This window comes from Felis catus, chromosome B1 (assembly GCF_018350175.1).
Source record: "Felis catus isolate Fca126 chromosome B1, F.catus_Fca126_mat1.0, whole genome shotgun sequence".
Taxonomy (NCBI): domain Eukaryota; kingdom Metazoa; phylum Chordata; class Mammalia; order Carnivora; family Felidae; genus Felis; species Felis catus.
Window position 1 is genome coordinate 6753360 of NC_058371.1, and position 141819 is coordinate 6895178.

The 141819-nt window shown below is 47.7% G+C and overlaps 2 protein-coding genes and 6 long non-coding RNA genes across 11 annotated transcripts in view; 4 read left to right on the forward strand and 4 right to left on the reverse strand.

The window, feature by feature from the left end:
- Positions 1 to 1220: 1220 nt before the first annotated feature.
- XKR5 (XK related 5) lies at positions 1221 to 26516 on the reverse strand. 4 transcript variants are annotated; one of them, XM_023252292.2, is made up of 7 exons: positions 26355 to 26516; positions 24271 to 24454; positions 14994 to 15178; positions 13724 to 13933; positions 11393 to 11562; positions 5179 to 5290; positions 1221 to 2864 (listed from the first exon to the last, which is right to left on the reverse strand). In XM_023252292.2, the coding sequence occupies exons 1-7, from the start codon at positions 26410 to 26412 to the stop codon at positions 1753 to 1755; spliced, it is 2031 nt and encodes a 676-aa protein (XP_023108060.2). In that variant the 5' UTR covers positions 26413 to 26516; the 3' UTR covers positions 1221 to 1752. The 4 variants fall into 4 exon arrangements, with proteins under 4 accessions (XP_023108060.2, XP_044911114.1, XP_044911115.1 ...); XM_045055179.1 differs by lacking the exon at positions 26355 to 26516 and adding an exon at positions 25515 to 25872; XM_045055180.1 differs by lacking the exon at positions 26355 to 26516 and adding an exon at positions 25415 to 25872.
- A 51-nt stretch (positions 26517 to 26567) lies between these two features.
- Positions 26568 to 27518, forward strand: LOC123384732. The gene is made up of 2 exons (XR_006596215.1): positions 26568 to 26701; positions 26912 to 27518. It is a non-coding gene; the product is annotated as an uncharacterized LOC123384732 (long non-coding RNA).
- Positions 27519 to 37648: 10130 nt separating this feature from the next.
- Positions 37649 to 50469, reverse strand: DEFB1 (defensin beta 1). The gene is made up of 2 exons (XM_006930540.4): positions 50315 to 50469; positions 37649 to 38460 (listed from the first exon to the last, which is right to left on the reverse strand). The coding sequence occupies exons 1-2, from the start codon at positions 50370 to 50372 to the stop codon at positions 38312 to 38314; spliced, it is 207 nt and encodes a 68-aa protein (XP_006930602.1). The 5' UTR covers positions 50373 to 50469; the 3' UTR covers positions 37649 to 38311.
- On the forward strand, positions 44091 to 55236 carry LOC123384738. The gene is made up of 2 exons (XR_006596226.1): positions 44091 to 44220; positions 55090 to 55236. It is a non-coding gene; the product is annotated as an uncharacterized LOC123384738 (long non-coding RNA).
- A 39680-nt stretch (positions 55237 to 94916) lies between these two features.
- On the reverse strand, positions 94917 to 95929 carry LOC109498694. The gene is made up of 2 exons (XR_002155544.2): positions 95582 to 95929; positions 94917 to 95053 (listed from the first exon to the last, which is right to left on the reverse strand). It is a non-coding gene; the product is annotated as an uncharacterized LOC109498694 (long non-coding RNA).
- Positions 95930 to 131269: 35340 nt separating this feature from the next.
- Positions 131270 to 133962, reverse strand: LOC123384734. The gene is made up of 2 exons (XR_006596216.1): positions 133827 to 133962; positions 131270 to 131479 (listed from the first exon to the last, which is right to left on the reverse strand). It is a non-coding gene; the product is annotated as an uncharacterized LOC123384734 (long non-coding RNA).
- On the forward strand, positions 132749 to 134038 carry LOC123384737. The gene is made up of 2 exons (XR_006596225.1): positions 132749 to 133137; positions 133736 to 134038. It is a non-coding gene; the product is annotated as an uncharacterized LOC123384737 (long non-coding RNA).
- Positions 134039 to 141496: 7458 nt separating this feature from the next.
- The window catches only part of LOC123384736, a 15181-nt gene continuing 14858 nt past the window's right edge, over positions 141497 to 141819 (forward strand). The window contains exon 1 of the long non-coding RNA XR_006596224.1: positions 141497 to 141546. This is a non-coding gene — a long non-coding RNA (uncharacterized LOC123384736). The remainder of the gene's footprint in view (positions 141547 to 141819) is intronic.

A 141819-nucleotide genomic window follows, 5' to 3' on the forward strand; every position in this document is an offset into this window, starting at 1 on the left:
ACCCTACTCAGCCTCCCGTCAGCCTTTCACCTAGGCCTGCCTGCGTGTTTCTCTCTGCTGTGTCCGGTTTTAGCAAAGAATCCTCCAAATGCTCCATGTCTGACCACCTTCTGTATGTAGATGGTCAGATTCCGCAGAGACTGCCACCCCCAGGCGGAGTCTGGCGGCCCGGCCTGCCTCCAGGAGGAGGTCTGTTCGGCTGCGTGAGTCAGAACCTTCCCTTACCTCTCGGGCTTCCTCAGTACATTTCTGTCCACTGACCTCTCCCCTGCTCCTGGACTCTCGGTTCCCACTCACCCGTGCTGCATCTGGAGCTGAGCCCAGTTGTAGACTTCTCTCTTTCCCCCATTGCAATGGTCCTCAGCACCACCTGTCTGCATGGCTGGAGCTACTGTCCGGCTGTGGTGTTTCTTGGACACTCTCCCGCCGGGCGGTGGCCTGAGGTCCCTTGTCGTTACCTGTTGTACCAGGAGTTCTGAGCCACAGTCTGCTGCGTCCCGCTGGAATACGCAGCCAGCAACAGGGTCACTGACGGTCCTACAGCTCACCACACTTCCTCTTTGGGGCTTGAATACTGTCCCTGAACCCAGAGGTGTTTGTGAAGGTAGAAAAGACCACATGCAAACATGTGGGGACTGCCTTCTGCTTCGGTGGCTTATGCATGCACTTAAAAATTTATTTTTAATTTTTAAACTTGTTTTTTAATGTTTATTTTATTTTGAGAGAGAGAGAGACAGAGAAAGTGGGGTAGGGGCAGAGAGAGAGGGAGAGAGAGAATCCCAAGCAGGCTCTGTGCTGTCAGTGCAGAGCCCGACTCGGGGCTCCGTCCCACAGACCGTGAGATCACGACCTGAGCTGAAAGCACGAGTTGGACACTTAACCGACTGAGTCCCCCAGGAGCCCCTATGCCTGCACTTTTTACACCAGCTCTGAAGGAAGGCTTGCAGAAATGATGTGAATGCCTGTCTACAAAGAGCCCAGTTTAGGGGAAGAAGAGAAAGAAATAGAGAAGGAAATGGACAGTGGCCACACTTCTCGCCCGGCGAGTCCAGACCACAGGTAGTGTCCCCTGTGGAACGGAGGAGGGAGCCAAGTGTGGGGGTAGAGGAAATGGAGTGTGAGGTCCGGGCTGCCGGCTGGCCGGCCTGCGGGGCAGGCGTCTGCAGGGTCAGCAACAAACGTAGCATTTTTTTTTCTGCCAAAGGAATCTCAGGATGACATTTGCATTCTTCCGCTATGTTGATGATGAGAAGCACAGCTTTCTCATCTGCTTCCAGAAAGGGCTTGCATTATCTTATCATGGAGGTCCGTAAAGTGATACAGGGAGAATACATTTTTAAGGGACTGATCATCCCCTCGTGTCAGCAGAGGCAAACTGTAACGAGAACTCACAATGAAACGGAACCCTGGGCTTTCTTTACCTTTGACTTTCGTGGAAGCCACAGCAACAAAACTAAGGTTAAATTAAATTTAAAAATCAGGATCATATCGTTGGTAAAAGGAAGCGGGCAATTTTGACGGGAAGCCCCTTGTCCCGCTCCCACAGCGTGACAGGAAAGTGTGTCCTGTGCACACGTGTGTACGGGGAGCTCGCCAATAATCTGGTCCAGCTCGTTCACGCTTCAGTTGTGCAAACAGGTCCGGGGGATACACGGAGGGCAGAGGTAGAACTGGGATTCTCCGGTCTCAAATCTCAAAGCCCAGGGACCAGCGTGACTCGGCCGCCTGTCGCCCTGCCCGCCGGGACTGCGGTCACATGGAGAAACTTGGCATGGTCCTCGGCCGGGCCCTCCCGCCGCAGTCCCCGTGGGCAGGCTCACACTTGGGGGTGGATGTGAGGCAAGGCTCGTCTGCGGGCCTCAGACTCACCTCTGGTAATGCCATCCGTGTCCCCGCAATGGTGGGAAGATTCAGGTCCCCCATGGGCTCCTGCTGTCCCCCACGCTCTGAGCCGCCCAGGGCTCTGCCGGGCAAGCCTGTGCTGGGGTGGAAGCTGCCGGTGCGGCCCGGGCCCAGGATCGGGCTAATGCTGGCCATGGTGGCAGGGAAGGGCCGAGTGGCCGGCCGAGGGGAGGGCTCCGAACTCCTCCCAGACAGGGGTGTCTGCGAAGTCGCCTGCCCGGCTTCCCGCTGTGGGGACGTGGCCCCCTCGGCCGTGGCACTAAAGTACAGGGTGGCGCTCTCCTGTCCTGCCCCTCCTCTCCGGTCACCTGCACCCCTGCCCTGCAGCGGAGAAACCGCCTCGGCTCCTTCCCTGGGGCTGCCCTCCCTGGGTGCAGCTGACCACCGCCGGCCAGGAGCTTCGTCTGGATTGTCGCCGGCCAAAGAGACGTAGCTTGAGGTGTCCAGCAGGTCGGCCTCTGCTTTCTGGACAACTTGAGACTCACAGCCCTTGTCTGAGGAGAGGGGGTCGTGGGGTGACGATGCAAGCTCCTTCTGGGAAAACCTGGGCGTCATCTGATGGTTGCGGTGTTGGCTCAGTCCCCACTCAGGGGGACCGAAGAAGCCAGGACCGTCTTTTCTGAAGGCTGCGTTGATCTTAGACACATTTCCTGTTTTGAGGGCAAGTTTCACCAACAGCCAGTGATGGTGACCGAGGAAGGAATCTTCCTGAACGATCTGGCTTTCCAGCCCAGCCTCTGGGGGTCCCCACTGTGGGCTAGGGGCCCTACCCAGATGTGTTAACTCACAACTGTCCCCCGGGCTCCCTGGCCTCTCTCCAGCTGCGGCCGAGGCCCGGGGAGAAGATCCTCTCTCCGCTCTATCACCCACGGCAGTGCCACGGACCTCTGTCACAAAGCCCCGCCAGATGTCTGTGGACTTAGGGTGTAGCAGGCTGTAATAAACTACCAGCGAGATACCGCCTAGAAGAGAAGAAAAAGAGGAACATAAGGTCATGTTCTTTGACGTCCTGTATCCTCCCCACGGCTTGAGAATTCCAGAGTCTGGATTTCTGGACAGAGGAATAGAATTGGGATCTCAAACGTGATCTCTTGCTGGAGACTCAGACCTGGATATTTTGGGGGCATTTAAGTAGGCTCCGGCTTCCGCAAGCTGCAAATATTCCTAAACTGAAAATCCTGATAGCCAGGTCAATAACCTGTTGATTCTATGACTTCTTTCTCGAGGCACCCTAGATGGGGGGGTGGGGGGGACACGCGAGTGTGTTACGTGTGTTTGTGCTGCGTGTGAGGTGTCTCGTAGAAATGCTCATTTCACTTTCAAGTGACTGGAACAAACACTCAGAAGGCAAAACCATCCACACGCCGGCTGACGGACTCCAACGCTCGAGGAGGGGGCGGTCAGGATAACCTCAAAAACAAGCCCCAAGGAAAGGCTGACCACAGCCATCAAGGAGCCCGTATCAAGGAATTTCCATGAGCAGCAGCAACACTTCCTCTGTGCATAAACATCTTAATCACACTGTTGTCAGTGCGATTTATTTTGATCAGAAGTGTTGACGACGGCAATAATTTCTTTAGCAGAGCATTCCAGTAGCCTCCCACGTTATTTCCAGTTTCCTGTTGTACTAGATCAAGCGCCTGGTTTCAGGGCACTCATTATAAACAGCAAGAAGTCTGAAGCCGGAGCGGGGGGTCAAAGCCCCGGAGGGGCTGGCAGACGGCAGGGTGATGGAGCTGGGGGTGGAGGTGGGGCTGACACGTGGTCCCGTGGATTCTCCCCGAGGACTTCTGGGGGATGAGGCGTGGGGGGGTAACAAAGCGGGCCTCCTGAGGGGGAACGGAGACAGCATTCCCGTGGGGTGAGTGTTGGCTCTGCCGTGGGCACCCCTCAACCCATTTCTACCCGCTATTCTGAGTTCTCACGATGCTGGTGGGGGAGAGGTCACCCTTCTTTTATGATGAGCCACCCAAGGTCAGAAAGGGGAAGTAAGTCCCCTCATCAGCCAAGTCCAAAGTACACACGTTTCATGGGTAGCCTTTCGGCCAGGCCATGTCATGCACAGGGTTCTGGGTTGTGGCCCCAGGCTGGCATACAGTAGGAGCTCAATAAATGTTGGTCAAGGGAGCTCAAGATGTGAGCCAGCGCTGCCAGCTTTAAAGCCTGTGTGCCTTTGGGTGGCTCAGTCGGTTGAGCGTCTGACTTCGCCTCAGGTCATGATCTCACAGTTCGTGAGTTCAAGCCCCACGTCGGACTCTGTGCTGACAGCTCAGAGCCTGGAGCCTGCTTGATCTGTGTCTCCCTTGCTTTCTGTCCCTCCCCTGCTCACACTCTCTCTCTCTCAAAAATAAATAAATAAACATACATTAAAAAAAAAAACAGCTTATAAAGCCTGTGTGCCTTTGACTAGAGCTCACTCACCATCTTCCCACTGAGGACGCCCTCCGGGGCCACTTGGGAGTCAGGGGTTCGGGCAGCTCCGGAAAGAGGGGGAGAAGGATCGGCAGGTGTCTCTGTCTGAGCCCCGGGGCTGACCCTTGTCCCCAGCTCCCCAGTCACTGTGCCCTGGGTCACCACGCTGAGAATGAAAACACCTTTCCTCCCTCCCTCCTTTATTTTCACTTCCCAAGAGCAGACAGGAACTCCCTTTCCAGCTCACGGCCATCTGTGAAGCCAGGTTAACGCGGCAGGCACGGCGTGCTCTGAGTCATACACTCATTCACAAAACCAAGCTGATGATCTGAAACTGCCAGGCACCGTGTAGATGCCAGATGGGAGTAGGGTGTGAGTCCCAGCTCCGCCACCTACACCGTGTCTGATCTTACGGCACATTATTTAACTTCCTCTGTGCCACGCTGCTCAGCTCTGAATTGGGGGTAAGTCGGCACCCACGTCCTAGGGTTCCTGTTGGCATACAGCACGGGGCGTCATGTTGGGGATCCCTGCTCTGCTCCCCGATGCTGGGATGCTGAGGTGGAAAGGAGAGGGAAGTCATGTGCTGGACCCCAGCCAGAAGCCCGGGGAGGAGGCCCCACCCACGAGTCATTTTTGATAGAAGTCTACAGTGTGGGTCCAGATTTTCTCGGGTTCCGGATGAAGGCCGCGTTCAGTGTCTGGGGCCCTGGTGGGGGCACAACCGGAGGCACAGTGAGCTCCACTCCTTGGTCTCCACCTCACGCTCCTGAGCATCACTTCCTGCCCTTGGAGTCAGTTTATGGTAAAGAAAAAAGGTGGGGGCGGGGAGGGAGGGAACGAGAGGGCAACGTGGGGCCTTACCAATCAGAAATCCAGACAAGACTCCAGCTATGGTCCACAGGCTGGTCCGGGAGGCCCCCTGGAGAAAGTCAGTGGCCAACAGCAAAAGGACGATGTTCTCCAGCAGCATAATCTGTGGGACCGAAAGGTAGAGTCGGCACCGAAAGTCAGGTGCACGTGGCCTCGGGGACGCTCACCCTAAACTCTGCAGCAGTGTCCTTCAGTGTTGGAGCCTCTGTCCTCAATGTCCACTGGGGTCCCCACGGCTGACCGGGCCACCCCGTCCCCACAGAAGCAGGGTCAAGGTCTGAGAGAGCTTCTCTGGCAAAGGGGGAATTCTCCCTGTTTTCAATGCAGCTCATTAAAATGTCTGCAGAATCGTAAGTGCACGTGCAAGGTAAGGGCATAGCCCACGTGGCCACGGTGGCTCCCTCCGCTGAGTCAGGTGGGCTGAGGGAGGAGACTTTTATTTCCGGTTTTATACATTTCATGTTCTCACGCTGAGTGCATGTGTGTCTGAGTTTTATCGCGCATTAAATAAAAGTATGCGCAGAGCTCATAGTGCCATCGAGTTCCAGTACGCTAGGTCACAGACTTTGATAAGAGTGTTAGTATTGTTTGTTCAATTATTTGCCTCTTTAGAGGTAAATTTGGCCTGTGGCCCAAGGGAACAGCAAGGAAAGCCTTCCTCCGCGGTCCAAAATGGCGGCCGCTCTTGCAGAAGGCTCTTTGTACCCCCCCATCCAGGCTGGCTTCTTAACTTTGGTTGCCAGTTTTTATATATTATATATTATATATTAAATATATTTCTTTATATATTATATATTCTTTATAATATATTATATATTAAATATATTTATATAATATATATTAAATATATTTCTTAAAATAAGTAAACAAACTGGACATAATTAGAAGATGATACATTCCCATACTATACAGGAGGCATTAAGAAATTAAGAAATTCTAATACTGGTAGGCCAAAAGTCTTAGGAATCTTTGCCATGCTCATTCATGGGCCCCATTTTAACTCCAGGAAAGTCAAATATGGAAAGAACTAAAAATGTTATTAAGAGCTACTTAACAATCCTAAGAATGCTCACTCTCCCCAGGCCTTTAGGCTCTGGGCAGCAGTGTTTCAAAGGTCCAGCAGGCATATTGCAGCAGTAAATGACATTACCCACCAGCCCAGTCCACAGACCGTGGGGTCTGTCTCTCTCTGCTCCTTACATTAACCACGTCTCGTCAGCTCTCTGGTCTGTGGAGCCAAATTCTTATGTCTGTCTCAAATTCATTGCCGTTTTGCCTATCCTCACTGCCACCTTCATAGTTGTGATCCTGTCACTACCTATCCGGGTCCTATGGTTTCCTGTCCGGGTCCTTTGTTCCCTGTCCACAATCACTCCTCCACACCGCTGCCGGGCGATCTGTTTCACCTACAGAGCAGACCTTGTCATCTCCCCCAACACACCTCGAGACAGCCCCATCTCAACCCAGGGCCATTGAGACCCCATTCCCTGACAGTGTGAGCGATTCTGTTTATAGCGCATCCCGAAGTTTCCTTTCCAGAGTAACCCTCCAACATGCGGTTCCCACCGCATGATGGGAGATGTGATGGCCATTACGGGAGACCATAATGGCAGATGTGATGGGCCAGCCTGCATGGATGCTGTCTGGATGCCCGGACGGTAAAACAGTATTCCGGAGTGTGTCCGTGAGGGCGTTTCCAGAAGAGGTTAGCGTTTGAATCAGTACACTGAGTAAAGACCAGGACCCTCAGCAGTGCAGGTGGGCCCCATGCAACCTGTGGGGGGGGGGGTCCCAATAGAAGACAAAGTGGAGGAAGAGTAAATCCTACATCTTCTTGAGCTGACCTCCTGTCCTGGGACGTGGGAGCTCCCAGTGCTCGGTCCTCTGGACTCAGACTGAATTACACAACGTTTTCCTGGTTCTCCGGCTTCTAGAAGGCATACCGTGTCCTATCTCAGCCTCCAAAATTGTGTACGCCAATCCCCATAATAAATCTCCTCTTATGTGTCTCTGCGTGTCCTCCGGGTTCTGTTTCTCTGGAGAACCCTGACTGATACGATGCCATTCCGCTGACATAGACTCTCTCCTTGACCAAACCTGACGCAGATCCGCATCTCTAAGCCCTCTCCTTGACCAGGCCTCAAGCTGGGCCGATGAAAGTTGCAGACACGTAGAACAAATGCTTCTGTCCATCACTGCTCCCCTCCCCCCGCCCTCCCCCAACACACACGTTGAGAGACCTGAACGAACACTAACACAGTTCCTAGCCCCTCAAGGCTGTGTCCCGAGGGTGAGGACCTTGGCCCTAGTCCCGTTTCTGCCCAAGGAAGCAATGCTGCTTGGAAGACTTCCTCTTCGTTCCAGCTGAAATCTGGTGAAAGGCCGGTAGCCCCTGAACCCCCTCTTGGACCTGTTGCTTTATAAAGCTTGTAAGTGCAGGGGTGCCTGGGTGGCTCAGTCGGTTGAGCGTCTGGCTCTTGTTTTCGGCTCCGGTCGTGATCCCACTGTTTTGTGAGTTCAAGCCCCGCCTCAGGCTCTGAGCTGACAGTGTGGAGCCTGCTTGGGATTCTCTCTCTCTCTCTCTCTCTCTCTCTCTCTCTCTCTCTCTCTCTCTTCCTCTGCCCCTCCCCTGCTCAGGCTGTCTCTGTCTCTCTCAAAATGAATTTTAAAAAAAAGCAAGCAAGCAAGCAAGCTTCGGCATACAAATCCTTTGTCTGCATCTCTGAGGTGTAAATTGTCTGCAATCCAGAAGGACGGTTTCTTTGAGCCTTGAACATTCAAGATCACCCTCCAGGCCCCCCGGGGGCGTGGGGGCGGGGCGGGGCTCGCTCTTACTTGCATGAACTACAGCTTTCTGTCATCCAGATACGAGAAGTGGGCGCCTCCGCCAGATAAATGCCAACCAGAAAACCAGATGTCACAGTCCCATTAACCACCTCTCTCCCACCTTTCCCCTGACCCTGCTCAAATTTCCTTTCCCCTGACCCTGCTCAAACGGCCCCTCCGTGTCCCCATCTTCCCTTTAAAATGCGCAGTCACGTCCGCACAAACGGACTGAGGTGGGCTCATGCTGGACCCTCTTCCCTGTTGCGGTGGACGTCATTAGCTCTATTTTCGTTGCCGTTATTTACTTTTTAATTTTTAAAAATATTGATTTATTTTGGAGAGAGAGAGAGAGCACGAGCAGGGGAGGGGCAGAGAGAGAGGGAGACACAGAATCCGAAGCAGGCTCCAGGCTCCGAGCTGTCCCCACAGAGCCCGACGCAGGGCTCGAACTCACGAACCGTGAGATCGTGACCTGAGCCAGAGTTGGACGCTTAACCGACGGAGCCCCCCAGGCGCCCCTCGCTGCATTCACTAGTTTCTTCCACACCACCACACGTATGTCCCTGACACTCTTTATTTTGCTTCTGTCGCATTTGCCTCAAACGCTCCTGAGCCCTCACCGCCTTTTCTTCAGGCCACGTTCATCTCCCGAGACCGGCTCGAAGGTCGCCTCTCGTACAGCCTTCTCTGGCATTCCTCTCTCAGCCTCTGTACTCCTGGGGGGTCTGGTAACGTCATTTCTCTGGCCCCCGTGGTTGCGTTCACGGGTCTGTGTCTCTGGCCGCTGAGAGTCGACTTTTGCACACCCCGGCATCTGAATCCATTTCTGGCGCACGGAGGAAGCCGCGTGTGCAGGCTCAGGTGAGCGAATCGATGACACGTGAACCAGGGCAAACCTGGCTTTCCCGTCACATGTCACCCAGGGCCCGGCTTCCACCTTGTGAGGGAGAAGTTAAGGTGAATGGTTCTCGATGACACCGAACATCAGCACCACGTGATGCGGCTTCTCAAACGCGGATTCCAGGGCCCCACTCACACCTGTTGGCTGGAATCGCTGACAAGGCACCTGGGAATCTACCTCGAAGAGGCTCCCTGAGCGCCTGTGACAATCGCCCAGGCTGAGAAGGGGTCGCACAGAGGCCCGAGGCCTTTCCAGCTCAAACGCTCCTGGCTGCCCTGCCCGGCCACAGCTGGCCTTGTAGCAGCAGACCAGCTGGATTTGAATCCTGCCTCTGTCTGACTAGATGCCTGGCCATCCTATGCCTCAGTTTCTGCATCTGTAAAATGGGTTTCGGTTCATCCGGCGTTGTGAGAAATAAAGACAGTTAATGAGCTTAGAACAGCGGCTGGTGCAGGATGATCCTGCCCGAACCGTTAGCTATTCCTAAGGATTCCGTTACGATTCCCAGGGTTGGAAGATGAGAACAGGAGGTCACAGGGGGACAGGAACACATCGTGGCACAGAACCTACAAGATTACAAATGCTTCGTACTCTTGTTGAGCGAATCAATGAGAGAAGAATTGTAGAAGTTCCTGCTTTGACCTTGGAGACAGCTTTCCATGATTTAAGCAAAGCCATTAGCCATTGAAAACCAGAGCTACCCCAAGCCCCCAGGCCCACCCCCCCTTAGCAAGTGGACTTCCAAGTACTCTGTACTCTTTTGGCTTTTGGAATAACAACAACAGACGAGGAGGCAGCATTAACATTCTCTTTGCCGACACTGCACTTTACCCCAAAGGAGTGACATTCTGTGGGGGCCAGGACCCGTGTCTCTTTCCCAGGAAGGCGCCTGTTGGGGAAGGCGGTCCAAGAAAGGACAGATGGCAGGCCTGACATTTGAGGGGTGTTGGCAGGAGGCTGGGACCAGACGCCCAGGGATCAGGGCGCGGCCTGGGCAACCTCGCTGGCCAGCCTGTGGCCCTGGACGTGCCTGGTCACCTCTGTGGGTGGAGTCCCTAGCTGTGATAAGCCTGCAGAGGTCTGTGAGGCAGAGCAAGAGGGCTGGACGATAAATACATGTGCACCTCAGGACTGTCCACCTTCTGTCTTTCCCGCTTAATTGCCTTGCCCGCGGGCCCAGTGACAGAGTAAGTAAGTGGGCTGGGAAGGACCGAGTTTTCCTTTCCCTTCCTTACGTAGCAGCCTCTCAGACTCCAGGGGCTAGGCTGGCGAAGGTGTGACTGTGACACAGCCACGCAGGTGACCTCTCTCTGGATGCTTCCAGCTTATCGGCCACACCCGCAGGGGCATGGACTGCTCTGCACACCCGCCCTCTTCCCGCACAGCGACATGGGTACCGTTATTCCTGGTTCTCAGACGGGGAGGTCGAGGCCTGGAGCGGCTCTATAACTTGTCCAGCACCACTCATCCTCACCGTCTGTGGACCCCGTAGCCTGCAGGGCTGATAAGCCGTTCGGGGCTCCCCTAATAGCAGGAGGTGACCACACCACCACCGCTGTCTCCTGGACACCTTCCGTCTGCTCACAGCTCCGTCCTAGAGGGTCCGCTCCCCTGAAAGTCTCTTTCCCTTTCTATCATCAATAATGGCCACGACGTGTTGGTTATTTGGTGCCAGGTTATGTATTTAATCTTCACTGGGGGCCCTGAGAAGTGGGTGGATCTTATAAAATTATCACAGCCACGCTGAGAGACCTTGCTCCTAATGTGCGATGGAAAAACAGACTCAGGGCGTTTCAATCCTTGGCCAAGTGGGTTGGTGACAGTAAATGGCGAACCACGGTCCCACAGAAAGTGCCTGATTCCAAAACCGGTGCTCTGAGGCGCTGGCTGCATTTTCTCTCCGTTGCTCTTTGCAATGCAGCTAAACTTCCACCTTCTAGAAAGGGCGCCTCTGCTCATCCGACAGGAAGTGATCCCCATCATACTCGTGAATTCAGACCGTTGGTCTTCCGGGATTTACCCACGTTCTGCCTCGTCGTTCAGTTATTTGGGAATGGAGCCCATCCCCCCTACTGGGCTAGAAGCGGCCCAATGACAGGCATTCTCTCACCTTCGTGGTTTTCCCACTGTCCTAAGAACACGACTGGAACTCAGTAATGACAGAGCTACTAGGACGCTGTGTATATGACATTGACATAGGTGAGCTGTGATTATAGTTATCAGATGTAGACAGTGTCCAAAAAACACAATTAACCACGTAGGAAAAACCGGAGGTCAGATTGCGATTTATAGAGCCTGTCCCTGTCACGACAGTGATTCCTTTTAGAATTTTTCCTAAGACCAAGCTATTCCTCCTTCAATAGATGTGCATGCACAAGTACACGCACACATGCATGCACACACTTACACCCGCGTGCACTCTATACATATGAAATTTGTAACATTAGCAGTAAAGAAAGCCAGCATTGCCCCACTTGCCGTATAGAACATGGCCATCCGGTTTCTGGAAGGGCTGTCCCAGAAGTTGAGGTAGCAGAGGATGTACGCGGCCCCCACGAGCAGGTTGAACAGTCTCCAATGGCAGGTGCTGTCGATGATGTCACTCTGCTGTGCCACAAGCCAGAAGGTCATCACCAGCCAGTGGGCACCTGGAGGGAGGCAGGCCGTGGAAGTCAGGGTCCCGGAGGGGACCCGGGGAGGGGGAGGGGCACGGACATGGAGACCCGGGGCTCGGAGCCGTCCTCTCTGTCCTGACCACACCTGACTCAGCATCCCAGAGGAGAGATCAAAACCCAGGAGAGACTCACAGGGCACAGAAAACTAGCAGCTTTTCTCTTTGCCTGTAGTATCTCATCTGATCCTCATAAAAGGTAGTTGAACTAATTTGGGGACAAGCACACAAAGGCTAGCTTCAAGGACACTTCCCAAACACTATGTACTGACTCTCTTCCAGTTCCAGGAGGTGCCTAAGGAGGCTGTTACGAACCTCATGGCTCACTATTTTTTTTTTTTTTTGAGAGAGGGTGCAAGTGAGCGAGAGGCAGAGAGAAAGGGAGAGAGAGACAGAAGTGGGTCTCGTGCTCACCTGATGGGGGCTTGAACTCAGGAACTGTGAGATCAGGGCCTGAGCCATAGTTGGCTGCTTAACCAACTGATGAGCCACCCAGGCACCCCTGGCTCACTATTGTTTACTAGTTCAAGAGCTGAAAACATCTGCATCCAAAGGAAAGATCTGTATGTGGTCCAGCTATAATTTTTATTCCCCTATTTTAAGATGAATAATATCTTACTGAAGTTTGAGCTGAATTTGTTTTTAAAAAAATGAATAAAAAAGCTCATCTCTCTTTAGGAGCACAATTTCTTTCAAAAATTTCTCCTTCCTGCCAACAGGTGTATTAATGTTTGTTCCAGGCTTCAGTGTAAATATCTGTCAGTGTCTCCTGTTCTCTTAAAACATGAGTACACTGTTCCTTCTTACAGAGTGCATTGCCTGATGGCCAGAAGAGATACCTCTGCTTGGTGGGGACACCGAGACCCCCGCAGGGCTCCCGCAGGGTCAGGCAGACCCCATAGTCACTCTCACATCCACGTACCTAGACTGAGGGCGGGGGGTGACAGGTGGGCTCAGTGGAGATGCCCTATTTGAAACAGAGAAGATGTCCAAAATCAGCATTCAGAAGAAACGGAGGGCTGTCAGAAGCTGGGCACTGTACATTTTTGTGTTAGGTCAGGACAAGTGGGACCCTACACCTCCCTCCTGTTTTTCAAAATTTTTTTTTCTATTTTTTTTTTTCAACGTTTATTTATTTTTGGGACAGAGAAAGACAGAGCATGAGCAGGGGAGGGGCAGAGAGAGAGAGAGACACAGAATCGGAAACAGGCTCCAGGCTCTGAGCCATCAGCCCAGAGCCTGACGCTGAGCCATCAGCCCAGAACCTGACGCGGGGCTCGAACTCACGGACCGCGAGATCGTGACCTGGCTGAAGTCGGACGCTTAACCGACTGCGCCACCCAGGCGCCCCTCCCTCCTGTTTTTCTACAGAAAAGATCTCAGGCGTGATACAGGACATGGTCTTTCGAGGAGCTCTCACAGCGGCTGCAGCTGTGGTCTGGAGCTGGCCGGGCTGAAGACTGGGCTATCTAAGCCACGGGAGTGTGTCTCCAGAGAGAAGCGCCATATGCAGCCCCCTCCTGGGGGGGTGGGGGGGTGGAGTCTACTCCTCCGTGCTCTTGACTCTAGGCTGGCCATGACTACTTTGACGGGCAGAATACAGCAGAAGCCATGCTGATCCAGCTCTCGGCCGGTCTTAAGGGGACCGGCAGCTTCCCTCTGCTTTCTCTTGGAACCCCCGCCACCCTGTCCACAGCCCAGGCCGCTCTGCTGGAGAGAAAGGGCACGCGGGCACCCGCCGTGGCAGCGAGACCACCGTCTGTGCAGCCAGCCCAGTGGAGCCTCCTTATGAATCCTACAGCACCCACCTGAGGCCCCCCCCTCTGAGCAAGAACCCCCCAGGTGCCCAGCGGGGCCCCCCAGAACCGGGGATGATGGTCGTGAATGGTTACTTTAAGGCATTAAGTTCTTTATATGTAAGTGATGAATCACGAAATTCTATTCCTGAAATCATTATTACACTACATGTTAACTAACTTGGATTTAAATTAAAAAACAAATAAATAAAAATAAATAAATAAATGGCGGGGGATAAAATAAAATGCATCCAAAAAAATTAATAAAAGACCAAAAGGCATTATGTTCCGGGTGGTCTGTTACACACAGCAACAGCCAGCCACAGCATTCGCCCTGCTTACCTCCAAACACTAAAACCCAGACGCGGTGGGCTCCGAAGAAGAGAACCAGACTCAGGACGCGGGCTCCCACCATGCCCATCCTCCAGAGCTGCTGGCAGAGCAGGGCGGCCCAAGGTGTGAAGACGTGGCCCGGCTTCACGAAGCCCATGAAGCAGGCATAGCACACCAGGGCCCAGGACAGCGCGGACCAGGAGCACAGGGCGCTCACGCCTGGAAGGCAAGCAGACAACAACAGTATTGGTGGGCCGTCTCACGTCCCCGTACAGCCCGGCTGCTCACGGGGCATCCCGAACCCAGCACCCGGATGGGCGGGGAGCGCGGCAACTCTGTGCACAGACACGAGCACGCACGCCCAGGAAGAAATGAGGACGCGCGGGAGGCGGTTCCTCTGGTTCCTCTGCACAGCCCAGTGCGTGCTCTTTCCTCGGGCCCTTCCTTTCTAAGCCCTTTAAGAAAAGAGCCCGGGCCACTGACCCTTGCAGCCCTCCGTCCGAGCTCTGTTGGTAACGAAGCAGCTGTAGGAGAACTCCTGAGCAGGGAGCTCCATCCCAAACGTACTTTGCTGGGCAAACTCTCTCTGGTCCCAGCCTTCGGCAGCGTGACAGGCGTGCGCGACACGTGTGGGGAGTGTTTTCCTGTAGCCAGTGTTCCTTCGTGTGGGGGGTTAGTCAGAGAAATAAAGCCAGAACACAAATCGTGCCAGGCCCCACGATAAAGATGGACGGAAGGACGGCACAGTCTTGAGTTTTAGGTACTTTGTGTAAGCACATACAAATGTGGGCGCTCAGCAAAGAGGGAGGAGGAGGAGGAGGCTGGCAGAGAATCAAGAAGTGACCAGGAGAAAAAGAGAGAGAGAGAGAGAGCCGACGCCACAGAAAACGTTGACTGGTAACACTGGTGACGTTTCGTGGGCCAGACTTGTTCTTGGACGGTTAGGCCTCTGGCTGTGTCAAGCTAGGCCAGGGCCTGAGGACATGGGAGACGCTGAGGCACTGATGCCCCTGAGGAGCAGCGTGTGGTTCCTTCCCAAGGCACGTCTGGGTCATGTGACTTCGCACAATTTCTGCCTTGTGGACTGACCCCACGAAGGAAGCCAACCTCAAACAGATACCTGTTTTAGCTGCCATCTCATGCCAGGGAGCATGGGCGGCCCTAATCCTCCCAAGCAGGGGCCGATCTTGGGTTGCAAGTTTTTTCTAAGTAAGGCATCCGTTGTAACTCCCCTGGGGAAGTCTCGGGGGGTCTGCGCTCGGGGTTGGACGTGTCTCACCTGGCACAACATCTGTGAAGTCCGAGGCGAGGAAAACATGCGTCTGGAGGAGCAGGTGGGGCCCGGTCTGGAGGAGGGCTTCCAGGAGGCGGAGGGCGGACAGGTCGGCCTCCTGCAGCAGCAGCTGGCCTCGGCTGGAGGCTTCCCGCTCCTTCTGTAGAGCAGTGGACGCGGCGTCCCAGTGCCTAAGGATGAGCGAGGGCTCGGGGTGCAGAGTCAGACTGTGACAGCTTTAACAGGATGCCTCACCCCCTTTTCTGGCCTATCATATACAGCATCCTAAATTTTGTTTTAATACATGTGTATATTTTTTTGAGAGACAGCGAGTGAGCATGAGCAGGGGAGGGGCAGGGAGAGAGGGAGACAGAATCTAAGCAGGTTCCGCACCATCAGAACAGAGCCCGACGTGGGGCTTGAACTCACAAACCATGACATGATGACCTCAGCCAAAATCCTGAGTCGGACGCTTGACCGACTGAGCCACGGAGGCGCCCCTCCCATGCGGCATTCTAGAGAACACCACGCTGAAGCGGGCAGGTGTCACTCGGGTGCCACAGTGGGTGATTGCTCTTCACGGGTGGCCGGGAGGGCGGGGGTGGCATGACAGGAGCCTGGACCCAACAGGCTGGCTGGGGACTGCTCAGAGCCCTGCGAGGCGTGGAGCTAACCCCAGCCTGCGTCTTCCACCCCAGGACCTGCTGGGATGGGAATTAATTCACCCAACAAATGCATATTGCAAGACACCATGCTGTCCTTGCTTTAGAGCGTAAAGAAATGAGAGAACTCTCGTCCTCGTCCTCACAGAACGTGGAACTTTGTGCGCCTCTGAAACTGAGACAGGCACAGAGCTGAATAAGGAAGGACGGTGTGTGTGGGGGGGTGCTTCGCTGGGGACCGGGCAAGAGAGACGCCTGGAAGGTGACGGGAAGGTGGGGCTCTGGTGGCCCTGCGAGGTAGCTCAGGCCCTGAATTTCAGGTGATGGGGTTTGGATTTTGCCCTGGAAAAAGGACTTGGCAGACCTGTGTGTGTGGTGTTTGGGGTATGGCTGACCGTGTTCCTATGTGTATGTGATGGACTGAATGTCTGTGTCCTTCCAGAATCCCTAGGCTGAAGTTCTAGCCCCCAGCGTGATGGTTTTAGGAGGTGGGGCCTCCAGGAGGTAATTAGTTTTCGACGAGGCGCTGAGGTGGCCTCCATGATGGGAGGAGTGCCCTTACGAAAAGAGGAACAGCGACCACTCTCTGAGCCTCTGCTCACGTGCACCGGGGCCAGCCACGTGAGCACACACAGCAAGACGACCGCGAGCCAGGAAGCCGGCCCTCACCACGAGCCGAATGTGCGGACAACTTGATCTTGGGTTTGCAGCCTCTGGGACTGAGGAAACAGGTGTCTATTGTAAGCCACCCTCCCAGGCCCTTACACGTACGTGTGTAGGTGTTGTGTGAGCTGCAGAAAGATCAGGAAGACGGCTCGTGTACTAGTCCCAGCAATAACGGCTGCAGGCTTGAGTGAGAACGGAGAACGGGGGTGGGAAGCAGGGAGCAGACGGAGGAGATCTGGGGGGTGGCCGGGGACCTGGTGATGGACAAGGGGGCTGCCGCACGGCGTGCTCTGGACAGAAACAAGCCAGAGTTTCCAGGGGGACGCCCGACGGGCCGGGAGGATATGCCGGCCTCAGACAGAGGCATTTGAGGATGGGGACACGGCACACAGAGGCACACAGACAGCAGTGGCCCAAGGACAGAACCCTGGGGACCGTTCCCACTGAGAGGCCTGCACGAGAAGGAGAAGGCAGGCCAGGCTGGGAGGATAGAAGCAGGAAGCGAGGAGGGCAAGCTTTCGAAAGGACCGCACAGCGGCCAACATCAAGTGCACAAAGCTAACAGGATGCTGCGGGTCTGGAGACCTCCGACCGCCAACTGCCTGTTCCCAGGAGTCAGGCCTGGCCCAGAGGACAGCAGGAAGGGGAGGCCAGTCCCCAGTGGTCCACAAGACTCCGCGATCACAGGCCCTGGGGACACACTGGCTCCCCCAGGCTGGGCGACCTTCCTACGGTGCACGAAAAGCAACCAACACAAAAGAAAAGAAATTAGGAAACGCTCCCGTTCCTGCCTTCCATAAACCCGTCCCAGAAACCTCTGCCGATACTGCCCTGTTACGAAAGCTGTCTGCAAGCTGATATGGATCACCATCCTTTACCACCGGGCGCCGTGGACTTTGGGCTTCCACACAAGGGTCTCCCCCGTGCACCAGTGTCCCTCCCTCATGAGCAGGAACAAGGGAGATCACTACACCTGACTGTAGCAGGTGTCCACCAACTCTAGAGGGACGCGAGCCTGTCTTGTCCGAGTTCAGAAAAACCGGAAGTCATTTCAATTTACCTGCTCCTAGCTCAGAGCACGACACACCTTCACATCACCTGAAAAGCTCCTCTCCAAGGAGCTCCCTGGGGCGCTGGCCGCAGGCCACAAGCCTCCCTGTCATCTCTGGCCAACATGTCCACGGTCAGGGCCGATGGGGGTCCTCTTTGAAACAGGCTTATTCACGGTCCTGAGGGCCCAGGAGAGATGCTTAAGGAAAAGTTTTCCTTTTTCACGATTGGGAATCCTGGATGGGACTGATTTCTTTTTTTTTTTTTAATTTTTTTTTTCAACGTTTATTTATTTTGGGGACAGAGAGAGACAGAGCATGAATGGGGGAGGGGCAGAGAGAGGGAGACACAGAATCAGAAACAGGCTCCAGGCTCTGAGCCATCAGCCCAGAGCCCGACGCGGGGCTCGAACTCACGGACCGTGAGATCGTGACCTGGCTGAAGTCGGACGCTTAACCGACTGCGCCACCCAGGCGCCCCTGGATGGGACTGATTTCTTACTGGGCCTTCGAAGCTGTGACCTCTGACAAGAACACAATGGTAAGGAAAACAACAACAAAGAAAGCCACAACTGTAAACATCAGGGGATTATAGCTTCCCTTTCAGTCCTGAATCATCTGTCCCCGAAGCCTTCACTAGTTCAAGGCGCATTTTCATTGGGCTTTCACCACCTGTTGGAGCTAGCAGGAGGCACAAAAGGAAAGGAAAGATCTTCTCTAGAAGCCCAAGGCTCAGCCGGGGAAAGAAACCACGTGCACCTGGAACGTTTAAGCCGGAAGAAAATCATGTGGAAATGCGCAGTGTGAATGGTGGATCGTGCTGGAACCAGTCCAGGGACCGGGGACGTGGTCAGAGAGGGCTCTCAGGAAAGGAGCGGTGCACGCACCTTGGACAAGCAGCTGGGGAGCGGGGTCTAAGAGAGCGTTTGTGGGGCTGGTGGGCCGGGGCCGAAGAGGGCCCCTGAAAGGGCGGCTGCATGAGGGGAGCAGTGAGGCAGGGGCCGGCCAGCAGGAGCCTCTTCGGGTCTGGCTGAGGGTTTGGAAATAAAGAAGCAGCCAGGGGGAATGCAGTCCACCTGGTGTTCTGAACGGGGATCTGGATACCATCACAGAGTCTGGAAGTCAGACTGAGATCACTGGAAAGCCGTTGGGGATGCCCAGGGTCAGAGCTGGGGCCAGGTGGGGGCGGCCGAGGGCAGGAAGAGGACTGGTCAGTAGCTCCCGTCACATTCCGTCCCTGGGGTTGATGCCTCCATCTGGGTCCCCCTCGCTCTTGCCGGGATTTCCCGCAGCCTGCCGGCCTTTGGTCTCTCCCCAGCATGTCCCTTTGCCTTTACTGTCCCCGCAGCCATCTCCCTAAGTGCCTCATTTGACCATGTGTGTCCTTTGCTTACACCTTTCCAATGGGTCTCAGACGCCTGGAGGGTAGAACCCAAATTCCTTCCCTAGTGACAAGTCCCTGCAGGACCCAGCCCAATCGGTCTCCCATCTAGAAAATTCTTGCCTGTGCTCACATTATGGCAAAGTGCTAGTTGACCAAGCACAGCATCTGAGCGAGCCCTTCTGCCTCTCCATGTGCCTTGGAAGCTGTCTGCTGGGTGGGCCGGGCCTCCGCATCCAGGCGGATTGGGTCGGCCACCTCCTCGGCCCTGACACTAGGGTTCCCTCGCCAGCACCTGGTTCTCAAACTTGAGCTCTAGTCACCTGGAGGCCTGTTTCAGTACAGTTGCTGGGCTCCAGGCTCAGATTTTCTGGTTAAACAGGTGCGTTTGGAGAATCACAGACAGTCTGCTGTGCTGTGATGTGGGTCCAGGCACAGATGGACGACTGGGTTTTTAAGGAGTTCCTGGTGATGATCAGTGGCTGGTGCCCAACCGGCCGACAGCCACTGCTACCGCGGGAGCCTCCCCCAGGCTGTCCCCCAGGGCTGCGAACGCCTTCTCTCTGTTCTTCTGAGTTCCCGGCTTTCGGTTATGTCCCCAGCCAGGCCTCAAAGACCCCATCTCAATCATGGGTATCTAGACCCTTTCGTCACACACGTCACCGAGTGTGAACAAATGCATACTGGGCGGGTCGAGCTGTGTTGGTGATGGTGTGAGATTTCTAGTTGCGTTAGGAACAAACGCTTTAAATTGACCTTTGGAAAGACAGTAGTAGTTCAGCTAATGCAGGCCTTGGGAATGAAGTTTCCCAGCAAGCTGTGCTCTGTCCTCAGTGACAGCTTAAGTAGAAAGTCATACAGGGGCGCCTGGGTGGCGCAGTCGGTTAAACGTCCGACTTCAGCCAGGTCATGATCTCGCGGTCCGTGAGTTCGAGCCCCGCGTCAGGCTCTGGGCTGATGGCTCAGAGCCTGGAGCCTGTTTCCGATTCTGTGTCTCCCTCTCTCTCTGCCCCTCCCCCGTTCATGCTCTGTCTCTCTCTGTCCCAAAAATAAATAAACGTTGAAAAAAAAAAAAAAAAAAGAAAGTCATACATATCCACCTCATCCAGAATAGTCTGTCACAGGCCTACAAGCTCGAAGAGTATGCACACTTCTCTCCACTTTCACACTTTTTGGCGATGTTAAACCTGAGATAGCGAGCAGCTTGAGGTCATGGCTATGGCTATATTTCTTTTAAATCTTTTTTTAAATTGGGGTAAAATACACATAAAACTTGCCATCTTAACCATTTTAACTGTACAGTTCAGTGGTATTAATAATTAATATATGAGGCGCCTGGTGGCTCAGTCGGTTAAGTGTCTAACTTTGGCCCGGGTCATGATCTCAGGGTTCGTGAGTTCAAGCCCCACATCTGGCTCTCTCCTGTCAGCACAGAGACCACTTTGGATCCTCTGTCTCCCCCACTCTCTCTGCCCCTCCCCTGCTTTCATTCTCTCTCTCTCAAAAATAAATAAACATTAAAAAGTTTTTTTAAATGATTAAAGTAATAGAATTTAACACTATAATTTGATAGATCATTAATAATTTGTAGTAATTCATAATGCTGAGCAACCATCACCACCATCCACCCTCAGAACCTTTTTATCTTGTAAAACGGACACTCTGCACCCATTAAACACTAACCTCCCCATGCCCTCCTCTCCCCCGGCCCCTGGCAACACGATTCGACTTTCCGTCTCTATGAGATTGACTACTCTACATGCCTCATATAAGTAGATTACACACTATTTACCCTTTGGGGACTGCCTGACTTTACTTAGCATAAAGTCCTCAAGACCCATCCATGTTGTAGCACTGAAGAATTTCCTTCTTTTTAGGGACTAAATAATACTCCATCAGGTGTGTAAACCACATTCCGCTCAGCCATTCATCTGCTGACTTGCTTTGCTTGGTGGTCCTTCCTGTTTTAGCAATTGCGAATAATGTTGCCATGAACACGGGCATGCAAATATCTTTTCCAGACCTTGCTTTCAACTCCTTGGAGTTCAATTTCCTAGGGAAATACCCAGAAGTACAATTGCTGGACCACACGGTAATCCTGTTGAACTTGTTGAGGAAAATCCATCCTGTTCTCCAGAGTGGCCGCTCTGGTCTGCGTTCCCACCAGCAGCGCAAGAGGGTTCTCCTTTCTCCACATCCTGGCCGACACGTGTTGTTTCTTGTGTTAATTTTAGCCATCGTGACAGGTGTGATGCAGTACCTCATGGCGGTTTTGATTCCCATTTCCCTGATGACAAGGGAGGTTGAGCATGGCTGTATTTTACATACTTTTAAATAGACGTAACCTTAAAATTCACTTCAACTTCCCTTTTAAGAACTTGTAGCTTCCGCTAAAGAAAAATTTCTAAGCCAGGACAGGTCCTAAGGTTGGGATGAGTTACACAGTCCTCCATTGTTTCATGCTGAGGTTCCAAATGGATTCACAGGCTTAAACATTTTTTAAAAAACATGTCCGCAACATGTATCATTATAGTGGAAATGTAAAAGCTAAATGGAGAAAAGTGGCTGATTTTGTTTAAACAAAGGATCACAAATGTCAGGGTCACTTGAATAGAATCAGACTTCCCATCAACATAGTATATATCATTTGGAATAAAAAAATACATATATGTTTTAAGCTCTTGTATTTTTCATAAGGTACTTTGCTTCAAGAGGTTTGTGTTTTCTTAGTTTTCCTGTTCTTAGCAGATTCTTCTGCATTAGGTTATAAAGTCACTTAAAGTGTGATCCATTCTTAAAGGCCAGTCAGGATTGTGCCAAATGCAATTGTTTTGGCTCCCCCTACAGGTGCTTCGGAAAACTGCACTTTTTCTTGAAAGGCTTCTTCGCAGGCTTTAAGACAGTCTTGCAAAATTTAGGGTAGACTTAGAATAAGGACCCCACCTCACCCAGCTTTCTCTCTGGAAACCCAACAGGCCCATCCAGGATGAGATGCAGAATGGTTGCTTTCTACTTCTACTTTCGAAGCTTTCTTCTATGGAGGTGGATTTCTGTTTGTGTTTGGATCTCGGAAACACGGCAAACCTCATAGCTTCTGCTTGCACGGGCTGTTTATAAGACAGGGAGTCAAATTTGTGGCTCACCGTGAACAACTGTCCGTTTTCACTCTGTCCTGTTTTCTAGCATTATCGTTCCTCTTCCTGGCTTTTCTCATGTCTTTTTATTTTGTCCTTGTAAATTATGTGGGTTTTTAAATTTTTTTTAACATTTATTCATTTTTGACACAGAGAGACAGAGCATGAACAGGGGAGGGTCAGAGAGAGAGGGAGACACAGAATCTGAAACAGACTCCAGGCTCTGAGCTGTCAGCACAGAGCCCGATGCGGGGCTCGAGCTCACAAGCCACGAGATTGTGACCTGAGCCGAAGCCGGACGCTTAACCGACTGAGCCACCCAGGCGCCCCTGTAAATTATGTGGGTTTTTAAAAATTCCCTTTAAACTTACTTTTTTAAAATAAAAAGAGATACAGATGACAAGTTGTCTCTACTGAGGTCTCACTTTCATGACTCTCTTCCCTTATCCATTTTAGTGTTTAAAAACACTAGTGTGTACCAGAAACTCTTAGCACCACTTACGAAATGTTGAGGGAGCATGGGGGAGAAAAGAATCCGGAATCACAGGCGATACCAGCAGAGTGTCGTGGGCCTGACCCAGCCCCATCCCTGAAGAAAGCACTGGATCGGATGGGCCCAAGGGTCCCCACACAGCCCCAGAAGGCAGATTTATCGGGCAATTATTCTGGAAGCTTCTCTCAAGTGACTGGCATTCACTGAACTCTCCTTTTGAATCATCAAATGTTCAGTTATCTAACCTCAAGGTCACATACGTGAGGACCTACAGGGCACCGCAGCCCTTAACGGGTTTCCTACCAGGCTGGGCTGAGGGAAGGAGCTGAAAATACCCACTATGGTGGATGGTGCCCAGCACAAAGGCCTTGAACACAAAGGCCCAGCTTTGGGCAAAACTGCTGTGGCCGCAAATGTGCTTTTGGTGCCTTCAGAGACGGAGGGCTCCAGCTGTGAGCGGCCCAGTGAAATTTGGGGCAGTTGCTTAATGTCCTTACTAGAAGCACCTGCTACATCCTATTCGAGATTCTGCACTGGGTGGAAAGGAGTCATTCCTTTCTGAGACTGATTCCATATGAGGAATCATTCCCTCTTCAGACTCAGCAGAGAAATCAGAAAACTTATTTCAGCTCCTCCAGAGAAAGCCTTGGGGGAAGGCTGAAGGCATAAACCACCCACAGCCCCCAGAAGCACAGCCCAAGATCTCAAACTCGCACTGACTTCCTGAATACCCTTCCAATCCTTGGTGTCTATAACTTAATGAACACTTGAGCTGCATGGCTTTACTGGTATGATCCCCAAACTTTTCTCTCTTTTTAAAAAAGTTTATTTATTTTGAGAGAGAGAAAGAGAGAGAGGAAGGGGCAGAGAGAGGGAAAGACAGAATCCGTGCTGTCAGCATAGAGCCTGATGCGGGGCTTGAACCCACGAACCATGAGATCATAACCTGAGCTGAGATCAAGAGTCAGGTGCTTAACCTTCTGAGCCACCCAGGAGCCCCATCTCCCTTTTTTTTTTTAACATTTATTTTTTTGAGACAGAGAGAGACAGAGCATGAATGGGGAGGGGCAGAGAGAGAGGGAGACACAGAGTCGGAAGCAGGCTCTAGGCTCTGAGCCATCAGCCCAGAGCCCGAAGTGGGGCTCGAATTCATGGACCGCGAGATCGTGACCTGAGCTGAAGTTGGACGCTTAACTGACTGAGCCACCCAGGCGCCCCCCATCTCCCGTTTTTAAAAAAATTCCTGGCAGCTATGGGATTATGAGGTGGCTAAGAGCTGAAATTTGCCATTTACCTAAACTCCCTGCCAGATCTCTCCTGACCCTCCAGGTATCGAGGTGCTCCCAGGGAAAACAGTATCTTACCTGCAGAGGTGAACCACAGGTAAGGCTATTGGGCACTAACTAGGTCCATTGAGGCTGCTTTTTTGTGTGGGAAAAAACAAAAACAAAAAACTAGCTCCCAAATGGCTTCATCCTGAAATGAAGCCTTGATGCAAACGTAACGAGGCCAGTCCTACTGCCTAGTCTGTGGTTAAATCTACATCACCTTCCTCACCTAGGGTAGTAGGGGCTTCAATGCAACTTCCTGAAGCCAGTCACTTTCTATGGCTCCAAAGCCTCGACCAACCAATGGAAACAAGAACAAGACAGAATTCAGCCAAAGCAAAGAAAAAGCTTTCAGAGTCACAGCTGCTTCTGGAAGGAGCCCTCTGATGATAGAGATGCTCAAGGAAGGGCCAGCTGGAAGAGGGGATGCCCGTATCAGAGCAAGGGTTCAAAGCGGGGGCCTTGAGCATTTTCCCAGCCCTGAACTTTTACGACCCCAAGGACAGAAAATGTCCGCTCCTACTGCATGTATGAAATCAGGCTCCAGAGGTGAAAGGAGGCTGTTCTTACCGCTTCCACACGCCGAGCTGAAGGAGGTGTAGCATGACCAACAAGCAATGACCTTGATGTCCATCTGCTCGGAACCACAGATAGCTCAGGCCCTGGACCAAGAAGCCAGGCAGCAGCACAGAAAGGGCCAGCCACCCCCAGAGGGGCTGTCCCGTGATGAAGTAGTAAACCACGGAGCAGAGGCCTGCAGATGAAAGAGGAAAGACGAGGGTGAATGGAAGGCTGGAGGAAGAACGAATGACCGCCAACCCTGCATCCCCAAAACTCAAAGGGCTCTCCACTCGGCCCAGCCCAGGAGCCGGCAGAGCCTGCCAGAGTTCCGGACAGGCGTGAGGTGGAGTGAGGGCACCAGGAAGTTCCAGCGGACCCCAGAGATCAGACACATGGTCATACAGAGGGGCTGTTGGGTTGCATAGGGCAGCACACACCAAATACTTGGCCCCTACTATGTGCATTAAAAAGTGCTAATCCTCAGGGCACCTGGGTGGCTCAGTCGTTAAGCATCTTTGACTCAGTCATGATCTCACTGCTCATGAGTTCAAGCCACACCTGGGGCTCTTGACAGCTCAGAGACTGGAGTCTGCCTGGGATTCTGTGTCTTCCTTGCTCTCTGCCCCTCTTCTGTTCATGCTCTCTCTCTCTCTCTCCTTCAAAAATAAATAAACATTAAAAAAAATTTTTTTTTAAATGTGAATCCTCCTCTTTGGGGATTTATTTTTTTTAATATTTGAGGATGCTAGGGTAGGGTAACAGAGGAGAGTTAGACAAATCTAGGTTGGGATCTGCAGTCTCAGTCAATGAAGTTGGGGGGCGGTGGTGGTGCTTGAAGCTTCCAGGGCTAGTAGATGCACTAATTCACTATAATTATTTTATATGATCATTGTTTGCGTTTTCCAATATTAAAGTTTAAGATGGATTTATGGGCACATAATGCTGTGAACTGTAGTGGAATTGCCCCAGGTCCAGACAGGACCCTGCAGGTCTGGACCGAGGGGGCAGAGCGGCTATTCCCTGCCCCCCCCCTCCCCCCCCAGGCTCTGTCTGGGAGTTGCGACCACCCTGGGCTTCCTGCTCCCCACCCCCTCGTCCCACCGAGGCAAACAGGGTCTTCGGTACAAAGTCTCTGGGTCTCAGGAGGACTCACCGCCCTGCCTAGGTCCAGCAATGCTGTGGCCCTAGTTTGTTCCTGGCTGGGCGGGAAGGAGGGACCAAGGTCTGCGGGACCACCGAGGGTGGGTACTGACATGGGGGTCCTGTGTCTGAGGCCTGCTCGTCGCGGCGCTGGACCCGGGACATTTGCAGCAGCCCTCACTCGGGCTCCTCCCGGGTGCGTGGCCAAGGAGCCTTTGAAACAGCGCAGCGGGGACGCCACAGAGGGACCCACAGGGACAGCGGTTCAAGCTGAGACCCCGCCGACCCGGAGGCAACAACTCGCTCCCAAGGGGAAGGCCGAGAGCCGGAGCGGGCCGGGGTCACCAAACGCGTGCGTGCTGCGAAGGGCGCGGGGTTCCTGGGGTCTGGAGGCCGGGGCCCCATTAGACCCCACGCCTCCCCGCTGAAGCCTCTGCCCGGAGCCTGGCGGAAGTGGGCGGGGCCTCCTCCGCGGCGCCGAAAGAGTTACAAGTTCAAACTGCAAAGGCGCTAAACGGTGTTGCCATCTTGCGTGGCGGGACCGTCTGTCCCCAGCGGGCCGCGTCTGGCCCGGTCCTGCACCCCGCGGCGGACCCCCTGTCCCCCGGGGCCACGCGGACGCCTCCCCCGGCGCCGAGACCCCCAGGCCGGCCCGGGCCCGGAAGAGTCGGGCGCGATCAGGCCCGCGCACGGCACAGCTCGCGCCTCAGCCCCCGCTGAGTTCAGAAGGGCTTTTGCGGAGGGAAGGGCGGAATGCACGTGCCCAGGCTCCGGGGGGGGGGGCGTGCATACGCGGGGTCCCACCTAGGACGGTGACGGGGCGGGGGCGGGGTGCCACCTGCTCGCAGAGCTGAGCGCGGGCCCGGGCCAGGCTGCCCGCCGCGGCAGGGGTGGCGCGGGAGTCCGGAAGGGTCGGGGGGGGGGCAGGAGGGGTGCGCGGGGTGGGCACTCACGCGCGCTCTCCTCGGCCGCCTGCAGCAGGGCCGAGAGCCCCAGGGCCCCCGCGTGCATCGTCGGTGTCGCCGGGCCGCCTCCTGGCCCCCGCCCCTTCCCCTGCCCGCCCCCCGAGCCAGGGAGGCTTCCGGCCCCAGAACCGACGGCGGGGGGCGGGAGGGGCTCGGGGTCCGTGCCGGTTCCTCCCTGGCTGCTAGCCAGGCGCGGCGGCACTGAGTTTTCTGGTGCCTGGGTGGGCAAGCACAAATCAGATCAGGCCTCTCCACAGGGGCAGCAGCGTTTCTCTGCCGTTGCCCAGACTTGGTGAGGGGCCCTGGAGGGTACTTCGTGGTCGATGTGACTGCAGGTAGGCTGGTCACGAGACGGTTAAACTGGTCACGGCCTCCGGGGGCCGCTGAAGGACAGCCCTGTTAACCACTAGTCAGAGTGCGTTTGTGTGGATGGCGTTGGATTGGAGGCGTTAATTGGTCTTTTTGAAATTTCACAGGGGATGTTAACTGGCATCTTCCTCTGCGTCTCGCCCTCAAATTCATCTCTGTCCTCCCACTTTTTCCAGATGGGCTTGAGGTTTAACCAAGATTGCAATGCGCAGGAGGGAAAGCTGCGTATCCGAAAACCTCGTCTCCGGCTACGTCAGTCCACCTATATTCGTGTGCTGTTTACAGTATAATTTATGGAAGAAGTGGTATTCAGGCATGCTGGTGGTGATGATGAATTTGGTGTCTTTAACGCCTAAAGCAGGCAATTGGCCAAACCATTCCTCCTTTTTATTCTGGGGGGAGTTTTCCAGCCACCATTCTTGAGTCAAGGACACGTTTGCCACTTCCGTAGGATCTTGCTGTACTGATCACACCGGTTTAATTCGATGGACTACTGCCCCCTTCCCTACAAAAGCCCTGTAGTAGGAAAAGCCACAGTGGAAGAACTTACCATCTTGAAGGGGAAGCATGGAGTTGGACCACCCAGTGAATCTACAAAGCAAGGAGACCTACAGTGATTACCTACTGTGATACTTATTTGCCAAACTAAAGCCACTGAAGCCACAAAGACATCTTGGGTTCTTCCCTACGGCTCCACTGATTGTCATGAAATGCTTTGTTTCAATGAGATCATGCTTGTTTGTCCTAAGAGGCTCCCGGTCCTACCACAGCCGCTTCCATTCACTTGTCAGTGCGTGTCTGGTTTTGTCATCACAACTGCAAATTCTGCCCTCTAGGTGTCTCCCCGCTTCAGAGACTCAGCTGCAGTACGGGAGATCACAACCTCCTGTAAACCTCTTGAACTGTCTTCCCTCGAAGCCGATACAAGGGGGCAATTCTAAAGCCTGGGTTTTCATTCCTTCAGCTTCATTTTCTCCAAAACCTCACAGACAAAAGTCCCTTTTGTCTACTACAGCCTCTCCTTTTATTCACCTCCAGTTCCCAGATCCCCCTTTTTCTGGTTTTCCTGAAAAGGCAGTATGTTGCTATTTGTACACGTTGGAAGCAGGACTGTCCTCTACTAGAAGAGGAATATAAAATTGAAATCAGGTGTAGAAATTAGTGTTGGGGGTAGAGAGTGTTTATGGTTGGGGAGAGATCATTCTGGTATTCCATACTTTCTTCATTTCGTGTTTAGAAAAAACATTTTTTCCTTAATTCCCAGGTATTATTTGAGGGATATACATGTATCCTACATTTTGTACATTACAAAAAGAATTCAATGACTTAGAAGTTTGAAGGAGGGTATGTCTCCTGGGACAGCAGCAGTTTGAATAAGAGCCACAGTTAATGTGTCCTTCCTTGAAGCTTGGTGGCGGAGGGGGGGGGGGGGGCGGAGATTGAAAGGAAAAGTGGAAAACATCATGGAGAAAAGGTTTATTGTCCCTGGAGGCTAGCCTTCAGTCAGAAAATAGCAGTTCCCACCCCAAATGATAGCAATGGGATGACAGATGGTGAGTGGGCATGGGGTCATGCAGAAATCTCAGAAACTGGAGGATTGTGTATTGCTAATGTGTAAATGCCCTACCCTGCATCTGACCCTTTTGTGTTAGACTGGAAAAGGCAACCACAGATTCCTTCCATGTTCAGGTGCCCACCTTTCTGCCATATGACTTTTCTACTTTCTCCATGAAGAAGTGGAAGGTGCAGCATCCCCAGCACCAGCACATGGCACCGTACAAGGCACCAGAGTGGCAGTGTTGGCCGTGTGGGGCTCCTTATAGTTTCTGAGAGCCCCGAGCTCTCTCTCTTCTCCCAGTCCTTGGGGTGGGAGCTGCTGTGCGTTTTTGGCTTTTCCATTTCTCCCAGTTCATTTAGTCAGTTCCCAACATTAAATTCTCTCTGTTAAAATACCCAGTGTGGATTCGATGGACACTGTGTTCAAACTCTAATGGCATTAAGACAGCTCCTAGGTTGGTTGCTGCATTGAGCTAACTATGCATAAGAAACTAACCCCATCTGCCTTGCTCTTAAGGGATCTCTTCCTAGGATCCACAGATGGGACAGTGTGGATTGCAGATTTGTAGAAAATCTGACTATATGGTCACAGCAGGAGAGGACATGAAACACCTCAAACCCAGTGGGAGAGAGTAAATGCTGAGAAATGTGCCTGGTTTCCACCTTTCTCCACATCACAGAGTTGTGCTTACACACGGTCTCCCTGTAACTAGAGGAACCCACAGCTCTTGGTAAGTGTGTGACACTTAGAACAGAGCATGAGCATGGAGAAAAGCCACCTGTGTCCTAAATGAAGGACCGAGGGGGCGGGGGTGTGCTTTCTCTTCTTTGATCCTGTCTTCTCGAATTTTAGGTCACAAATTGCCGCTATGAGCGGAGAAAGGTGTGAGAGGTCACAGAGGCCGGGCCTGTGACAGAGAGCTCACGGGTGTCCTGCTGTGGGTGAATTTGGAAACACACCCCTCTGGGATCTGCAGGGCATGGCATGTGTTGGGAGCAATGGCCGTGCCCCTCTGTTCTCACACACCAGGCCGTGTCCCCCAGGGGAAGCAGGTGCAGTCTCTTATACCGTGCAGCGAGGTTCGCGGGACCTTGGGAAAGGGAGGGAAGAGTGCATGGCTTGGCCGCTGCCCTCGAGGAACCCGTAAACAGGCGATTCCATCACTGGTGTCTGTTTCTGGGGTCTAAACAAATTGCCGTGGTCTCCTACTTTGTAAGAGCCAGCGAACAAGGTGGTGGAATTCGTAGGTGCAGTTTCCACTGGGCGTGTTAATAACAAACTAACATTAACTAACATCCGGGAGGAAAAAAAAGCCAGCGTTTCGCTTGGCTTCTCCGGGTGTCGTGTTGGCCACGGATCCGTTTTTGAGGCGCCTGCCTCACCCTGAATCATTGAGGGGAGTTTAATGCTGTCTGTACTCCCAGACATGGGCCTGAGGACAGCCTGATTCAACAGATGCTCTGGTAGATGAGGTTGTTCCTTGCCTCGAAATACAGTGAATTGGTAGAAAATCTGAGATGCAATGAGGCCGACAGATCAGGAGACTGTTGCCATTGAAAAGATAGTTTGTTGTTCACCGATCCCAAGAGGAAGGGTATACCGCTCGGGGACATCTGGGGTGGGGAGCAGGGCCAGTCAGCGGGCAGAAGGCACAGGGGACTGTGGGCATGGGTCTTTATTGGGGTTTCCACGGGAAGGAGTGGATGAGGCAAGGGATGTAGGTTTAGGACTGGGGAGTCTGAACAACTGGCGGCCTCCCGGGCTTGGGGCCGCCCCTCCTTGTCTGGCCCCTGCCCTGGGGTCGTAGGGCAGGTGGAGAGTGGCCTGGGGTGTGAGAGCCTGATGGAGGAGGTGGTTGGGGTGTGGGATCTGGACTGGGTGGTTTGCACTAGAAAAGTCCACGGGCAGTTGTTTGCCGTCCCTAGGAAATGGCCAGCTCTGGGAGGGGGGTCCCTACAGGGTGAGCAAGGCCCCAGCGTCAAAGCATCTGGGTAGAGAAGATGAAAATCATGGATAATACATGCTCTAACATGCCTTCTCTTAGCCATGCTCTGCAATACCTCTCAATCGGTGCAGTTTACAGTCCCGTCTGCTGACTCAGGGCCTGACCGGATGCCAACGGATGCCAACGGGGACGAAGCGACCGCGTCATGTCTCAGCTCAGCCCCTCGGCACTCAGCTTCCATGAGGAGAGCGTGCCAGCGGCGGCCAGCGGCGGCCACCGGCCGGGACCCGTGCATTTCGGATGAGAGATGCATGGAGCCAGCCTGCCGCCCGGGGAAGAGGCCGCATAGCCAGGTGCACACAGACCTCTGGCTCCGCTAAGACACTGAGATGTGCAGACGTTTGCTGTTGCAGCCCACGGTGATCAGTACAGTCACCTGGGATTTTTGATGCACAGGGATCTCCAGGAGCTGGTTGGGTCCCCGTTCCTCAAGAGGTGTTTAGATCTGTACGGAAGACATCGTGCCTGAATTCACCTGTCACCTTGAAGGCTCTTCTTCCCAGTTGTTCAGTCTCACCTGTGAAACTTTTAGGTGTACCATGTGTCTTCACTGTAGTAGTTTTGTTGCTATAGTTTCCCCCCAGTCTCTGCTTCATGGTTCATTCAGACACTCACATGTCTGTTTCCTAGGTCAGTATGTGATCCTCCCCTTAATGGAGTTCCAGACTCCAGTGCTGTGTGTCTCGTCTGCCTCTGCTCTGCATGTGCTCCCACTTCTGTTCTTGTGTTCCTGCTAGTGTCTAACCTACCATCCTGTGTCCCCAGTCCTGATCCCTGACCTGTCACCCCACCCCCATCCTAGTCCTTGACCCCTTAGTCCCACTGTTTTTTTTTTTTAATTTTATTTTTTATTTTTTAAAATTTACATCCAAATTAGTCAGCATATAGTGTAACAATGATTTCAGGAGCAGATTCCTTAGTGCCCCTTACCCATTTAGCCCATCCCCCCTCCCACAACCCCTCCCATTAACCATCAGTTTGTTCTCCATATTTCTAAGTCTCTTCTGTTTTGTCTCCCTCCCTGTGTTTATATTATTTTTATTTCCCTTCCCTTATGTTCATCTGTTTTGTCTCTTAAAGTCCTCATGAGTGAAGTCATACGATTTTTGTCTTTCTCTGACTGCCCTTGGTCCCACTCTTATCCTCCTTTGCCTTGTGGCGAAAGGACTCTGATGAATTGTTCGAGACAATTTAAAGTTATGCCAAAACATGTAATTAGGGGATATCGTATTCAGCGGATTGGTTTTGGAAATTAGATCATGGAGAGTCGGTTATTCAGAGCTTTGGCTTTGAGGCATTGAGAAAATCCCAGCGCCCGGACGATGCTGTTGGAGGGGTAGCCCCCGTTACACTGAGTGCCGCTAGATGGCGCCCAAGAGGGCAAAGTCCTCATCCGGGCCCCTGGGTCCCTTGCAGAAGGAGAGCCTGCAGGTTTCCGCTTCCTCTGGTGAGATACAGGTCCGCCCTCAGAATTGCACGGTGAGTTCATGGGCAGAGCTGGAGACCTGCAGCTTCCTGCCTTAAAAATGTGGTGGAAGAAAGAATTGCGAATGAGGCGGTTTCCTCTGGGTGGTCACGCGGGAGGGTTCCGATGGGGCTTTGGGGAAGCCGCCAAAGAGCAGCCGCTGGAGGCGGTCCCGGAGGCGCGGGGATGTCCAGCCTCGCTGAGTGTTTGGCTTCTGCTTCTTTCTTGGTCAGGTGGCGGCAGGGCTGTTCACTGGCGAGGGGAGAGAAAAGGGAAGGTGAGTCCCAACTGCGTCTTACGCAATCACTCTTGCCCTCGGTTTCTCCTTTCCCTGCATCGCCACCGGCCACCGTGTTTTAGGGAAATGCTTAAAACGTTTCTTGCTCTCTTTGGGACGTCCCCGGGGTGAGCCTTTGCGGAGCTGCGCTGTCTCACCGTCCCCCATCCCCGGGGGGGGGGGGGAGGGGGGCGCAGACCTCCACCGTGTGCTGCTCCCTTTCGGCAGGTGAGGCAGCGGCGTCCGCAGGTGCAGCGTCCGCAGCCGCGGCGTCACGGAGTTATGCCTGAAGAGGGTGCCCCTGCCACGGGGGCGTGGAGAGGACACGGGGGACAGACGAGGGAGGGAGCGCGTGGTGCTGTGCTGGCGGGGCGCTCCTCATACCAGCCGTTTACATTCAAGGATCCGGGCGTTTCTGGCAGGGACACTGGAAATGGCTGGACTTAGGTCACCCGGTTGCCTTTCTCTAGCAGGCCACTTACTGGGTGACAAGATAGCAAAGATGGGGGCTGGTGGGGAGAGTTGGAGCCTGAGCCCCATGCCGGGGGGGGGGGGGGGCGGGGGCGGGGGGGCAGGGTAGGGGAAGCTCCTTGGGGTCCGCTGGAGAACCAGCAAGTGCAGCCCAGCAGAAGGGGGAAGCCAGACAGCTGTAGCACAGGTGAGCAGCCGGTGTCGGAAGTGGACCAGAAACCCGGCTGATAATCAGGTGTGTTCTTCTGGAAGAGCAAACGTAATGCACCCCACCCCCATCCAGGGGACCAAGTATGAGGAAGAAAGGGGCCCAGGTAGGACCCCCTTCCCAGCCCTCACACACCCCACTCCTCAGGTGTAGCCTGTTCCGGGGAAGGACCGTCCAACAGGATGTGAGACTGAAGTTTGAAAATAGATGAGCCTACGCCTTAATAACCAGAGGACATTCTTTAATAACTGGAAGTTTCCCAAACGTGATGGAATGGGACTGAGACACCATTAGCGGCTTTTGGTTTGTGACCTGATACGTTGAGATGTTCCAGTCAAACCAGTGATAGTTTGCTGGGTGAATTTTCATAAGCATTTCATGCTTTAATTAGCATGTTGGGCATGATCTTAAAGGAGGAAGAATAAGGGTCCGGGAGGGGGTGGAGAGGGGCCCAGACCATCATCTCCTTCCCATTCCCCACCACGAATGGCTTGCGAGGTCTTTTTCACTTTCGACTCCGATGGCTCTAGCTGTGATCTTCTGAGTCTCCCCCTGCGGGAACCTTCTCTCTTCCTGCTCAGATATTCTGATTCAGCCCTGAGTCAGACTCCTTGTCACGGATGGAGGCGCTTGAACCCACACAAGCAGAAAAACCGGCTCGATAGTGACCCAGGCGGACGAGGTGACGGAGGGCCACGTGCAGATGGCCAGCCAGGCTCCTCACCACTGACCCCTGGACGAGATGACGTGTCTCCCTCCTCGAAGCTGCACCTCCAAGAGCAAGACGAGAGGAAACGAGATTTCTGTCGCGCTGAGTCGGCGTTATGCACAGCTCTCTCATTGAGTCCTTGTATCAACCCTGGGGGCACATTTCCTCAGCCAGGAAGACTCTGCAGGTATTCTAGGGGGCGTGGATCGAAATATTCCTTCTCCTTTCCCTTTTTTGTTGAATGCCGAGCCACAGCCCCAAGGGACCCGTGACGGCCCGTGGGATCGGGATACAAAGTGCAGCAGCGACAGGACACGCGGAGGAGTAGGGGCTGCAGCAGCGTCGACCCTCCTGGGGCCCTGCGGGGGGGGGGGGGCTTCTCTTGAAGGAACACCCCTCACTGGCTGGGAAGAACACGAGGAGGATGAACGTGAACGCGGTGCTCATCCGCTTGAGCAATGTCACGGGCACCCGGCCCTCATCCGCCTACAGATCAGCCCACAGCACCTGACCCCCAGGGAGCCGGCAGGGGAGCCCCTCCCTCCGGGGGAGCCTCTGTGATAGTGGTAGCCTGTGGTGCGAGCCTCGTGGGGGAGGGCAGGCGGACCTCTCCCCCTCCCGCTGAGCCAGGACTGGCTGGAAGCGGGGCCCGAATTCCAGGAGGAGATCCCCGATTTCAGGCCAGAAGCCTTGTCAGTGCCCCAAAGAGGCAGCGCAGAGCAGAGCAGCTCATGGAACACCAGCAGCCACTGAGCCTTCGCAGAGGGCAGAGCCCAGTGGGGGCGGCCAGTCAGCCAGCCAGGCCATCGTGGGGCACCTCCTGAGTCCCCTCCGGGCTGTGACTGGACATGCCGTTCTTGACCCTGAGCGTTTGGTCGTCTTCCCCGAGATGATCAGTCAGGTGCAGTCACAGGGAGACTGAGAAGAGGCTCCAGGACACAAGGTTTATGACACTCGCGGGTCCTAGAGATAGAGGCACAGTGCACCGTGCCAGGGGCCCGTGGAGACGCCTGCATGGCCAGGAGGCAGAATACAGAAGGGTGGGGAGGGGTTAGGCCCCTGCTTTCACTGGAGTTTCAGAGGGTAAGGCAAAGCAGGGCAGGATTCACCGTTTGGGACTGGCTTGTTTGAATGATTTCGGAAGGCTTCAGGCTGGAGGGGTAGACTCCGGTAGCCTGGGACCTTGCCCTGGGACGACAGAGGCGGAAGAATGTTGCCTCCTTGGGTGCATGGGCCGGACAGAGGAGTGTGGCTCTGGATGGGTTATTTTACACATGGCAGGATGCTCCTGGCTGGGGCTTTGCTCTCTCTAAGAGTCAGCTAGCCCTGGGAGGGGCAGTCTTCCCCACCAGGAAGGTTTTTCTGTTTGTTGTTTTTCATTTTTTATAGATATCAAAACATAATAGGCAGAAAATAACGTATATATAACACATTTAAATCAGTGGACTTTGAGTATAGCAGATTGCCTTCCTTAATGTGGGTGGGCCTCATCCAATCAGGTGAAGGCCTTCCTAAACCAGACTGACCTACCCCAAGAAAGAAGGACCTCTGCCAGCAGACAGCCTTTGAGCTTGAACTGAAACTCTTTTCTACATCTCCAGCCTGTTGGCCGGCTCCATTAGATTTGGGGCTTACCAAGTGTCCACAATTGTGCGAGCCAATTCCTTGAAGTAAATCTCACTCCATGTTTATACACACATCCTGTTGGTTCTGTTTCTCTGAAGAACCCTGATTGATACAGACGCCTTTACTCTGAAGACCCCCATGTGCCTGAAGAGTTCCCGTTGTTTCCTGCTCGTTCATTTTTATCAGAGAAAAGCTTGGAGTACTGGACTATCGCGGGAGACCCCTTTCGGGGAAACCTATGACGAAATCATGAATGGCTAACATGTATTAGTGCCCGTCAAAGCGAGAATGCTTCTTTGGTTCATTCCAATTCCATGACACATGTCTCTGTTGCATTCGGTGACATGCCTTATGGGCCCATGAGCCACAGAAATCACGATGCCACATTGCTTTCTGTATAAGACCATACGATTTTACTATCAAACGCTGAAGCAGGGGCACCTGGGTGGCTCAGTCGGTGAAGCGTCCGACTCTTGATTTCGCCTCAGGTTATGATCTCACGGTTCATGGGATCGAGCCCCGTGTGGGCTCTGCCCTGACAGTGCAGAGCCTGCTTGCGATTCTCTGTTTCCCTCTCTCTCGGTGTCTCGAAAATAAGCAAATAAACATTTTCTCAAAAAGCTGAAGCAAAGCTAGGGTGTGTTTTAGACAGTACATGACATCCCCCCTTTCTCTGAAATACCTCTGTGACCAAAGTAGATGCTGGCAGCTCCCGTGTGTGTCAGGGCTGGTTGACAAGATGCCCTAGTGATACATTGCACCCTTTTCCCAGGATATGGGTTGTGGTGTCCAGCTTTGCCGACACACTGCAGAGATGGTAAAGGCCCCCCCCCCAACTATTTCACGTTGACATGCCAGTCACAGTGCCCTCTGCGTTGTCACCATGGTCTTGTGAGCAGACACACTGAGCATAAGCTAGGTTTCTATCTACCACGGCACCCTGAAGGGCAAAAGTAATTAGGAGGTGGGAGAGATTCCTTAGAAGGGTAACTGTGCAAAACCAGTCTAGTTCAGTGGACATGCCCCACTTGGAGTCAGCATGTTGACCGGCTATCAAGGACCATGACTCAGTAATCCCTTAAGGACAGCCACGGTAATAAAGCTGGGCCTGGGACTGTTGTTGAGCTCATTCAAATCAATGCTTCCTTTTCATCGACGCAAATGCCATCGTAGGGGCCAGAAATTGGTCCTTGCAACCGTTCAGAAGTAAAATGGGTTGTAGACAACCGTACACAGCCCCTTAACTCTAGAACCATCTTCCTTCAAGGATGGCTCAGCCGATATTGTTTGCATTTGAGTCTTATCAGAGGGGGGTGCTGCACCGGTGGGTGTAGTGGTGAGAAGGGCGAGGAGTGTGCATCATTCGTGGGGGGAGACGGAGGGAGAGAAGGGAAGCTTCTGTGGTCCCGCTGAGGTGGGGGAGCTAGAAGCAGCAAGGGCCTCATCGCAGGAGCGCCAGGTCTAGAGGGTTCTGGCCGCTCTGTAAGCTCCAAGCCTGCAAATGTCCTGGGAACACGGGGGCAGGTGAGTGCATGTGCTCAGAGGACCTTTGGATGGAGGGGGGAAGCACGGAGTGGAGGGGTGCAGAGAGCAGATGAGAATGTCGTCAGCGTCAGTCTCTTAAAATGTGCAGTCATGGGGCGCCCGGGTGGCTCAGTGGGTTAAGCATCTGACTCCTGCTTTCGGCTCAGGTCATAATCTCATGGTTCGTGAGTTTGAGCCCCCCAGCAGGCTCTGTGCTGACTGAATGGAGCCTGCTTGGGATTGTCTCTCTCTTCTTCTGTCTCTGCCCTCCCTTACTTGTGCTCTCAAAATAAATAAATGAATATATTTTTTAAATGTGCAGTCAGGACTGCTACCCACATAGTTATGGAAGCCCTGGGACCACATGTCTTAGGGGTGGATGGGCTGCAGGAATCCTGTTAGTTTTTCTGGTTTCTGGGGACGGTGGCATCCTCTTGCCCAGGACGGTCCCCTCCCTCTCTGTGGCTGGGGATCCCCAAGCATGTGCTTTTGGTCACTTGAAGAGCTCCTGGCAATGCAGGCCAAATTACCACAACCTTGTAAACCAAAGAATGTGAGGTAAACCCAGCATGTGGGCTTTTTTTTCCGCCTGAGGACCTGGGTCTTGGGAAACCCAAACATCGGCTGCCCTAAGTGGGAAGGCTCCTCCAGGAATCCGTTTTTGATTTAACACCCAGAGAAATGCTGCTGGGCGGGGGGGGGGGGGGGGGGGGGGGGGGGCTTCCGTATCTGGAAGAGGGAAGCTGACAGCAGGCCTGAGGTTTCTTTTCAAAATGGAACACCTCTGGATTATTAGCTTTTCATGAAAGGGAGAGGCCCAGATGTCCTGGGGTCCTTGACCGTGTATTGCTTGTGTGTCACAGAGAAGGCCCAGAGGAGGCTAATGTCCACAACACCGGTGAGCCTCCCCTCCCTCCTCCTTTCCCTCACAAACAAGGGCTGTTCTGCTGAAACCTGCCGCTGGTTTCATAATGTTTTTACAAAGTTTGATTTTCATTGGTGCTTATAACGTATTGACGTGGAGAATGAGATTGTCATCAGATAAGGAGACCACAGCACCACGTGCGTCGTCAAGAGTGGTAAAAAATTTATTGGAAAAAAGGGAGAGCGACCCATCTCCCTCACCAACAGGTGTCTACAGGCCGAGGGAGTGAGATGAGACGTTGTGGCCGTAAGAGATGCTCTTGGTGGCAGTGTGCGGCCAGGTGGTGTGGTTGTGGAGCGGGAGTCTGGGCACGAGAGTGGAAGTTACGGGAGGAGCTTTGTCCTCATGACACAGGGTCTCCAGTGCTAAGGTGAACCAACCCGCTGCCCCAGACCCAGGGAGGAGAGAAGGCAGCCATCCGGGCTCTGCACAGGGGCCGTTTCCCTGGCCAGGCTGCTAAGGCGTTGAGTTTGGGATGACGTTGAGTTGCTTCTAGGATCAGGGAAGCTTTCCTCTGCAGCATTTCCTCCTCATGTGTCCTGGGTCTCATTGCCTGCCTGTTGGTTTGGTGATAAAATGCTGTGGTCAGCATCTCCCATCCTTGTACTGGGCAGGCTCCGTGGCCCGGCCCAGCTCCGCTCTCCTAACCCCCTTACTTTCTCAACCTCTTCCAGAAGGAGACACAAGATTCATTTTGGTCTGAAGGAGGGATGCTTTAAAAAAAAAAAAAGTCTTCTTTTATTAAAACAGCGGTTACAAAGACTTCACTTGACTTCCGCATGCTTTGTCCATCGCTCCCAGGCCAGAGTCAGCGCATGCAGCACTTGGCCTTTCCACCATAGCAGGTGCCATCGATCCTGGTAAAAAGCGGGCATGGAGAAAAGTTACAGGTTCCTCCTTTCCTGGCACATATGTAGTGGTCAGACCGCTGGCCGAGACCCGTGAGAAAGGCAGCACCTGTAAGAAGGGAGAGAAAACACTTGAGACTCATGGCTTGTGGCCACAGTGACTTCAGAACATTAGGTAAAGCAGCTCTTTGCAAAGCAGTTCCACGGGTTCTCTCTTCCAAGAACTTTGCCCTCCGTGTGTCTCCGGGGCTGCCCAGGAAATAAGACACCTGCAGAGCGTCGTCTGTCTGAGGTCTGTGCCAGCCGGTGATGAGCAGTAGGGTTCTGAGTAGGGTTTCCTTGAGAGCTTTGAGGTGTGCAAGGGATTCAAGTTAGTCCCCACATAAAGTATTCTACCACGTCATGCTGTTGCCCAAATACACGCCTCATGTTTCAGGAACGCTGAAACTCACTTCTAACCCCATGAGCATTCCTGTCTGTGCCCCCATTCCCATGCTGCCTAGTTATACCATCCTCTCCGAACCGATTCCCTGCTCCACCGTCTTTCCTGTCACCAAGTCTGTGGTCCTTCCATGGCAGGTGCCCATATGCAGAGCCCGGATGGCTGCCTTCTCTCCTCCCTGGGCCTGGGGCAGCGGGTTGGCTCACCTTAGCATCGGAAGTACAGCTGTGCTATAATGCTTTCCCTGTTTTGCCCAGTTGGAATCTATTCTGCCTTCTTCCCAGTATCCCAGAATCTCGTAATCACAAGGTCTCTAGACTAGTCTCATATTCTATCTAATAGAGAACAATGCCGCCCTATGATATCCCAGATAAGTGACTATCAGGCCATTGTTTTGCATGCCTTCGTTGATAGGTGTTGTGAATTGAATTGTGTCCCCGCCACCAGAATGAGAATGTTGATGTCCTAACCACCCAGTGCCTCAGAATGTGACTGTATTTGGAGGTAGGGCCTTTTGACAGGTAATTAATGTTAGATGAGGTCATAAAAGTAGTTCTAATCCAACATGGCAGGTGTCCTTGTAGGAAGAGGACGTTTGGATATATAAAGGGATATATACTCAAAGAGAAAAGGCCTTATGAGGACACAAGAGTAGGCGGCCATCTGTGAGCCAAGGAGAGAGGTTTCACCAAACCTGCTGACACCTTGAACTTGAACTTCTAGCCTCCAGAGCTGTGAGGGAATTCATGACCTCTCTTAAAGGAGCCCACACTGTGCTATTTTATTATGGCCACCACTCGAGCTAACACAACAGGCCATCATGACTCTGGGGAACAGTCCATTCTGATGTCATGTGTCTCTGCTTATTGGAAAGATAGTTTTCATACCGGTTGAAATCGTCCTCTTATTTAATCCATATCCCTGTTACAGCTACCTCATCTGATCTGGAATCATGGTTGTCTGGTGACTGGATATTTGGCAATGTTTGGGGACATTGCTGGTTGTCACACCTGTGGGGGATGCAGGGCGGATGTTTAGGTATCTAGTGGGTGGAGGCCAGAAGTGCTGCCAGATACGTGCGATGCACAGAGCAGCCGTCGTAACAGAGAATTCTCAGGCCCAAAATGTCAATAGCACTACGGTTGAGAAATTGTAGCATAAACCAGTGGCTCTCCATGCTGCATACCCATGAAATCAGCTGAGATCTACTTAAAACTATTGACTTAATTGTCCCGGGATGGAGTTTATGTCCTGGCATTAAAAGAAGAAATAATTCCTTAGGTGAATTTAACGTTCAGTAAAGAATGAGCATTACTGGACCATTGGTTTTCAAATTTTAGAGCTAACAGGAAAGAATTACCTTGTCAAGATTGGGAGCAGACAGGAAGGAAAGCCAGGGCAACATATTCTATTAACATAAAAAATTAAAAGTAGTATGAGCTTTACAACTTGAATATTTAGTTGAAATAGAAAAATTAGAAATATTTTTCTGTTCATATAGAAAAATGGAATACTAGTTTGAACAAACTTGAAAATTGAGTTGAAATAGAAAAGTCTTTTTTTCTTGAGATAGAAAAAAATAACTTAGAAAAATATAACTTACTGAAATAAATGGGAATTGGAAAATATGAATAGTTTCATAGCTATCAAAGCTGTTGGGTCCATGAATGAGACTAGGCCAAAATGGCTTCATTAGCAAATTCTACCAAACAATAAGAATAACATCTACACGACGCACTGTTTTTCAGAATCACAAAAGAGAACATTTGTCATTCCTGATGTGATGTCAACGTGATCTTAATGCCACTGTCTATAAAGGTCAAGAATTCAGGGAAAGGAAAGGAAAACTATGGTTCAATCTCCCTGATCAGTAGAGAGGCAAAGATCCTCTATAAAGTATCAGCAAACAGGATAAAACCAGGCTCAGTTTATTTCACAAATTCAAGCTTTCATTTAACATTTGAAGATCAGCCAATGCCTATTAACAATTAAAGGAGAAAATCATATAATCACCCCAACAGATGCAGAAAGCGTTGGAAAAATTCAACATTGATTTATGATAAAAATTTTTAACACATAACCCTGGAGGGAACTTCCCGAATCTCATTAAGAGTATCTGCAGAAGTCTACAACAAGCAGTACTCTCAACGGTCAAACATTGAAAACTTTTCATGTGAGATGGCCAGCAAGGCCAGCATAGTCACTGTCGTCAGTTGCATTGAATGTTGTTGTACTTGAGGTACTCGCCAGGGGACTAACAGAAGAGAAAACAAAAACAAATGGTATAAAGGTTGGGAAAAAAATAAAATTGTCACCATTTGCAGGCATTCTGATTATAGGTAGATAGTCCAAAAGGAATTAACAAGTGTAACTAGTTTGCTTTGTATGATATCAATACATACAAAAAAAACCCCAACTTTACTTCTGTGTATTAGCAACCAACAAATTAAATGAAATTAAAATAAATCACTATATTGAAATATCAGGTGCGTACTTGTAAATCTAAGAAAATGCAGTACTTCTGTATATAAAAAATATAATATTAAAAAAAAGAGTGCAATATTTTTTTGATAAGTGAAAGAAGAACAGAAGAAGTGGAAATTCTATTTTTAGCACAGGAAGATTAATTATTTTTCACGGGTTAATTCCCCCAAATTAATCTGCAGATTTTTAAAAATGTTTATTTACTACTTTGAGAGACAGAGCGCTAGCAGGGGAGGGGCAGAGAGAGAGGGAGACACAGAATCTGAAGCAGGCTTCAGGCTCTGAGCTGTCAGCACAGAGCCCGACTCGGGGCTGAAACCCGCAAGCTGCGAGTTCAGGACTGAGCCGAAGTCAGATGTTTAACCGACTGAACCACCCAAGTGCCCCTAATCAGCAGATTTAACTCAATATCATGAAAATCCCAAGAGATTCTTTCCGTGAAACCTGACAAACCTACTCTAAAATTCATGTGGAAATTCAGAGGGACCAAGAATAGACAAATCACTCTTGGAGAAGGTAGGAGGACTTGCTCTACTGGATTTCAAGACTAATTATAGACCCACTGTAATTAGACTGTGTGGTGGTAACACAAGGACAAACACAAATGGAACAGAATGCAGGGCATAGAGAGGGACCCATGCATATACGGAGGATTGACGTAGACCAACAGTGGCTCAGGAGAACAGTGCGGGGGACACGGTCTCCTTAGAGGTGGTTCCAGGACAATTGGATATTCATACTGGAAAAACAAACAAACAAACAAACAAACACAACTTTGCCCTTAACTCACACATTAAAACAATTGCCAGATGGGAGCACTTGGGTGGCTCACTTGGTTAAGTATCCGACTCTTGATTTCAGCTCAGGTCCTGATCTCACAGTAGTGAGACAGGGAGCCCCGTGGGCTCTGAGCCGGGTGTGGAGCCTGCTTGGGATTCTCTCTCCCCCCTTCTGCCCCTCCCAACTTGTGCACGCATGCACATGCATGCTTCCTCTCTCTCTCTCTCTCTCTCTCTCTCTCAAAAAATCAGAATATTAAAAAGATAAAAACCACTGACAGATGGATTAGAAGTCTAAATGAAAAAGGAAAAATAATGAGCCTTCAGAAAACAATGTTGTAGACTTTCTTCATGTTTTGGGGGTAAAGAAGGACTTACTTTTTTCCTTTTTAAATTTTTTATTTTGAGAGAGAGTGAGCATGAGCAGGGGAGGGGCAGAGAGAAAGGGAGAGAGAGAGAATCACGAGGAGGCTCCACACTCAGCACTGAGCCAACGCAGGGCTCAATCCCACGACCCTGGGTTCGTGACCTGAGCCGAAATCAAGAGTCAGGTGCTGAACTGACTGATCCACCCAGGAGCCCCAAGAAAGATTTCTTAAGATACGAAAAGCATTGGGGCGTCTGGGTGGCTCAGTCGGTTGAGCGTCCGACTTCAGCTCAGGTCATGATCTTGCAGTCTGTGGGTTTGAGCCCCGCGTCCGGCTCTGTGCTGACAGCTAAGAGCCTGGAGCCTGCTTCAGATTCTGTCTCCCTCTCTCTCTGCCCCTCCCCTGCTCATGCTGTGTCTCTCTCTGTCAAAAATAAGTAAAAATTAAAAAAAAAAAAGATAGGAAAGCATTAACCATAAAGGAAAAGATATGACACATTTAGCCACATTGTGATAATGATATAAACTTCTACCTAAGGAAAGTTTCCATTAGGAGACAAATCAAAGCACAAGAGAGCAGTAGAGATTTGTAATGCTTACAGCTGACAAAGGGCTCCCATGTAGAATATACAAAGAACTGCTACAAATCACTAAGAAAGGACAGGTAATCTATAGGAAACATAGACACGTAGTTTCACATATCACAAAAGATATCCACACGGCTATAACTGTATACAAAAGTGCTCAACTTGTTATTTATTGGGAAAATGCAAATTAAAACTCTGAGCTACCACTACAGTCAGCAGACTGTTATAATTTAAAAATGATTGTTGGCGTGGATACGGAGCAGTGGGAACTGTCATTCCCTGGAGAGCAGTGCAACATCGAATATGTGCACATCCTGTTTTTTTTGGAAGATGCTTTTTCTTTTTTAATTTATTTTGAGAGAGAGAGAGAGAGAGAGAGAGAGAGAGCGAGCGAGCATGGGTGCAAGCAGGGGAGAGGCAAAGAGAGAGGGAGAGGGAGAATTCCAAGCAGGCTCCTTGCTCTCAGCACAGAGCCCAACATGGGGTTCGATCCCACGAACAATGAGATTATAACCTGAGCCGAAATCAAGAGGCAGATGCTTAACCAACTGAGCCCCCCAGGCACCTCTGTGCATACTATGACACACAATGTCCCCTATCTCTTGGCATCTCGCCAATTGAAAGGCAGGCAGCACCCAAGCTGTATTATTGAGCACGAGTGTTGACAAGGTAAAAGCGTAAGAAATAAAGGAAGTCATTGCCATAAAAGTCAAGCAATGATTACCGTTGGGGGAAGGCGCAAAGGGTGGGTGACCCGGAAGGCTGGAGGGGTATTTCTTGGGCGCCGGCCAAGCCCCACTTCTTGACTAAAACCCTGGTTACAGGCTGCTTGTGTATAATAGTTCATTAGGTTGTACTTCATGCTTTTGCACTTTTCTGGATGCATGTCCTATTTGGCAGGGAAAAAAGGAAGAGCTGCTTCTGAAGAGGTCTCTGCATATTCCCAGAGCTGCTCACGTCCTGCTCCACATGCAGCCGCCAGTGCCCTCTCCTGTCCCCGCGCTGGTCCCCTTCCCTGCCCGTGAGCTCCGCAGATAGCCTGCTCTTTCCTCCCCTTCCCCAAGGGCACCAACTCCTCCCTGAACTTGGTGCTCATTCCCACCTGGGTCCTCACGGAGCGGCCTGAGGAATGCAACCCAGCACACCCCGTGGCAGCCCGCTGGAGCGCCCGGAACCAGAGGAATGTGGAAGAGGGACAACCCCCTTCCAGGTAAGAATGAGGGGTGAGAAGGAGAGAAAGCGGGTTTGTGCCGGCTTCTGTGCTTGAGGCAGAAATGGGGACTCGTTCAGATGTGCACACGTTTAAGCCGGTTACGGCTGGATTGTCCCTAATCCCACCTAAACGCAACGGCAGCTAGTCAGGGGGTAATAACAGGCAGGAGACTAACTAGGAAATATGTGCCCACGCATGGGTCAGGCATGGAAGAAAACAAGAGGGAGGAAGGAACGGTCGGGGCAGCGAGCACCGGAGAGGCTGAAGTTTGAGAGTCATCAGAAAATAAATCTGCATCAAGCAGGAACCCCAACTTTCCATGCTGCCGACAGGCAATATAACCTGCGCAGGTGACAGGCTGATGGTTCAAGGGAGAGTAGGTGGGACGGATCATAAAGGAGATAAACGCAGAAGGGGATCTTTAGACCTTGCATAGAAGAGCCGTGAAAATAACATTTCCTGAAGAGCCTTTCAGGGAATGGGAGACAGAGAGGGGAGAGAATCTGAGCACCGGAGTGCGGCTGTCAGGCTGCTGAGAACGGAGCTCGCTCTGTGCCCGTCTGCTCTGAAGCAAGGGCACAAAGGCTGCCTTTGTGTTAATTAGAGCCCCAGGTGAGGCTTTGGAACACCGTTGGAAGGCAAAACTGTTGAATAAATAACTATACAATTCTTGGGCTAAAGAACCACCAGGCGGAGGCGAGAGCAAATCGCCAACATGATAGGCGTTTCAGAAAAGACGAGGCCCACGTTCGCCGTGCGCCAGGATCCGCGCCCCCGTCTCAGGCCGGCACCACACTGTGGAATGTGCAGGAAAAGGCCAGGCTTGCAGAAAGTCAGGAGCCAGAACACCACCTACGTGACCGATCAGCCTGAGCTTCGTGAGGAGCAAACATACGTACAGATACACGGAGCTAAAGAATGCAGTCTGGATTTTCGCAACACCCGATGGCAGAGCCCTGTGCCTACGGGGAGGCGTACAGGGACGCGGTGGTGGGGAGTGAGCGAGACTGGGAGATCGGCTGATGGGAGCCCTCTGGGCCTCAACAAGTCAGCTTTGGGCCTTCCCCGGTCAGGACAAGGTGGTTGGGTGGGGGTCGTGTCAGGAGGAGGCCTGCCCACGAGCAGGTGGGGCACTGAAAGAGAGGCTGCTTGTCGGCGTAGGAGTCTGGTGCTGTTCAGGGGCTAGAAAGGGTCAGACTTCACTCACAAGGTATCTGGGGACAAAATCAAATACACAAGCCACTCCTGCAAAACAAATAACAAAACTCCAGAGTGAACTGGAGCATAACCGTAGACCAGAGACTGTCGTCTTCAGACAAGTAGCTCATGACCTCTCTGCTCGCCAACTCACACTTTGGAAATCAGCAAAGCCTCTTATAAGTGCGTGAGAAGTTTTAACTCAATTCCCGTCTAGATTATTCTTTTTTTAAATTTTTTATTTTTTTCATTTTAGACAGAGAGGATGTGAGCAGGGGAGAGAGGCAGAGGGAGAGAGAGGGAGAGAGGGAGAGGGGGAGAGGCGGGGTGGGGGGGAGAGAGAGAGACAGAATCTTACACAAGTTCCATGTTCAGCACAGAACCCAGCATGGGGCTCGATCTCAAGACTCTGGGATCATGACCTGAGCTGAAATCAAGCGTTGGATGCTCAACCAACTGAGCCACCCATGAGCCCTCTGTCTAGATTATTCTTTTTTTTTTTTTTAATTTTTTTTTCAACGTTTATTTATTTTTGGGACAGAGAGAGACAGAGCATGAACGGGGGAGGGGCAGAGAGAGAGGGAGACACAGAATCGGAAACAGGCTCCAGGCTCTGAGCCATCAGCCCAGAGCCTGACGCGGGGCTCGAACTCCCGGACCGCGAGATCGTGACCTGGCTGAAGTCGGACGCTTAACCGACTGCACCACCCAGGCGCCCCTGTCTAGATTATTCTTAAGATCGATCCTTGTGGGGCGCCTGGGTGGCTCAGGCACTTGAGCGTCCGACTTCGGTTCAGGTCATGATCTCGCAGCTCGTGAGTTCGAGCCCCGCGTCGGGCTCTGTGCTGGCAGCTCAGAGCCTGGAGCCTGTTTCAGATTCTGTATCTCCCTCTCTCTCTGCCCCTCCCCTGCTCATGCTCTCTGAGTCTCTCTGTGTCTCAAAAATAAATAAAACGTTAAAATAAAAAGAAAACTTTGAAAAGATCGATCCTTGTGCCTGGTGATGCATCCAGAGGTCTTTGGGAAGCCTGTGGAAAGAATACGGGGTTTGGAGCCACAAATGAAGTCAAATACTTGCTATTTTCTGGCTGGGACATATGGTGAGATGATATTCGTAGAACTGCTTTTTTCCAGCTGTGAAGAGCCACGTGTGACATTCTGTGAGGACAGCTCAGTTTCCCGTGCGGCACTGACCAGGTGGCTTCTGCAAAGCCTGGTTTGGAGGCCGCAGGGCCCTTATGTCTGAGGCACTGGGGAGCGTGTTTTTCCGGATAGGACCCAGAGGTCATAGCACGCACATTCCTGGTGGCTGTCGCCAGAGGTCAGACAGGTGGAAGGAATTCGGGCAAGCAGGTTGGGGTGGGGATCACAGAGTGCGATGCTCAGGTGTGGGCAAGGCAGGGCAGAGACTGAGGGTCACGGAATGAGGGAGCTGGGAGTCATTTTGCCTAAACCATCATTTTAAAGGTGGTGAAAACCGAGGCCCAGACCTCCGGGAGTGCCAGCCGTGTCTCAGAGGGACAGGAAGGAGGGGTATCGAGGAGTGGCCCGTGCCTCTGTCAGGGGGCTTGGTCAGTGTTGCTATAGTAACGGGCTGACCACCTGGGACAAAGGCACAGCTAGGAGAGAAGGTCCTGTCTGCACCTCTGTGTCTGTGCGGCTGTCCCCTGACCAGCGTCCACGCTGTGAACACAGCCTCTGAAGAAGCCATTTCTGATTCCTTCACTGTCTCGGCTTAGAAGTCTCTGGGGCTCGTCCACACCCACGTGGTTTCCTGCCGTGGAAGGCCTCACTCAATGAGGCCCCAGAGCCTCTTGTCCCTGTGATTCCTCTCTGTGCTGACACCCTGGGCCCCGAGGGCGGGCAGTGCCGATGGCCTGGGTTGTAGTCCTCCCTCGGCCTGTCGCCAGCCCTGTGTGAGTCTGGCCCAGCCATGTATCCACAAAACAAGGATAATGATTCTTCCTTCCCCACAGGGGCCTGGGCGAAGCACTAAGTTAAAAGACAGCTTTGGGGTTTCTGTTTCTCTTCCTCTGTGGGCCTTCCCACCTGATTTCCTTTCTGTCCAGCTTGTCCTTAGTCCCACCTGCCCTTTCACCTTTTACCAGTGTATTTCCCTCAGGACTGCGGACCCGGACACGCACGGCAGCCAGGCGAGATGCTAGATGTCGGTGCAGTGATCTGAGGGGAGGCGATAGGGAGTAGTAGGGTCTGTGGTGATGTGGACACAAGTGTCCATCTGGGACAGCAGCCACCACGGCTGCAGCTCCCTGGTGCTATGTGGGAATGTGGCCTCATTCTGTGTGTGTGTTTTTAAAGTTTATTTATATACATATTTGTAGAGAGAGAGAGAGAGAGCAAGCATGAGTGGGGAAGGGCAGAGAGAGAGAGAATCCCAAGCAGGCTCTGCACTGTCAGCTCAGAACCCCACTCGGGGCTTGAACTCACGAACCGTGAGATCATGACCTGAGTTGAAGTCGGATGCTTAACTGACTGAGCCACTCAGGCGCCCCTCATTTTTTGTGTGTTTTTAAGAGAAGATAAAAGTCTGAATTTTATGCAACACATCCTGCGTTTTTAATGTCTAGAAGGAAGTTATATATATATATATATATATATATATATATATATATTTTTTTTTTTTTTTTTTTTTTTTTTTTAAATACCGTGAACACCAAAGTGACCTCCATCTTTCCTTCCCATCTCTGCTTCCTCAAGAAAGCCTGCCTGGCCCCTCAAGACCAGGTCAGCTCCCACTGTGACATGTTCTGTTACCACCCTGTACTTAATGGCATTTCACAACACAATGGTAATGAGACAATTAATTATAAAATTGGGTTTCTTGTCATGCTCTGCTTCTACGATGTAAGGCCATGACATCGAGGGCTGTGTTTTCCGGGACAATGCTGGCACACAGTAGCTGTTAACTAAATAGTCACTGAATCGGTGAGCAGACAGCCTCAGACTCCCCTGATTTCTGTACCCCTTGGCTGGGTTCTTGTCCAGCTGATCAGGGACCCGGGTTGCCTTGACATTTTGACATCATTCTGTGCTCCCAGGAATAAGACGTAAGATTTGTAGAAGAGGAAGAAATGATTTTTTTTTTTCTGATAGAGATTAAAAACTGCTAAAAGAGGGGCACCTGGGTGGCTCAGTCGGTTAAGCGTCTGACTTCGGCTCAGGTCACGATCTCGCGGTCTGTGAGTTCCAGCCCCGCGTCGGGCTCTGTGCTGATGGCTCAGAGCCTGGAGCCTGTTTCAGATTCTGTGTCTCCCTCTCTCTCTGCCCCTCCCCCGTTCATGCTCTGTCTCTCTGTCTCAAAAATAAATAAACGTTAAAAAAAAAAAAACAGAAAAAAAAACTGCTAAAAGAGACTGTCAAGTCATGGTTTCCTGCAGTGACTCCACAACTGTCATTCGCCTCGGGGCACGTGGGCCTCGGTTTCCCCCTGTGTGACTAGATGAACCTACCGGCTTTCCCAGAAAAGGGAGTGAACCGATCCCACGTGAGGGCTCAGGGTGAGTCACTGTGTGAGGCTGGGACCCGAGCAGCACGTTCCAGGAGCTCCACTGAGCAACCTTCAGACAGTAAACTTAGTCCCGTCCCCATACTGAGAATCCATTTCCTGGCAGGGCTGTGCAGACGGGATTTACGTGCTGTCGGGAGGGCAGCGCGGGGTAGATCCCCCGGGGAGAGTCTGAGTGAATCCTGCATAGGCCAGGTGTTCAATCCTGTTCGCCACCATTTGTCTAACTGCTAGGTCCGGTTGTTCCTGCACATCCTTGGAAACCCTTTTATGTTCTGTGCTTTGCATGACATGCTTAAATCGTATTTAGAGGTGACGGAGTGATTGATAACTCTTCGGGTCAACCTAGTGGCTTTCCAACTTTTCTGCGTTGGCACTGAACCACAGTAAGCGATTTTGCACGGCCGCCGAGAACAAACACACACATTCACACACCCGCGGGAGTAAGAGGACGGCGAAACGGCACGGATGCGCGCTGTGTGGCGTGCACTAGTATTTTCTGTTCTTTTGAAAAAATGTGGTGGCAACTCATTCGGTTGATTTCCCCACCCCTCCGACAGATCCCGGCTGGAAACACTCAAAGTCTGCCTTAGAATATTTTGGACCCAGTTTTCAGATGGGGGACTGAGTCACGTTTGGAGAAGCCACGTCTATGTGAGGCCCTGCAGAGACGCACAATCTGATCTTTGAGAGAATTCCGGAGCTTTGGTGCTCTAAGGGCCACCTGCAGTGGCCCACTCATTTTGCAGATGGGGAAACTGAGGCCCAGCATGCATGGGTTGCTCAAGGCCACTCAGTGAGGGAGTGGCGGGGCCAGGATAAAACATGTCCCCCAGTTGGCTGCACTGCCTCCTCTTACAGCAGGTGCACTGCTGTTTTGACCTGGAGGAACTGGCAGCTTCTGGCCGTGGCATCCGGGAGGCCCTACCCAGTGACCGGGGTGAGCCGGGGTGGCAGCCTGCCCCTCCCTCAGCTGGATAGGGAGCTGGCCCCTCAGTGCGGGGAGCCACGTTGCTGGTGGAGTGGGTGGTCCCCTTCCACACGGCAGACTTCCTAGATGTCCAAGGCAAACACGGGGCTGGGAGATGCTGCAGCTCCCCGAGACCGGCCCCACATCCCTGCCAAGCACCGACAGCAAAGAGCCCCCCGCCCCCAAGCCACAGTCACTGGGGGAGACCTGAGTCTGTCACTCCCAGGGGTGGCCCCCAGCCCCAGGCTCAGCAGGCCTGCCCGTCGCCACCTGCCCAAGCTGGCCGCTCAACCTTGGGGATGCTTTTCCGTCCCTCCATCCCCTGGGACACAAGGACAGCTGTCCTCCGAACTCAGCCCCTGCTTCCTGGCCCAGGGCGAGGGTGTCCCAAAGCTCACCTGGGGCCAGGCGGGAGAGGAGGCACAGCGCCAGCAGCAGGAAGCAGAGAGCCTTCATGGCGGCCGGCAGGTTGGGCCCGGATGCCTGGCCAAGGAGGCTCCTCGGAGGCCGAGCTGACAGAGGCTTCCAGAGGCGGGAGTGTCTGTATTTATAGGGCAGAGGGTTGCACAATCACATGGGCGATCTGAAGGGTGGTGTCGCAACCCACAGAGTGAACTTCTAATAAATAACCCCTGGTGCCATTTGCCCCGAGTAGGCTGCGAGTCACGTGGACCCACTTTCCTCCGTCTAGCTGCGACCGGACTCAGCCTTCAGCCTGGAAACCTGGGCTTGGCTCCTCCGGTCAGTTCTGTTTGGTTTTGAGGCTGGACAATGTTGATGGGGTTCCCGGAGAAGGCAGCTCAGGCTAGCGGCCCCGCTGGAGCGGCTCCCAGGGCCCGCACAAGCGGCCTCGGGGGACACTAAGCCACCGGCCGGGGCGAGTGTATGTAGCTGAGCTGTGTTCCCTGTCAGACGGCCCCAGACATCACCCTCTTTCCCGATCAAAGCTGAGCTGGTTGCTTTTCATTTAGCCTGCAGGGGTGGACTTTCCAACAGGCCAAGGCTGCTTTCTCAATTCTCTGCTTCTGCTGTGAGCTTCCTCCTTAAGCAACCGATGTCAGTCTCCCTTCCTTCTCCCTTCCCTTCCCTTCCCTTCCCTTCCCTTCCCTTCCCTTCCCTTCCCTTCCCTTCCCTTCCCTTCCCTTCTTCCCTTCCCTTCCCTTCTTCCCTTCCCTTCCCTCCCCTCCCCTCCCCTCCCCTCCCCTCCCCTCCCCTCCCCTTGTGTCTCTCAAATCTTTTGTAATCTATGGGCCTCTTCTATCACTGAAACAGTATATTTTTATCAAGACTTTATTTTTTTTTTAGAGCAGATGTAGGTATACAGCCAAATTTAAGAGAAGGCACAGAGATTTCCCGTATACTCTCTGACCGCTCCCCACAACCTCCCCCCATCAGCATCCTCCACCAGAGGGAACGTATGTTACAATTGATGAGCTTAAATCTACATATCATTATCGCCCCAGGTCCGTAGCATTAACGTTCACTGTGGGTGTCATACATTCTGTGGGCTTGGACACATGTATTCACCACCACAGTGTCATGCAGAGCAGTCTCTCTGCCCTAAATGTCCTCCGTGCCCCATCTATTCATCCCTCCCTCCCCCCTCTCCCCTCTGGCAACCACTGATCTCTTTACTGTCTCCATAGTTTTGCCTTTTCCAGAATGTCACAGAGGTGGAAACAGTCTGTAGTCTTTTCCGATTGGCCTCTTTCACTTGTGATAGGTATTTAAGGTTCCTCCGTGTCTTCTCGTCACTTCACAGAGCATGTCTTTTCAGCGCTGAATAATATCCCATTGTCTGGATGAACCACGGTTTCCTTATCCGTTCACTTACTGGAGGACACCTTGATGGCTTCCAAGCTTTGGCAGTGAGGCACAAAACTGCTGTAAACATCTGGGTCAGGTTTTCGTGTGGGGATAAGTCCTCAAATCCTTTGTGCGCATATCAAGGAGCGCAGTTGCCGGGTCACACGGTAAGAGCATGTTTAATGTGTGAGAAATTGCCAAACTGTCTTCCAAAGGGGCTGCGCAGTTTGCATCCCCACCGGCAGTGAGCGAGAGTTCGTGTTTCTCCACGTCGTCCCCAGCAGTTGGGGTTCTCAGTGCTTCCAGATTCTGGCTGTTCTCACAGGTGTGCAGGGGGGTGTCCTTGTTTTGATTGGCATTTCCCTGATGACAGACGATGTGGAGCGTCTTATCAAGTCCAGCCTTTCCTTTTTCCAGCTGGACATAATGTTGCCCGGAAGTGCTCGACCACGGCTTCCGAGGCAGCTTGGGGTCAGAAGGCCTGGTTTCCAGACCGGGCCGAGTCTTCCTGAGCTGCAAGGATTGGAAACCCAGTCTTTCAGCTGTCACACTGGGGGTGTTGTGTCGGCAAATATCGAAGGCTCTCTCGAGTTCTCACCAATTGTAAAGATTTTTTACGTGTTTTATTCATTAGGAGTTTTCATAATTCTGTAAGCCGCGTTCCTAATGGTCAAAGCTTTTCCTCTTGGTCAACGTTCTTTTCTGGGCAACACAATCAGCTTTGGCTGTTTAAGCAAGAGACGGGTTTCTTCTTCTTTTTTTTTTAAAAAAAATCTTTTTTTTTACATTTTATTTATTTTTGAGAGAGAGAGAGAGAGAGAGAGAGAGACAGAGCACAAGTGGGGGAGGGGCCGAGAGAGGGGGAGACACAGAATCTGAAGCAGGCTCCAGGCTCCAAGCTGTCAGCACAGAGCCCAATGCGGGGCTTGAACCCACGAACCGCGAGGTCATGACCTGAGCCGAAGTCAGTTGCTTAACTGACTGAGCCACCCAGGCGCCCCTCTTCTTCTTTTTTTAATGTTTGTTTATTTTTGAGGGAGAGGGGAAGGGCAGAGAGAGAGAGAGAGAGGGAGACAGAATCCCAAGCAGGCTCCAGGCTCTGAGCTGTCAGCACAGAACCCAAAGCAGGGCTCGAAGTCACAAACTGTGAGATCATGACCTGAGCCAAAGTCGGATGCTCAACCGACTGAGCCACCCAGACATCCCTAAATAAGAGAGGAGTTTCTTAAGAGGATATTGGGTAGGTCACAGGATCGTCGATGAGAACCAGCCTACAGCTCAGCTTCCAGAACACTGTCCAGACTGTGCTGCACAACCGGTCAATGAGGGCCCTGTGCTGTGGCCGCTGTGCATGAGACACCAGGAACTGGCCTTCACTGTGGCTGCCACCGCAGAGCACAGTCTGTACCTAAGCACCACCTTCCAGATACTTCCACGGCAGCCCTGCCAGAGAGAAGGACAGAGAGATACATGCATGCACCGACTGTGAGAGACAGAGACTGAGAGAGACAGAGAAATTAAGAGAGAGAAAAGGAGGGGAGAAACCATGACAGAGAGTTAACATAAAGAGGTAAATACAAAGGTCAGAAAGAGACAGAGACAAAAAGAGAAGAGAGAAACAGAGAGGCACACAGAAACGGAAGGACGGGCAGATGAGGGTTTGGCAGCAGGAGCCCCCTTCCCTGCCCTTCTCATCCTGAGCCCCACCCTTGGTCCCAGTGTCCCAGCTGCCCCGGGTCCGGGTGGGAGAGCCTCGCTCACAGGGCCAGCCGCAAGGGAGTCTGGGAAAGCAAGATCGTCACACACTCAGCACCTGCCGAGGGGCATTTTTGCCTCCTATTAAGCTCTGAAGTTAGAGCTCCCTAAACACTCAGATGGGCCAAGGTGTTGGGTGAATAAAAACATACGCAAGTGTTCGTTACACTCAAGTTTATTGATTCTTTCATTGGCTGAGTCAGGTGCATGAACCCAGTTCCCGTGATGCACCAGGCGATGTTCAGGGGGTTGGGGCACAGGGAGGAACAGGTTTTGTGGAGGCTTGCTGCATAAGCCCAGCTGGGAAGACAGGGGAGCAGACAGATGGTGTGACAACCCCGGAGAGGTACTCCGCTGGGGATGCGTTTCAGGTGTGGGATGGGCCAGGACAGCGCTCGAGGTGTGCAGACGCGTATTTCGGTTTTTAAATGTAACACTGAACAGTTTGGGGTTTCTCCTTAGCGAGAGGGAGGCTTTGGAAGATTTGAATCTCTGGAAATGAGTGGAGGAGCTGGCATTCTAGAAACAGCCCGAGGGAAGTGTGGGAGATGGGTGGAGGAGGGCAGGACTGGACTTGGGAAGACGAGAGGCTGGTGGCGGAATTGAGGTCTTCGCTGAGGTCGTGAAGAGGAACGGACAGAAACTTAGATAACAGGTGACGTCATATCCCGAGATGGAGTAAGCAGGAGGTGCAGGAGGTGCAGCTGCTTTGGGGAAAGGGTGGTTGAATAAATGTTGGAGTGTGAGGTTTTCCAGGAGGCATGAGCAAACGTAGTGACTGGGAAATGTCAAGAATATTAGTAAGGTGGGGGAGAGATGATGTGGAGGAGGCAGGACAGCCTCTAAAATGTGTGATATTGAGGCCACAGGGGATGCTCGGAGCTGGATTGTGTAGGCGGTCTCGGGAGGACAAGGCCCAGGGTTCCCAGGCCAGGGGATGTGGGAGCCGGGGTGTTCATACCCCGGCTCCCTCACCCAGGGGTTCAAGGGAGCAATTTCCCAGGCATTCACGGAGGTGAGTAGGCTGTGGTGCCTTGTGGCAAAGAGGCGGGTATGGGGTTTTGGAAGGCGGGTGATTTGCATGGAAATGGTAAAGGTGGCCGTGGTAGTGAATGAAACCTGTAGGGAAAGAAGGCTTTTAACAAATCCCGGAGAAGACTGACATTTAAGGGAGTATGAAAGAAAACCATGAGAGAGGGGGTGGAGGTCAGGGGAGGGATCCTTTCAGAGGAGGGGGGGGGCCGCCTAATGCAGCAAACTTCGTAGGAGAAAAAAGCATCACAGGGCGTCCACTGGGGTTGCCATCCGGCGAGGCTGTGAGAGCAAGCCCCAGACTTGTTCTAGGGGGCTGCAGCCAGGTAGGTATCTGCGACGTCCGTCCTGCCTGGTGTGGGCACTGACATGCCTCCAGCCCCCGGGGCCCAATCTGCATCCGTTATCTGTCTGCTTCCCGCGGAAGCAATGTTCCTTCACCCCTGGCTCAGTTTCTACTTTATTTCTGGCACCTGAGGGTTGAAGCTGAGGTTCTTTTACCCTTGGCCCTGTGTCAACACTGGCTTTCAATGTTTTCGATCCTTTTTTGTGTTTACGGTGTTCGCCGTTCGGCGGGAAGCCCCCAGCGGCAGGGTCCCAAGTAGCCACGATGAGAAGGCACCGCCACCAGAGAGCCTCAGGTCAGGGGAGAGGGCGTTGGAAATGGGAGAGCAGCCGCACAGCCCCTGGCCCGCGCTAAAAAAATGCAGCAGCAGCAGCAGAAGAAAAAGAGGAAGAAGAAGAAGAAAGAAGAGGCAGGAAATTGGAGCGGTCCATCTGTTTGAAAGGATGAGGGGTCCCAGAGGACAAAATGGGGAGAGAACCTGGCTCCCTGGCTCTGTTTGGCTGGGGGTATGTCGGAGTGTGTGCAGGTGAGATGCAGGTGTCTGTGTTTGCAGTGAGTCTCTGCCTTCCTGTTTCCCTTTTCCCGTGGCCGTCAGGAAGCTCCAGGCCGGGGGCAAGGCCACCTTTCCTGGTGAGGTCCGGCCCTTCGTGTGTCTCTCCCACCTGTTCTCTGTGTTTAGAGCCAGGTGGGCCTGGCACCTGCCAGCCGGGACACTCTGTCTTGACTTGCGTTTCCCCAGTCATGAGGTAGGGAGATTGGAACAGGGCTCCTAGGGGTCAGGTGCGCTGGTGTTTGTGGTGTTTCCACTGGCAGAGGGATGCCCCATACAGGGTGCAAGGAGTGTAAGAACAGCTACATTTACTGACAGCTTACAGGCACCGGGCTGATCCACACACTTTATGTGGATGTCTGGATCATTCCTCATCAAAGATACACTTGGTTGCATTTCAACAGTATTTATTACATAACTATGTGCTGAGCACTGGAGCGGTGAAGATCGTGCCCAGCTCTCTGGGGGCTCCCGTCAGTGAGCTGTGTTCATGTTCCCCGTCACCTCCTCCGAGAAGCCCTCCCTGACTTCTGCTCTTGGCTCTAAACATGGCTGGGGGCCTCTGAGCTGCTCCTTCACACCTCCTTCCCCGTGATGTACTTTACAGACTTGTCACCCAACTCAGTGAAATCTGGGGGAGGGACTGAATGGAAACCCCATTACCTCTCCTCCCGGGGGGCTCCGCTATCTATCTGCCATAGATACCCAGTCACTGTTTGGAAGAAATAAATGAACATAGTAGTGTTGCTAAGGACTGAATTGTGTCCTTGCCAAATTCCTATGCCGAGGCCCTAACTCCAATGTGGCTGTATTTGGAGAGGGGCCTTTAAGGAGGTGATGAGGGTAGGGGCGCCTGGGTGGCTCAGTCGGTTAAGCGACTGACTTCGGCTCAGGTCACGATCTCACAGTTCGTGAGTTCGAGCCCCGCGTCGGGCTCTGGGCTGATGGCTCGGAGCCTGGAGCCTGCTTCCGATTCTGTGTCTCCCTCTCTCTCTGCCCCTCCCCCGTTTGTACTCTGTCTCTCTGTGTCTCAAAAATAAATAAACGTTAAAAAAATTTTTTTTAAAAAGGAGGTGATGAGGGTTAATAAAGTCATGAGGGTGGGGCCTGATCCCCTGGGACCGGTGGTCTTATGAGAAGGGGAAGAGGGAGACCTCTCTCTTCTCTCAGCGCCAGGTGAGCACAGAGAAGAAAGGGATCATCCGAACCTGCCCGCACCTTGATCTCGGACGTCCTGCCTCCAGAACTAGGACAGGTGCATGTTTGCTGTTTTAAGCGTCCAGCCTTGGCTGTTTGGTTAACCTTCATTTCCTCCAGGGCCCCATTCCTTCCGTCCCCACCCCCAGCTTGCTCCCTCCTGGCCCCTGTATCAGGTCCCCTCTCTGCATCCTGATGGCAGTCCCTTTCCATTCTACTCTGTCCCCAAAACAAACTCAAGGCCTCAGGTTGACAGCCTCAGGCCTCTTCCGGAGGGCACCCTCTCCACTGCTCTTGGTTTCTAGAGAATGGTAATCGTAACGCATTTTAGGACAGAGAAGCGTGAGTCAGGTTATTTTCAAGGAGGGGCCTCAGATTTAAGGACCCTTTGAAAAGAACAGCTTTAAATCCAAATGACAGCCCTGCCTTAGTTTAAAGCTAAAGTTCTCTTTTCTGCTTATTACGGATCTTTGATAAGAAATACAATTGCTGAGAAGTCTGTTTTGCTTGCTGTTTGCTGCGAGTATTGTAAAACCTGTCCTGAATGTAACCCGCCGTGTGATAAATGGGTTGGAAACCTCCTTAGGTAAAGTCTGATGTGTGATGAAATAAGCAATTATGCGTAAACTAACCGGCATTTCTCGCTTCTGTAAACCTGCTTGCTTAACACATTCCTCACCTAGCCTACCCCCTTCCCCCTTCCCCCTTTTTCCTCCCACCACAAGTAACGGACAAAGCCTTCCCGCCAAAGGACAGACAAAGGACGCCCAATCAGAGAACAACAAATGTCCTTACTTTAAAATCAACTAATCAGGCCCCTCATAATTTGAAACCTCCCCTGTGCTATTTGTCTCTGTCTATAAAAACGCTGTACCCACCCTGATCGTGGCCTCTTGCGTCACCGGCGACGAGTGCGCAGAGGACCAGGTTCGAACCTGCAATAAACGACCCTTGCCGCTTGGCTTTGAGTTACGACTCTGGTGGACTTCTGTGGGAGGTTTCGGAACTTCGGGCATTACACCTTCTGTGGGGAAGAAAGAAAAATCTGTGTGTGTGTGTGTGTGTGTGTGTGTGCGTGTGTGTGCACGTGCATGCTTGCACACACACACTCACATATTTAAATGCAAAGCAAAAAGCCCAGGACCTAAAAAAAAAAAAAAAAAGCTCCAGTGTTAATGGTATTTACCTGTGGGGAGGGGAAGGAGGCTTGAAGGGCCAGGCCGTGAGCCAACCCTGCCTGTATTCATTCTGTGCATATTTATTCTCTGTGATTATTCGGTTAATGTATGCTACCTTCTGCTTTGTGGCTGAGTGCGTCCCAGAAGCAGCGGGCACACTTTCTAGCCCTTTCCCTGGCCCTCTCACGTGGGCCAGACCTTGACCGTGGTCTGCCGAGGTCACGTCCTTGGCCGCTGGTCTCTAGGACGTGTCTCCTAGGCCGCCTTGCTGGCCGCTGTCCAGAGGCAGGACTCTTTGTGTCAGGTGCTGGTCACACCTTGGGGGCCTGAGACCCGGGTGCAGAGGTGAGGGGAGGCAGGTGGGGAGGGGCGGTGCTGGGTAGCACCTGCCTTGGGGCTCACCTGCCAAGATCAGATGAGACTTGGCCTTTCATCGTGGGGGTGAACTGATTCAGGCCCAGCTCAGCGCTCCTCCGAGGTCGGGTCTCGGCTGAGTATGTGGGGGCTGCTCCTGAGTCCGGGGTGGGGGAAGAAGAAGGAGAGAGCCTGACTGAGCACCACCCCCCCAGGCCATGTACAGGTGGGGTCTTTCACACCCGAGCAAGTGTCTAGTCTGCAGAGCCACGAGAGGCCACGAAGGGGGTTGAATCAGCCCCCGAGTTAGACAGACCAGATGTCAATTCTGAGCCTCTAGGTGGATGTGGATGTGGCATTTAGGTGTCCCTCTGTACCCTCCTACAGTCAAGGGGAGAAAGTAATGGACAGATTAGGGCGGGGAGGGGGTGTTCAGTAACTGACGATGTTCGGTAAGTGATATTTCAGACAGCTCTTGCTTTTTCTTTCTTTTTTTTTCCATTTAGCAGTTTTACTTAAGTTCTCTAGAATAAATATACCTACCTATGGTACTAACTGAAATTTGTTATGAAGAATCTTATTTAAAATACGTGCAATTTAAGCAGCCACTCTCTCATTTGAAGGGGAGCATTGATAGATGCTCTAGAATTCAGAATGGCATTTCGAGGGAAATCTGGCTGGATGTCCGATTCTGCAGTACCCTAAGCACAGCTCTGGCTTCTGCTCTTTGTGTTATGAGCACATGGCTGTCCCCATTACCCTGGATGAGACACCCAGACTGGCACAGAATAATCGACAGTTCATGAGGGATGGGCCCAGGATTGAACCCAGGCGGAGTGGACCGCGTGGGGGGTGCTTGCACAGCCGTCTTCCCTGCTGTTGGCTTCCTTTCCACAAACAATATACATGCTGTGAAAAGCTAAAACAATACTGACGCGTATCAGCAGAAAATGAAAGTCACCTTGAATTCTACTTCCCACAGATGTTGGAATGGCTCGCCATCCGTGTGGTTTCTCTCAGTCTGTGACATTTTCCTCTGCACCTGTACAGCCATCTATTCACGCACGTCGTCAGACACACGTGTATTTTTAAAGGCACCATGCTGTGATACTGCTTTGCGGCTTGCTTTATTTCCAATTTTCACTGGGACGTTTTTCAATATCATTGGATCAACTTCATTTTTATAATGCATTTATAATATATCTGTGTTCCATCGATAGTGGAATACCTTTTTATTTTTTTAAAAAAATTTTTTTAACGTTTATTTATTGTTGAGACAGAGAAAGACAGAGCATGAATGGGGGAGGGTCAGAGAGAGGGAGACACAGAATCCGAAACAGGCTCCAGGCTCTGAGCTGTCAGCACAGAGCCCGACGCGGGGCTTGAACTCATGGACCGCGAGATCATGACCTGAGCCGAAGTCGGCCGCTTAACCGACTGAGCCACCCAGGCACCCCAGTGGAATACTTTTTTAAAAAAAAAAATTATTTTTGAGAGAGAGAGAAAGAACATGAGCAGGGGGAGGACAGGGAAAGAGGGAGGGAGAGAATCCCAAGCAGGCTCCACACTGTCAGCACAGAACCTGATGCAGTGCTCAAACCCAGCAACCGTGAGATCATGACCTACGCTGAGATCAAGAGTCGGATGCCCAACCAAGTGAGCCCCCCCCTGCCAGGCGCCCCTACAGGGGAATACTTTTGAAAAAATACTTACTTCTGAAAGTTGTGGTAAGGTACAAATAATTAACCATTTTTGAATGCACAGCACATTAAGTGTATTTGCACTGCTGTGCAACCACCACCACCATCCGTACCCAGAACTATCCATCTTTCCAAAGTGGAACTCTGTGCCCGTTAAACACTCACTTCGCCTTCTCCCCACCCCAGCCTCCGGAAACCTCCATTCCACGTTCTGTCTCTATGAGTCAGACCACTCTACTATATGTGAGGGCAATCACACGGTGTTTATAACTCCTCAGGGTTCACCCATGCCATGGCGGGTGTCAGAGTCTCCTTTGTAAGGCTGAGTGAAGTTTCAGTGCGCTCTGAAGAAATAAAATCAATACCAGTTCTACAGTCTAGGAAACTCTCTAACTAAGGACCTTCCTCTCTTCCCTCCACTCACACTCTCTTCCCATACTTAGTAGGGCAAGCCTCCGAAGGAATGTCCTTGACCTGCCCCCCAGCTGCCAGTAAGCCTCCCCAACGGGTTACCTTGTCTGTCAGAACTGAAGGTTGGGCAGTGCCCCTCACTAGAATGTAAACACACTTCATGAAGGTAACATTTATGGTCACGGCCAATTGCTTCCCCTCAGGCTGCTGTAAGCCTGTGCTCGGGCATGGGACTGAAGGCAGAGCCCTGTGTGGATGCCAGCTTTTCACAGTTATGCCCAGAACTGCCACGTACTGCCAGCGAGAATCGTAGCCCCATGACAGCTGAGGGGGAAGGAACAAGAGCATCGCCTCCGCAGAGTTCACGTGTTCCATGGAGACTTCAGGGCTCTCCCGGAAACCAAGACCTGCACTCGGGACCTTGTGACCACTTCAGCCAGAACAACCCAGATATATCCACTCTCTGTGTCAGGCCTGGGGAATGAGCTTCTGTGTGAAACAGGGTTTCGGGGAATGAGGAAAGGAGGGACCGAATGAATCCAGCTCAACACAATCCGATGTTTCACCCATGCAGAGACTAAGTGCCGAGTGGAGGCGTGTGTTCAGAACCCTAAGACTTTGGTGAAATGGGGACCGTTGGTGGTTTCGCTCGTGTGTCTGTGTCTGGACACCGGGATCTGGCCCCTCTGGCCTGGTTAGGGTGGCTGGTGCTGCCCAGAGGGTCCAGCTAGTCTCTGTTCGCCTTTGCAGGTGGTCTTTGTTTCCAGAATCTCCGAATCTGAGCACACGGAGAGGTTCTCGGTTTATGGGGACTTGCCTCTGTTTCACACTAAAGCCAACCACACCCCCCTGTCGCTGAATGCCTGCCGGGCTGATTTTTAGCGTTAGCCTTGTTTGAAAGTGGAGGCAATTGGAGGCATACCGGAAACTCAAGGGGAGTTTATTTTGGTATGCGAAGCAAAAGAGTTACTAGACCCTAAAGGAAGTAAGACCGGTTTTGTGTGTGCAACTGTCAGTCTCCAACAGAAATCCCCTAGACCATCTCCGGCTGTAGCCAGCTCTTCCCATGGGTGGTTTGTGCACAGACTTTCCTTCTTGAGAATAGATAATGATGCCGGAGTCTGGAACTGTCAGAGTCATCAGGATCTGGGAAAGCCTGAGCTGGAGCCAGAAGGAGGCAGTATGGTCTGGTAGGAAGCCCCCGGGGATAAAGAGGTAGGAGGCCAATCCTGAGTCAGAGCTTAGGTACGACCAACTGACTGTCTGTGTGACCTGGGACAAATTATAGGCTGCCTACCATTCTTAGTTTCCTCTCTAGTAAAAGAACGGGGTGGATTTTATGGGTTTTTTTTTAGTGACCAGTTCCAAACTGGACACCCCTTCTGAATAACTGGAGCGTCTTTATTTACAAAACAGCCCCTGAATTAGAATTGCCAACAGTGAGTCTAGAATCTGTCTTTTTAATCTGCTCCCCCCAATAACCACCAATCATGCAATGCTGTTTGCTCTGTGTTGTCACACATCTTAATGGATTTCTTAGATTTGTCGATGTACACCTTTTCATTTTAGCATCTTGAAGTTACAGGTAATATAGTTATTTGAGTTAATAATAATTATGTTGCTATAAAATTTCTATGGAATTGTAAAGGGTACTAAATAATAATGATAACAATGAATGTGGTCTCCCGCCTTCCACTGAAAAGTAGGTAAAGAAATGTGAATCTTACATGTAGTGGCATTTTTTAAGTTGAGGAACACCTAATCTCATTTCCATTTTTATTGGAACCTTATGAAGTAGACCTTGAGGGGATGAACAGTTCCCTTTTCATAGAAAAAGCGGGCTTGAGTAGACTAGACAGATTATTTGATTTACATATTTAACCAATATTAACAATCAGCATCTTCCCTAGGAGAGGCTCCAGGCTGGGTCTGAGGTCTCCTACTCATACTGGTTGTATGAATCCAGCATAAGAGGATCAGGTGGTGGTGAGGATGGTAAGAAACGGAAGGCTTAAGAGCTACTTACGAGGAGGAATCAAAAAGTTTGTTTGGGTGTGGGGACCAAGGGAGAGAGAGAGTCAGGCAGATATTACCCCAGGTGGATGGGGCTGCCATGTGCAAGGATGAAATGCAGATGAAGACTTAAGCTCTGAATAAGTGGAGTTTGAGAGGCATGGGTGCCATCCAAGCAGGGATTTCTAAGTCCAGAGTTCAGGTATAAGCTGGCCACTCCCATGGAGAAGTCCTCAGCCCTGAACTGATAATTGAGGTCCAAGGTGTGCACATAATTCCCCAGAGCAAGGGTGCAGAGAGAAAGCAGAGGGGTCAAAAAAAAAAAATCCATGAGAGACTTCCATGTTTATGGTCTAGTAGAGTTGGATCAGCCAGCCAAAAACAATGAGAGAGAACGTTCAGAGAGGACAAAACCAGAGGAGTGTGGTATCATGAAAGCCAAGGGAAGAAGCGCCTTCAGGAAGAAGGTGTTTGGTAAGACTGAAAGAGTGTCCGTTGATTCCAGCAACCGAGGAGTAACTAGTTAACACTGGTAAAGGCGATGTACAAGGAGTGTGGTGCATACGTCGGGCAAGGGCTGATGGAGAAACAGGAAACTGAGCTAAGGGGCGGTTACTGGCTACGTGTCCTTGGTCTAATTGTTCGAGTTCTCTGAGTCTTTATTTCCAAATCTGCACAATGCTCAAAAGCCATGTGACAACTCACCCTGGCTGTGCATTCAGGTGTGGTAGGTTGAAGGGATATAGCTGTCAACAGAGTTGAGGCAAAGTCCTGTTGGCACAAGGTAAGTTCCTTGACCTTGTGCCTGACTCTCTGCTCTCCCTGCAAGCCAACAACAGGAACAACAGGAATCTTGAGGAGTTGGCCAATATCCTCAACACTTGTGCTCTGGACTTTTAGGGGACGGGAGACTGAGGATTAACATGGGGGGCCAGCCTCTTCTGCTACAGACAAATACCTCAAGTACTTTTAGTCCCCGTCTGGTGTTCAGTTTTTGGGAGCCAGTGGCAGGAGGGAGGAGACCCTGACTCTGGTCTCGGGTCTGTGGGAGAGTGGCCGTGTGGCTTGGCAAGCCACTGCTTCCCACCTCTGGAGTTCCTGGTCTGTCAGATGGCATCTTCTCCAGTTAGATAATTCTGGAATGCATTTCCTCACTGCAGGTGTGTTTGTATTGCAAAGAAGTCCCTACCAGAGAAGGAAGGTTGCTGTGATCCCTTGGACAAAAAAGATGCGTCTCCAAGCCAAGGACTCACATAGCTATTGTCACTGTCAATTCCCAAAACATATGTACGGTCCCGGTTAATCCTGTCAAATAGATGCTGAGGCATAGGTTTCAGAGGCCAACGACCTGTTTGAGTGGAAGACAGAGCATCTATAACAGGCAGCAGTAAGTTAGGTTTGGGCAAGGAATCATGAATTTATTTTAAGTTTATTTATTTTGAGAGAGAGACAGGAAGAGAGAGAGAGGATGAGCATGGGAGGGGCTGAGAGAGAGGGAGAGAGAGAATCCCAACCAGGCTCTGCACTGTCAGCACAGAGCCCAGTATGGGACTCGAACCCATGAACTGTGAGATCGTGACCTGAGCCGAAACAAAGAGTCGGACACTTAACCAACTGAGCCACCCAGGGGCCCCAAGGAATCGTGAATTTAAGCCATAATTAACTGCTCTTCCTGCAAAAGGAGCCAGTCGAGCAGGTCAATGCCTGGAAGAACCTCATATCCTCTTTCCTGTCCTAAGAGAAAGTCTACAATCCTTAGCAGATATTTGGAGACCTCCATTCTTTGGATTGAAGCAGGCTTCCCTGGAGTATCTTTCATTTCTCCCCTGCACTCCCATCCGTGTCTACGCTGTCGTGTCACTGCTCCCCTCCCCACCCTGCTTCCCTTGGGCCTGGGAGACCCTTCCTAGTGACATGGGCTAAAATTCTGTGCATCCTTCGAGGCTCGTGAACCTTTCTCGACCTCCCAATAGCTGTAACACCTTCCTCCTTTTGAAGCTGTTTTTTGCACGTGGGGCCTCCCCCACAGTACTGTTCCTTCTCTGCCTTGAATTAAAGTTGTTTATCCCCTTCGTATCAGAACAGTTAGCCTTTGAGTTTCACAGAAACTAAGCCCGTGACAACAGTTGGCACATAATAAAAGCGCAGTGGCCACTTGGCGGTTGGAAATGCATCCATCCTTAACTGGTTCCGGCTTTGCTCTTGCACGCGTCCACCTGGCAACTGATCCTTAGGGCCTCGCGTGAGACCTCATGCGGGGTGGAGTGTTACCACAGTGAATGAGGTGTTCCACCGACTCTAGCTTGGGAAAAATATCCCATTGGGTAACCACTTGTTTGTTCTGGATGCCTCCTACCCGCCATCGGTCATCCTGGCCTGGTACGTTCGCACAGTGTGTAAAGCTTGTAATGCTCGGCCGACCCCACACTTGTGTGATGATCACGTCAGCCCCGTGAAATGAGTACAGTAGGTCCATTATACCCAAGTCCCCACTTTCTAGATGAGGAAACAGGTTCAACCACGTTAAGCTGACTTCCCTGGGACGTCACAGTTCCTGGGTCGAATGGCTGCTGAGTCTTCTGGTCCAATGATTCCCAAGGATAGGGAGAGACGGTCAAGAACTACGCAGATCAGGACATGGCAAGTGGGGAAGAGGTCTCAGGAACAGTGGGGCAAGAAGAAAGAATCCGAGGATGAGAAGGAGTGGTCTTTGTGCAGGATACGTGGCTCCTGGGGTCCCCGCCAGGTTGGCGACGTGGAGGCAGAGTGTGGCCTCTGCTCACGGACCTCACGCCGCCCAGGCTGGCGTCAGGGCGAGCCCCTCCGAGCTGGGCACCAGCACCCACAGGAGGCAGGTCTCCTTGCGCCGTGTCTCTGCACATCTGTTCCACCTGCATCTGTGGACTTCACGATCCACCTTCCTTGCTAAGTGTTCAGAACCAAAGCAGGTTTTACGTTCTAACAGTGTCGAGAGTGCAGTGTTTCAGAGTGGTGACAGAGCAGTTGTCTTAGCAGGACAAATTGGGGGTGCACTACCCCCCCCAGTACCCCAGCCTGCCCCCACACAAAGCTGCTTCCCTGTCCGGTAGGCTGTGAAAGGCCAGGCTCGGTGCTGAATGTGGGATGTGAGTCCCTGTGCCTCAGTACAGCATTGACCCTGGCTCCAAGCCAGGCTGTCCAGTCATGGCAAACTCTGTTGTCTCCACAGGCGGGTGCTGCTGGGCCCGTACTGCTTTCCAGAAAAGCAGTACTGGGCCCTTACTGGTTTCCAGAAAACCAAGCTGGGTTCCCCAACCAGGATCACACTGAGTCCCTTCCTGGGCTTTGGTGTCCTGCTTATTAAGAGATGAGTTTGGGGGCGCCTCGGTGGCTTAGTCGGTTGGGCGTCCAACTTCAGCTCAAGTCACAATCTCGCGGTTGGTGAGTTCGAGCCCCACATCCGGCTCTGTGCTGACAGCTCGGAGCATTGGAGCCTGCTTCAGATTCTGTGTCTCCCCCGCCCCCCGCCGCCCCCGTCTCTTAGAAATAAATACTATAAAAAGTTCTTTAACAAAGGTGAGTTTGGGTCATTTGATTTCTAAAGTCCTTTACCTCTGGTCTGCTAGGGGTCTGTAATCCGGAATGGGTCACCTTCTTCCGGAGAGTCTGTGCATCACACTCGTGTTCTGGTCATGCCTCCTGCCTCCATCCTGGACCCACCAGTACAGCACGGCATAGTGCGCCCACAGACTCAGGAGTCCAAACTCCTACTGCCCTCCCAAAGGAACTGGGGGGGGGGCCTTCGGGCAACTTACCTTCTATGCCTCAGTTTCCCCATTTGTAAACTGGTGGCAATAACAATACCTACTGCCTCAGATTGTGGTAAGAAATACATGATCTTACAGAATTAGAACAGTGCCTGGCACTCCGGGCCGGTGGGTCTTACTGCTTCTATTCTTTGTGTAGGTATCTTGCCCCCTCACCTTCCTTGAAGGTGGAGACTTAACCTGAATGGAGTTTGGATTTCTATTATCTGTCCAGGGGGTGGCCCCCACCGGGCTCTCTTGAGTTGAGGTTGGTTGAATTCATTGTGTCTCAGGCCATCGAGAGCCCCCATTTTGGGGTTCCAAGCACTGGGCTCAGAAGGTCAGGGCACTGGAACTGGAGTGACTTTCAGGAAGCTGTCTGCCCTCATTCTTGGCTTTGGATAATTGTTATTTACCCTCAGTGCACAACAAACGTGCTGATAGATCAAATGCAAATACCACGTCTACATTGTTTTCGTTTGTGTGTGATCGTAGGATTTGCTAATGTTAATACGTGGTTAAACATGGCTGAACCCAGCCCATAAAAGGTTTTTGGTTTTTTTTAAACATTAAAAATTGTATAATAATCCATGCTGCTGTGCTTGTAAAATAAGCAAACAATGAAAGTCTACAGAATGCATAATGGCAAGATTTATTCACTACCCGCCCTTGCAAGCTTCCTTCTCTTTCCCAGAGATAAATGCTGTGAACGTTCGGTAATTTTCTTCTTTAGGCTCTTGGCTTTTTTCTCTACACTGACTTATGTGTGCACACACACACAGATTTCCTTTTTGTTCTCTTCCTCACACCAGTGTGATCATGCTACACCTTATTCAGTGAATTGCTTTTGTTACTTGACATGATTATGGAGGGTTTCCGTGGCTGTCCTCCCTTTACGACTCACCTATACATTTGCACAGCCTTTCCCGCGACCCTGCAAGCCTCCCCTCTGACTCCTGAGGAAGGAGCCTTGTGAGCCCTTCCAGTACCTTCCACAGCCTCCACCGCTGCAACAAGCCATGGCGGGCACAGGAAGGGCCCATGTCCCCCGGAGGGGGGCTGGGTCTGGGAGGGTTTTCAAGCAACTAGAAAGCTGGGTGGGGTCGATTTGCCTTGTGTAACCCACTGCAACGTTCAAAGGGCTTTCAAATCCGTTTTCGTTCCCATGCTGCACAGACACACTGTTAAATTTCCATTTTCTTATTTTTTTAACGTTTATTTGAGAGAGAGAGAGAGAGAGAGAGAGAGAGAGAGAGAGAGAACATGAGTGGGGGAGGGGCAGAGAGAGAGGGAGACACAGAAGCTGAAGCAGGCTCCAGGCTCTGAGCTGTCAGCACAGAGCCCGACGTGGGGCTCGAACTTACGGATTGTGAGATCATGACCTGAGCTGAAGTCGGACACTTAACTGACTGAGCCACCCAGGCGCCCCCTTATGCTTATTTATTTTTGACAGATAGCGTGAGCAGGGGAGGGGGCAGAGAGAGAAGGGGAATTGAGAATCCCAAGCAGGTTCTGCGCTATCTGCCCTGACGTGGGCTCGAACTCATGAACCGAGAGATCACGACCTGAGCTGAAATCAAGAGTCTTAACCGACTGAGCCGCCCGGGTGCCCCTCCACTTTCCGAGTGAGGAAACGGGGTGGAAGAAGGGGCTGGAGCGACTGCCTCGTGCTGGAGGAGCTGTATTTTGGCCTGTCTCTGGGAGAAGTGGAGGCTTTTTTCTTCCAGATGAAGGTGGGCAGAGTCGGCCGGGAGTTTCCTCCGGTCAGCACTCAAGTTTTCTTTTCGTCCTCAGGGCTTGTGGTCCCAGAAAAAGCTGGCCAGACTGGCTGAAGCCCGCTTCCTGCACCGTCCTCCTACCCCTGACCTCCTCGCCCCCAACAGGCCAGACCACACCTGCACTGGGCCACCAGTTGGGGGGGACCCACAGAGAGGAAGCTGTGCAAAGGTGGGTCTTGGTCTGAGGTCTTGGGCTTGAACCCTTTGCTTTAAGGCAGCATCTCACACCCTCGGCATAGTGGGCGTCTCAGACTGGACAGTCCTCTGTCGTGGGGGGCTGTCCTGTGCATTGTGGGACATTGAGCAGGATCCCTCGCTAGATGCCAGCGGCACCCTCAGGACAGTCAAAAATGTCCCCAGGATTGTCCACTGCCTTTCAGGGGGCAGACGACTGCCGGCTGAGAACCTCTGCTCTAAGGAGTAAAGGTATCATTCTGGTTCAGCGCTGTGCTACGAGCATGTCACCTGCTGTCAGCCCCCGGCGTGGCCCGGTGTATTCATTGTACCATCAGTGGAAACAGCTGGGGGTGTCGTGGGCTCGACCTTATCAAGGCTGATTATAATGGAGCAGACCACGCACAGATTTCTTCCTTTTTACTCACTCAGCCCTTGCGGAGCCCCGGCTCTGGGCTGGCTGCATCTGCGTTCTTAGACTTGCCCTGCAGGCCCCGCCCGGGGCAGCGGCCCCTGCAGGTGGCCGAGACCGTAAACAGGGTCTGCCCACAACACGGTGAGGTAAGGGCTGCGGGCAGTGGATGCGAGACGGTCCTGCTCTAGTTCCCAAGTCATGAGCAACAGCCGGCCTCCACAGATAAACGTGGTTACCTGCATTGTGACGTTCTCCGATGCTCGGAAATGGTGCACACCGAGTTAACAATGAACTTTCCCGCTTACACAGATATGCCGTGCGTTGCTCTTAAAGAGCCAAACACAGTTTTGGGTTGTTGGAAATCATATTCTTCTAATTTCCCAGTGCCCTTTTTAAAAGTTTATTTACTTTAAGAGATAGCATGAGAGGAGGAGGGGGAGAGACAGAATCCTAAGCAGACTATCTTTTTAAAGTTTATTTATTTATTTTGAGAGATAGAGAACATGATTGGGAGAGGGGCACAGAGAGAAGGAGAGAGAGGGAGAGAGAGAGAGAGAGAGAGAGAGAGAGAGAGAGAGAGAGTCCCAAGTAGGCTCCACGCTGGCAGTGCAGAGCCTGATGCAGGGCTCGAACCCATGAACCATGACATCATGACCTGAGCCGCAACCAAGAGTCAGAGGCTGAACCCACTGAGCCAGCCAGGTGCCCCCAAGTGCCTTTTAATCAATCTGAGTGTCACTGGTTCCTTATTAGTTGGTCCGTTCATTCAAAGACGTTGATGGATCACCCTCATTGTGTCTGAGACCCTCTTTGGCTGGGGCATCAGCGGTGAGCTGGAGGGGCGGGCTGTCTGTGGCTCCTTCGTGGGTGGCCTAGGTCTGGGTTTTTCACTGTGGGGATTGCCTGGGGGCTTTGAGGGGTGAGAGTGACACAGAGGGAGACTGGAGGTTTCTCAGGCTCCCCGTGAGTGTGAGCGTGTCGTCTCCAGCCCCATGGCTCGGGCTGCAGCAGTGACAGAAGTTTCTGTGATGGTGGCTGTGGCCTTGTGGGGACACTGTGCCAGCTCCTCCCCGTTTGTACAAGTGGAGTCCCTGCTGTCTTCTCTTTAGTTATTTACTTATTCATTTATTTATTTATTTATTTTTAATTTTTTTCTTTAATGTTTGTTTCTTTTTGAGAGAGAGAGAGAGAGACAGAGTGCAAGCAGGGGAGGGGCAGAGAGAGAGGGAGACACAGAATCCGAAGCAGGCTCCGGGCTCCGAGCCGTCAGCATAGAACCCAACGCGGGGCTCAAGCTCACAAACCGCGAGATCATGACCTGAGCTGAAGTTGGATGCTCAACTTGACTGAGCCACCAGGCGCCCCCCCACCGCTGTCTTTCTTTCTTTCTTTTTTGAATTTTATTTTTTTAAATTTCCATCCAAGTTAGTTAGCATATGGTGCAAGAATGATTTCAGGAGTAGATTCCTTAATGCCCCTTACCCATTTAGCCCATCCCCCCTCCCACACCCCCTCCAGTAACCCTTAGTTTGTTCTCCATATGTAAGAGTCTCTTCTGTTTTGTCCCTCTCCCTGTTTTTATATTATTTTTGCTTCCCTTCCCTTATGTTCATCTGTTCTGTGTCTTAATGTCCTCATAAGAGTGAAGTCTTACGATATTTGTCTTTCTCTGACTAATTTCACTTAGCACAATACCCTCTAGTTCCATCCACGTGGTTGCAAATGGCAAGTTTCATTCTTTTTGATTGCCGAGTAATACTCCGTTGTATATATAAATCACATCTTCTTTATCCATTCATCCAGCGATGGACATTTGGGCTCTTTCCATACTTTGGCTGTTGTTGATAGTGCTGCTATAAACATTCCCCCCTGCTGTCTTCTGATTCAACTCAGATTCAAGGACAACCAGGGTCCCTTGTCCTTTACTTCAGTGGATGAGATCAACTGCGGACAGCAAACACAAACTGCACACACACGTGTGTGTGTGTATGTGCGTATGCACGCGTGTGTGTGCATGTGTGTGTGTGTGAGAGATGTGCAGGTAAGGATCAGTGTGTGAAAGAAATTAAGCAGCATCAGAATGTGGAGGAGTTAGTTCAGCGGACTGGCCAGGGAAGGTGTCTCTGAGGAGGCAGCATTTCGGCTGAAACCTGAACAGGATGAGAGAGCTCTGGGAGGGCTTGGGGGAAGGGGTCGCTCGATTACTGGTTAGCAATGTCGTACACGTGCACGCACACGCACGCACGTGCACACAGCCATACACATGAGCACCCACGTGCACACAGGTGAGCACACGTACACACGCATGCACACGTGCACGCCGGTCATTCCCTCTTTCCCCAGCTTTGCCACGCCGTCTGCTTCACCATGTCCACAGGCCCCCGGTCCTGCACCCCTGCGGTGCCTTGTGCAAAGCCTGGCCTCTGAGCTACAAGGCAGGACGGGACGGGGCCTGGGGCAGATGCTATGGCTGGCTGAGAGGATACCTCCGGAGACGAGACTCGGGCTTGGGCAGGTATGTAGCGGACGCGGAGGGCCTGGGGGAGAGGAAGGATGACTGGATGGAGCCCCACGTTTTTCGGGCCCAGGATACCCCTTCCTTCATCCCCTGCCACCCCCAGTGGGCATCTGCCCTCAAGGACCCTGTGAGTTGAGTGTCCGAGGTGCAGCTGTGGGTGTAAGCAGGGCTAACTCCTGCTGCAGGCGTGCCGAGCATTTCCTGGCTTCTGCTCGGCCCCGGTCAAAATTCCCAGAAATGGAACAGAAGGAATCTGACGTCCGTTGGTGGGAGTTTCCAATGTTGTCAGGAGGGTAGAGCTCTTGGGGGTGCGTGGAGGGCGTGGGGGAAGGGGGCGCGCATCCTCCCTGGCCTGTGTGACTGAGGGAAGATGGCCTGGCAGGCTGCTGGTTGTGGCATCTGGCCATCGCTGTCCACTTGGCCAGGCTTGAGGTGCCACACGGCAAGAACCCTGGGCTTTGGTGCTTGGGAAAATGAGAGCCAGACCCTGAGTCACTAATTACCAGATGTGTGACCTGGAGCCTATGACTTGCGTGCCCCACTCTTGTTTCCCTTTACCGTAAAACAGTGCCTGTTCTGCCCAAGGGCAGGTGGCAGAAGATAAGGGTAAATGTTTTACTCAATGCAAGTTGTGGGCGATCCGCTCCACGGCCTGCACCCAGGGCAGCCGTAATGGGGTGAGTGCCTTTCACATCTCCCCCTTGCAGGAAGCGTGAACTCAGCCGGGAAGCCTCTCTCTCTCCTGGTGGAGCCAGCAGGCGAGACGCCCGTCTTAAGAGAAAGCTTTCCAGACAGAGGCTGGGGGATACGTGTGGGAGCTCCTGGAAGGCGGGGACCACACCCTATTTCCTTTCTTTTTTTTTTTTTTTTAATTTTTTTTTAACGTTTATTTATTTTTGAGACAGAGAGAGACAGACCATGAACGGGGGAGGGTCAGAGAGAGGGAGACACAGAATCTGAAATGGGCTCTAGGCTCTGAGCTGTCAGCACAGAGCCCGATGCGGGGCTCGAACTCACAGACCACGAGATCATGACCTGAGCCGAAGTTGGCCGCTTAACCGACTGAGCCACCCAGGTGCCCCTCCTTTCTTTTCTTTAAGGGGCACGATGCTGATTTAATACACGTATACACTGTGATCACCACGATCCATGAACACATCTCCATCACCTCACATAGCTACCTTTCGTGAGTGAGGGGAGAACATTTAAGACCCATCCTCTTAGCACATTTCAGCTCTGCAGTACGGTATTAGTAACTGCAGTCACCATGCCTGCATTAGATCTCAGAACTTATTCACCCCGTGAGAGTTTGTACCTGTTGGGTGTTTTTTATATGCTAGGTGCTCAGTAAAGCACTGAATGTGCATGGCTGAGGGTGAGATACGGCTTAGCTGTCAAACAAAAGTAGTTCCTGATCCACAGCTGGACTGAGACACCTGCGCAGCTGGACCCCACTCATTCCATGGCCCTTGCTCCTCCCAGTTGTCCCCCCTCCTGTGGGCACGGTGGCCTCCAAACACCCCCTTCTACTCAGACCTCTGTTACCCACACCATCACACACCCTGCGGATCTTTCCAGAATTTGCAAATGGCCAAATCCCCAGGGTACTGGGCTGTATGACACACGCTCCTGAGGGAGTGGTAGAGAGGGTGAAGCCACCACGAGAAGTTACTGCAAAGGAGGGAGGCCACGGGGAAGAGGAGAGGGGTGTCCGGGGTCATTTGTGCCCTGGGTGCTTTGAATATCTTTTTTCATTTGATTTCAGAACACATAATCCAAACAGCACTGAGTTAAAACCAGTTGAAACCATATTGTTTCAGGGCACGTGGGCGGCTCAGTCGGTTGAGTATCTGGCTCTTGGCTTTGACTCAGGTCATGAGCTCCAGGTTCATGAGTGAGAGCCCCGCATTGCGGAGCCTGCTTGGGATTCTTTCTCTCGCCCTCTTCTCTGAACTTCCCCTGTTCTCTCTCTCTCTCTCTCTCTCTCTCTCTCTCTCTCTCTCTCTCAAAAATAATAATAATAATAACCATATCATTTCATGAAAGGTAGAAATAAAATTGCCAAGACTGCTATCATTTCAATAGTTCTAGTAGAACTTGAAATAATGTTTTCTAAATCCCTCTGGCATACCTGAGAGTTATGTGCGGATTACCAGTGATCCAGGGAATAGGAACATAGTTTCAAAAACAGCCCGCAAAGGACTTGCCAGCAGAATTGGGACTGGCTGAATGCTTGAAAGGCTACGTCGAGGTCACAAGGTGTGGAGCTGTTGAGTCTTCAGTCTTGGCTCGAATTCTGCTGTAAACTCAAGCTATCTTTTTGGTCAAATCGATGGATTCATGAATGTTTACTAGAAACTCCTAGGTACTGCGTCGTCTGTTAGGCACTGTGCGAATTCATAAATCAGTAAAATCGTCAGGGGGATGGACATACGTGCAGCTAATGGTAAGATAAGCCGCCCTGTTAGGTTCCTGCTTCTGCCTCTGGAAGAATGTTTAGATCAAGATGAGTAGAGAGAAAGATATTGCTACGATGCTCATAATGTATCAGCCATATTGCAATACTGTAATATGTGCACATTTTACTGTTAATTTCGAACCATGGGTTAACTTTTTAAAAATAGTGAAAGAGTTGTGTAGAAACCTATGTTTGAGTCTAATAATCTCTGTTAAAAACTTCAACTTCATCTCTCTTCACCACAAAGACTTCTGGGAACATAGTTTTAAAAATTGCTTTCTTAACCAACCCCCTTCACAGAACAAATTAACTAGAAACAGAATCCGTGAACTTGTTGTTTTGTTATTGCAAATCACACCACTTGACCAAAATTCTATAAATTCTGACTTGGGAATAGGACTTGAAAATTTTTAAGAAGACAAACTCTAGTCAGCCCTCTCCAAATCTACCATTGTTTGTATATTTCTATGAGAGTACGTTTCGGTGATGTCTCTGATTCTCAGTTCACTTCTTTTTTTTTAAGTTTATATACTTATTTTTAGAGAGAGAGAAAGACAAAGTGAGATTGTGTGCACGAGTTAGGGAGGGGCAGAGAGAGAGAGAGAGAGAGAGAGAGAGAGAGAGAGAGAGAGAGAATCCCAAGCAGGCTCTGTGGTAGGTTCAAACCCACAAACCATGAAATCATGACCTGAGCTGAAACCGAGAGTCAGATGCTTAACCGACTGAGACACCCAGGTGCCCCTCAGCTCACTTCTAAGGGTGACACGTGAGCCACTGAACACGGACCACTGAAGCAGACCAGTGAACATGGGCCACTGAATGTGGACCACCAAACACGGACTGCTAAACACAGACCACCAAACGTGAGCCCATGAACATGGGACACTGACCGTGGACCATCACACATGGGCCGCAAACATGGGCCACCTAACATAGGCCACTGAACATGGGCCACCAAGTGTGGACCGCTGACTTTCACCTACTCATCTTGAGGTCAAGGCCAGAAAGAGGAAGCTTTGGAAGGGATGGTGTAAAGGGAACATTCTAGAATAAGATCTCTGACCTGGGCCCTGCTGCTCGCTGATGTGTGGTATCATGGCTGTGATTCCCATGCTCGGCAAACATGTCTTCCTGTCTCTGGGGAAGGATCTGGGTACAAGTGTCATCTTCCTGTTGGTCGGCTGCACAGCCTCCTATCTGGTCACCTGCTTCCCTCCTTTCTCTCTTCAACCCCCTCTTCAACCAGCAATCAAAGTGATTTTTCTGGGGTGTCAATCAGAGCATGCAATTTCCCTGTTTATGACTCACCACGGACTTTTCATGATGCCTAGAAAAACAGCTTATGGCCGTCAAGACGGTACACGCTCAGGCCCGGCCCTTTGTCTTGGATCCCATCGCCTACCCTTCCCTCTCTCGAGTGGGTTTGCCAAGCCCGTGAGCCACGGCACGCGCCTTAACCTCCATGGTGCTGGTCTGCCCGCACCTCTCTGTGCACCAGCCCCTCCTCACTCGGACCTGGGCGCGCCTGTCCTGACCCCCCCGGAATTGATAAAGCGCCCCACGGCCCCGCAGACCTGCCTGTCCCGACATGTCACATCAGAAACCTCAGGAATGACTCATCCTCACCACTCTCTGTTCCCTTGACCTGCTTTGGTTTTTTTTTTGGCAGTTTGTGTCTGTACCTACAACTCCATTTTATGTTTGCTTATTTTAGACCTTTCCATGTTTAACTGCTTAACTGCTCATCTCTCCACCTGAGTGTGCATCCCACAGGGCAGAGGCTTCTTGTTCCATTGGTGGCTTCCCCTTCCTGTCAAAAGCATAAGCTCCCAGAGGGCAGGAAGCTTGACTTTCTTGCCCATCGGGGTATCATCAGTGGCTCAGGCAGTCCCTGGTACAGGATAGATCCTGATACATTTCCTTTTTTTAATCAAAAAGACGGTTTTTTACTGCAGTGGAGAAAATAGGGAAGTAAGGGTTTCAACTCAGCACCCCAGTCCTTGACGGAGAACATCCCTGTTTACTCCATCTGGGCAGTGAGAGGATCTCGGACTTTGGGAAAAACTTCAGCTGATCTCACACACCCCGCCTGTCGCGCCTTCCAAACTGGCCTGCAGCCCCTGTTTGTGTGTATAAGGCACACCCCCAACTCAACTCCATATCCTTCAGAATTCAGCCTGCTGTCACTTCTAGGGGGCCGCTCCTAGAAACTTGCCCATACGCCCTTTAAGCACGCACCAGGCTGTTCTGGAACCGCTCACGCTCCTGTGGCCACCTACAAAAGCTCTCAGGAGGCAGGTATTGGCCCCCCCCTCAGGAGCCCCGATTGACCTTGCCCATCACAGGGGCTCAGCAAACACCTAGGGAATGAGGAAGAAGACAAGTGACTCTGTCAATGAAGCCCCAAACAAACAGAAGGACACAGGATGGAAAGGTAATACAGTGGCCCCCACTGTAAGCGTTTGAGCTGAGACCGTGTTTACTCAAACTCTAGTGACTACGTTTTCTTAGTTCTTGTCTTCTTGATGCTCCGGCGTTCAAGATCCTGATCCTGGAGAGACTCCCAGGGCTAGCCAGTTCCTAGAGTGAACAAATGAATCCCCCAAGTGTATGGGTCCTGTACAAACCAACCCATCCAGAGTCCACAGACCCAATCGTCTCTTTTTTAAAAAAATTTTTTTTTCAAAGTTTATTTATTTTTGGGACAGAGAGAGACAGAGCATGAACGGGTGAGGGGCAGAGAGAGAGGGAGACACAGAATCGGAAACAGGCTCCAGGCTCTGAGCCATCAGCCCAGAGCCCGACGCGGGGCTCGAACTCACGGACCTCGAGATCGTGACCTGGCTGAAGTCGGACGCTTAACCGACTGCGCCCCCCAGGCGCCCCCCAATCGTCTCTTTATCAGGTATTCCCTGTGCTCTAAATCAGTGCCTGCCAGGGACCAGGCAGCCAAGGAGTTTAGGTTTTGAGAATCTAAAAGATGATTATCAACAATTGTGTGCAAATTACAGCTTTCAAGAGGAAAAGTTCTGCCAAAAACATTGAACCAATGGAACACTTAAATTTTCCGTAGGTGAAAAAATAAATGTAGTCACATTATTTTTTTTAAGTTTTTTTTTTTTTTTAATGTTTATTCATTTTAGAGAGAGAGAGAGAGAGAGACAGAGTGCAGGCCAGGGTGGGGGAGGGAGGGGGGAGGGGCAGAGAGACAGGGAGACACAGAATCCGAAGCAGGCTCCAGGCTCTGAGTTGTCAGCACAGAGCTCGACGCAGGGCTTGAACTCACAAGCCGTGATATCATAACCTGAGTTGAAGTCAAAGGCTTAACCGACTGAGCTAGCCAAGCACCCAAGTCAAATTATTTTCATACGGCCAGTGGATCAGTCAGAGTTGCTTATTTGCTTGATATATGCAGTCTTTTTTTTAAATCCAGTATAGTTAACATACAACATAATATTAGTTTCAGATGTACGATACAGTGATTCAATACTTCCATACGTCACCCAGTGCTCATCACAGCAAGTGCACTCCTGAATCCCCATCACCTATTTCCCCCATCCCCCTGCCACCTCCCCTCTGGTGACCAGTCTGTTTCTTGGTTTGCCCCCCTCTCTCTCCCTCTCTCTCTGTTTTCCCTTTGTTTTGTTTCTTAAATTCCACATATGAGTTAGATCATATGATATTTGTGATCTCTGACTGACTTATTTCACTCAGTATTCTACTCTCTAGTTCAGTCCATGTTGTTGGAAATGGTGTGATTTCATTCTATACCACATCTTCTTAATCCATTCATCTACCAATGGACACTTGGGCTGCTTCCGTATCTTGGCTATTGTAAATAGTGCTGCTATAAGCATAGAGGTACACGTATCCCTTTGAATTAGTGTTTTGTAGTTTGGGATAAATACCCAGGAGTGTGATTACTAGATTATGGATAGGGTAGTTCTCTTCTTAACTTTTTGAGGAGCCTCCATACTGTTCTCCAGAGTGGCTGCACCAGTTTGCATTCCCACCAGCAGAGGTATCACCTCTGAGTGATACCTCATTGTGGTTTTGATTTGTATTTCCCTGATGATGAGTGATGTTGAGCATCTTTTCACATGTCTGTTGGCCATCTGGACGTCTTCTTTGGAGAAATGTCTGTTCATGTGTTCTTCCTATTTTTTAAAATTTATTTTTAAATTTTATTTTTAAATTTTTAAAATTTACATCCAAATTAGTTAGCATGTAGTGAAACAATGATTTCAGAAGTAGATTCTTTAATCCCCCTTACCCATTTAGCCCATCCCTCTCCCACAACCCCTCCAGCAACCCTCAGTTTGTTCTCCATATTTATGAGTCTCTTCTGTTTTGTCCCCCTCCCTGTTTTTATATTATTTTTGTTTCCTTTCCCTTATGTTCATCTGTTTTGTCTCTTGAAGTCCTCATATTAGTGAAGTCATATGACTTTTGCCTTTCTCTGACTGACTCATTTCACTTAGCATAATACCCTCCCGTTCTATCCATGTAGTTGCAAATGGCAAGATTTCATTATTTTTGATTGCCGAGTAACACTCCGTTGTATATATATATACCACATCTTCTTTATCCATTCATCCATCGGTGGATATCTGGGCTCTTTCCATACTTTGGCTATTGTTGATAGTGCTGCTATAAACATGGGGTGCATGTATCCCTTGAAACACCTATATCTCGTGGGTAAATGCCTAGTAGTGCAATTGCTGGGTTGTAGGGTAGTTCTAGTTTCAGTTTTTTGAGGAACCTCCATACTGTTTTCCAGAGTGGCCACACCAGCTTGCATTGCCACCAACAATGCAAAAGAGATCCTCTTTCCCCGCATCCTCGCCAACATGTGTTGTTGCCTGTGTTGTTGATGTTAGCCATTCTGATAGGTGTCAGGTAGAATCTCATGGTGGTTTTGATTTGTATTTCCCTGATGATGAGTCATGTTGAGCATTTTTTCATGTGTTGGTTGGCCATCTGGATGTCTTCCTTGGAGAAGTGTCTATTCATGTCTTTTGCCCATTTCTTCACTGGATTATTTGTTTTTTGGGTGTTGAGTTTGATAAATTTTTATAGATTTTGGATACTAACCCTTAATCTGATATGTCATTTGCAAATATCTTCTCCCATTCTGTCGGTTGCCTGTTAGTTTTGCTGATTGTTTCCTTCCTGCTCAGAAGCTTTTTATTTTGATGAGGTCCCAGTAGTTCATTTTTGCTTTTGTTTGCTTCCCTTGCTTCCAGAGACGTGTTGAGTAAGAAGTTGCTGTGGGCAGGATCAAAGAGGTTTTTGCCTGCTTTCCCCTTGAGGATTTTGATGGCTTCCTGTCTTACATTGAGGTCTTTCATCCATTTTGAGTTTATTTTTGTGTATGGTGTCAGAAAGTGGTCCAGGTTCATTCTTCTGCAAGTCGCTATCCAGTTTTCCCAGCACCACTTCCTGAACAGACTGTCTTTATTCCATTGGATATTCTTTCCTGCTTTGTCAAAGATTAGTTGGCCATATGCTTGTGGGTCCATTTCTGGGTTCTCTATTCTGTTGCATTGATCTGAGTGTCTGTTCTTGTGCCAGGACCATATTGTCTGGATGATTACAGCTTTGTAGTATAGCTTGAAGTCTGGGATTGTGATGCCTCCTGCTTTGGTTTTCTTTTTCAAGATTGCTTTGGCTATTTGGAGTCTTTTCTGGTTCCATACCAATTTTAGGATTATTTGTTCTAGCTCTGTGAAGAATGCTGGTGTTACTTTGATAGGGATTGCATTGAATATGTAGATTGCTTTGGGTAGTACTGACATTTTAACAATATTTGTTCTTCCTATCCAGGAGCTTGGAATATTTTCCCATTTCTTTGTGTCTTCTTCAATTTCTTTCACAAGCTTTCTATAGTTTTCAGTGTAGAGATTTTTCACCTCTTTGGTTAGATTTATTCCTAGGTATTTTATGGGTTTTGGTGCAACTGTAAATGGGATCAGTTCCTTGATTTCTCTTTCTGTCGCTTCGCTGTTGGTGTATAGGAATGCAACCTATTTCTGTGCATTGATTTTATATCCTGAAACTTTGCTGAATTCATGAATCAGTTCTAGCAGTTTTTTGGTGGAATCTTTTGGGTTTTCCATATAGAGTATCATGTCATCTGTGAAGAGTGAAAGTTTGACCTCCTCCTGGCTGATTTGGATGCCTTTTATTTCTTTGTGTTGTCTGATTGCAGACGCTAAGCCTTCCAATACTATGTTGAATAACAGTGGTGAGAGTGGACATCCCTGTCTTGTTCCTGACCTTACGGGGAAAGCTGTCAGTTTTTCCCCATTGAGGAGGATATTAGTGTTGGGTCATTCCTATATGGCTTTTATGATCTCGAGGTATGCTCCTTCTATCCCTACTTTCTTGAGGGTTTTTATCAAGAAAGGATGCTGTATTTTGTCAAATGCTTTCTCTGCATCTATTCAGAGGGTCATGTGGTTCTTGTCCTTTCTTTTATTGATATGATGTATCACATGATTGTTTTCCTGATATTGAATCAGTCCTGTGTGCCATGTATAAATCCCACTTGGTCGTGGTGAATAATTTTTTTAATGTATTGTTGTATCCAGTTGGCTAATATCTTGTTGAGGAGTTTTGCATCCATGTTCATCAGGGAAATTGGTCTATAGTTCTCCTTTTTAGTGGGGTCTCCTGTCTGGCTTTGGAATCAAGGTCATGCTGGCTTCATAGAAAGAGTTTGGAAGTTTTCCTTCCATTTCTATTTTTTGGAACAGTTTCAAGAGAATAGGTGTTAACTCTTCCTTAAATGTTTGGTAGAATTCCCCTGGGAATCCATCTGGCCCTGGACTCTTGTTTTTTGGCAGATTTTTCACTACTAATTTGATTTCCTCACTGGTTATGGGTCTGTTCAAATTTTCTATTTCTTCCTGTTTCAGTTTTGGTAGTGCATATGTTTCTAGGAATTTGTCCATTTCTTCCAGATTGTCCATTTTATTGGCATATAATTGCTCATAATATTTTCTTATTATTGTTTTTATTTCTGTTGTGTTGGTTGTGATCTCTCCTTTTTCATTCTTGATTTTATTTATTTGGGTCCTTTCCTTTTTCTTCTTGATCAAACTGGCTAGTGGTTTATCAATTTTATCAATTCTTTCAAGGAACCAGCTTCTGGTTTCCTTGATGTGTTCTACTGTTTTGTTTTGTTTTGGTTTTGATAGCATTAATTTCTGCTCTAATCTTTATTATTTCCTGTCTTCTGCTGGTTTTGGGTTTTATTTGCTGTTCTTTTCCCAGCTCCTTAAGGCGTAAGTTTAGGTTGTGTATCTGAGATCTTTCTTCCTTCTTTAGGAAGGCCTGGATTGCTATATACTTTCCTCTTAGGACCGCCTTTGCTGCATCCCAGAGGCTTAGCGTTGTGGTGTTATCATGTTCATGGACTTCCATATACTTTTTAATTTCCTCTTTAACTGCTTGGTTAGCCCTTTCATTCTTCAGTAGGATGTTCTTCAGTCTCCAAGTATTTGTTACCTTTCCAAATTTTGTCTTGTGGTTGATTTTGAGTTTCATCGCAATGTGGTCTGAAATATGCATGGTATGATCTTGACCTTTTTGTACTTACTTTGGGCTGATTTGTGTCCCAGTATATGGTCTATTCTGGAGAACGTTCCATGTGCACTGGAGCAGAATGTATATTCTGCTGCTTTAGGATGAAATGTTCTGAATATATCTATTAAGTCCATCTGGTCCAGTGTGTCATTCAAAGCCATTGTTTTCTTATTGGGTTTTGGATTAGATGATCTATCCATTGCTGTGAGTGGGGTGTTGAAGTCTCCTACTATTATGGTATTACTATTGATGAGTTCCTTTATGTTTGTGATTAATTGATTTATATATTTGGGTGCTTCCACATTTGGCACATAAATGTTTATAATTGTTAGGTCTGCTTGGTGGATAGACCCCTTGATTATGATATCATGCCCTTCTGCATCTCTTGATACAGTCCTTATTTTAAAGTCCAGATTGTCTGATATAAGTATGGCTACTCCAGCTTTCTTTTGTTGACCATTAGCATGATAGATGGTTCTCTATCCCCTTGCTTTCAATCTGAAGGTGTCTTTAGGTCTCAAGTGGGTCTCTTGTAACCAGCATATAGATGGATCTTGTTTTCTTATCCATTCTGTTGCCTTATGTGTTTTAATTGGAGCATTGCATCCATTGATGTTTAGAGTGAGTACTGAAAGATATGAATTTATTGCCATTATGATGCTTGTAGAGTTGGAGTATCTGGCGGTGTTCTCTGGTGCTTTCTAATCTTTTGTTGCTTTTGATATATATATATATATATATATATATATATATATATATATATATATATATATGTATGTATGTATATTTCCATCTTTTCTCCCCTCAGAAAGTCCCCCTTAAAATTTCTTGCAGGACTGGTTTAGTGGTCACAAACTCCTTTAATTTTTGTTTGTCTGGGAAACTTTTTATCTCTTCTTCTATTTTGAATGACAGCCTTGCTGGATAAAGAATTCTTGGCTGCATATTTCTCTGATTCAGCACACTGAATATATCCCACCACTCCTTTGTGGCCTGCCGGGTTTCTGTGGATGGTCTGATGCAAACCTGATCTGTCTTCCCTTGTATGTTAGTGACTTTTTTTCCCTTGCTGCTTTCATGACTTTCTCCTTGCCTGAGTATTTTGTGAATTTGACTGTGATATGCCTTGTTGATGGTCGTTTTTTGTTGAATCTAATGGGGATCCTTTGTGCTTCCTGGATTTTGATGTCTGTGTCTTTCCCCAGGTTAGGAAAGTTTTCTGCTATGATTTGCTCACATAGCCCTTCTAACCCTTTTTCTCTCTCTTCCTCTTCTGGGACCCCTATGATTCTGATGTTCTTCCTTTTTAATGAGTCACTGATTTCCCTAATTCTTAAATTGTGCTCTTTTGCCTTAATCTCCCTCATTTTTTCTGCTTTGTTATTCTCTATAAGTTTGTCCTCTATATGGCTGATTCTCTATTCTGCCTCATCCATCCTTGCCACCACTGCATCCATCCATGATTGCAGCTCAGTTATAGCATTTTTCATTTCATTCTGGCTAGTTTTTACTTCTTTTATCTCTGCAGAAAGGGATTCTAATCTATTTTCAACTCCAGCTAGTATTCTTATTATCAATGATTCTAAATTCTGGTTCAGACATCTTACTTGTATCTGTCTTGGTTAAATCCCTGGCTTTCATTTCTTCGTGCTCTTTCTTTTGGGGTGAATTCCTTTGTTTTGTCATTTTGAAGGAAGAATAGGAATTAATCAGGTAGAAAAACTGAAATTAAAAAAATTAAAATAGAAAAATATTAAAATTAAAAATTAAACACACACACATACACACACACAAATCGAATAGATGATGCTAGATCCTAGGTGTGTTTTGGTCTGGGTGTTGAAAGTCGTTTGACAGATTAGAGAAAAAAAAGGGGGGGAGAAAAAAAAGGAATTTCTTTGAGAACTTTAAAAAATGAATACACTGAAGTAGGCTAAAATAAGATAATGGGGGTAAAATAGAATTTGAAAAAATATATACAAAAGTAAAGAATGTAGTAGAAAAAAAATTAAAGAAAAATATTTTAAGAATTAAAAATAAATATGAATTTTTTCTTTTTCTATATTTAAAAAAGAAAAGAAATAAAGATAAAAAAGATAAAAAAAGAAAAACAAAGAAATTGTTTGAAAATTTGAGGAAGTGAATACACTGTAGTAGACTAAAATAAAATGATGGAAGCAAAATAGAATTTGAAAACATTTACATAAAAAATATAGTAATAAAAATTAAATAAAAATTTTTAAAAGAAATTGAAATAAAAATGAAGTTTTTCTTTCTGTATTCAAGAAAAAGAATAGAAATGAAAAAGAAAAAAGAAAAAGAGAAAAAGAAATGTTTGAAAATTTGAAAAGGTGAATACACTGAAGTAGACTAAAATAAATGATGAAGTAAAGTAGAATTTGAAAAAATTTACACAAAAGTAAAAATATAGTAATAAAAATTAAAGAAAGATATTTGTAATAAAAATTGAAAATAAAAATGAATTATTTCTCTTTCTGTATTCAAGAAAAAGAAAAGAATTGTAAAAGAGAAAAAGGAAAAAGAAAAAAAAGAAAGAAAATTGAATAGATGAAGTAGGACTGCTAATAGATTGAATTAAGACTGAAAATGCTTCGTTTTCCCCTAGAAGTCAGTCTATGTAGCTCTTTATAGTCCATAAATTAAGCCCGCCGTGAGACTTGTGTTCTTGAAGAGCGAAGTTGGCCCAATTGGGTGGGGCTCAGTGTAATGGCTCCGCTCTCCACTAGGTGGCGCTGCTAGCCTGCTGGGGTGGATTGTTGCGGAGCTTGTAGGTACGCATGCGCATGCGCGGTAGCGGTGACCCTGCCTCCACGCAGCTACCCAGTGTGTTCTCCTGGATCAGCAATGGTGCACCGGTCCTCCGTCTTCAGCTCTCGTCCACTCTCCGCTTTTCCACTCTCCGTGACCAGGCCCCAGGCAGTACCTCTCTCCCGAGTTTTGTCTCAGATGTGGCTGTTTTCCCCGCCCCTTACTTCCGAAGGACTGCGGCTTTGCCCCATTCCGCCCCTCTGCCGGACGCTCTCACCGAGCAGTGGCCGAATGAGCAATGGCCGAATGTCGGCTGCACCCAGGAACACCCGCTGGACCCTGCTGCTGTTGGTGCCCTGAGACTGCGGCCAGGTGCCAGCCCGTCCCAGAAAAAGTTCGCGAGACAGTGTAGCAGCAGCGTCTCAGGGATTATGGAAAATCCCAACACACATCCGGCACCTGGCTTCACCCTTAATGACCTTGCCCCAGCACCGTCGAATGTGGCCGCCTTCCGGGGTCTGCTGGGACCAGGTGGCTTCAACAGTCTCTCCCAAATGCCCTTCCAGCAGTGGAACCGCTCTTCCCCGTGTGGCCCCAGAAGCTCGCGGACCCCACTCTGTTTCTGGGGATTCGCCCTTCCCACCAGAGCACTGCCAGGTATGGAGCTGTGGAGTTGCAGCCTTTGCACTCCCCTTGTTTACAGTCTCAATGGAATCTAAACCCTCTCCTTTCTCCTTTCTCCCTTTTTAGTTTAGTCCCTGCGGCTGTTTCCAATTTTCCACTTTCTCTCCAGCTGCTTTCGGGAAGGGGTGCTTTTCCCGTATTCTCCCCGCCTCCCCAGTCTCTGTCCTCTCTCCGCCCTCAAAAGCGGTTCTCTACCTTTTGCGGCTTCTTGCTCCCCAAATTCACCTGTCTGCGCCGCATACCTGCTGAATTCTGTGGTTCAGGTCGTGCAGATTGTTGTGTTAATCCTCCAGTCGGTTTTCTAGGTATGTAGGATGGTTTAGTGTTGGTCTGGCTGTATTTCACGGGCGTGAGACACACAAAAAGCTTCCATGCTGTTCAGCCATCTTGGATCTTCCCCCTACCTTCTGTTTTGCCCATTTTTTAATCGGTTTATTTGTTTTTTCGGTGTTGAGTTGTACAAGTTCTTTATATATTTTGGATACTAACCCTTTATTGGATATGTCATTTGCAAATCTCTTCTCCCATTCAGCAGGTTGTCTTTTAGTTGTGCTGATTGTTTCCTTAATCTTTGACAAAGCAGGAAAGAGTGCCCAACATAAAAAGACAGTCTCTTCAAGAAATGGAGTTGGGAAAACTGGCCAGCCACATGCAAAAGAATGTGACTGGACCACTTTCTCTCACTCTACACAAACATAAACTCAAAAATGGATTAAAGACCTGAATGTGAGACCTGAAACCATAAAAACCCTAGAAGAGACCACAGGCAGTAATGTCTCTGATACTGGTCTTAGCAACATTTTTCTAGATATGTTTCCTGAAGCAGGAGGGAAAAAAATCAAAAATAAACTGTTGGGACTACATCAAAATAACAAGCTTCTGCACCGTAAAGGCAGTGTTTTTTTTAATGATCTTAATACTTTCAGACAATGAAGGCATGAAAATAAAGGGCAAAAATTAAAGTAAAACGCCTGGAAGAACAGAACAAGTGTTATGACATTTTTCATAAATTAACTGCGCAACGGCTAAGAGTTATCACTGAACAGCCTATGGTGTAGGTAGAGCATTCTAATTTTAAATTCCTTCAAATAAGATATGGACATTGAAAATACAGGTCCAGAATCAATTTATTTCATGGAAAGATAATTCAAATCAAACCTTTAATAGTTGGAAATGCGGAAGGGTTAAAGGCATCTAACAATACAGAATAACTGTCTTCATTTTGCACAAAGGTTAAGAAGATTCTGAGGTTGCTGAAAGGCTTGGTAATTTTTGACACCCCCTGCTTTCATTCCTGTCAATAATCCTGTGAGACATTTTTTTTTTAACAATGTCTTGAGACAAAGCATAAGAATAGTTAGATTCGAGTATTCACTGACAGTAGAACTATTCTCATATTAATGTAAATATTAACCAAAAAAAAGCAAACTTTAACTCCAGATGTGTCCAGACATTTATAGGCCTTTCCTGTGGGTTATCACTGTGTCACTAATAATTTTTGTTTAATCCCAGGTGAGGAAGTACAGAATGTTACAAACAGAACAATGATTGTCTATGTTCAGGGCCTGTAAACTCACTTCTAGCGAACAATGTGTGTGTGGAGACATTCTCTTTCTTGTTATTTATGTTCTGATTATTGAAATTATATTTATTGCAATAATAACAATACATGCAATAAGTTATTACAATACATGTATTGCAAGAACTTACATTTATTGAAATGTTCTTTTATGTCTGTTGGATCTAATAATAGAAATAGGGTTGATCATTTGTACGTTTTCAAAGGACATCAAGAGTTGGCACACACACTTCAAAAGAAAGTGTTTTCACCAGGGGGCGACTGGGAAGTGTTGCTCTGAAGGATGTGGTTGCCAGGAGGGAAGTGGAGGGCAGACCCCGGGTTCTGTTGGCAGGTAGGATGGGGTGGATGTCGCCTTGTGTATGTGGTAACATCTTTTCTCCAATGTAAGTTTCCCTCGGGTTTTGGATTCTTCTGTTTTCTCCAAAATCACTTTCTCTTTAGTGGGCACAGTGGTAAACCATCTGGCATCCCTGGCTTGGTGCCCAGAAGGCATCATTCCCAGGAGTAAATGATCCCAGCTTGAGGGGCGTGCTGTCGCCCCCTAGTGGTGGGAGACACACTGCCACTCCATCACCATGGGGATGGCCTTCCTCTCTCATTGTTCTGCAGCCAGAAAAACTCATGTCCCTTCTGATAAACATGAAAACCCCACACTTGTATCCTCCCCTCTTCCATCCAAGGATTCTTGGGAATCATTGAATTTGCTCCATATTTTCGTCAGGTGAGATTTGGTCCAAACCTCCTTGAAGGTCGTAATACAAAAACAACAATAAAAATTGTTTTCGTCAAATACAGATAATACCGGAGCCTTGAGTGTGCTTATGTGAGCAGCTACCTCACTTACAAGAGTCGTATTCCCTTATGGGGACACACCTTCCTGATTGCCCATTGGTATTCCAGGTCACGCTGAAAGTCCCTTGAATAATCCTGGGGACTTATTATTTTTAAAAAATGTGTATTTATTTATTTTGAGAGCGAGAGAGAGAACAGGAGCGCGTGTGAGTTAGGGAGGAGCAGAGAGAGAGAGAGAGAAGGAGAGAGAATCCCAAGCAGGCTCCGTGCTGCCAGCATGGGATGGTGACACTAGCCGAAGCCAAGTGGTTTTCTTATTATTTTACATTGTGGGGTATAAAGTGCAGTGATGTTAGCTTTTCATTGCTCTTGCTTCTCTCCCTTCCCTCCCTCTCTCCCTCCTCTTTCTATAGCTCGCCCTCGACCTGTCTGGTCTTGGGGACGGACCGTGATGTGCATCGTGATCCTGTAGCACCGAGGGCATACAGGCAAGTCAGGACAGCCACCTGGGTCACCTCCTGTGATCCACGTGCCAGTGGGAGGTGGGAGGTGAGTGCGTGGAGGAGGTGGGTGTGCAGGGAGCAAATGAAGCCCCACAACTGCTGGCCGCTGGGCTTCAGAGAGACCCCAGTCCTCCCCTGTTACCCCATGGTCTCCTGGGAAGCAGTGCCCGTGGCTCTATTTCCCTCTCCGTTTGTGTAGGGAAGGAAATGAGATGACACAGGGAGGGGCTGTTTGAAATGGGAGGCGCTCTTGGTGTTACTGTCCTGGAGTGCTCTTACCCCGTCCCGTTTGGGGGAGGGCTTTCTCTGCTTACTGCTGGGGGCTCATCTACAGAAATATCCGAGCAGGGGATATCCGGAGAAGGCACAGCGGGGCTTGGGCAGCAGCAGGTGCCTAGAGCACACCTGTGCTGATTCAGGAGTATCCGGCTTAGGTGAAAGTTGGTGTCGTGAGACTGGGGCTGGGGCTCCTTGGCTTTGACGTTGACCTCTGCCCGCCCACTGCAGCTGGGCTGCCCCTGGGGCAGCCCACAGGTCATCACCTTCAGCTATGACTCTGGGCAGGGAAGTCAGGACACAAGACGCCACTTTCCCCTCCGCTCCCGGTGGCAGCCGTGCCCTTGAGGTCTGGGAGCTGCACGGGGCCGTCTACACGCACGGCTCCACCACTGGTCTGTGTTCTTGCCCCAGGCAGATGGGCTGAGGCGTCTGAAGCGAACGTGCCAAGGACCTTGACGAGTTCTGGCTGCACAGGCGCGTCCTGCCAGGCGGAGCAAAGATAGCAGGAAACTTCGCGGAGAATTTGGCGAGAAGTCCAGTAGAAGTGATCCTTTTTTTTTTTTTATGAAATTTATTGACAAATTGGTTTCCATACAACACCCAGTGCTCATCCCAAAAGGTGCCCTCCTCAATACCCATCACCCACCTTCTCCTCCCTCCCACCCCCCATCAACCCTCAGTTTGTTCTCAGTTTTTAAGAGTCTCTTATGCTTTGGCTCTCTCCCACTCTAACCTGTTGTTTTTTTTTTTTTTTCCTTCCCCTCCCCCATGGGTTCCTGTTAAGTTTCTCAGGATCCACATAAGAGTGAAACCATATGGTATCTGTCTTTCTCTGTATGGCTTATTTCACTTAGCATCACACTCTCCAGTTCCATCCACGTTGCTACAAAAGGCCATATTTCATTTTTTCTCATTGCCACGTAATATTCCATTGTGTATATAAACCACAATTTCTTTAACCATTCATCAGTTGATGGACATTTAGGCTCTTTCCATAATTTGGCTATTGTTGAGAGTGCTGCTATGAACATTGGGGTACAAGTGGCCCTATGCATCAGTACTCCTGTATCCCTTGGATAAATTCCTAGCAGTGCTATTGCTGGGTCATAGGGTAGGTCTATTTTTAATTTTCTGAGGAACCTCCACACTGCTTTCCAGAGCGGCTGCACCAATTTGCATTCCCACCAACAGTGCAAGAGGGTTCCCGTTTCTCCACATCCTCTCCAGCATCTATAGTCTCCTGATTTGTTCATTTTGGCCACTCTGACTGGTGTGAGGTGATACCTGAGTGTGGTTTTGATTTGTATTTCCCTGATAAGGAGCGATGCTGAACATCTTTTCATGTGCCTGTTGGCCATCCGGATGTCTTCTTTAGAGAAGTGTCTATTCATGTTTTCTGCCCATTTCTTCACTGGGTTATTTGTTTTTCGGGTGTGGAGTTTGGTGAGCTCTTTATAGATTTTGGATACTAGCCCTTTGTGCGATATGTCATTTGCGAATATCTTTTCCCATTCCGTTGGTTGCCTTTTAGTTTTGTTGGTTGTTTCCTTTGCTGTGCAGAAGCTTTTTATCTTCATAAGGTCCCAGTAATTCACTTTTGCTTTTAATTCCCTTGCCTTTGGGGATGTGTCGAGTAAGAGATTGCTACGGCTGAGGTCAGAGAGGTCTTTTCCTGCTTTCTCCTCTAGTGTTTTGATGGTTTCCTGTCTCACATTTAGGTCCTTTATCCATTTTGAGTTTATTTTTGTGAATGGTGTGAGAAAGTGGTCTAGTTTCAACCTTCTGCATGTTGCTGTCTAGTTCTCCCAGCACCATTTGTTAAAGAGGCTGTCTTTTTTCCATTGGATGTTCTTTCCTGCTTTGTCAAAGATGAGTTGGCCATACGTTTGTGGGTGTAGTTCTGGGGTTTCTATTCTATTCCATTGGTCTATGTGTCTGTTTTTGTGCCAATACCATGCTGTCTTGATGATGACAGCTTTGTAGTAGAGGCTAAAGTCTGGGATTGTGATGCCTCCTGCTTTGGTCTTCTTCTTCAAAATTACTTTGGCTATTCAGGGCCTTTTGTGGTTCCATATGAATTTTAGGATTGCTTGTTCTAGTTTCGAGAAGAATGCTGGTGCAATTTTGATTGGGATTGCATTGAATGTGTAGATAGCTTTGGGTAGTATTGACATTTTGACAATATTTATTTTTCCAATCCATGAGCAGGGAATGTCTTTCCATTTCTTTAAATCTTCTTCAATTTCCTTCATAAGCTTTCTATAGTTTTCAGCATACAGATCCTTTACATCTTGGGTTAGATTTATTCCTAGGTATTTTATGCTTCTTGGTGCAATTGTGAATGGGATCAGTTTCTTTATTTGTCTTTCTGTTGCTTCATTGTTAGTGTATAAGAATGCAACTGATTTCTGTACATTGATTTTGTATCCTGCAACTTTGCTGAATTCCTGTATCAGTTCTAGCAGACTTTTGGTGGAGTCTATCGGATTTTCCATGTATAATATCATGTCATCTGCAAAAAGCGAAAGCTTGACTTCATCTTTGCCAATTTTGATGCCTTTGATTTCCTTTTGTTGTCTGATTGCTGATGCTAGAACTTCCAGCACTATGTTAAACAGCAGCGGTGAGAGTGGGCATCCTTGTCGTGTTCCTGATCTCAGGGAAAAGCTCTCAGTTTTTCCCCGTTGAGGATGATGTTAGCTGTGGGCTTTTCATAAATGGCTTTTATGATCTTTAAGTATGTTCCTTCTATCCTGACTTTCTCAAGGGTTTTTATTAAGAAAGGGTGCTGGATTTTGTCAAAGGCCTTTTCTGCATCGATTGACAGGATCATATGGTTCTTCTCTTTTTTTTTGTTAATGTGATGTATCACGTTGATTGATTTGCGAATGTTGAACCAGCCCTGCATCCCAGGAATGAATCCCACTTGATCATGGTGAATAATTCTTTTTATATGCCGTTGAATTCGATTTGCTAGTATCTTATTGAGAATTTTTGCATCCATATTCATCAGGGATATTGGCCTGTAGTTCTCTTTTATTACTGGGTCTCTGTCTGGTTTAGGAATCAAAGTAATACTGGCTTCATAGAATGAGTCTGGAAGTTTTCCTTCCCTTTCTATTTCTTGGAATAGCTTGAGAAGGATAGGTATTATCTCTGCTTTAAAGGTCTGGTAGAACTCCCCTGGGAAGCCATCTGGTCCTGGACTCTTATTTGTTGGGAGATTTTTGATAACCGATTCAATTTCTTCGCTGGTTATGGGTCTGTTCAAGCTTTCTATTTCCTCCTGATTGAGTTTTGGAAGAGTGTGGGTGTTCAGGAATTTGTCCATTTCTTCCAGGTTGTCCAATTTGTTGGCATATAATTTTCCATAGTATTCCCTGATAATTGTTTGTATCTCTGAGGGATTGGTTGTAATAATTCCATTTTCATTCATGATTTTATCTATTTGGGTCATGTCCCTTTTCTGTTTGAGAAGCCTGGCTAGAGGTTTGTCAATTTTGTTTATTTTTTCAAAAAACCAACTCTTGGTTTCGTTGATCTGCTCTACAGTTTTTTTAGATTCTATATTGTTTATTTCCGCTCTGATCTTTATTATTTCTCTTCTTCTGCTGGGTTTAGGCTGCCTTTGCTGTTCTGCTTCTAGTTCCTTTAGGTGTGCTGTTAGATTTTGTATTTGGGATTTTTCTTGTTTCTTGAGATAGGCCTGGATTGCAATGTATTTTCCTCTCAGGACTGCCTTCGCTGCGTCCCAAAGCGTTTGGATTGTTGTATTTTCATTTTCGTTTGTTTCCATATATTTTTTAATTTCTTCTCTAATTGCCTGGTTGACCCACTCATTCGTTAGTAGGGTGTTCTTTAACCTCCATGCCTTTGGAGGTTTTCCAGACTTTTTCCTGTGGTTGATTTCAAGCTTCATAGCATTGTGGTCTGAAAGTATGCATGGTATAATTTCAATTCTTGTAAACTTATGAAGGGCTGTTTTGTGACCCAGTATATGATCTATCTTGGAGAATGTTCCTTGTGCACTCGAGAAGAAAGTATATTCTGTTGCTTTGGGATGCAGAGTTCTAAATATATCTGTCAAGTCCATCTGATCCAATGTCTCATTCAGGGCCCTTGTTTCTTTATTGACCGTGTGTCTAGATGATCTGTCCATTTCTGTAAGTGGGGTGTTAAAGTCCCCTGCAATTACCACATTCTTATCAGTAAGGTTGCTTATGTTTATGAGTAATTGTTTTATATATTTGGGGGCTCCGGTATTCGGCGCATAGACATTTATAATTGTTAGCTCTTCCTGATGGATAGACCCTGTAACTATTATATAATGTCCTTCTTCATCTCTTGTTACAGCCTTTAATTTAAAGTCTAGTTTGTCTGATATAATTATGGCTACTCCAGCTTTCTTTTGGCTTCCAGTCGCATGATAAATAGTTCTCCATCCCCTCACTCTCAATCTAAAGGTGTCCTCAGGTCTAAAATGAGTCTCTTGTAGACAGCAAATAGATGGGTCTTGTTTTTTTATCCATTCTGATACCCTATGTCTTTTGGTTGGCGCATTTAATCCATTTACATTCAGTGTTATTATAGAAAGATATGGGTTTAGAGTCATTGTGATGTCGGTATGTTTTATGCTTGTAGTGATGTCTCTGGTACTTTGTCTCACAGGGTCCCCCTTAGGATCTCTTGTAGGGCTGGTTTAGTGGTGACAAATTCCTTCAGTTTTTGCTTGTTTGGGAAGACCTTTATCTCTCCTTCTATTCTAAATGACAGACTTGCTGGATAAAGGATTCTCGGCTGCATATTTTTTCTGTCTAGCACCCTGAAAATCTCGTGCCAATTCTTTCTGGCCTGCCAAGTTTCAAAAGAGAGATCAGTCACGAGTCTTATAGGTCTCCCTTTATATGTGAGGGCACGTTTACCCCTTGCTGCTTTCAGAATTTTCTCTTTATCCTTGTATTTTGCCAGTTTCACTATGATATGTCGTGCAGAAGATCGATTCAAGTTACGTCTGAAGGGAGTTCTCTGTGCCTCTTGGATTTCAATGCCTTTTTCCTTCCCCAGTTCAGGGAAGTTCTCAGCTATTATTTCTTCAACTACCCCTTCAGCACCTTTCCCTCTCTCTTCCTCCTCTGGGATACCAATTATGCGTATATTATTTCTTTTTAGTGTATCACTTAGTTCTCTAATTTTCCCCTCATACTCCTGGATTTTTTTATCTCTCTTTTTCTCAGCTTCCTCTTTTTCCATAACTTTATCTTCTAGTTCACCTATTCTCTCCTCTGCCTCTTCAAGCCGAGCTGTGGTGGTTTCCATTTTGTTATGCATTTCGTTTAAAGCGTTTTTCAGCTCCTCGTGACTGTTCCTTAGTCCCTTGATCTCTGTAGCAAGAGATTCTCTGCTGTCCTGTATGCTGTTTTCAAGCCCAGCGATTAATTTTATGACTATTATTCTAAATTCACTTTCTGTTATATTATTTAAATCCTTTTTGATCAGCTCATTAGCTGTTGTTATTTCCTGGAGATTCTTCTGAGGGGAATTCTTCCGCTTGGTCATTTTGGATAGTCCCTGGCATGGTGAGGACCTGCAGGGCACTTCCCCTGTGCTGTGGTGTATAACTGGAGTTGGTGGGCTGGCCACAGTCAGACCTGATGTCTGCTCCCAGCCCACCGCTGGGGCCACAGTCAGACTGGTGTGTGCCTTCTCTTCCCCTCTCCTAGGGGCGGGATTCACTGTGGGGTGGTGTGGCCCGTCTGGGCTACTTGCACACTGCCAGGCTTGTGATGCTGGGCATCTGGTGTATTAGCTGGGGTGGGTAGGCAAGGTGCACAGGGGCAGGAGGGGCAGGCTTAGATCACTTCTCCTTAGGTGATCCTCTTCAGGAGGGGCCCTGTGGCAGCGGGAGGGAGTCAGATCCGCTGCCGGAGGTTTGGCTCCGCAGAAGCACAGAGTTGGGTGTTTGCGCGGAGCGAGCAAGTTCCCTGGCAGGAACTGGTTCTCTTTGGGGTTTTGGCTGGGGGATGGGCGGGGGAGATGGCGCTGGTGAGCGCCTTTGTTCCCCACCAAACTGAGCTCTGTCGTCAGGGGGCTCAGCAGCTCTCCCTCCCTTTGTCCTCCAGCCTTCCCGCTTTCCGAGCAGAGCTAACTTATGTCCTCCCAGACGCTAAGTCGCGCTTGTTGTGGGAACACAGTCGGTCAGGCCCCTCCGCTTTTGCCAGCCAGACTCGGGGGCTCTGCTTGGCCGGCGAGCCACCCCTCCGCCCCGGCTCCCTCCCGCCAGTCCGTGGAGCACCTGGCGCCTCGCCGCCCTTCCTACCCTCTTCCGTGGGCCTCTCGTCTGCGTTTGGCTCCGGCGACTCTGTTCTGCTAATCCTCTGGCGGTTTTCTGGGTTATTTAGGCAGGTGTAGGTGGAATCTAAGCGATCAGCAGGACGCGCGGTGAGCCCAGTGTCCTCCTAAGCCGCCATCTTGCTGCTTCCCAGTCTAGAAGTGATCCTTGATGCCCCTCCTCTGCCTCCTCCTGGCCTCTTTATTTATCCATTTTTAACTTCTAGACATAACGGACATTTTTACAAAGGCTACACGTTGTATTTGCCAGGTTTTGATTGAAGCATGATTTGCAGGACATGAAAAGCACAGATCCTGAACGTCCAGTAGGATGAGTTGACAAATGCGTTCACCTCTGTCACCCACATCGCCATAAGATATGGGATGTCTCTACGGAGCCCCGAGCTTCCCCTTCAACTCTCTGCAACTCACTCCCCACCCGGCTGGATTCTGCTCATGAGCTGGCGGTGAGGTCAGGACAAGTCCCTAACAAGGCAAAGACCCTACATTTCATAATCTGATCAGTGTGTTCCTATATTTTACTACCAGTAGTTCTGAACTGTCAGCTCACACAGCCTTCTATTGTGGTTTCTTTTTCTTTCTTTTTTTAAATTTTTTTAAATGTTTTTATTTATTTTTGAGACAGAGACAGAGCATGAGCAGGAGAGGGGCAGAGAGAGATGGAGACACAGAATCAGAAGCAGGCTCCAGGCTCTGAGCTGTCAGCACAGAGCCCGATGAGGGACCCAAACTCATAGACCATGAGATCATGACCCGAGCTGAAGTCGGACGCTTAACCAACTGAGCCACCCAGGTGCCCCGGTTTATTTTTCAATAATAGTTCCCTACGACCTTTGGTGCAACAGTGGGCATTAGCCCCCCAGGAAGAGCGAACCCTGTTCCCTGGCTCAAGACAGGGAGGGAGGCACATGTGATCTGTCTTGTGCTTGGCCTAGTACAGGGACTCCATAAATTTCCTTGAAACAGTGACTAAGAGTCGACGCTGGGAACAAAGAAGGGCTTAATCATTTACTGGGCTCAGACCTTGTGGCTCACCTCCAGAGGTGAGAGGCAGAGAGAGTCAGAGGCATCGCCCGGGCGGCAAGCAGGAGTCCCGGCTTGTGCAGCACGAGCATGGAGTCTGGGAAGGGTGAGAAGGCTGTGTTTGTCATGAGCTGGTGAGCCGCTGAAGTGAGGCGGGTGGTCTCCTGCCCTCACACAGAGGAGGGTCTGCTGCTTGGACACCTGGGGCCTGGCTGACCCTGGAGGGTCTGTCCCTACTCCAAATGCTTTCGTGTACGAGCCCACCAGACCAGAGCCCACAGCCCAGCCACCTCCACCATCAGACTCTCACACTTGGGGCCACTGTGCGCCTGCTGTATTAACCCCAGGTTACGGGCCAGACGAGGAGGGTCCTGAAGCCCACTGGTTATTCAGACCACCCAGTCCTAAACCTGTGTTCCCCACCTCACCCACTCCTTCCCGTGGGAACCACCACAAAAACCTGTGCCCACAGTCCCCTGCACCTCTGCCCACTGACTGGCCCTGCTCCCCTCATGGCACAAGGGATGCCCTCTTCCTTTTGGGAATAGTAATAAAACTCTATTTACGATGGCACTCATCTCCTGATCAGTTGACCTTATCATTCCTGAATAATAATAAAACCTACCTTTTAAAAACATGGATGTAAACCAACTATTCATTTGCCCCTGGTTCCCCCACTTTGGAAGGGCTGGAGCTCAGGGGGAAGCTGTGACTGGTACACATTCTGCTCCAGGGAACAGCAGCATAAGGTTTGTGGAGGTGGCCGAAATTGTGGTCGAGGAAAACCCTGTGGCGGACAAGTAGCTGAGGGCAGCCGTCTCACCACAGAAGGATGAGTAGTCAAATTCTGGTTAAAACGGCCGTGGGACTTCGTGGGCTTTACATGTTCTTCGAGGAGCTCCGGGTCCGAGGCAATACAGCAGGTGGCAGTAGCCATGATGATGTCATAGTAGCGACAGTAACAAACACTCAGCGCAAGCATTCTGCCTGCCCTGTGCCAGACCCGTGCTAACACCACCCCCCTATGGTGGTAACTCGTTACTACTGTTAATAGTAACTAGGTGCTATCTGATTCCCTTTCACGAGGAGGGAAACAAGCACAGAGATGCAGTGATCTGTTCAAGCGCACGCAATGAAGGAAAAGCTGGGCTCTGAGCCCAGAATGGTGCCATCCGCTTGCCTGCTCTGGAAGATCGGGGCTCCTCACACACAAGGCTTAGTCTGTGCTCACAATTTTATTTTTTTTTTAATTTTAATTTTTATTTTTTTTTTTAATTTTTTTTCAACGTTTATTTATTTTTGGGACAGAGAGAGACAGAGCATGAACGGGGGAGGGGCAGAGAGAGAGGGAGACACAGAATCGGAAACAGGCTCCAGGCTCTGAGCCCTCAGCCCAGAGCCCGACGCGGGGCTCGAACTCACGGACCGCGAGATCGTGACCTGGCTGAAGTCGGACGCTTAACCGACTGCGCCACCCAGGCGCCCCTGTGCTCACAATTTTAAACATTTGAGTCCAAACTTCAGTGGAACGAATGGAGAATTGCTAAATGGCTTTAATCCTCAAGTTTTTAGACTTGCTTTTATCTTGAAAAGCTTGTGGGGCTGGCCCAAGATGCCCGGGGGACGTGTTTCAACAGAATTGCAGGGTAGAGCCATGTAATATGAATGTGGAATTTCAACAGGGATGTGGTCCCTTGAGCAGGTAGACGGTCCCAGCTGGAACCACAGTCCCTGCCCTCACAGAAGTTGGAGGCTGTGGAAGCAGGACTGAACAAGGAGACACATAAACAGGACCATTTCAGATGCTGGCCAAGTGTCCTGAAAGAAACAAGCAGAATGATGTGATAGAGGATCCTGGGTGTGCATGCACATGGTGCTTAAGGTCCCATGAATTTTTTTTTTTAAGTTTGTGTATTTTGAGAGCAAGAGAGAGAGTGTGTAAATGGGGGAGGGACAGAGAGAGAAGGAGGGGGAGAGAATGAATCCCAAGCAGGCTCCATGGTGCTGTCCGCACAGAGCCCGATGTGGGGCTTGAACCCACGAACCGTGAGATCTTGACTTGAGCCGAAATCAAGATCAGACCCTCAAACGACTGAGCCACCCAGGCGCCCCAAGGTCCGATGAACTTAAGTCAATATATGGAGAATTCCTCCCTGAATGAATACTTGGCTGCTGGCTGGCAGGCGGGAGAAGGGAAGTCTAGGGGGACGCTACTGTGCACACGTGGTCAAGGACGGGAGACTTTCATCCTGCAGCACAAGGTGTGTAAATTTCGGCACCCAGCGTGGCCCAGGAACTCCAGCAAAACCCGGTCCCATCTGGAGGGTCCCAGTCCTTCCTTCCCACATGACTGGTAATTTACACCTTGTCCACAGGTCGCTCTAACATAGGATGCCCCAAACGGAGCCAGCACCTTACTTCCCAAATCTCTTGCCACCTCTTTCCCCAAGCCCCAGGCTTCATGGAGGACGTGACCACACACCTGGGTATGAGTCACCATCGATGCCTTTCTCTCTCTCACTTCCCAGTTCAAGCCATGACTGATTCCTGTTCATCGTGTCTCCCGATGGTTCTGGGATCTGTCCTAGCCTCCCCATCTATAAGGGATAGACTCTACTACCTAGTTGGGAAGTTTGTCTTGCAAGAACCATTGTACTTTGTAGACTAACTCGGGTATTTCTTGATTAAAGACTTAAATAATGTTTGTCTCTCACTATAGAACTTGTGAAAAGCATTTGGGGGTAAGGAGGACAGAGGCAGGACAGCACTTCCCCGGGAGAATTTTTGGGAGAGTCTGTGGTAGTGGTGTGGGCATGTTTCACGACTCCTGGAAAGGCGGCACCCTTAAGCAGCACCCCTTTCACATTGCACGTGCTGTTGGACTATAGACTCTTCCTGAAGAATTTGCTCTTGTCCAAAGCCAAGGCCAGTGCTCTGAACTGAGCGGTGAGGCCCCTGAGTGACGGCATCTGTATTAGCTAGCAGAGCTGTATAACAAAGTCCCAGAGACTGGGGGGCTTAAACAACAGAAATTTATTTTCTTGAAGTTCTGATGGAGGTCTGGGGTTGCAGTATTGACAGGGCTGTTTCCTTCTGGGAGCATTGAGGGAAGGATCTGCTCCAGGCCTCTCTCCTTGGTTTGTAGGCGACCATCTTGCCCCCAAGTCTGCACATGCTTTTCCTTCTGGATGTGTCAGCGTCCTAATCTCCTCTTAGAAGGACGCCAGCCATATTGGATTAGCACCCACCCTGATGGCCTCATTTTAACTTAATTCCCTCTTCAAAGACTGTAAGTAGTCACATTATGAAGTGTTGGGAGTTAGGACTTCAACATATGAATTTGGGGAGAACACAATGTAGACCACAAGAGTATCCTCGAGGAAACCCTGGTGGCCGGTGTGGCTGGAACAGAGCAACTGAAGTAGAGAGGCAGGAGGTGAGGCCAGAGGTAGCTATGAGCCAGTCTCACAGTCCCTACGGCTTGTGGTAATTACTTGAGATGTGAAGAGGGATGGGAAACCATTTTAAAGTTTTGAGGAGGGAAGTGATGTGATCTCACTGTGCCTGCTGTGTGGGAGATGGGCAACAGTGGCCCCCAGTGTCAGCCCGGAGAGCAGTGACGGTAATTACGGCAGCCCAGGTGAGAAGTGATGGCAGTGGCAGGTAAACGTCCAATGCAGGGTTTATTTTGCAGGTAGAGGCAGTGGCACCTGCCGATGGAGAACGTGGGATGAGAGGCATTAGAAAAATATTTTTTGGTCATGCCCAGCTGTGGGAGTGGTGGCTTCACAGCCTGAGATGTGGCCTCCAGGGGAGGGGTGAGCTGGGGAGACGCAGGGCCAGGAGTTTACTTTCAGACACCAGGAGTGAGATTCTCAGGACTGTATCCAGAAAAGATGTGCTCGAGACTGGAGTTCAGTGGGGTGGCTGGAGCTGATGATACAAATGTGTAAGTCATTCCAAAATTGACCATCTGGGGGCACCTGAGTGGCTCAGTTGGTTAAGTGTCTGACTTCAGCTCAGGTCATGATATCATAGTTTGTGAGTTCGAGCCCTGCGTCGGGCTCTGTGCTGACAGCTCAGAGCCTAAAGCCTGCTTCGGATTCTGTGTCTCCTTCTCTCTCTGCCCCTCCTCCACTTGTGCTCTGTCTCTCAAAAAATAAATAAATGTAAAAAAAAAATTCAAAATTAACAGTCTTTAGCACCCTAAATTCGAGAAAGGTTATCTAGGCAATGAAACTTGTTAGAAAAGATTGACATTTGGGGTGCCTGGGTGGCGCAGTCGGTTAAGCGTCCGACTTCAGCCAGGTCACGATCTCGCGGTCCGGGAGTTCGAGCCCCTTGTCGGGCTCTGGGCTGATGGCTCAGAGCCTGGAGCCTGTTTCTGATTCTGTGTCTCCCTCTCTCTCTGCCCCTCCCCCGTTCATGCTCTGTCTCTCTCTGTCCCAAAAATAAATAAACGTTGAAAAAAAAAATTAAAAAAAAAAAAAAAAAGAAAAGATTGACATTTGAATGATATTTGATCAGTGCCCGAATGTATTGTATGGACTTTGGGGTTCAGAATTTAATATTCAAGGACACTGTGGGGGCTGAGAACTTTTGGTGGGATGTATAGAAGTCCTCAGTGGTTGTCGCCTGCTGCCTGGTGACCTATTCCTGCCCAGGGGGAAACTGTATATTAACATCTTGCCAGAACTCCATTTCTGCTCTGTTCCTCCCCTACCCTAGCAACATCTCATTTAGCTAAACTGAGGGCAGCACCCTAATTCTGAGAGTCCTCTGCAGATTAGCAATTCTGGGAGAGACTAAGTCAGAGCATGGACAGCCTGCACACTTCCTGCAAGGTGGAAAGCAGGCAATTTTTCTATTTTTTCCCAATCTACTTTGTGAAGTAGCCTCTTTCTGTCTTCAAGCCAAGATGCTATAGCAAGGTGAGTGGTTTGTCCCTGGGTGAATTCAAACTGTCTTTATATTTCCTAAACATTTTTATTGGGCAAAATAAAAGAGGAACAGTTTTATTTGCATCATAATAAACTCAGTATAGGTGGCAGGGGACTTTCTCCTTGACACTTCCTGGCTTCCTGACTGCCCAGGCTCCACACCAGATCTGCGCCCCATCCCCAGACTTCTGTGGGAAGCCAGATCAGAGTGTGAATCTACTCATGGGGATTGGAGAAGACCCCAGGGGTTGTCCCATAACCCCTGCTGAGGCTCAGAGAAGGGAGCTGACCTGCCAGGTCCCATTATGGGGAGAGGGAGTGTGAGCCACATGATCAGAATCGGTGCTGTCGCGTACTAGCTTTGAGACCCTGGGCAAGCCCCTCAACCTTTCTGTTTCTTGGTTTCCAAATTCTCAAAAGAAGGATACAGACAATATTTCTTCTATGATAATAGTAGCTCCTTCACAGGATCATTTGAGGATTAAAAGAGATAATGGTGGTGAGGTTCTTAGCACAGCTGGGGCATCCAGATGGTAGCCCTGGAGGCTCTGTCATCATTTTAGGAGACTTTTGAGGTCTTTGTGCCCCAGCTGAGATGTTCTTGCACACACCATCCTTCTGTGAGTTGTACTTAGATCTAATCCCTAAAGGCAGGGCTCCCTACAGATGTATTAGGGTGGTGTGCTGGCCACAGGCTATGCAGTCGGCCAGGCCAGTGCTGCTGTTCCACATTGTATAAATGACACCTGCCCTTGTCACTCTCCTGTGTGACAGGATCATAAGCAGTGGGCAGAAGCCTAGCATGGGCCCTAGATACTGACTTGGGGCTTAGGAAGTTCAACATAATTCACATACCTCCAATGACGCATCTTTATTCAAATGCAAGAATTCTGTGTAACACTAAGAATGATACAACAAAATAAAAGGATGTATGGTCTCTGCTCTTGGTTTATTCACTATTTGTATTCATTTGACTTCCCAGAAACATTAGGAAATAAATCATTTGGGATGTCAAAGATTTTTGGATAGATGGAAGTCTATCCCTGAGAATTGAATTTCAAAGACTTAGTCATAACATTTTTGTGTGGAAAACTGGATGGGTTACAGTTTCATTTCAATTTCTTCTTAAATAGACACCACTGTATGTTAATTCAACTTTTTCTTGCACAATTAAATAATTCATTATGATTATACATTATTGTTCCATTGATGCGTAGGGTTCTGTGTCCCTATAAAGATAGTCTCACGGGGCGCCTGAGGGGCTCAGTCCATTGAGTGTCTCACTCTAGATTTAGGCTCAGGTCATGATCCCAGGGTCATGGGACCCAGCCCCAAGGTGAGCATGGAGTCTGGAGTCTGAGTAAGATTCACTTTCTCTCTCTCTCTCTCTCTCTCTCTCTCTCTCTCTCTCTCTCTCACTCTGTCTCTCAAAAAAAAAAAAAAAGTCTCACAGCAATCATCTTTCTGAGTTCTTAGGTCTGTTCTGCATATCTTTTGGAAGGAGGCACAGAGAGAGGAAGACAGAATCCCAAGCATGCTCCACACTGTCAGCATGGAGTCTGACGTGGGGCTCAAACCCACAAAACCATGAGATCATGACCTGAGCTGAAACCAATAGTTGGATGCTTAACCAACTGAACTACCCAGGCACCCCTATTCTGTATATTGGTCTATTTCCTTCTTCATATCCGTGCTCACAGACACTGCTTGCTTCAGGTAGAACAGCTTAAAATCTGCTTAAATGTGCTTTAAAGAAGTGTTTGAAACTTTATGTTGTCCACCTTCTCTGTCTTTTTCTATGGTTCCTGATATTTGTGACATTCTTAGAACAATCTACCCTATATCAAGATCACAAAGGTATTTTAATTGATTTTTTTCTTTACATTTGAACCTCTGTGATAATTGGAGTCTATTTTGATAGAAGGAATGCATTGGGAATCACGTTTTGTTTTTCAGGTCAGATGTTTACTCGGTTTCCTTAAACTAGTGATTAACATGTCTGAATTTCCCCCTTTGCTTTCAAATGCTGAATTCTCACCTAGGTGGCTGAAATTCTATTCCTTTTGTTTTCACTAAAGCACCTCTTCACTCTTCCTCACTGTTTAACTTCTGTATGGTAGCTATTCTTTTAACGTATATCAGGGCAAGCCTCATCACCCTCCTTTTTATTATGCTCCTAGCTAGGGTCATAGTTCTATCTAGTTCCCAATGAACTAAAAGAAATGACACTCAAGCCGTTTTCAGAAAGCTCATTTGGATTTTGATTGGATTGAATTAAATTTATATATTCATGTAGGGAATAGGTAGTTTATAATATAATGTCTCTTTAACATCGAGGAAATTGTGCCCCTGACGCGTAAGTGTTCTTTATTATCTGCAGGATAGTTGTATCCTTTTATCCATCCAAGTTATGCAAATGTATTTTATGAATGTTGTGGGTATTTTATGGATTTTATGGTTGTCGTTAGATGTGGTGGTGTAATTTGGTTTGGGACTTTATTTGCTACTGTGATTGGGACGTTTTGTGTGTATGGGAAGAGGCTATACCCGCAGACACAGAAATTGAAATATTTGATTTATAAAAAATTTTCAGCCTCTGTAGATTTAGACTGGGTAAGTTGGAAAAGCTTGACGAGACCTAAGGGCGGCCGGGGGGGGGGCGGGGGGGGGTACATGGAGAAAGACAAACATTAATGCTCTCCCAGCGGGACTGTGAATTCATGCAAATTTTCCTATGGAGCCTTTGACTATACACATATTTATAATATGCATACCATTTGACTTAGCAATACCAATTCTAGAAATTCATCCAAAGGAGTATACTGGACAGTTCACAAAAAGTATGTCCAAATATTCATCATGTTATTGCGCATAACAATAGAAAGTTGGAACTAATGTAAATATGTGTCAGGAGATTTATTAAATAAATCATGATATAGTCTTAGGATGCAATTTCTTGCAGCCATAGAAATGGTAATGTATCTAAATGTATATGCATACATTTACATATCTACATGGAGAATTGTCCTTGATTGGTTATTGAATGAATAAAGCAGGTCTTGATCAGCATATATTCTGTGGTACCACTCGGAAAATGTGTGTATAAATATGTTCTGTGTCTGGAGAGATGTTAAACATCTAATTGGGATTTCAGTCCACTTACACTCTCTTTTTCATACTCTCCTAACTTTTACACTTTTTAAAAAAGCTTGAATCATTTTAAACTCTCTTCCACTCCCCCTCCCCCCCATCCCCCCAGAATTAAGTTATATCATTGTAAAAACAATAAAAAAATTAAAAGTTGCTAATGTGTCCTAAAGCAAAGTGCTGGAAATAAAGAGTAGTTTGGAATAACATTTAGGTCAAAATAAATAGTCCCTAGAGGGCACTTTTCTCTCCTAACTCACAATAGCTATTGTTTAAACTTGCGTTCTAGGCAATGGGCTGACGACTTTAGATGACTGATGTCATTCAGTCTCAGGACTGGCTGTGTCAGGCGGTATATTGTTTCCCCTTGCAGGAGCTGGAGGGTGCTCACAATTGTGGGGTGCAGCACACAGCAGGTGGGGCAGAGCAAACTTGCGTGAGGGGAGCCCCACTCAAAATACCAGTGGGGAGTGTGTGGCCTTCCACATCCACTTTTTTACAACCCAGTTTTCCTGCTTCTCCTGTCTGGAAACAGCCTTCATGTCCAGCAGCACGAGATTTAGAAAGCATTTTTATAGAGGGGATCGTTCAACTCCTGGTTTCAGGGTTGTGAGTTCGAGCCCCACATTGAGAGATTACTTTAAAAAATAAAAATCTTAAAAACACATGTTCTAGAAATTGATAAATTACATGTACAGTTTTCATAGAAAAAGTCCTAGGACTGGATGATGTGAAAATTTATTTTGTTAGTAATTTTCAAAATTGAAAAAGCTATGCAAATACTGCCTGAGTAGACATAGCGGCCCCAACTGGGCTTAAAATATTAAACATAACGCAAATCGATCTCAGATCCTTCTTTGCATTTTTCTTGTTTGTTTTATTTCTTCCATTTCTTTTCTTATCACAAAAGCAATTCATGCTTAACATAGGAAAGAAATCTGAAAATATACATTGAAGGAGAAACCTGAGAACTACCTGTAACCCAATCCTTCCAGGAGGACTATTATTTCATGAATATTCTGTTGGAACCTGTTTTGTATATATTTATTATACTTAAGTAAAAGCGACATCTTACTATTTATGTTCTTTTGTGACCAGTGATGATTTATCTGCTGCATTTTCTTTTATTGGATGTTTGGTTTGTATCTTTAAAAAAAAATTGCTCTGTCAGTTGGTTAAGCATCTGACTCTGGCTCAGGTCATGATCTCACAGTTTGTGGGTTCGAGCCCTGTGTTGGGCTTTCTCCTGTCACCACAGAGTCTGTTTCGGATCCTCTGTCCCCCTCTCTCTCTGCCCCTCCCCTGCTCTCTCTTTCTCTCAAAAATAAACATTAAAAACATAAATTAAAAAATTGCTCTGATTAAAGTTAGCACAGGGAAATGAAAGCAATAAAAGGGCAAAGGGGGAATTAAAAAACAGGAAAAAAACTTAAAATTCTGAAAAACTAACAAAAATGGTTATAAAACCCAGGTAAGATGATGACGCTAATGATAAAACTAATCAGTAGCGCACCAAAGTTACCAAGACTGGGCAAACCAGAGACTGGGGAGATTTGTTTCTGACAAGTTAATGTTTAAAGCTGCTTGGTTTTGTTCACATTGCTTCTCTTTCTCCCTCTCTCTGTAAAATATATTATATGCTCTGGGGCGCACTCTCTGGCTCCAGAAGGCTCAGAGTCTACCTGGCCGGAAGACTCGTTTTCCAGGAGGGGCCCCCCGCTTCAGAGAGTAGACTCTCCCTCGTCTGTAAGAGGCCAAGAGAGTCTCCCTTCTCCCCATCCTCATCCTCTCTCCACTCTGGCGTCCCTATAGCAGCCAACGTTGTTTCGTTTGTTTGTTTTTGTTTTTAGCATGACTCTGTTCTGGGGAAGCTCGACCTTCTCCAAGAAGTGCTCACTGAGTTCAGTGTGGATTGGGGGCTCTCGAGGGAGCCACTCTCCCCTCTCCCCACACAGGCCCGGCCTCTCCCTCCTGGCCTGAGAAGGCCCAGAGGAAGCCTGGAGGCATGCTGAGGCCGCCGGGGGAATGCACTGTCCACCCCCACACCCTCGGCCTGCCCACACCAACGAGGTCTTAAAGATGTGCAAACATCAGGGGCACCCTTGAAGGGGAAGATGAGTCATTGCTGGCTCAGGCCTCCAGGTGTGTCTGGGGAGCATCAGGTGCTCCAGCTGGGGTATGACATTGCTTATAGTCCCGCTCCTGACACATCTGCTTCACTTTCTCCCGGCTTCATGGTGTCGCTGAAGGAAGCCGATGGTGGTCACGTGTGGCTCTGGAGTTCTCAGGGAGACTGTCAGAAGAAATATAGTGCCTCCACACTCTATCAAGAGGGCTTCTTTTGTTCTGATAACTGTGTGGGCTCCAGCGGCAGGTGTGTGGGTAAAGAGCGTCTCTGGTATCAGACTTGGATATCTGGCAACTGGAGATAGTAGCAGGCCTAGCCAAAGCTAGACTTACAGGTATGCCAAGTAATGGCATCTTCCCAGCTCCAACAGCCCTGGAGAATTCTGGAAAGAGGCAGGCAATCCAGGAAGTCAGTGTCTGGTTTCTCCAGCATGCAGGGACCTGGCCACTGCACTGCTGATGGGGCCAGACCCACCATTTCCAGAGATGAACCGGCAGGTGTAAAGAAAGGCTCAGGTTTCAAGACACAGTGGAAAAGATCTGAGAGTGATCTTGAGGCTTGGTTTGGCGATCAGCATGGCATGACTCTGAGCCCCAAATTTTGGGGTCTGAGGCTTTTGAAAATAACGTTGAGAGAATATTTTTTTTTATTATAAGGGAAATAACCCAAACACAGCATATAAAAATGCAAATAAAAAAAGTAACAACTTTAAATCTAACTACACAGCAGCTCTGTGGATGAGTTAAGAAAAAAGGAAAAATGTATTTCTTCAACAAATGTTTATTCAGTTTCTAGTTTCCTCTATATTCCAAACACAGTATTAAGCACTGGGGATACAGCAGAGAACAAAAAGGACAAAAGTGCCTGCCATCACAGAGCTTACATCCCAGTGTGTGGGAGAGAGGGAGACAGGAAGACAAGCATGGATGAGGAAATCATCAAATAGTGTTATGGGATGAATGGCATCCCCCAGAATGCTTATGTTGAAATCCTAACCCCCCGGACCTCAGAATGTGACTGTATTTGGAGATGGGGCCTTTAAAAGGTGATTAAGTTAAAATGAGGCCAATAGAGTGGGTCTACCCCATTATGAGTGGTGTCCTCATGAGGAGAGGAAATATGGCCACAGGAAGAGATATGAGCACACAGAGAGAAGGCCATGTGAGGACCCCACAAGAAGGTGACTATCTACAAGACAAAGAGAGTGGTCTCAGGAGAAACCAATCTTACGGCACCTTGGTTTTAGATTTCTAACTTCCGGAACTGTGAGAAATACATCCCTATTGTTGAAGTTACCCAGTCTGTGGGACTTTGTGATGGTGGCTCTAGAAAACGAATGCAAATAGTTTATAAGATGTTAAGTGTAATGGAGAATAGGGAACAAGGTCAGGGGTATGGGGCCATGCACATCTGTGGGGGAAGTATATTCCAGAAGAGGGTGCCAAGGCCCAGGGTGGGAGGGGGCAGGAGGCAGGCGAGGAGGGGGAGAGCAGCCAAGTCAGAGCTGTATGTGCAAAGATTTTGGATTTGCTCTGAGTGAATCCATTTTTGTAATTAATAAAAGTCCTTTTGGTTTTCTTTATTGGGTTTATGAGATAGTAAGTTAACTAGATGGATGATAGATGATAGACAGGTAGATGATAGATTACATCACATTTAAGAAAATTTGACTTAGGGGAGCCTGGGTGGCTCAGTTGGTTAAGCATCCAACTCTTGATTTTGGCTCAGGTCATGATCTCATGGTTCTTGGGATCGAGCCCTGCATCAGGCTATGTGCTGACAACATGGAGCCTGCTTGATATTCTCTCTTTCTCTGCCTCTCCTCTGCTCGCATATACCCTCTCTCACTCGAAAGAAAGAAAGAAAGAAAGAAAGAAAGAAAGAAAGAAAGAAAGAAAGAAAGAAAGAAAGAAAGAGAAAATTTGACTTCTATGATATTGAATTTATAAATCTCTGAATATGCTATTCCTTTGTATTTATAAAAACCTTATTTTGTGTCCTCACTAAATTTTAAATTTTATTCATATGCTTCTTATACATCCATTATTAAGTTTCTAAATATTTTCTGTGTTAATATTGTAAATGATCTCTTTTTCCACTGTAATTTCAAAGAAATCAATTAACCTTCTTCTCTTTTGGTTCCCTATTGTGCACAATGCTCTAATTGCCAATTTTCACTATAGCCTTTACTACCCAATTTTACTTGAGAATATCACTTTTCTTTCACTTAGGTGTGTGTTCATTGATTCGTCATGTTTACATGATATCTCCTGATTTCCAGCTATAAAAGCAAGGAGGTGGGGGAGAGCATCAGCCGACATTTCCTTCCCTTCCTTCCCATCATTCACTAGTTGTAGAATTTCACATTTCATCCTCTGTAACATTTGCAGTGGGTTCTACACCTGTCCTCACTCTGTGTTCTTCTATGGTTCTTCCATTACACCAGCTCACCATTCACTCCAACACCTGTACCCTACACTGCATCTTTCTTGCCTTTGGCTGAACTCAATCCTCCAGCACACTTTCCCAAGTGGAGCTTCTCACTGGAGCTATCCTTCTTGAGTCCTTTTGTGTTGAAAAATGCCCATTGCATTTATAATGGAAGGGCAAGTGTTTGAGTAAAAAACCATATGGGCTCACATCTCCTCTTCTTGAGGACTTTGCTGGAATTGCTCACCATCTTCTAGTGTTGAAGGCTCCTTTGTACAGGTCTGGGCCTTCCTGATAATACTGGCAACTTGATTGTTTCACCTTACTATTCTGAATATTCTTTATATTAAAAATCCAGGAATTGTATGGAGATATTAATTTGTTATTGATTGTTCTGTGTCAGATTTTCTTAGGATACCACTTCAGTTTAGTAGACTGGAGTCTTATCAGCTGAAAATCCTTTTTAAAATCTTATCCTTAAAGTGTTCCCAATTGCTTCTCAGAGGCACTGATTATGTGAATGCCAACTCTCTTTTCTCTTCCATGTCTGTCATTTCTTCCTGCTCATCCACATGAACTCTGATGTATTTCCATAACATTTAACCCATGGTACTCCATCCTGTTCCATCGTCCTCTGCTCTTTTTCCAAAACTGTGCTGTCTCTTCTGTGTGCCTCCATTCTATTGTGGTTTTATTTCCTTCTGTCACTTCCTACCTTCGTTCTATAAGCTCAGATTTCTTATCTTTTCTTATCTCAGAATACCTTTTCTGAGTTAATGTGTCTCTGATTTGTGTTCTATCCCTGTTTCAAAACAAGTAATTTCTTCGTCCTCTTTATTAAGTTATGGTGCTCACTAAGTCAGAATTTTTATCCATTTCATGGTGATATTTTCAGTTGGGGATTACTATTTTAACATTTTTTTCTCCTGTTCCTTCCTCACTTAAAAAAATTTTTTAGGGGGCGCCTGGGTGGCTCAGTCGGTTGAGCGTCCGACTTCAGCTCAGGTCATGATCTCACGGTTCGTGAGTTCGAACCCCACATCGGGCTTTGTGCTGATGGCTCAGAGCCTGAAGCCTGCTTCGGATTCTGTGTCTCCCTCTCTCTCTGCTCCTCTGCCGCTCACACTCTGACTCTCTCTCTCAAAAATAAATAAACATTAAAAAAAATTTTTTTTTGGTAATATCTTTGGAAAGATTAGGTTTGGTTTCTGTTTGATGGTGACTCATCTTTGTCCAGGTGAAATATTCTTGGACTATCTGTTTTTAAGAGGCTTTTGTAGGGAGTAGACAGAAGTGGGTTTCAGGGCACCAGGAATCCTCCCTATGACACAAGATTATAGAAATGAATACAATCTTTCAATGGCTAATCCACCAGGATGACATACCATGTGCCATCTTATAATCAGACTCATCACTGCTGCCTCATAACCAGACTGCTTGCTACAAATACAGACTCTCATGTGATTCCTTATTCAACATGTTCCTTCCTCCTTTTTGAAGTGTGGTGCCAGTCTGGGTTCAGAGAATCTCCCACTACCTGCCCACTCACCTGATCCCACTGTTTCAGGTAAAGGACTGTTGGTGTGTCTTTTAGGGTAAAGGCATGATTTACAGAACTGTGCTCTGGCAGCATTTTCTGGGGCCTGCATGCACAGGCAGCCTTTCTTGTCTCCCTCTAATCTGGCCACATCATGAATTTGATGAGAATTCATTATTATTTACACTATTTTGGAGTAACACATATCTACTAGTTTTGCAGATAATAAAATTTACATCTCTATTTCTTGTTTACTTCTTTTTGTTTTGCTTTTGGGGAGTTCTTGAGAGAGGAAGGGGAGAATCACCATCTTTACTTTCCCACTTTAAAACCAGAAGTTTCGGGGTACCTGGGTGGCTCAGTTGGTTAAGTGTCCAGCTTCGGCTCAGGTCACAGTCTCGCCGTTCAGAGTTTGAGTCCTGCGTTGAGCTCTGTGCTGACAGCTCAGAGCCTGGAGCCTGCTTCGGATTCTGTGTGTGTCTCTCTCTCTCTCTCTCTGCCCCTCCCCCACTTGTGGTGTTTCTCTCTCTCTTTCTCTCTCTCTCTCAATCTCTCTCAAAAATAAAAATTAAAAAAAAAAACCACAGAAGTTTCTGGTTGATAATAGTCCTTTACCTGGGCTTCCTGAATCCATCTTACATACTACCACCGAGTTATTTCTAAATTGCATATTTGACAATGTCATCTTGTTTAAAATCCTTCAGTGTCTTCTCTTTACATATGGACAAATTCAACCATCCAAGATCTGATTCTATATATCCTACAATATTTTCTTTTTCCTGTACCTCAGCCAAAGGACTCATTTATGATTTCCCAAATTCACATTTAAATCTATGCTTGTAGGGGCGCCTGGGTGGCTCAGTCGGTTAAGCGTCCGACTTCGGCTCAGGTCATGATCTCACGGTCCGTGGGTTTGAGCCCAGCGTCGGGCTCTGTGCTGACAGCTCAGAGCCTGGAGCCTGTTTCAGATCCTGCGTCTCCCTCTCTCTCTGACCCTCCCCTGTTCATGCTCGCTCTCTCTCTGTCTCAAAAATAAATAAATGTTAAAAAAAAATTGTAATAAAAAAAAAAATAAATCTATGCTTGTAGATCTTTGCCCAGAATCTTGCTTTCTCCTGGATGAGCTTCACCATGGCGCCTGCCTCATAAATGTCAACTCATCTCTTAGGACATAGATCAAGGGTTAACTCCATAGCAAAAGGTTTGCCAGTTTCTCCCTTCCACGCCCCTACCCCCACAACATAGAGCAACAACTGTCCTTTCCTGTAAGACCCTTTGGGCTTACTACACTTGACAGTCATGAACTGTGACAGAGTTCATCTGTTTAATCGAGCCCAAGGCCCCTCGTGTTCTGAGATCATATTTTGTTCATTTTGTACCCTGGTTCTGGATAAGTAACTGGCAAACTGTAGGAGCAGAGGGACTGGTTTTCCTGATGAATGGTGCTGAGTCAAGCATACTGTGTCCTTGGAAATGGGGCCAGGAGAGAGGGAGAAATTGAGAATTGGTGAGGGCTGAGGGTGCTCACCTGACTGACTTCTGTCTCTCTATAATTCCTCTCACTTGATTGCTGTGCTGCTCCTGTGAATCTGCCCAGAAATTCCAATTCAGTGCTCTCATTTTCAAGATGAGACACTAAGGCCCAGAGCTGAGAAGCTACCTGCCCAGGGAGTGTCCCTGGAGCCATAACCCAGGTATTCTGGCTCCAGTGTTTCTCTTGGTTAATTCAAACTTGACCCATATGTGTGTGTGTGTGTGTGTGTGTGTGTGTATGTATCTGACTGACTTATTTCACTTAGCATAATATCCTCCAGTTCCATCCATGTTGTTGCAAATGGCCAGATTTCATTCTTTGTCATTACCAAGTAGTATTCCATTGTATATATAAACCACATCTTTTGTATCCATTCATTCATTGATGGACATTTGGGCTCTTTCCATGATTTGGCTATTGTTGAAAGTGCTGCTATAAACATTGGGGTACATGCGCCCCTATGAATCAGCACTCCTGTATCCTTTGGATAAATTCCTAGTAGTGCTGTTGGTGGGTCATAGGGTAGTTCTATTTTTAATCTTTTGAGGAACTTCCCCACAGTTTTCCAGAGTGACTGCACCGGTTTGCATTCCCACCAACAGTGCACGAGGGTTCCCGTTTCTGCACATCCTTGCTGATATCTGTTATTTCCTGAGTTGTTAATTTTAGCCACTCTGACTGGTGTGAGGTGGTATCTCAGTGTGGTTTTGATTTGCATTTCCCTGATGATGAGTGATGTTGAGCATCTTTTCATGTGTATGAGCATTTTCTTTTTAGGTTTACTTATTTTGAGAGAGACAGAGAGAGAGCAAGCATGAGTGGGGGAGGGGCAGAGAGGTTAGGAGAGACAACATTCCAAGCAGGCTCCACCCTATCAGTGCAGAGCCCGATGCAGAGCTCGAACCCACAAACTACAGGATGATAGACCTGAGCCAAAACCAAGAGCTGGAGGCGTAACCAACTGAGCCACCCAAGTACCGCAGTGAGCAGTTTTTAATAATATTCCCAAATGATTTTTGTAGTTTTCAACCCAAACTGTTTTTGTCCACTTATTTCCAGTGTACTCCTATGGAGCACCTGCCCCACACTGGAACACACAGGAACACACCAAAGGCAGCAAAACTCCTCACTCTTCCCGGGTGGACGACTTTACCGACTTTACAGCTCATTCAATGGCTAAAGCTTTGGTCTAGTCGTGGTTTAATGCCTTGTTTCATTATCTGTCTCCCCTCAACATGTGTCATTTCTTTTTTGCTTCTGCTATGTTTCACTATTTCCTTTTGATTTCCTCCCTTCTGCACAGAGATCTTACTTTTTCCACTTGTTTATCATCTTAGCCCTAACAAAGTCTGACAGTTTCATAGAAGTTTGCTCCTCCTTCTTCTCATCTGCTCCATGTCTTCTAGTTCTCACAGCCTCAGTTTCCCCTCTTGCAATATGCTCTCTAAGGCAGCACCTTCCATCGCACCTCATGCCTCCTAAAGGAGGGCGCCTGCTCAGCTCTTGGTGGAGGCAAGTGTCTTCCCCGTGACCTTCCTGAGAAGCAGTGACAGTGCTAAGTTCTCTGTTCCCTAAAACTTTTGCTGGTCATTCTCCACTGGGGAAACCACATTCACAAATGCTAATTGGAGAACCTGTCGCTAGCCCTTGGGTGACCGCCAAGGGCTAGCTGCTCCTCTGGAAGTTGCCCACTCAACAGTTTCTCTGGTTCACTAGTGCAATGTGATCAGAACAAGGTCAGGCCATTAGGGGCACCTCCAGGAACAGGTGCTGGAGAATGAAGAAGAGGCTGAGGAAGCTGCCCTGCTGCCCACAGGAGGGAGAGGAGGTGAGTGAGTGCTTGGCAGAGAGCAGACTGGGGAGGATCTGGGACAGGGCTGTGTGTTCAAGACCAAGTTCCCTCATTATCAGGCAGAAGATCCCATTAACCTTCCCACTCACACTTGATTCCCTTCCCGTGGGCACACGCACACCTCTCCCAAGTGCCTTAGGACTACCCATCTCAGAGCCAAGGCGGGGGGGACTTTGGGATGTCACCTACCCCAGTTCTGTGATTTTGCAGGTGAGGGATCGAGGTGATGTGACTCATAAGTCAGAGGCAGAGCCAGGACTTGAACCTAGCATCCCAAATCTCAACGTACCACTTATTTTTCTGCATCATATTCCTAAGACACCCGAAGCTATTTCTGTGGAAGAATTTAGGCTCCATGAAGTGAATTTGCATGGCGGCTAGGAGCATAGGTTTGACTCAGACTTGAGTTGAGTTCCTGCTTGGCCACTGTGTGGCCCTGTTGCCTCATCTGTAGAACACAGTCATTGTGAGAACCTACCTCTAAGGGTTGTCTTAAGGATGAAATGCAGTGATCACGGAGAGCAGGTAGCCTAACGCTTTGCTCTTGGTGAGGGCTTGATGCTTGTCACCGGTTACTGGGCCCATCTGGTGTTCATTTTCATATTTACAGCTCTGCCTCAGACGACCAAAAGCCACCTATCTACATGTATAAGATGATATAGTTCATTTAAACTGACCTAAAGTAAGATATCAGGGGCTTGAAGGCCACCTGCCTGGATTCTCCCTCGAAGAAGGAATGTACTGAGTGGTGGGCGGCGAGACCCCTGTCTAAGTGAATTAATTCCCCTGTGTGAAGTGTGAGGTTCAGAGGTCCAGAAGGAAAGTCTCAGGAGAGCCTGGGAAGCATCTGGAGAGAGGTGACCCATTAGCACAGGGAAAAGACATGAATTCCAAGTGTCTATGGTTTGGGAAAGGAGTTTCCTACTCCTACTGAGGCTAAAGTTATTGTCTGCCTGGTTCATCCAGAAGGATTCAATACTGAGGAGACAGAGTAAACAGACCCAGTCTGGAATTTTCAAGACTTCATGGTCTCCTAGGTGAAATATGGGTCAACAGGTAATAGGACATCCAGCTGGTTCATGATGGCAAGAAGATAGTTCTTTTTTTTTTTTTTTTTTTTTCTAGCTAGAGAGAGAAAGAGTTCATTCAGTGAGACCATCTTGTCAGAATGTTGTCAGTAAGCTCAGACCTCCACAGGCCAGGGAGTGGGCTGAGAACACAGCAGCCAGTATTTTGTTTTCTCATCGTAGAAAAGAGAACAGAAGTGCTGACCTGGGGCCATCTGCTCTGGTGCCTGCCCTTCTCAAGGGCGCCTTCCGGGAGAACAGACCTCAGGGCATTTGCTGCCCCAAGACTCAGGGAGAATTTTGCTAGAGTCATGTGATCTATCTATCTATCTATCTATCTATCTATCTATCTATCTATCTATCTTTCTCTCTCTTTCTCTGCCACACACACTCATTTCTCTCTCCCTCTCTGCCTGTCTCTCTCCCTCTCTCTCTTTCTGTCTCCTTCTATTCCCCTCCTTCCCTTCATTTCTACTTTCTTTCCTTAAAGATATCAATCACCTTTACTTTGGACAGTTTTTCTCCCATTTCCTACATCCTCCAGAGATTGCTCTCAGGGCTTATAAAGAGTGGTAGCCCAAATTCCTTGACCCAAAGTGGATTTTCTCTGGCTCTCACTAGTCAAATGGAAATCTTGATATAAACTAAATCAGCTCAATTTTGGACACTCAGAGAGTGGTGGACTCAGTCCAGGGGACACAGAAGCACTGAATGATCATGTCATTAAAATACTCTCAGTTCCTTCACTGGACACACACTGGTTTCTGATGCCCAGAAGACATCTGGGCTGAAACCACAGCCTGTGCTTAATGCATGAGTTGAAATTCATAATCAAGTCCTGGAACAAAAATCAAAGGTTTTCATGGAAGAGGTCACATGTAACAATTAACTACTGAAGCATCCATTTTTTAAAAACTTGTTTTTTAAATCTAGTTTTGAAAAATCTTGTTAGGTTGTTGGGTATTAAGGAAGCTGATCTTTAACACAGGAAGGGAGGAAAAAGGGAACAAGAAAGAAGAAAATGGGGGAAATAGGGTAAAGTTTGCATTGTGGTGACCGGGAGGCATCTCCTGCAGGCTTGGCTGTGACACTGTCTTGACCTTCTAGGTTGACCATAGCTCCCCCACTGTGAAGCAAGTAGGTTGGGTGAAGTGATCTCTGAAGGCTCCAGTAATTGTGAGTCTATGCAATTCGATGAGAGGAGAAAATAAGAAATATGTACCTCAGAATCAAAGGGGTTAAATCATAATTATTATAGATTTAGGATTTTATGCTCGAGAATCCATTGAGAAATAATCACAAGAAGACCAATACAGTCCAACCGGGGGGGCCAGTGACAAAATTATTGTCGATCATCAATAGCATTTTCTATGCAAATAGTAGCCAATTATAAAATACAAAGAGAGAAGATTATAACCCAAATAGAAAGAAAAACCATAAAATATCTAGAGATAAAGTCACAAGAAATGTCCTGGATCTAGATGAAGACCTGTATTGAAGGTCTTAAAAAAGTTATGTTGAAGAAAGGCAAAAACTAGTAAGTTGAAACCTTGTTCTTAGAAAGACTCAATTATCCATTTTTTCTTAAGACCTGTCATTTCAATGCAGTGTCAGTTAACAAAGCAATAAAATTATTTTTAACTTGAGTAAGTAGTTGAAAAGTTATTTTGTAAGAGTGAATCATTGAGAGTGGCTGTGAATCTTGGCAAGAACTATAAGCGAGGTCTTGACTCTTTTTTTCTGTTTTTTAATGCCACATTAAAAAAACAGATTTTTATACAGTTGACCCTTGACCCCTGAAAAGAAGCAAATAATTTTTTTCCTTTTAAGTTTTTATTTAAATTCCAGTTAACATACAATGTAATACTAGTTTCAGGTGTACAATAAAGTGACTCAGCACTTCCATAGAATCCCCAGTGCTCATCACAAAGGCATCCTTAATCCCCATCACCTATTTCCCCACCCCCCACCCACCTCCCCTCTGGTGACCATCTGTTTGCTCTCTGTAGTTAAGAGTCTGTTTCTTGGTTTGCCTCTCTTTTCACTTTGCTCATTTGTTTTGTTTCTGAAATTCCACATGAGTGCAATCACATGGTGTTTCTCTTTCTCTGACTGCCTCATTTTGCTTAGCATTATACTCTCTCGTTCCATCTACATCATCGCAAATGGCGAGAGTTCATTCTTTTCATGGATGGGTAATATTCCATCGTACGGAATGCGGGTTAACATCGTGGAGCACCGCACAGGAAGAGACACGCAGGAGAGCGGACAAGAACGGAGTCCACCCCACGACCTGAGCCTTTCTGGGCACTTGATACTGCTGAAGTTAGGATTTAGGTGCTCTGACTAGTATGCAAAATGCCCCATCTGTTCTCTCCAGGGTGTCCCGAGGTACTTTCACATCAGGGTAGGTCTGGTCATCGTCCGTACCTTCCCATAATGTGTGGTTTGGTTTCTCTTCCGTGAAAGCCTCCGTGTTCGAAGAGAACAGAGACATGAACTCAAATTCGTGCCTCTTCTCTGAGGCAGCACAGGACTACAGAGTGGGGGCATCTCTGTGAGCTCGGGAAATTCCCATTTCTGAGTGGAGCACGAAAGAGTCTCCATGTCACTGCTGGGAACTCAGTTCTGTCACAGCTTTTCAGAACAGCTTCCACCTCTGCGCCAAAGAATGGAGGACAGACCTGACCAGGAATACAGACATAATTAGGTAAACACACAGACAAAACCTGTCTTTAAGAAAAACCAAACATGAACAAAGTAAAAAGTAATCATTCAAGAGTAGCCATGAATTCTGGCTACTAGATGAGTGGGTACAGGGCAAAAAGGAAGCCAGAAACGGTTTTTGTAACACACGTGATAAAAGATGAGTGACCTTAAATATTTATAGAGTTGTCTGAAATCAGTAAGAACAGATGAATGGGAAAATAGAAAACCAAGTGAAGTGTATAGACAGGTAACAAGAGACAAAAATAACCGATGAACATTGTTAAAAAATGCTCAACTTTTTCAGAAATAATTTTAACAAGATATACAAAAGCAAGCAGGAATAATAATAATAATTATTAGCAGGAATAATAATAATTATTATTATTATTTTAAGTTTATTTAGAGAGAGAGCACAAGCAGCAAGGGGCAGAGAGAATGGGAGAGAGAGAGAATTCCAAGCAGGATCTATGCAGTCAGCACAGAGCCTGACCTGGGGCTCGAACTCACCAACCATGAGATTATGACCTGAGACGAAACCAAGAATCGGACGCTTAACTGACTGAGCCACCAGGTGCCCACAGACGGGAAGGTATTATTATTCACTAATGTGATTTGCAAAGATTGAAAACATTGATAATAACTAGTACCAATAAGAAGATCAAGAGTCCAAAGATATTTTTGCACATTGTCAGTAAGAGGATAAAGTAGTAACAACAGTTTCTGGAGTGGGCACCTGGGGAACACCTATGACACTTGAAATACACAAGCAGTTGACTGTCCATGTATTGGCATTTATATAAACGTTGAAAATCCTGTGAATTTCTAAAGATACATGTATAGTCATCCAAATATGTGAAGCAAATGTATTTGAATAGATGTTAAAGAATTTCCAAGATAATATTTACCATGGGGGGAAACCCACCTATATGAAGTATGATTCTATATTTTAAACGTAAAAATTAGTATTTACATCATTTTATTCACAAGGAAAAAGAACAAAAGTACTCTGAATTGTAAACAGCATTTATAATTGAAAGGTAGGGCTATGGGTTTGTTTGTTTGTTTTTAACCTTCCAGTTTTTACATTATTTGCAATTTTCCAAAGTGTATTTTTTTAATGTCAGAAAAGTAACTGAAGTGAAAATAAAGGATAAAATTCAAATCCTAGGAATAATTTGGCATATTTCCCCCTATTTTTTAAAGTTTTTAAAAAATCTATTACTTATTTCGAGAGAGAGAGAGAGAGAGAGAGAGAGAGAACCAGTGGGGGAGGGGCAGAGAGAGAGGGGGACAGACCATCCCAAGCAGGCTCCATGCCGACAGCAGAGAGCTCAATGCAGGGCTTGAACCCATGAACTGTGAGATCATGACCTGAACCGAAGTCAGACGCCCAACTGACCGAGACACCCAGGTGCCCCTTTCCCCTATTTCTTCCTTCAACATGGATTCTCCAGAAAGGTTATAGCCAATCCATTACCATTCTGAATCTTCTGTAAGGAGCACTGGACCATCCCATCAGCTTGCCTCAATGAACTGTCTTACCTGTGAAGAACTCTCTTCATTCTCCTTTCCTAGCAGCTTGACTGCCGGCCCCTACCACTCACCTGCAGGGGCTATAGCTTCAGTGCTGCCTGGACCCCAGTGTCACTCCATGTGGTCAGATAGCAGTGCCTCTAAAAACAGAACCACCCGTCGATCCAGGAATTACACTGCTGGGCATTAATCAAAAATAGAAAAACACTAATTCAAAGGGATACATGCACCCCTATGTTTATAGCAGCACTATTTACATTAGCCAAGATATGGAAGCAGCCCAAGTGTCCATCGAACGGATTTTTAAAGAAGATACGGGGAGTATATATACAATGGAATATTATTCAACCATAAAAAAGAATGAAACCTTGCCATTTGCAGTAACATGGGTGGAACTAGAGTCTGTTATGCTAAGTGAAATAAGTCAGAGAAAGACAAATACCATATGATCTCACTCATAATATAGAATTCAAGAAACAAACAAGCAAAGGGAAAAAAGAAAGAGAGAGGCAAACCAAGAAAGAGACTCTTAACTCCAGAGAACAAACTGATGGTCACCAGAGAGGAGGTGGGTGGGGGATGGGGGAAATACGGGCTGGGGATTAAGGCTGCACTTGTGATGACCATTGGGTATGGTATGGAATTACTGGATGAATATATTGTACACCGGAAACTAATCTAGCACACTGTATGTTAACTATACTGGAATTACAATAGAAAACTTAGCAAAAAAGAAAAAAGACAGCACTGCCTCAACCTACATGTGGAGAGAAACACGAGGCAAGCAGCAGGGGCTCAGGGACCAAGAAGGGCCAGAGCCGATGGAGGAGTGGGGCCTCGGCAGAGGGAGTTCATCTCAACGCCAACCCCTGGGCTGCCGTGACTTCCTCTGACACAGAACCTCGGGCTTCTGACCTTGTCCTCCTGATTTTCACCATCAGGCCTTCGGGACCCTCAGCTCCGTCACCATGAGACTTCTCCAGGTGGTCCTCGCTGCTGTGTTTATCATTTTCCAGGTACTGCCCGGTAAATACCAAGCACGACGCCTGTTCTTATCGTCGCTTTGTTGTTTCCCTTCCCTCAGTCAACCACAGTTGAAGAGTAAAGCATCAGGGAGCTACTCGGAGGCCATGTCTACACCCCAAAATAACTTTCTGCAAAGTTTAAGAATTCCTTCGGAGGGAATTCCAAACATCCTGTTAAAAGGGCTGGTTAGGTAGCTGTCTTCTCCTCCCTCCCCTTCCCTGTGGATGAACCGGATGATTGGAAACAGAATCCGCTGGCTCACCTGTTGGTATCACCTGGTGTGGAGACAGAGATCCTTCACACAGGCTCCGCCTGGGGACCACTTGACCCTCGTGTCATGGTGGTGGCCTTGAGTTTCTTCTGAAGGGCGAGGCTTCCTTCAGATGGTTCCGTGAGGGTGGGGATGGGTGCGGGGTGGCGGGAGGTGGGGGGATCAGTGAGGAGCACCGGATGGCACAGGTTACCCTTTGGTTAATGCCCAGTTGTCCCCACCTCAGGAAGAACCATCCGTCCAGTGGTTGTCACCAACCATGATGTCTCATGGAAAAATGAGAGGGGAAGGCCTTGGAGCTGAACCACTCATTGTAGATGTCCAGCGGGGAAATCGAGAGCTTCCCCCCACACCCCCAGGTCCCTGGCACGCCCCCCACCCCTGCCCCAGACCTGTGGCTTCATACAAACACCTTTTCATTTCCAGCTGCCACCAGGGCGTTCAACTTTGAAAGACCCTGTTACCTGCGTGGTGGAATCTGCCTGAAGCAAGGGACCCCAGACTGTGAGCCTTTCCGAGGGCCCTGCCGGGCGTTCACCGTTTGCTGCAAAGTGAAGGGCTTATGGGGGCGGGCAGCAGCCGAGAAGCCCTGACTCCCAGGTCCGAAGCAGGGCCCCCCCTGTCCAAATAAAAGCAAACAACATCCAGGTCTAACTAATCAGTCATCTTATCTTTAGGTTTGATTAAAGGAAATCGTTGTTTTTTGGGAAGGGGGTGTCAGGGAGAGGGAGACAATTTAAGAATAAAATTTTTATTATGCTTTACATTTTGCAAAGCCTTTCCTTTCTTTTTAAGTTCTATTTGTTTAATTTAAGACAGAGGGAGAGGGCAGCAGAGGGGCAGAGAGAGAGGGAGAACATTGATCAGGCTCTGTGTTGCCAGCGCAGAGCCCGATGCGAGGCTCGAACCCTCACAAAGCTGTGAGATCATGACCTGAGTGGAAACCAAGAGTCGGGTGCTTAACCGACTGAGCCACTCAGGGGCCCCACACAGCCTCTTCATTTACAGAACATATGTCATCCTTAGAGTGTTTCGGTTTATCAGCCCCACTTTGCTGATGTAGAAACCACACTCAGATGAGTTACATAACTGACCCAAGATGACACCATCAGTAAAAAGAACACAATCTAAGATTTTTCTTTTGGCTGGTCTACAGTACTCTGTCTGCTTGGAAGGGAAGTTATGGTTTCCTTAACAATTGCAGGGAGGCTGGATAGGAAAGGATCCCCCATCATGGGGTGAGGCCATACAAGGACAGAGCTTTGTCCTGGGACCTGCCGGTGCAGTGGGCAACCCGCCCAGTGGGAGGACACTGTCGAGGGAGCACAGCGCCCAGCATGTGGTGGTGGTTCACGCAGGTGCACAGGGAGACCATCCAGAAAGGAGCATCAGGTGCAGGTCAGAAGGCTCTAGTGTGGATTGCTGTGATTATTCTGTGTCTTCCTTGTTCACTTTTCTTGTTCAGGGCATGACGTCTGCTGTAGTATCCTGCGTGTCACCTCTCCACGACAGGTGTCACTGTCTTGCCTCTGCAGAGTGGCTTTCTACAATGTACAAAGCAAACCTGGAGGCGGGGGTGTGGGGAGAGGAGGCAGGAAGTAGTGCGAGGTGCCCGGGAGGCTGGAGGACAAAGAGGAGAGGTAAGTTTTACTAACGTTCTTCCAAAACCGGAAGAGTCACATGGGAAAGAAAAGAGTGTGCCTGGAGCTATGGTCAGTAACAGTGTGGACCATCTACATGACTGGGTCCCTGTCACTCAACAACTAAAGAAAATTCAGTGCAAGTGTGTACACGAACAATAGACTATTATCAGCTGTAAATGAGCGTCTGCAAAGCTATTCGGATCCAGGTACAAATGTTAGCCTCCTGGGTGTTCTCAGTGGGCACTGGCTTCCCACGCAGTCTGCGTACAGGGCTCACAGGCTTGGACATTCCTGGTGTCTGTGACATCAGTCCACAGTGTGCCACATCAGAATGGTTCTGGGTCCAGTAGTCAAATGGTCTCCCATCACCAGGAGAATTTAGGAACCGACTTGTACCCCAATGTTTATAGCAGCACTCTCAGCAATAGCCAAATTACAGAAAGAGCCTAAATGTCCATCAACTGATGAATGGATAAAGAAATTGTGGTTTATATACGCAATGGAGTACAATGTGGCAATAAGAAAGAATGAAACATGGCCCTTGGTAGCAACGTGGATGGAACTGGAGAGTGTGATGCTAAGTGAAACAAGCCATACAGAGAAAGACAGATACCATATGTTTTCATTCTTATGTCGATCCTGAGAAACTTAACAGAAACCCATGGGTGTGGGGAAGGAAAAAAAAAAAAAAAAGAGGTTGCAGTGGGAGAGAGCCAAAGCATAAGAGACTCTTAAAAACTGAGAACAAATTGAGGGTTGATGGGGGGTGGGAGGGAGGGGAGGGTGGGTGATGGGTATTGAGGAGGACACCTTTTGGGATGAGCACTGGGTGTTGTATGGAAACCAATGTGACAACAAATTTCACATATTAAAAAAATAAATAAATACATAACTCATCTCCTTATTTGTATTTCTTCACCATGAGGTGCAAACCCTCTTTGCTTTCCAGTCTCTCTCTCCCACCATTCACAGGCCCACAGACATCCCTGTCTTACACACTGTCTGGAAAACCCCAGCACGGCCCTGTGCCTCTACTCCATGCTTTTCCATGCCTTTTGCTCTTGGTTCAAGCACGGAGGACTGGCTTGGTAACAGAGGAACTAGAACCCTGGAGGGGAGGGGAGGGGAGGGGAGGGGCGGGGAGGACCCCCAATGGGGCATGTAGAACTCTTTGTCATGGGGGAAGAGAAAGAAGAGGCGGGAACACCCAACCTGAGTTCTGTTTGTGTTGTTGCATCTCCGACTGTCCCTTTCATGGTAAACCGTCTGGTTCTGACTTGGCCGCCAGAATTGCTGGACTACTTGGACAAAATTCACCCATTATGTCAACTTTCATTCATTCATTTTCCTTAACTCGTATTTATTAAGCAGTAAACCAAACAAAAAACATTCCTACCTTCGTGGTGCTTATATTCTAACAGGAGAGATGGAAATAAAAACATGTGATACTTTAAATATTTATAAGTGCAAAATTTGAAAAAAAAAATCAGGAAAAGGATATGAAGTCCTGGGTATGTGGGAGGGTGTGCAGGGAAGGCCCCACAGGCAAGTTCATGAGTGGCAAAGCAGTCTTTCTGGATCTGACTGTCTGGTGTGCAGTTTAGTTGGTCATTCCAAGTCTGAGTTTGTGCTCACTCTTGGGAAATCCCTAGAAATTGTTAGGTCTTGTAATTTTTTTCCTGGGGGCATGGGCAGAAGGAGAGAGAGAACCTTAGGTAGACTCCGTCCAGCACGGAGCCAGATGCAGAGCTCAATGTCACCTGAGATCATGTTTTTAATCTCATCTCATCTCATCTCATCTCATCTCATCATCTCATCTCATCTCTTCATCTTACCCATTGAAGCCTTAGCCACTCAGAAGGATCTACAATAAATTTTTCAACACATCAAAGATGATACAGGTGCTACCTCAACAACATCATGCTTTTGGGGCAGACATCCATGTGGAAATACTGGCTTGCTCTTACTCTGGGACACAGACTCAACAATCTATGCCATGCGCTCTAGAATTACAGTAAGAAACTCTTGGAGGAGATAAAGCCATCATTAGTTTTCTGGCCTTCTGGTTCACAGTTATCCACCACTTAAGTTATGCTAAGCTAACCTGTGCATTTAGTTGACTCTGCTTAACAATACTAGAAATAAGAGTACATGCAAAGAAATTTCTTCCTCAAAGAACGGAAGTTGCTAGTAATTGGGAGACTGAACAGGTAAGACACAGAGAAATATTTATAGGAACCTACCTCTTACCACAGAGATGCTCCAGTTATGTCCCAGGAAACACTCAGGGAAACATTTGCACCATTTCTACCATGATCAGAGGGATATGGTTAGCAGTGTGTAGGCCAGACTGACATTTTTTTTTTTTAAGATTTTATTTTTAAGTAATCTGAACATCCAATGTGGAGCTCAAAGTCACAACCCCTAGATCAAGAGTCACATGCTCTACCAACTGAGCCAGCCAGGCACCCCAAGATTGACATTCTTAATACCTTTCCTGTCTACCCTAGAGACCACAAATATTACAACAACAGACCATATTAACTATTATTTTGATTCCAAAGATTCCTCCACATTTGCTTTGTCCTTGTCTGTTTTCTCTACAGTTACCTGGCTCTTGAATTCGTGTTCTCAAGATAGATGGTCAGACAATATGAGGGATCAGCTTCCGGGAGAAATGGGGCCAACAGTAGAGTTTTCCAGAGGTGCCAGGTATGAGTGGGGTCCTTAGTCTCCTGCACAACCCATTGATATCTAGCAAAAACTAATTAGAGGAAAAGGGTTACAGATTCACTGTCACAGGTCAGATTTTAAAGAGTGTCATCAATCATATGTCTATTACATATTTTGTATTTGGTATGTGTCTTAGTTCATTTGGGCTGCTATAAGAATACCATAGACCAAGTGGCTTGTAACCAACAGTGTATGTATTTATTTCTTACCATTCTAGAGGCTGGAAGGCCAAGATCAAGATGCTGGCAGATTCCATGGGCAAGGGGCCATGTCCTGTTCACAGATGGTTGTCTTTTTGCTGTATCCTCACATGGTGGTAGGGACAAGGGAGTTCTCTGGGGTCTCTTCTGTAGACACCTAATCACCTCCCAGAGGCCACCCAAATACCATCACACTGGGGCTTCAGCTTTAACATATGAATTTTAGGGGGACATATTCAGTATGACTCTAAAAACCCTAACATATTTAGTCCTCTGAAATTTTAAGAATTGAAATAATAAATATTAAGACTTTTGATTTTTTTGTTATATAAGCTATGTATACTTTTTCTCTATGAAACACTGAAAAATCTAAAAATACATACAAAAAAGTTATAATCTATTTTCATGCTCCACTTAGTTTATCAAATAGTTTTCCTTCAAATGAATAGTTAATCAACTCTATATGATTTATCCACTGCCCTCTGTCACCATTCACATGAAAGCCACCTTTATTGTGAACTGAATGTCAGTGTCTGCATGGTGGCTTTTCTGTTTGGATGTCTGGGTTTTTTTGTTTTGTTTTGTTTTTCTGTTTGGCGCCTATGCTTCATATTTCAAGCTTCACGATTATTTATTTATTTATTTATTTATTTATTTATTTATTTATTTTTATTTTTTAAGTTTATTGATTTGTTTTGAGAGAGAGTAAGTGCAAATGGGGAAGGCACAGAGAGAGAGAGAGAGAGAGGGAGAGAGAGAGAGAGAGAGCAAATCCCAAGTAGGCTGCATACTGTGAGCATAGAGCTTGATGAGGGGCTAGATCTCACAACAGTGAGGTCATGACCTGAACCAAAATCAAGGGTCGGACACTCAACCAACTGAGCCACCCAGGTGCCCCCAAGCCTCAGTGTCATTATAAACAATAATAACTTGTAGTGGAAGTCACCGTTGTTACTCTTTATAAAAATATCCTTATTTATTCTTGCACATTTCCCCTATACAATGAGTTTTTTACATGGGCTGGGTTAAGATCATAAACATCTTTAAGTCCTAATTTCTAAATGATCACTAGTCTATGGAAAGTTACTATTAGCCAATTTATTATCCTTTTAAAATGTATAATTTTTACTGGATTCTAAGAGCCGGTCCTTATGTAAAGAGACTAGTGGACTATCCCACAGTGGTAAGGAACTCAGAATCTGGAACCAGACTTCTGACTCTCATTTTGATTTCACCACGTACAAACTTTATCACTATATACCAAGTATCTCTAAGTATCTCCTGTGTACTTTTAGGGATCATATTAGTACCTGCATAAAGTAAGGCCACTTTGCTTCTGGCTTCAGGAAGACAATAATAATCCCCTTCATTATGGTCTTCTTGATTGGTTCTACTCGATTACATAAATGTAAGATATCAACTATGATCCAGGGAGAAGAGGGAAAGATACGAAAATCTGCCACTTCTGAGGACATTTATTGTAGACAACGGTTCATTCAGAGTCAGCAGATCATTGTTTTTTGAGGAACCCAAGATCTTCTGGGTGAAGAAAAACTGAAATGTCATTGTCATGCCCTGCTCCCCGAGATTCTGAGTCAGGGTCAGCTGAGCCAAACCCCAGGAACAGAAGAGATAAACAGCAGGTTAAATAAAATTTGAGAGGTTGGTTACACTAAATCCCCTGCTTCAAGGCAAGGGCCTAATTTGGGAAGAGACCTTGTTTTTCTTTGGTCTGTGGCTAAGAAGGAAAGCCCTTGGCTTTCCCCTACACTGGGACTATGTTTCCTTGGCAGTACAAGAGCCAAGAGCACGAGGTTTTCTCAGTCATGAGACATGACTGTGGCAGGGTCAGGGACCTGAATCAGCAGGGTAATCACTGGGACAGTAGACTTTCACTGGTCAGAGTAGACAGGACCAGTCCTTATTAAGAACACAGGACATGGCTGAGCAGAGCCTAGATTTCAGCTCTTTGGAGAACAGAGGGACCACCTCTTCAGGGAGAACAGAGTCTGGCAACGTAGGTGATGGTTTTCATTCTACTGAGCACTTGAGAGATTAGTGGAAGAATATAAGGACTTCATGTGACTGTATTTGTACTCGGAGCTGAAGGAGCAGATTATACTAGTTCCATGAGAATAATTGGAGAAAAAAAATTCTACAAACCACCCCAGGTTTTTCATAGAGTAAATTCTCCATCGATCCTAGCCGTTTTGATTTTATGACCACTACCATGACTGTTCTTCCTCAGGCCTTGATTCATCAAGCGCTCACAAAAGAAATTCCCCCAGCTCTGCACCGAACATTGGTAATCATTACCCTTGTTTATTTCACGGGCGTTCATTGTCCAGTGAGTGGACATTGTCAGTGCTCTGATCACAATGGACATTCTCTTCCGTGTTTAGTCACCCTGATCAGACTTATAAATGAGGAGACTTTAAACTACTTTTTATTCAACCTTATTACACCTGCCATTTGTCTTTTCTTTTCCAGGAGCTTCTGAGGAGGCCTCCACTGACTCGGCGCTATGAGACTGTTTTCCCTTCTCATCTTTGTCGTCTTCTTCATCTCGCAAGTAGCTCCAGGTAAACCCTCTTCGGCATCTCCTTAAACTGTGACCTGCTCTCTTGTCCAATCTGATGTCATTCATACAAATAGGCTCTCCTTTCTTGAAGCCTCCACCCGCTGAGGTGTGTTTGAACTAGAATTCACCATCCTCATTCTCTGGGTATTGCGTTTAGTGACTGCCTGTGAGGGCTGGCAAAGAGGACCCTTAGAGGTTTTCTAGAAGGAGGCAATTCATGTATTTAGAACCATGGCATTTTGGTAGAAACTTGAAGTGTATTTTGCTCCACACCTTGAGCAAGTGGTGGTAAGAATAAAGAGAGGGGGAGAGGGGCACTTCACTTCCTGCCTGGTGTTCATTCCTGACACCACAGAAGTGCTGAGTATCACTGAACAGCTCAGGTGCTTTACAGAGTACTACAGCTACTTGGATTTGGTGGGGGCGGGGGGAGAAGATTGGCCTATGTGGGTGAGCATCATGAGGGTTTGGCAGGTCACTGAGGGTTTGAACTTGCTTCCCCCAGAAAGACAGCCACGTGGTGCTTTGTGGTCCCCCCCCCCAAATCCTCTGTCACTACTTTTCTCCTCCTCCTCCAATATTCTATCTTTATATAAATAAATCCACCCAAATATTCCATGTCTGTGTCTTACTGCTCGGGGCTTCTGTGCCTTTCGGAGCACCAGGGGACAGGAACTGGGGAGGGCTGTGTGCCCCCAGCCACTGCCCTCCTTTTGTTTGCTTTGGGTCAACAAAGTCTGTTGACTGTGGACCCACTGGGCATGACGACTGATTTCAGTGCATCACTCAGAGTAGTGACCCAACCTCCGTTTCCTCAATGGGCTGGTTTTTTTTTTTTAAAGTGTGTTTATTTTGAGACAGAGCGAGACAGAGACAGAGTGAGTAGGAGAGGAGCAGAGAGAGGGAGAGACAGAATCCCAAGCAGGGCTCTGATGGCACAAAGCCCAACATGGGGCTCGAACCCATAAACTGTGAGATCATGACCTGAGCTGAGATCACGAATCCAATGCTTAAACAACTGAGCCACCCAGATGCCCATAATCAGAGAAGAGAAAAAATACATTATGGTGGGCTGTGAGGGAATGTCTTTGGGGGAAGAATAAGGAGAGAATTACAGGACTTCTAACAGCATGACTCTTGGTTACAGCACTAGGGTAAAGAGATACAACTGTTTCCAGGGATGGGTGGCCTCAATGTCAGAGCTGCTGTGGTGACAGCTGCTCTGATGAAGACAGGATGGGCAGGGGGCCTTTCGTGATAGCCTCGACCATGTGGCATGAAGTCAGGGTGCAAGAGCCCATGATAAGCAGGTTTAGGAAAGCTCTCTGCTGACAGCTCAGTTCTAACTACTGAGTAGAAGGGGACAGGTTGAAGAAAGTAGAAATAGGGCTGAGACCCACAAATGGGGAGAAATCAGGGAGAGAACTTACCACCCACCATCGAGTTTTTCCACAAAGGTTGTGCATGGCCCTGTCACTAGTTTGAGGCCCCATGACATCTGTAGCCTGGGTTCCAAAGTTGCTGACTTCTGCTAGTGACCCATGCTGGGCAGGCTGGACTATAGGGACCATGGGGGCCCTTCTTTCTCAGGGCTGAGTGAAAGCTTTCTCTCTCTCATCTTTTAAGAGGCAGGACAAGAAGACTTCTTCAGGCCTGGCTTTGAGTCAGGGAGGATTTTTTTGTTCCTCTTCTGGAAACCTGTTACCTTAGCCAGTGCCCCTGATTATTCTGGGTCCTTTCTTATAGGGACTTGAATTTTTAAATCTTTAATTTTAGTTTTAAGACATATCTGATAAAACCTGAACACAGGGATTCTAAGCCTGGGAATTGTGGGTGAACTTGAGGGCTCGTCACGTTCCTTAAATGCCTTGGAGCATACTGTGTGAGTACATTTTTATATTTGACCAAAGATGTATGTAGATCTTCCTTCTTCAGACTAGGGACTGTAGGATTATCTTATTCTCAGTGAAATCCTGTCCTAGGAAGACAAAAACCAAAGTTTTAGGGGCGCCTGGGCAGCTCAGTCGGTTGCACGTCTGACCTCGGCTCAAGTCATGACCTCCCGGTTCATGATTTCCAGCCCCACATCGGGGTCTGTGCTGTCAGCACAGAGCCTGCTTTGGATCCTCTGTTCCCCATCTCTCTCTGCCCTTCCCCGACTTGTGCTCTCTTGAAAATCAAACACTGAGAAAAAAATCTTTCAAAAAACCCAAGTATCAAGGTACTGCTTCCAAAGGACATTGACAATCCCATAACAGACCTCTGGGGGGCACACTTGCTGCTCTGTGGTAATGTCACCCCCAGGAGGAGTATTTGAAGTCTTGTATCTCAGCCTCCAAATTACATCGCAAAATTTCTGTTCTTAACAAGCTCTTACAGACATTGTCCTCCTGTGTAACAAGCAAGCCAGAGCCACGAGGCAGAGAAGAGACGGTGCAGATGACGATATACATTCTTTAGCAATAAAGTTTGGGGGTCCCTAGGGAAGGCTGAATGACTTCTTCCCCTGCATGGGGGGCTTGAGTCTTTCTTCCAAGAATAAGTCATTTCTGCTCTTTCTACAGGCTATAGGCATGGTGAGATGTCTCGTTTCTGTGACTCACATACAAGCGTATGCCTGAGGAGGAAAAGAAATTGTATTTTTCGTATGCCAGGGCTCTGCCCTGGAAGGAGCTTCTGTTGTTTAAGAATGAAGTGAATGGAAGGATTCATGTTTAATGAATCTACCCTGAATTAAGTGACCTGAAGAATTCACGCTGCATGTATCTACCCAGGATTAAATTGAAGGCTGAGGCTTTATGATGCCGTTTTCTTCATTCGTGGATTCCTTTATTTTGTTAGTATTTCTCAGCACCTACTCTGTACTGGGAAAGGGACTGGTGTACTGGGGCCTGGGGGTGTGGATTCAAGGCACGTTCTGCTAAGAAAACTCACAGACGTGGAAATCATAGCCGAGTTGGGTGGTTCAAAGATGTCATCCCAGTGAATGCCATATATGAGCTGGGTCTTAAAAAAATGGGGTAAGAATCAGTGAGGGGAAGTTGAAGGAGAAGTGGTGTGGGTTCCAATGTGCACAGAGCAAGATACTCAAAGTCACTATAGTACAAACATGCCTGGAGTTATATTAGGAGGTGGTTTGAGAGCCAGAATGTGAGGAAATGAAGCTAGAGAATGTACAGCCAATGGATAGAGGGCTTTAGACCCTGAAGAAATTTTATCTTCGAAGCTTTAGGGAAACGTCAAAAAATGTTAAATGGAGGTGGGGAAGAGGGACTGACTCACACCAATATGGTCCTATGGCTATTTGTATTATGTTTGGGTTATAATTCAACACTTCATTTTTTTTTTTTTTAATGAAGTTGTTTCAGGTTGGCCACCGGGAGCTCTTTCAGGTCTCCCTTGGGTACTCGCCACGTACGTGCACACGGGAGCAGTAGGAGGGGTGCAGAGAGAGAGGGAGAGAGAATCCCCAGCAGATTCCTTGCTGTCAGCACAGAGCCTGACTCGGGGCTTGAACATGAGATCATGGCCTGAGCCAAAATCGAGAGTCAGACGCCTAACTAACTGAGCCACCCAGGTGCCCCTAAAATTTATATATAATAAAAATCAAACTTTGTGGTGTAACATTCTAAGGGATTTTCAAATGCAGAGTCAAGTATCCACTACCTTATGTCTATAGGGAACAGTCTTATCACCCCCAACTCCCTCATACTACCCGATTGTCATCCCCCCTGTAACATCTAACCCTTGGCCACTGCAGATCTGGCTTCTCACCCTATAGTTTTGCTGCTCAAGAGTGCTATATAGATGGAATAAAATAACCTATAGTCTTTCTATCTGGCTTCTCTAACTCAGTAGAAGACCTCATGAATGAGGTTCATTCATGTTTTTGCAGGAATCAATCATTTGTTCCCTTCTATTGCTGCATAGTATTCCATTCTGTGATGAACTGCAGCTAATCCACTAGTTGAAGGACATCTGTGTTGTTTCCCATTTTTGGCAAACATAAATTAAGCTGCTATCAACATTTGCATACAGGATTTTAGTAAGAACATACGTTTCCATTTCTCCTGGGTAAATACCCAGGAGTGGGATTGAGGAGTGGTATGGCCAGAGTACGTTCAACTTTACAAGAAACCGCCAAATGAACTTCCAAAGTAGACTTACAACTTTGTGTCCCCAGCAGCAGTGTCAGAAACTTTGATTTGCTACCAAAAGAAAGTTACTAAGAGAACAAATGACAAATTGTATTCTGTTTTAAAACAGGAGATAGTGACTACTGATGGTGGTATGTCCCCTTCCAATCAGCAGAATTCTGCTACACATTCCAAATCTTCTCTGTGCAGAAAACCATTCCTTGGGTTCTAAGAAAATGAGTCTAAAGGAATCCCACTACTGTATCTGGAAAGGCATCTTTGGAGAGAAGAAAATAATCACTACCTTGCTAAGTCTTGGTTCTCTGTAAAACCATGGGTTGGTTTCTGTAATCTCTGGGTTCCAATTCCATGGCTTGATGCCTGGGTACCAACTTTGATCTTTCTTCACCTTTAGACCTTCTGATTAATTTATATCCTTGGCTCTTCAATAACTAACTGGGAGCCATTCCTTTGTACCCAAGAGTCCTTAAGGGGTATGAAAATGAGAACAAAACCTCAGCGACTTTTCCTATATATCATCAAAACATACACATATGCACGAGCACACATGCGCACGCACACACACACATGCCCCTCAAGCTCTTACTCTCAATCTATCGATTAACAGACATACATGCACAGGTTATAGGTGGCTTGTAGAACCATTTGAATAGTGACAGGTGCAGAAGCTGAGACACAGAAAAGGAAAGGCCTTGTCCAAAGTCAGTGAGGTAACGAGTTGTGGGGACCAAGTTTAGAACTTGAATCCCACAAACCCCTCCCCTCCACCAGTTCAATGACCCGCCACTTAAGTGTGCCTTGCAAAGAGCTGACACAGGGCCCACGTGAGTGCAGGTGCTTTTATTCAGCAGAAGTCATTGGTGGTGAGTCTGTTGTGCGGCTCCGAAGACCCTCCAGGCCGCAGCTAGATTCTACAGCAGTGTTTGTTCCGACTTTTGCATTCTGCAGGCAGGATGGAACATCCGTGGGTTTTCTGGTGCTTGCAGACACCACCCAGTTTTTTACATTCAAGGGATTTCCCCCTTTTTTCATGCCCTATAACGGAAGGAGAGGTGAGAAGAAACAAAACAGGAAAGCATGTTTAACCAAAGCTACAGGGAGCCATCTTGTATAGCAAGGATCTGCAGCCTACAGTCTGTAGGGACAAAACTGGCCTCTACCTGCTTTAGCGTGACCTATCAGCCTATGGTTGGTTTTGCGCTTTTTTTTTTTTTTTGAACTGTAGACAAAACTTCAGAAGAAGAAAAATACTTCACGATATATGAAAATTATATGAAACTCAAATTCTAGTGTCCATAAATAGGAAGACATTCACACCCATTCATTTAGATATTGTCTATGGTTGCTTTTCGTGGCAGAGATGAGTTGTCATGACAGACCTCATGGCCCAGAAGCCTAAAAGATTTATTTATTACATGGTCCTTTACCAAATAACGCTTATTGACTTCTGCACTATAGTGTCTTTCTTTTTCAGATGAAGGAACTTCAGATCAGGGAGAGCAAGTGACTTGGCTGTCCTGTGAGATTAGGGATATACTCTACATGTTCTTCATGAAAGCTTCCTAAGGAGCTGTCCTCTTTTTCGAAAGGGCAAAATCTTACAAGCACATAGCACAAAATAGACAAAAAGCTTTGGACAGAAAGTGAGCATCCTCAGTGCTGAATATTCTGCCTCCCATCTCCCATGCAATGAGGGTCATTTCGTGCACTGTGACATTTTAAACGGCACCGCCATGGCACGCAGTGAGCACCTGCCTTCTCGGGCTCCTGTGAGTTAAGCTGCAAAAAAAAATGATAGGCCATCAAGTTGGTTGACTATAGCAATTCAGGAAGCAACTTGAGAGTAGTGAGAACCCGAATGATGCCTAAAGTCAAGGGAACAAGAAAGAGAATGACAAGCAGGAAGCTATGAGTAAGAAGAATTTCCATCAGGGGTGATGGCTTTTAAAAGCGCTTGTGCTGTGATGGAAGGCATACTGGGTCCAGAATTAGGAGACCTCGCTTCTGGTTCTTGTTCCCCCAGGTCCATAGTTTTCCTTTGGGAGGCATAGATTCTCCTAGTTTTTCATAAGAAGGCAAGGTAAAAAAAAAAAATATATATATATATATATATACATATATATATATATACACACACACACACACATATATATGTAATTTATAAATTGTACATATAATACCTACACTTATAAATAAATATGAATGAATGTATGTGAATATGTTGTGTTCATATATATTTATAATTAATATCACTTATATAAATACAAATGTATATTCATATCTACATCTGTATATATATCTACATCCAACTATTTATCTCCATTAGGCTGTTCACCAAACAGGTCTCTCTGTTTTCTTGACCCAAAGTAGGATTTATCTTTTGTGTGATGGGGTGGAGCCAGAAGACTTGCTCAGTTAATAAATTTTAATCAGAAGTGATGTGTCCTGTTAGGGCTGGAGCCTTTCACTGACAACGTCAGATTCCTTAGAGCTCTTTTCTTTGACCCAGCAACCAGCAATATCCATGGTGGTGGCTGGTCCCTCAGGTCTGAGCAGCGACAGTGAACAGAGCACCCCTGTGGCCAGGATGGGCTTGTATCATTTGACCAAGAATTGAACCATGACTCTTCAGATGCCATGATTCAGACCACAGCATAACGCAGCACGTGCTGACATATGCACTGGGGTGCCAGGTAAGATGTAGGGCATCCAGTCGACTTTGAAATAACATACTAGCATAAGTATATTCCAAATATTGCATGGGACACACTCAAACTAAAAAGTATTTGATGTTTATATATAATGCAGTAAGTAAATGTATTTCTTGGGATTGTTGAATATTTAATGAAAACATTGTCTGGAACCAAACCCTTGTGAGCTTGAGTCAAAGGCTCCACTACATACAATCTGAATGACTTTGAACAAGTTACTTCATTTCTTAATCTCATTTGCAAGACAGGGAATACCTACCCAGAAATAGTGTTAGGAGGTACACGTGGGACAGGACATGAAAAGTTTTTGTTGTGATGTTTGGTAAAGAGGAAGCGTCAATATTATCTGCTATTATTATTAGTGTTGTTGTTATTCACATGGAAATAATTTGTAAGCTGTAAAGTCTCTGTAAATATTATCTATCGTCAATTACTAGTTATGGGCTTGCTATCAACCAGTTAAGAGCAATCTTGGGAAACTCTTTTAAGTTTTCTTAAATTTCCCTTTTTGTTATTCGTAAAAGGGAGTGTGTGGTATATGTATGCTTCTTTCAGCTGTGAAATTACTCCGTTGTTACAGACTTCGATGCATCATTGGATTATGAATCAATTTGGTCCTATTCTTCAAGGCCATCTGTCATATCATCCTACCAACAGGAGCCACAGCTTACCTGATGTCGTCTGGATAAGACACACAAGGAGGAGAAAGAGAAGGAACAGTAGCCTCATGATGGGAAATTAACTCTTGGGATTCTAAGAGGAACTCGCAAAGTCTGACGGTGTCTCTTCGGTGCACATCAGTGGGGGCTGGTGACCTGGGGAAAGAGTAGAAAGCTCAGCTAGAGAGAAAAAGCTTCTATTCCTAATAAACATGTCCCATTAAGGCCTGGGTGTGACTTGAGAATGTTTCATCCATGGACACATGGTTACGGATCCATTTCCTCCTGGTAAAAAGCAAGACCTTTACAAAAAGTCAACATTTTCTAGTTGATTTCCATTTCTGCTTAGGACTCTGAGGTTTGGTGCCTTTTTTTTTTTTCTTTAGAACAAAACCACTAAAACACGGATTTTTTTTTAGCAAATCATCTATCTACTCATTCACCTTTATTGCAGGTCTCTTACACCTGTCAGCTTTCCTTTAGGAATACAAAGAGAGGTTCCCTTTTTAGAAGTTAAAAAAGGAGAAGGAATTGTAAATGGAAATGATCATCTCTGCTTTCTTACTCCAAATAATTTCTTTTTCTGCTACCCATTTAAAAGATAGAGTTGATCCCTTCTAGCCAGGCAAGCTCTTACAATGCCAAGTTCTTGCATAGATCAAATGAGATGAGACTTTAGGGGCCAAAGTATTTCTTTTTAAATTTTTTTAATGTTTATTTATTATTGAGAGAGAGACAGAGCAAAAGCATGGGAGGGGCAGAGAGAGGGGGAGACACAGAATCCAAAGGAGGTTCCAATAGTTGAGCTGTCAGCACAGAGCCCGACGTGGGGCTCGAACTTACAAACTGCGAGATCATGACCTGAGCCGAAGTCGGACGATTAACCGACTGAGCCACCCAGGTGCCCCCAAAGTATTTCTCTTTCTTTTTTTAAATTTAATTTTAATTTTACATCCAAATTAGCATATAGTGAAACAATGATTTCAGGAGTAGATTCCTTAATGCCCCTTACCCATTTAGCCCATCCCTGCTCCCACAACCCCTCCAGCACCGCTCAGTTTGTTCTCCATATTTATGAGTCTCTTCTGTTTTGTTCCCCTCCCTGTTTTTGTATTATTTTTGCTTCCCTTCCCTTATGTTCATCTGTTTTGTCTCTTAAGGTCCTCATATGAGTGAAGTCGTATGATTTTTGTCTTTCTCTGACTAATTTCACTTAGCATAATACCCTCCAGTTCCATCCATGTAGTTGCAAATGGCAAGATTTCATTGTTTTTGATTGCCAAGTAATACTCCATTGTATATATATCTACCACATCTTCTTTATCCATTCATCCATCGATGGACATTTGGGCTCTTTCCATACTTTGGCTATTGTTGATAGTGCTGCTATAAACATGGGGGTGCATGTGTCCCTTCGAAACAGCACACCTGTATCTCATGGGTAAATGCCTAGTGGTGCAATTGCTGGGTTGTAGCATAGTTCTAGTTTTAGTTTTCTGAGGAACTTCCATAGTGTTTTCCAGAGTGGCTGCACCAGCTTGCATTGCCACCAAAAATGCAAAAGAGATCCTCTTTCTCTGCATCCTCGCCAACATCTGTTGTTGCCTGAGTTGTTAATGTTAGCCATTCTGACAGGTGTGAGGTGGTATCTCCCAGTGGTTTTGATTTGTATTTCCCTGATGATGAGTGATGTTGAGCATTTTTTCATGTGTCAGTTGGCCACCGGGATGTCTTCCTTGGAGAAGTGTCTCTTCATGTCTTTTGCCCATTTCTTCACTGGATTATTTGTCTTTTGGGTTTTGAGTTTGATAAGTTCTTTATAGATTTTGGATACTAACCCTTGATCTGATATGTCATTTGCAAATATCTTCTCCCATTCTGTCAGTTGCCTTTTAGTTTTGCTGATTGTTTCCTTCCTGCGCAGAAGTTTTTACTTTGATGAGGTCCCAGTAGTTCATTTTTGCTTTTGTTTCCCTTGCCTCCAGAGACGTGTTGAATAAGAAGTTGCTGCGGCCAAGATCAAAGAGGTTTTTGCCTGCTTTCTCCTTGAGGATTTTGATGGCTTCCTGTCTTACATTGAGGTCTTTCATCCATTTTGAGTTTATTTTTGTGTATGGTGTCAGAAAGTGGTCCAGGTTCATTCTTCTGCCTGTCGCTGTCCAGTGTTCCCAGCACCACTTGTTGAAGAGACTGTCTATTCCATTGGATATTCTTCCCTGCTTTGTCAAAGATTCGTTGGCCATATGCTTGTGGGTCCATTTCTGGGTTCTCTATTCTGTTGCACTGATCTGAGTGTCTGTTCTTGTGGCAGGACCATACTGTCTGGATGATTACAGCTTTGTAGTGTAGCTTGAAGTCTGGAATTGTGATGCCTCCTGCTTTGGTTTTCTTTTTCAAGATTGCTTTGGCTATTCAGGGTCTTTTCTGGTTCCATACCAATTTTAGGATTATTTGTTCTAGCTCTGTGAAGAATGCTGGTGTTACTTTGATAGGGATTGCATTGAATATGTAGATTGCTTTGGGTAGTATCAACGTTTTAACAATATTTGTTCTTCCTATCTGGAGCATGGAATCTTTTTCCATTTTTTTTGTGTCTTCTTCAATTTCTTTCATAAGCTTTCTACACTTTTCAGTGTACAGATTTTTCACCTGTTTAGTTAGATGTATTCCTAGGTATTCTATGGTTTTTTGTGCAACTGTAAATGGGATCAATTCCTTGATTTCTCTTTCTGTCACTTCATTGTTGGTGTATAGGAATGCAACCAATTTCTGTGCATTGATTTTATATCCTGAAACTTTGCTGAATTCATGAATCAATTCTAGCAGTTTGGTGGAATCTTTTGGGTTTTCTATATAGAGTGTCATGTTATGTGCAAAGAGTAAACGTTTGACCTCCTCCTGGCTGATTTGGATGCCTTTTATTTCTTTGTGTTGTCTGATTGCAGAGGCGAAGACTTCCAATACTATGTTGAATAACAGTGGTGAGAGTGGACATCCCTGTCTTGTTCCTGACCTTACGGGGAAAGCTGTCAGTTTTTCCCCATTGAGGAGGATAATAGTGTTGGGTCGTTCCTATATGGCTTTTATGATCTCGAGGTATGCTCCTTCTATCCCTACTTTCTTCAGGGTTTTTATCAAGAAAGGATGTTGTATTTTGTCAAATGCTTTCCCTGCATCGATTGAGAGGATCCTGTGGTTCTTGTCCTTTCTTTTATTGATGTGATGAATCACGCTGATTTTTTGTGCATATTGAACCAGACCTGCATCCCAGGTATAAATCCCACTTGGTTGTGGTGAATAATTTTTTTAAGGTATTGTTGGATCCGGTTGGCTAATATCTTTTTGAAGGTTTTTACATCCATGTTCATCAGGGAAATTGGTCCATAGTTCTCCTTTTTAGTGGGGTCTCTGTCTGGTTTTGGAATCAAGGTCATGCTGGCTTCATAGAAAGAGTTTGGAAGTTTTCCTTCCATTTCTATTTTTGGAAGAGCTTCAAGAGAATAGATGTTAATTCTTCCTTAAATGTTTGGTAGAATTCCCCTGGGAATCCATCTGGCCCTGGACTCTTGTTTTTTGGCAGATTTTTCATTACTAATTTGATTTCCTTACTGGTTATGGGTCTGTTCAAATTTTCTATTTCTTCCTGTTTCAGTTTTGGTAGTGCATATGTTTCTAGGAATTTGTCCATTTCTTCCAGATTACCCATTTTATTGGCATATAATTGCTAACAATATTCTCTTATTATTGTTTTTATTTCTGCTGTGTAGGTTGTGATCTCTCCTCTTTCATTTTTGATTTTATTTATTTGGGTCCTTTCCTTTTACTTTTTGATCAAACTGACTAGGGATTTATCAATTTTGTTAATTCTTTCAAAGAACCAGCTTCTGGTTTCATTGATCTGTTCTACTGTTTTGTTTTTTGGTTTTGACAGCATTAATTTCTGCTCTAGTCTTTATTATTTCCTGTCTTCTGCTGGTTTGGGGTTTCATTTGCTGTTCTTTTTTCAGCTCCTTAAGGCGTAAGGTTAGGTTGTGTACCTGAGATCTTTCTTCCTTCTTTAGGAAGGCCTGGATTGCTATATACTTTCCTCTTATGACCGCCTTTGCTGCATCACAGAGGTTTAGGGTTGTGTTATCATGTTCATGGACTTCCATATACTTTTAAATTTCCTCTTTAACTGCTTGGTTAGCCCTTTCATTCTTTAGTAGGATGTTCTTCAGTCTCCAAGTATTTGTTACCTTTCCAAATTTTGCCTTGTGGTTGATTTTGAGTTTCATCGCAATGTGGTCTGAAATATGCATGGTATGATCTTGATCTTTTTGTACTTACTTAGGGCTGATTTATGTCCCAGTATATGGTCTACTCTGGAGAATGTTCCATGTGCACTGGAGCAGAATGTATATTCTGCTGCTTTAGGATGAAATGTTCTGAATATATCTATTAAGTCCATCTGGTCCAGTGTGTCATTCAAAGCCATTGTTTTCTTATTGGGTTTTGGATTAGATGATCTGTCCATTGCTGTGAGTGGGGTGTCGAAGTCTCCTACTATTATGATATTACTATCAATGAGTTTCTTTTTTTTAATGTTTATTTATTTTTGAGACAGAGAGAGACAGAGCATGAATGGGGGAGGGTCAGAGAGAGAGGGAGACACAGAACCCGAAGCAGGCTCCAGGCTCTGAGCTGTCAGCACAGAGCCTGACATGGGGCTTGAACTCACGAACCATGAGACCATGATCTGAGCCGAAGTCGGAGGCTCAACCGACTGAGCCACCCGGGTGCACCTCGATGAGTTTCTTTATGTTTGTGATTAATTGATTTATATGTTTGGGTTCTTCCACATTTGGCACATAAATGTTTATAATTGTTAGGTCTTCTTGGTGGATAGACCCCTTGATTATGATATCATGCCCTTCTGCATCTCTTGATACAGTCCTTATTTTAAAGTCTAGATTGTCTGATATAAGTATGGTTACTCCAGCTTTCTTTTGTTGACCATTAGCATGATAGATGGTTCTCCATCCCCTTATTTTCAATCTGAAGGTGTCTTTAGGTCTCAAGTGGGTCTCTTGTAAACAGCATATAGATGGATCTTGTTTTCTTATCCATTCTTTTACCCTGTGTGTTTTGATTGGATCATTGAGTCCACTGACATTTAGAGCGAGTACTGAAAGATATGAATTTATTGCCATTATAATGCTTGTAGAGTTGGAGTTTCTGGTGGTATTCTCTGGTCCTTTCTAACCTTTTGTTGCTTTTGGTATATATATATATATATATATATATATATATATATTTTTTTTTTCCATCTTTTCTCCCCTCAGAAAGTCCCCCTTAAAATTTCTTGCAGGGCTGGTTTAGTGGTCACAAACTCCTTTAATTTTTGTTTGTCTGGGAAACTTTTTATCTCTCCTTCTATTTTGAATGACAGCCTTGCTGGATAAAGAATTCTTGGCTGCATATTTCTCTGATTCAGCACACTGAATATATCCTGCCACTCTTTTCTGGCCTGCCAAGTTTCTGTGGATGGTCTGATGCAAACCTGATCTGTCTTCCCTTGTATGTTAGGGACTTTTTTTCCCTTGCTGATTTCATGATTTTCTCCTTGCCTGAGTATTTTGTGAATTTGACTGTGATATGCCTTGTTGATGGTTGGTTTTTGTTGTATCTAATGGGGTCCTCTGTGTTTCCTGGATTTTGATGTCTGTGTCTTTCCCCTGATTAGGGAAGTTTTCCACTATGATTTGCTCACGTAACCATTCTACCTCTATTTCTCTCTCTTCCTCTTCTGGGACCCCTGTGATTCTGATGTTGTTCCTTTTTAATGAGTCACTGATTTCTCTAATTCTTAAATTGTGCTCTTTTGCCTTAATCTCCCTCATTTTTTTCTGCTTCATTATTCTCTATAAGTTTGTCCTCTATATCGCTGATTCTCTGTTCTGCCTCGTCCATCCTTGCCGCCACTGCATCCATCCATGATTGCAGCTCAGTTATAGCATTTTTTGTTTCATTCTGGCTAGTTTTTACTTCTTTTATCTCTGCAGAAAGGGATTCTAATCTATTTTCAACTCCAGCTAGTATTCTTATTATCGTGATTCTAAATTCTGGTTCAGACATCTTGCTTGTATCTGTGTTGGTTAAATCCCTGGCTGTCGTTTATTCGTGCTTTATTTTGGGGTGAATTCCTTCGTTTTGTCATTTTGAAGGGAGAATAGGAATTAATCAGGTAGAAAAATTGAAATAAAAAAATAAAATTAAAAAATATTAAAATTAAAAATCAAACACACACACACACAAACAAAAATCAAATAGATGATGCTAGATCCTAAGAATGTTTTGGTCTGGGTGTTGAAAATGGTCTGACAGAGAAAAAATAAAGGGGAGGAGAGAAGAAAAACAAAAGTCGTTTTAGAATTTGACAAAATGAATACACTGAAGTAGACTAAAATGAGGTAATGGGGGTAAAATAGAATTTGAAAAAATATACACAAACGTAAAGAATATAGTAGAAAAAATTAAAGAAAAATATTTTTAATAAAAATTAAAAATAAATATGAACTTTTTCTTTTTCTCTATTTAAGAAATAAGAAAAGAAATGAAAAAGAGAAAAAAGATTTAAAAAAGAAAAAAGAAAAAAGAAATCATTTGAAAATTTGAAAAAGGGAATACATTGTAGTAGACGAAAATAGAATGATGGAAGTAAAATAGCATTTGAAAAAATTTACATAAAAGCAAAAAATATAGTAATAAAAATTAAAGAAAGATATTTTTAATAAAAATTAAAAATAAAAATGAATTCTCTTTCTGTATTTAAGGAAAAAGAATTGTAATAGAGAAAAAGGAAAAAGAAAAAGAAAAAAAAAGAAAATTGAATAGATGAAGTAGGACTGTTAACAGATTGAATTAGGACTGAAATTGCTTCGTTTTCCCCTAGAAGTCAGTCTATGTAGCTCTTTATAGCCCATAAATTAAGCTGGCGGTGAGACTTGTGTTCTTGAAGAGGGAGGTTGGCCCAGTTGGGCGGGGCTCAGTGTAATGGCTCCGCTCTCCACTAGATGGCGCTGCTAGCCTACTGGAGTGGAGTGTTGCAGGACTCGTAGGTGCGTATGCGCATGCGCGGGAGTGGTAAAAATGGCGCCACCCAGCCACCCAGTCTGTTCTAGATCAGCAATTGTGCACCCATCCTCTGCCTTCAGCTTTCGTCCACTTCCCACTTTTTCACTCTTCATGACTAGGCCACAGGCAGTACCTCTCTCCCGAGTTTTGTCTCAGATGCGGCTGTTTTCCCCGGCCCCTTACTTCCGAAGGACTGCGGCTTTGCCCCCTTCTGCCCCTCTGCGGGAGGGTCTCACCGGGCAATGGCCGAAAGAGCAGTGGCCAAATATCAGCTGCCCCCAGGAACGCCGGCTGGACCCTGCTGCTGTTGGTGCCCTGAGACTGCGGCCAGGTACCAGCCCGTCCCAGAAAAAGTTCGCGAGACAGTGTAGCAGCAGCGTCTCAGGGATTATGGAAAATCCCAACACACATCCGGCACCTGGCTTCACCCTTAACGACCTTGCCCCAGCACCGTCGAATGTGGCCGCCTTCCGGGGTCTGCTGGGACCAGGTGGCTTCAACAGTCTCTCCCAAATGCCCTTCCAGCAGTGGAACCGCTTTTCCCTGTGTGGCCCGAGAACCTCGCGGACCCCACTCTGTTCCTGGGGATTCGCCCTTCGCACCAGAGCACTGCCAGGTATGGAGCTGTGGAGTTGCAGCCTTTGCACTCCCATTGTTTACAGTCTTAATGGAATTTAAACCCTCTCCTTTCTCTTTTCTCCCTTTTTAGTTTAGTCCCTGCGGCTGTTTCCAATTTTCCACTTTCTCTCCAGCTGCTTTTGGGGAGGGGTGCTTTTCCATATTCTCCCCCTCCCCCAGTCTCCGTCCTCTCCCCACCTGCAAAGGCGGCTCCCTGCCTGCCACCAGCTTCTCTCTCCCCAAGTTCACCTGTCCACTCCGCGTACCTACT

What these genes read in the sequence shown, in the direction of transcription:
- XKR5 (XM_023252292.2), bottom strand. Translation starts at nt 26,412, where the DNA reads ATGCACGCGGGGGCCCTGGGGCTCTCGGCCCTGCTGCAGGCGGCCGAG. An exon ending in GGCGGCCGAGGAGAGCGCGC is followed by an intron (nt 24,455 to 26,354) that starts GTGAGTGCCCAC and finishes TTTCATCTGCAG; the next exon opens with GCCTCTGCTCCGTGGTTTAC. An exon ending in CTGGGTTTTAGTGTTTGGAG is followed by an intron (nt 11,563 to 13,723) that starts GTAAGCAGGGCG and finishes GCCTCCCTCCAG; the next exon opens with GTGCCCACTGGCTGGTGATG.
- DEFB1 (XM_006930540.4), bottom strand. Translation starts at nt 50,372, where the DNA reads ATGAAGGCTCTCTGCTTCCTGCTGCTGGCGCTGTGCCTCCTCTCCCGC. An exon ending in CCTCTCCCGCCTGGCCCCAG is followed by an intron (nt 38,461 to 50,314) that starts GTGAGCTTTGGG and finishes CCCTTCTTACAG; the next exon opens with GTGCTGCCTTTCTCACGGGT.